The sequence below is a fragment of the Amphiprion ocellaris genome, chromosome 16, assembly GCF_022539595.1.
Source record: "Amphiprion ocellaris isolate individual 3 ecotype Okinawa chromosome 16, ASM2253959v1, whole genome shotgun sequence".
Lineage (NCBI taxonomy): Eukaryota > Metazoa > Chordata > Actinopteri > Pomacentridae > Amphiprion > Amphiprion ocellaris.
In genome coordinates, this window is record NC_072781.1 from 16573419 (window position 1) to 16702396 (window position 128978).

Here is a 128978-nt window from a genome sequence, read left to right on the forward strand (position 1 = left end):
AAATTCAGAAGTCTGAATCTATTTTTGAAAGTGTCCTTGGTACACTGTAGCTTCAAGGTGGAAATGTTAAGTCATATAGCTTCTTGCTTATTGAACTCATGGTATGTCTTCCCAAATAAATAAAAAGACCGTATGGACATGTTAACAAGTTAAAAACTTGATTTTCATTGCAGGGGGTCTGTAAAACAAGTGGATGAGATTTTTCCATGAAATCTAAACCTTATATTTCTTCAAGTTTGTAACATGGAACAGGACTCAGACTATTTCTTAATTTATATCTGCATCATGTCCAATCCATGACTTCCTTGTACAGTTTTTCTGCAACAGACTTGCTAATTCTTGAGGTAAACACCGTGAGGAGTGAAGTTTCTCCACTGTTTTACAGCTAGATGGTGCTGCAGTTCTGTTTTTGTCCACTCCACAATTATTTTCTGTGGCCTCAAGTAGCATCAAGTAGCATCTGTGGTAACCAGCAGATACTTCGCCTGCAACCATAGTTGTATGGAATGCAGTAAATTGCTATTAATGAGAATAAACGCCATGGTCTTCTGTGTTGACTGTCAGATTGAGTGTTTTTCCCGCTATAGCAGAATGATAAAGAGGTGCAGCCAAGTCTTTTTCTGATGAAGAATGGTCTGGCTTTGCAAGACTGCATTGGGTTTAATAGGTGATTAAAGAGAACTTTGTAAAAGGAGCAAAAATTGAAAAAGTAGCTGCTTTTAAATTCCCCCTCATTTGTCATTAATTACACCCTTAAAAACTAATGTCTGTGTTTCGAAGATACGTATTTAGAAGTCTGGGTTTTTTTCCCTTAATTAAAATGGCATATATGTAATGCTTCATCTTTTCTGCTCAAGTTGCCTCCTCACCTACGATTCCACTCAAATACTGTTAAATTCTGCTACACTACACAATGGCAAGTTGTAATATTGGAGTAATTTAGTCAAACATGTTTGAAATCGACTCTGAAGAAGAATAAAAATATTGAAAGCCCCACCCTGGCAGTTGAAAGGATTGGTGCCTTAGGTTTGTTACGTGTGAAACCTTGAAAATCTGGATCTGTGTTTTTGAGATTGTCATTAGTACACAGTGCAGTTTCATGACGTTGACTGTTAATGTGTCTTCTAGCAGGTAAAAAATACATTTAAAAAAGTGGATACATTAAAAGCTGATTTTTTACTAAAGGGTGTCTGTAAATTTTTACAGCTAAACCATGCAATAATTAGTACTGAAAAATAATAAAAAATTATGTTTATGCTGTTAAAATCCAACGGGCTGTAGCAGTGTTGGATTTTTTATCGCTACCGCCCGGGAAGGCGGAGACTCCTGTCCGACGTACACACGGGAAAGCGGAAGCTAGCGGTAGAAATGTTTGTGTTGTGATGAGGCACCAGAATTATTTGTACGTGTGTTAAAATATTATGTTATAAACTACGTACCGCGGATTGAATCACTTTTAAATGCCATTTAAAGGCTAAATACCGCCGTGTTTTCTTTCCTATCGCGCTAACTGACTTCTAACTGTGCAGAAGGCGACAGTAACGCGAGACTAGGCCTAATGTCGGCCAAAATAACCGCAAGTAGAAGCAAAGACAGCGGCGAAGTTATTAAAAACTACCACAAGCAGGCGTTTGAATATATATCGAAGGCACTGAGGATCGACGAAGATGATACAGGTGTGTTTGCTGTTTTTATGACCTATTTAGTGGTGTGTTGTGTGTGACAGTTTGTGATAAAGCCCCTGTGTGTGATGACAGGAGAGAAGGGGGAGGCTGTGCAGTGGTACAAGAAAGGGATAGCGGAGCTGGAAAGGGGGATAGCAGTGGAGATCACGGGACAAGGTACCACAAACACACACCCAAATGTGCATGGTGTTCTATGTTGACGTGCTTCAATCTAATACTCAGTCTTTTGTCAGCTGGAGAGCAATATGACCGAGCAAAGAGACTTCAGGATAAAATGGTCACCAATCTGACCATGGCACGAGACAGGCTAGCTCTGCTAGGTGAGTTTCTTCCTGATTGTCTGACATCCTAAAGTCTGAAGTGTGTTCATGACTTTTATGGTAATAGTGTATAAGCAATATTATCATATACACTTTTAACCTCAAATTGCTCATACCTAATGTTGATTTACAGTGAGAAATGAGAAAGTCTTGATTTGCCACCACATTTAACCACACAGGTCTTATAATTGCTACTAAGCTTTCTGCATGTGTCAACTAGGATTTTGCTCCACTCCTCATTTGCGATGATCTCCAGGTCTGAGGTTGGATGGTTTCCTCACCATCATGTCTAGACTATGACCGGGCCACTCTAAAGTGTTAATGTTGATTTCTCTTAACCATATCTTGACCACTTAGTGCTCAGTGTCCATGGAGATCAGCCCTATGCACTGTCTGTTTGAATGTCTGATTGAGATGTTGCTACCAGAACTGCTGAGATTCATCAGGATTTTCTTGGTACTGATCCCTGGATTCTTCTTGGCCTCTCATACTGCCATTTTTGCCGGTGCAGGGGTCACTTTTGGCTTCTTTACTTGCTCTGTGACCTTTTTCGCCATGTGGAACCTCTTATACTTGTTGGTTATACTTTGCAGTTTGGATATAGCAGACATAATGCTCACCAAGCTCTTTGGTTTCAGCCACAGCTAGCATTTAATTTCTAACTAAATGGACTGTATCAGCTGGTCTTGATTTATAGTGTATTACAATGCTCTACTACATAGTTGTAGTTGATATTGAAGCTGTATTTTCTCACAAATTTGCAACAATTTCAAGGAGTATGAATCATTCTGGATTAAAAACCCAGAAATCAGGTCAAATTTATGTACATTTCTAACACATTGTCTTTATTTACTTCCTTTCATCATTACTTTGTGATTACCAGCCATTGCTGGTCCAATTAAAAAGTCTATTAATCAAAATTCAGCATTGATATGAATAATTTTGAGTTTAATTGTAAGCTGAGCATCACGCTGAAGATCAGTTCTTTTTCTTGCTCCACAGAAACAACATTGGCATCAAAAAGGAGAAGTGATCCAAAGATGACCTCAAATCATGTTCTTCCACAACCAAAACCTGTTTCTAAAAGCCAGCCTGGTGTGTCCACTAACATCAGGCCATCCTCTGCCGGCAGACCCTCATCGAGACCCGCTGACCCTAAGGTAAGTTTTTTGTGTTATTTAATTGTTCGGTTGTGTGTTTCTTCAGTAGATCTGTTGTGTAATGCTTTCTGGATAATTGTTTTCTTGCTAAGGTGACCCCTCGTGTGGGAAAAACTCAGAATGGAAGACCTGTTGCTGTGAAACAGCCCCCAAAGAAGGACTTGAAAAACTTCAAGAATGTAGACAGCAAACTGGCTCACCTGATTCTGAATGAAATCGTTGACAGGTATTTAGAAGAGATGCTATTAACTACTTTTTTTTTCATTAAGTCTCATGCAAGTAAACACATGAAACACATTTTAATTGTCTCCTCCTGTTCTCTGCAGTGGAGCGTCTGTATCCTTTGAAGACATTGCAGGACAGAATCTGGCCAAACAAGCACTCCAAGAAATTGTCATCCTTCCTGCCTTAAGACCAGAGGTGATCACTTCTTAGCATTCTTCGATATTTGCTGTATCTCCATTTTTCAGAGTTTTCTTGTAATGCTTTGTTACATTTTGTTATTCAGCTCTTTACTGGCCTCAGAGCTCCTGCACGTGGTTTGCTTTTATTTGGCCCGCCTGGAAATGGAAAAACCATGTTGGTAGGTCAAGTGTTTGTTCCTTTAGTGAACCAAGTCATTCAGCTGCACTTTTTAATTTGCATTTTGCTAGTGATAGCTATCAGTTGAATCATCGCCTCCGCTTCCTTTCCCCAGGCCAAAGCAGTCGCTGCAGAGTCTAATGCCACGTTCTTCAACATCAGCGCTGCCAGTTTGACCTCTAAATATGTAAGAAATACTTCAAATAATAATTTTCTGTGATTGAACATCTCACTGCAGGATTTCTGTTCATCTCTCTTCCTGTCACCATCACAGGTGGGAGAAGGCGAGAAGCTTGTACGAGCCTTGTTTGCAGTAGCCAGAGAATTACAGCCCTCGGTTATATTTATCGGTTCGTATTACTCCGTTTGTAGAAAAGATGCACCTTAAACACCAGTTGTATTCCCCAAACTTCAGCTCATGATTACAATGCTGATTATTTTCTGTTTGACACTCAGATGAAGTGGACAGCCTGCTTTGTGAGAGAAGAGAGGGGGAACACGATGCCTCTCGCCGTTTAAAAACTGAGTTTCTCATTGAGTTTGATGGGGTAAGACTAGCAGCTGCCTCAGAAAAATGATCACAAACCATCTTTAAAGTCGCTGTGGTCTCTGAGAGCACAGGTGTCATTTTCACAACAGTGCTTCTGGGTTTCAGGTGCAGTCAGGAGGGGATGACCGGGTGCTTGTAATGGGAGCAACCAACAGGCCTCAGGAGCTCGATGAAGCAGTACTAAGGTACATTATGCAGTCCTACATGCTGTACAGTTGTGTATTTTTCTTGTTTTTAATATATATGCAGTCACTGTGGTCTATATTTAAAAAACATATTGCCTGTCACTTTTATGTCGATGATACTCAGATAACGCTGAAACCTGATGCTTACTGCTCTGTAAACCCTTCTCCAGTCATTTGGCAGGTTTTAAACCATGGCTCTGTCAATCATTTCTCAACCTTTATGAATATAAAACAGAGATTCTGTTCCCCACCTTCCACCAGTGTCCACCACATTTTGGTTCAATTACACGCTATTGGAAACCACATGTTTATTGATTCTTCTTGCAAATGAAACCTGCTGTTCAACATCTTGCTGCTAAAAAACACAGGCGTTTTCCCGCATTTCCAGCACAAGTCCTTCTCAGCCTCATTCAGTCAATTTAACCCTGCAGGATCCCACTACACATGCGAATCTAAGTCAGGCACCCAAGCGCGATGACCAAAAAATCTGCTCTTGCTGAGGCTGCAGCAAAACGTGGCACAGCTCCACTCTGGGGTTCTCCTCACCCTTCCACCACCAACACTGATGTGGGACAATCTCTCCTGGCTGTAACGGCATCCCTCCATTCCTTCAGTGCCTGTTTCCAGGCGCCGGAGAACATAAACAGAGTCCATCCATTCCATTAAGCCAGCGTTCATCTTCCTCTCTGCCTCAATCTCTGTGGTCTCCATCATTCCCACTCCCTTGCTAGCCTGTCCTCACATCCATAAGGCTGCCAATATATAGCAAGTATGTTCCAAAATTCTCAAAGGTAAAGATATCATATTAGTGAGTGTGTTGCCGCTATCCCCTCAGAGCAAAATACAAAATAAAAAACAGTGCTTAAATCCTCCTATCTCCTCTCTGTCAGCAAATCTGCTCTCCACATTACTCAGTGCAACAAGAGCATTAACTGGTCCGTTCTTGTCACCATCTTACTAATACAGATATCAGGAAGCCAACAAGTCCTGCTGCTTCACATGTGGGACCACTGGCCATTCAGCTTCTCTGTGCCACCGGGTGCCTTTTGAATTCTTTGCCCAAATTCAATATTACATTTTTCAATGTAACCTTTCATCAACAATTCTTTCGTTTCTGTCTCAGACACATAAAAACTAAAATGGGTTGTTAATGTCACCACTGAAAATCTCCTTTTTCTGTGCCTACGTCTCAATGATGAAATTTCTAAAGCTCTGAACAATCTCAATTCCTTCGTCTTCTCTTTTTTATCACATGATAATCACCCAATGATACTGATGCATTCAGCTCCTTAGTCAGATGCTTCTCAATGTTTATCTAAGCCTTCATCAGGCCACTTCTTTAGATTAGGTGCTGCAACTTTTCATCCTCATCTCTCCAATAGCTGCTCATCTGCTGCTTATGCTGCACAAGCATTAGGTCATGTCCTCATTTCCTACTTTCATCTGGGACTCCACTCCTTGATGTCATTTGTCCAATGATTCATCTGCCAGCATTCTGCAAGCCAGTCAGACTGGAGACCTCGTTCTTTACATCCATTGCAGTTCTTTCACTTTGCTTCCGAAGCTATTGAACCTTGTCCTCATCTCCACCTCATTCAGATGTCCAGAGCGTCTCAGCCTGTCTCCGTCAGACACCTGCCAACTCTGGTCCAACAACAGCAGGCATCTAGACTCCGTCATGCTCATGTTTTCTAAAAAGAAAAAAAGAAAAGAAAAAAAAACGTACTTTATATGATCTCTTTGTATTGAAGTGTTTATATTTGCTTTATAAATGAACTGACTTTTCTTGAATGAGGTCATCACCGTTTTTTTGTTTTTTATCTCACAGGCGCTTTGCGAAAAGGGTCTATGTGACGTTGCCGGATGAGGAGGTATTTACTATGTTAAAATGTATCTATGAGTGTCTTGCTAACTTGTTAATGTGAATTTTGAACTTTTTAAAGAACTGCTTTTCTTTGTCTTCCTCCAGACAAGATTCACGCTGCTGAAAAACCTTTTGGGAAAGCACTCGAATCCACTGAGCAAAAATGAGCTGTCTCGTCTAGCAAAGTAAGTTTTATATTTACCACCTTAACAGAACTGTCTTATGTGACTTTGCATTAATTCCTGGACATGTTACTTGACAGAGAGACTGCAGGATATTCAGGGAGCGATCTGACATCGTTAGCCAAAGATGCTGCACTTGGACCAATTAGAGGTATGACTGCTTGATAGTACTGATTACATATTCACACTTTATAGTTCATACTGGGTTGATTAACTTTAATGTGGAATTTGCCTTACACAGAGCTGGGGCCTGACCAAGTCCGTAGTATGGCTGTTACTGAGGTGAGATAAAGAAAGTACTAACAATATTGCTTTCCTACACATTTACATTGCTCTTTATGTGTATATTCATACCCTTGTTTATTTTCCATAGATGCGTAACATCAAGATGAAAGACTTTGAGGATTCTCTGAAACGTATTAAACCCACTGTTAGTCCATCGACTCTCAATATGTATTCCAAATGGAACAAAGATTTTGGTGATACAACAACTTTCTGAACTTAATAGCTGATGCTCACTTGTATAAAAAATGAAAATAAAATAACAGTTATTTCCTCTCTTTTACTCTATGGGAACGAGATGTCAATAACATGAATAAAACCTGGAACAAACCTTTAACGGGTTGGTAAAGCTATGTTGTTTGAATATTTTGACATTTGGAAGCATTATGGGATAATTTCCTGTTTTATGGGAAAGGTTTGCTAATTCTTATGAGTTTCTTTATTGTGTTATGACACCCTTAAAACACTGTCTTGCTACTTGAAATTTCAATATTTATTCTCATGAATGTCTTGGAAAATTCCGATTGAGTTTTCTCCTTTCTCAAGAGAGACACCAGCTCCTGTAAATGTCATTCAGATTAATTTTCTCATCCATTACCCACCTGATTCATTGACATGTTGATGGTACTGATCACCAAGTGCTCTCTGTACGTAGGAACACATACAAGATCGGTAAACGTTGGTAGAAGAATTGCCTGAGTGGATGTTTTTTGTATTATAAGATTTGTTTGGAGAGGTTTTCCATTTGCGCGAGTAGTTTGTAGATACAAATACTGAACTTGTATTTGAAAGTAGGAGACCTAATGAACTATCGTGCTGCCTGACATTTTTTTAAACAAACAGTTGTGACATTTAGTTAAGCAAAAATGAAACAGTTTCCTACTTTTCTCATTCATCAATAAAGACACTCATTGAAGTTTCCTTAGCTGTGTGATTTTCTTTGATGACAGACATTTGTTCTTATAAATCAGGTCATACCTTCTATCTATCTGTCTGTCTGTCTGTCACCTGTGTTGACGAAAATGTACATGTTGGAAGAATAATGATACAGAAAGCTCCATTGGTTCTTTAAGTTTGTTATGTATGAAAATCCAGAAGTCTAAATTTTTTTTTTTTTTAGTGTTCTTGGTACGCTGTAGGTGGAAATGTTTAGTCATATAGCTTCCTGCCTACTACACTCATGGTATGTCTTCCCAAATATAAAAAAGACCGTTTGGTTTTTAACAAGTTAAAAATTTGGTTTTCAATGGAGGGTGTCTTTCAAAGAAATAGATGAGATTTTTCCATGAAATCTAAACCTTGAAAGGTTACTTGCAGGTTTTTCTTCAAGTTTGTAACATGGAACAGGACTCAAACTATTTCCTAATTCGTTTCTACAACAAATCCAATCCATGGCTTCCTTGTATAGTTTTTCTGCAAGACTTGTTAATTCTTGAGGTAAACACCATGAGGAGTGAAGTTTCTCCACTGTTTTACAGCTAGATGGCACTACAGTTCTGTTTTTGTCAGCTCCATGACTACTTTCTGTGGCCTCAAGTAGCATCTGTTGGAACCAGCAGATACTTCGCCTGCAACCATAGTTGTGAGGAATGCAGTAAATTGCTATTAATGAAAATAAAGGCCGTGTTCTTCTGTGTTGACTGTCAGATTGAATGATAGATCGGTTATGTGTTCAGTTTTTGGGTATGTCCTACAGTTATACTGCTCATGAACATACATGTTGGTGCTTTGGAGGAAAGGTTGCAGTGTTAAGTGAAGTTACTTTATGCAGCTCTGTGTTCAAGACCCCATAACCAGCCACTGTCTAATAACACAGCTGGAAACGCGACTCAGACGGGGGTCACCAGCTGTTGGGGCATTGCTGATTCAAGCTAAGTAAATTCTTGTGGCTAGTTATAAACCTTTATTTCAGTGTACAGCAAACAGTTTCTGTGAAGGTTGTTACTTCCATTCCACCTCTGTCCCAAAGGCCCATCTTATGGTCAGCCAGTGGTGCTGCCTGTGGTTTATGTGGCCCAACAGCTGCATCATCCTGTCCTGTAGGTCTGTTTACAGACTGTAGAAATGCAAACATTTTCTCCAGTTAATGAAGTTTTTCAAGCAAGTCTTCTGAGTTTTATTTCCACACTGCTTGGAGCTGTCATGGGAAGAGTTTTTTTTGTTTTTTACAGAGCAAAACACTCACTCCCAGAGCTGCAACCGCACCTAGGACTACACTCTTTGCCTCAGGGGAGAGATGTTGGATGGAGTGTTTTTTTAACGTGTCATGACTGAAGAGCTTCTTTCATGACGCCAGACAGGAATGAAGAGTGTTAGGGGTTAGGGTTTAGTCATCACCTTTCTCCTGTTTACTCTTCCCTGAGTGCATCCTGCACGGTAAACAAATTGTCTTTATGACAGAGAAGCTGCAAGTTTATTTAGTCATGTTATTTTCCTACCTTTCAACTTAAACATCTGAACAAAAAATAAAAACCTATGGGTAGTGAAACCACCCCATAGCAACATTCTTACAAGTAGTTTTTTTTGAAAGTAGCGTGTAATTACATAAGAAAGTAATTATCATATATACACAATGTGCTTTAAATTTTCCAACTGACAGAAGACAGAGCATTATTGAGGTGGTCTTAGCCTTGTCAGTGATTGACAGCTTCCCTTTTTGGTTGCGTGTCAGAGGCCTGCACCTCCACAGTGGTTCATTGATGCTTTGACCACTACATCCACTCAAGGGAAAACAGAATAGGTGATCATTTGATACCTCCAGTGAGACAGCCCACCCTGTAGAGAGTAGAATAATAGTCAACACAGTGAGGACCTCTCACTGACTGAGCAAACAGTTGGTGATTGTTTCTTCAAGTGGCCCATTATGAAAACAGCATGTGGACGGGAGAGTTTGCTATAGTGAGTGCACATGTCTCACTTTAAGGCAACAATTGTTCTTGATTTAGATCTTAATCATAAATAGGACACAATCTGTCAGCTGCACAGTAGCATATTAGATGATAAAAACACCAAGGACAGCGTACAGTGACTGCGTGTAGCACCATGTTGGAGAGTGGCTGTGAGCTCAAGTACTTTTAAGTAAACCCTGATTGTAAATTGTAGAGCTGGAAGTATTTCCGTCAAAATGTGGAATTTGGCCCTTTTATCACCCTCGGTTAAAAGATGTGGTTCAGAGCTTGCACAGTGGAAAGCCTTCAGGGCCGAGTTGTGTTCACTTTCCAGCACTGGCTACTACTGTTCCACCAGCCTGCACACCCAATACATAACTTCATTTACCCCAGGAGTGTTATCTTTCTCTCTCACGGGAGCCGAGAAGCCAAGACCAATCTTCTATCCAATGGCAACATCTGTCTTTTATGAGCAAATTTATTTTTCTTCCTCACTGTTTATTTATGGTGTGTGTGTGTGTCAGTGGGTGTGTGTGCTTTAAAAATGGGTTACAGATATGTGCAGATATACAAATATGAACATGAGGCTATATATGCCAGGTCAGCCTTTGACCAATAAGGAAAACTGTGCTCTTTAGATAATATGAAGTTGATGCTTTAAAGATATCAAATTATGTAAATATTTATTTTCTGATACAGAGTTAAATGAGAAGTGTAGCTTAGCTGAGCAAAGATGTCAAATGTGTTGATTAAATTAGTGGTTTTTCTCGGTTCTTTGATAGACATTTTTAATCTGAATGCCAGATATGATACATGTGAGCACTTGAAATTGTGAAAGCTGGCATCCATTTTCAGTTTAAGAACTCACTGTGGCAAAAAACCAAAATGAGAGTCTTGCTTTTGGCTCACCAGGAGCCCCCAAGGAGATGTTTGTTTTTGCTGCCTGATTTGTATTTGTGGAAAGAGTTTACAGTAACAACCTGACTGTACGTCTGTTAAATGCTCACTCCAGCAGACTCATTGAGCTGTGGTAAGGCCGGTAATGGCTGGTCTAACAACCCATCCATCCATTACTGTAACTACGGAAGCTTATCCTTGAGGGTTTCAGGGGGGCTGCAGCCCATCCCAGCTCACACTAGGAGAGAGGTAGTCACAGGGTTCGCACATACAGACAGATGACTACTCATTGTTGTGATCATAACTATGGGAAATTGAGCTAAACTGCATGTTATTGGACTATAATAGACGTCCAGAAAACCGGATTTGAACCTGGGGCTGCAGGTTCAAACCTAGAACCTTCTCATGGTGATGCTAATCATCAGTCTCACATCTTTACCATCTAATTGAAGAGGGTAAGTTGTAAAAAGGAAGCTGTATTTTTCAGAAAGCTTTTAAATATGTCCACATATACATACCTTAAGGTGAAGTTAAGCTCATGAACTTTCTCTCTCACTGCAGCCTGCAGCCACAAAGGTGCAGAAGTCCAAAGTGGACAGAGTGGAACAAACTTGCCTGCACATGACCTGCAAAGCCATTAATCTCAGTAACCTCAGGAGCCAAACTCTTGCCTTTGACTTCACACAGAATGTGCAGATGTATTGGACTTGACATCCGCTTGTCAACACATCTCTAAAATGGTCTGCTTTCAGTCTCACATCCGGATGGGCCCCCAAGACAAAACATCACGTAGGATTTGTGTAAAAGCTAAATAAGGGTACTCTTATGACAGAAGAGAACAGTGATGTCCTTCCTTCATTTGGACAAATATCCCTCCCAGATGATGCTCAGGATACATATTGGACTGAGGTGGACATGTTAAGACGTGGGTTTGACGCAGGGAGGGGAAGCGAAGCGGTGCACAGTCAGGGTGAGCAGCAGGCTGCCCCACGGTGCATTCCTTCAGCTCATGTGCAGCCAAAACACTTGATGAAAAGTGAAAGTTCAGTGAGGACTGAGCATTTTCCCAAGAATGATGCTCTGTCTGTCATTCTGCCTTTCCCACTGCTCTTGTCCTCCCTTTTTTATCTCTTCAGTGCCCTTCCCTCAGGACATTCATGTGAGGACAGGAGTGGTGGTTCGGCTCCACCTTTGACCTTGGTCAGGTTCACTGTGCTGCTATGAGACAACCAGCTCATTTCCATCTCTGTGATCTGCTCTCTCGAGCAAAGGGATTCATGATATCTAATGTTTTAAAATGGTGATGTGATTATCAAAAGACATATTGCATTACAGAGTCATCCTGTGTTACAGTCACTTGGTCTACACCATGATAAGCCTCAGCTGCACTTTCACAACAACTCACACAGGACAGGACACAGAGTCCTCTTCACTGCTTCAGCATGTTCACCAACAGGGAAAGACCAGATTGGGTGGCAGAGCTGATTACATTGTGATACTGGTCAGTCATGAACAACACTGTTGAGCCAGATAGAGTCTACTGTGAGTCTGTGCTTCGATGCATCTTTCCACTACCTATACCCACTTTAGGGTCGGCGCTTATCCCAACAGTCTTTGTGCGAGAGTGATGGTACACTCTGGACAGGTCACCAGTTCATCACAGGGCTAACACAAAACCTGCGGCCAAAGACATGAAAGAAAGGCCCCAGCAGGTTCCAACCTAGAATTTCTTGCATTGAGGTGACAGGACTAACCCCTGGACCTTCCACTGACTCGCCACAGTAATCTAACTGCTAAGATTAGCATGCTAACGTGCTACTATATAGCATGTAATGTTTATGATGCTCAACCATTTAGAACTACTTTAGGTTTGTAGCATGCTCACATTTGTTAAGTAGCACAAGACACAAATTCTAATTTGAAACCAGATTGTAAAAAACTAAATTGCATCCTGCTGTCAGTATAGTCATGGAATTATCAAAGTTATTAGTACAACCCTCAACAAATTGCATGGCAATTCATTCATTAAGTGCTAAGTTAATTCACTGAAAACCAAAAATCTCATGATGTAAGAGGAAAAGTTATTAAAATCTCTAAAGTTGGTAAGTTTCACCCTCTGGGGACTATGAATGTTCGGCAACAAAAATCTACTGTTAATCCATTACATAGTTCTTGAATTATTTCACTCTCAACCAAAGCAGTCGACCCACCAAAACATACTGCCATCCCAAGATCAGCAAACAATTAAGTTGATTCACACTTCTTTTGCTTGATAAAATAATATCCTAAGCAACCTGCTAATGGCTTTCAAAGTCCATTAAATCAGGATCACAAAGCACACACAGCTGCCCTTTTCCAAACATTTTTTTTTTGTATGTGGTGAAATAGGTATGTGCAGAGATTAAAGCAATCAGATGTAGGCCTTGTGAATATGATTTGCTTTGGCAGGTATTGAGAGAGTTAAGCACAGTCAAAACTGACATTCCTGCCTTGGCATTTGCAATAGACCCAAAAGAACTGAAGTAGTTTGCAGAGTCACATGCTTGCAGATCTGAACATGTTGGTATGCAAACTGTTAGCCCTGTTCAGCATCAAACCTAAAACGGAGCTTTTATTTATATATATATATATATATATATATATATATATATATATATATATATATATATATATATATATATATATATATATATATATATATATATATATAAAATACAATGTGTGATACAACTTTAGTTCAGTAAAATTCATGAAAACAAACCCTTCGAGAAAATAACCCTCCATTGAAGCTTGAAAAGTTTTCATGATGTTTATACTAGTACATGTTATGTACATCTGTTAGCTATGATTCATGCAACATACTGTGTCCTTATGCACATATTAATGTCCATTTGTGCAGGACATCAAAATATCTCAAAGACGTCCTGGTGAAGTCAGTTAGTGGTGAGGATGTTTCAAAGCAGAATGCTTTGGCCACACGCCCAGGAAGAAGGTGGGAGCTCTTTTATCTCTCTGTGTCTTACAGCATCTCACAGTGTCTCACAGCAGAACTCACAACACAACACACATCCCACATTTTGTGGTACTTTTCAGATCTTTACTTTGTGGTACATTGTGTCACTTTGTGGCCATGTGGGTTAAACCTGGAGTCTTTAAGAATATTCCTTTAGGAACTCCAAGACTTTTCCATGCAAATATATTTGTATTTCTGGGAACGTGAATTTGAAGAACTTTCAGCTGTGGTTTAAAACCACACTGCTGCATCCGTTCAGTTCTGTCACTGAGAATTGAAACTGAACTTGGTGTGTAGTAGTCCTTGATCCAGGAGCAGAATTTGACCTCCGTCACATGACCTGTAACACAGAGGTCTCCTTATCCAGAGCAGAGGCTCATGAGGTGCAGTCTGACACGGAGGAATGGGGTCACTCTGAAACTGGTGTTTTGGAAATCTATCACATCAACTTTGGCAGTGATTTTCTGTATTGACATCACAAAGAAAACTGTATTTACACATACTGTAGCAGTAATATGATGAGGGCTATGTCACAGAAAAAGCTGCATCTGGAAAGTACTTTCAAAGTGATGCTATTTGAGCAACTTCCCCATATGGAACAGGAAGAAACCCTGAGCTAATAAATGAATGAGGTAATTATTAGATAGTTGAGATGGTGATTTTGATATATGATAGGGTAAGCACAACACCAGAGATTATAAAGTTTAATATGCACCATTGCAGCATCCTGTGTAAATCACCGTGTAATTAAAATTAAAGTAAGGTGTGAATTAAAATCTGCAGTGTGCCCAGTGGTACTACTGATAACTGGCATCGTACTGCAGAGCCACGTGAGCTTGGCAGCCACAGGGCTTGTTACCCAGAGTCAAATGTGTATTTAAAAACAGTGACAAAGCATTAATGAGCAGGAAAGTGGGAGCATTTGTGTTGTGTGACTGTTTTCTGTAATTATGGGGATATATTTATAGCAGTGAATCAATAAGACATTATGAAAGGAGTTGCTCATAATAATGCACCTACAGAAAGTTATCACCTGAAACGGATGTAGCATCTTTCACGTCAGTGTTTAGCTGTCCAGCCTGCAAGTTTTTATTTGATGGTACACTCTCACCACCCCCATAAACCTACCTGCTCGGTACCAAACAGCAGACAGACATAATTACCATGTAGCTGTGGAACATAATAGGGTATTTAGTGGCTAAAGAGCCAGAAATGTCCCTCAGGAGGGAAAAAAAAGTGAGCTGGAAGACAGTAACTATTGGGTACACATTCACCAAAACACCCTTCAAATCCAAATAAATGATAAAGTTGTGTAATAACAACTGGATGGCTACATACCTAATGATTTGTCTCTCAAGTAGTGCAAGTTTTGGAAAGTGCTGCAGCTGTTTGGCTTCCATCTCCCACTTTCTGCTTCTTAATATGCTCTTAGACATTTTACACGTGTAATGCTGAGGAAGACGTTAAGTTGTTGAATGTAATTAGATTAATAGCTGGGCTGATGTGATACCAGGAGGCATTATTTATGGGACATGTGCCACCAAGATCCTCAAAGGATGAGTAAATTTATCGTATCCTTCCTCAGTCTCCTTTCCTCGCTGATTTATGGCTGCTCAGATTTTTATGTGGTGTCACTTTTCTAATTTATGAAAGGAGGAGGATTTCAAAACCGATTATGGTAAGGAAATAGACAGTAGATGTAATTATAAGAGGGGAGATGAGGACAGCACTTGATCTGTTGGCTCAGCTGTTCTATAAAGCACATACACACACACACACACACACAGAATTCATGCACAAAACTACTTGGCTGTCATTTTTGTGTGTAATCCCAGATCTTGCCAGGTGTTCTACAGCTGGGCGTTGAACACTTAAGTGAGTCACTATAAGGACCGTCTGGTATGTTGTCCAGGTGGTCAGGAAAGCGCTTCCTTTTAAGTGAGACCAGGCCTCAGAAGTTGAACCTTCACATATGGAAATGAGTCGGAGAGAGTAGCTGAGGAGACTTTTAAGAACTTGTCTACCTACATCCGCCGTGTATTCTGTGCATCGATCCATCTCTCTCACATTTATCACCTGTCTTACTGTGTCTGCTCTGGGCATGTTTCCGGACGTGTTGTATCATTATGAGTCTGTACATAGTGTACTTATCTCAAATATGGGTAGCAACGTTGCTTTTCATCATAGCTTACATCCCGCATGCACATTTTAATACTGTGCAATTGTATGATGCTCTAGTTTTACAATTACGATGTGAACAGGTGGTGCTGCATACTTCAATCCATTTGCCTCATCAAAAAAGGTAATTTTTTTTGTACATGCTAATATAGATTGATTATTTCTGCATAATAAAGTGTACATTTATTAGATGTTTTTTTCTTTGTTTGAAACTGCTCTCTAATTTTCTAATTTCTGCTCAAATGTGGAAAATGCATCAGGTTTTCCATGAGGAAATACAATAGTCTCATGGTTTGCATCTTCTTTAGTTGAATTTGCTTCTTTTTCCTTAAAACACACATGCAAGGTAGACTGAACCTTACTTGCAAAAAGGTAATATTCTTTTAAATGTCAGACTATTTAAAAGAATAGTTTGGCATTTTGGTAAGTAGGCCTATTTGCCTCCTTGATCATTGTTAGATGAGAAGCATGATACTAGCCATGATGTGGTGAAATCAAAGTTGAAAAACTTAGTATAAAAACTGGAAAGCCTGGATTTGTTAGACAATTTAAGAAAAAAATCCAACTATCAGCGGCTTTAAAGGACATTAAGTAAAAATTTTGTGCTTCTTATTTAAGCTGGAGGGTGAGAACAACAAGTTATTTGACTGAAGGGTCATTGAGTCTGTCACAGACTATTTCTTGGCTCAGAGTAAACAGCAGTCTCCCCTTAGACCATGATCATAGACCGCCATTAAAATGTCCATCTTTACAACAGAAATAAACACGTTTATTACAGCCTAGTACAAAAACTACTTTGGTCTCTAATGCTATTTTTATGACAATTATACAGAGAGTACATTTTTACATTATACCTGTTTAAATGATATTAACATTGAATGCATAATTAAGTGTGTGGCCACTTTGTGACAGTTGGGTGCCCTTATAGGACATCTCCATGGCCCAGAGATGTTTGCATGGCCAACCTCAGCTTCACTTACGCTCAACCTCTTTGCTCAGGAGTTTGGAGAAGTCAGCTTCAGAACCACTGATGAGGAAACCTATGGGTGACTGTGACGAGTCTGTAACCTTCTGGAGTCTCTGCTTTTTGCCTTGCAGCACATCTTCAGACAGAGCCAAGCTAGCTGTTTTGCCTTGTGTCCAGTCACTAAACTACTCTAACCTGCTGCTGGCTGTAACTTCATATTTAAGGAACAGATATGAGAGTGCTATCAAACTTCTTATCTAACTGAAGAATTTACTTTAGGATTATTGTAATTTTTGAATCTTATCTTAACTCTGGATATAAAAAGCAAATAGGAATATTGCCCATATTTCTAACTGTCCCATTAAATATAAATATGACGTATAACTTTATAGATTTTCCAACAGTATCTGAAGGGTAGGGTGCTTCAGCTCGTCAATTTTTTTGAGCAACACTGTGCATCCAAACATTCAGCTATATCTGAAATCAGTAACTGAATACCAGAGGCCTACATGGGGCCTCCAGGGGCCACATTCACCCAGCGGTCAACAGGTCAGTGTGAAAGATGTCTTATTCCTTCTGGCCAAACAGGCATGTGTCATGGGTCATCAGGTATTGTGAGACTGTCATCTTTTAAGGATAACAAATTTTTGCCAAGGGGGAGGTTAAGGGAGTAACCTGTTCACCTCCTGTCACACACGGGTCGACTCATCGACCCCGATGGGGCGTCCGGACAGCTCTGAACATCTGCATTGCCAACAGGGTCACACGTTTTTAAGGAGATTTGAAATGCTTGTTTGATGTGACTTTGATCCTGAATGACAGTTTCAAGTTTGTTTACTCTTTCTCACCATTGGCAGAGGCACCCACGTGTTACAACACATCAGGTTGGAGGACAGGTCGGCTTCCCTCAAGATGTCCGTTCAGATCTGTAGCTGTGGGTCATTAATCTCCTCAATCCCTAGTCGGCCTGAGGAGAGTTCCAGTGTCAGAGCACAAAGCTTGCAATCAGGCCAAAGAGGCTGATGCAAAGAGCTATCCATACTGTCTCCACTGTGCTGCAGGGCTGCCGGCTATACCAGGCAAGCTTCAGTGGAAGCAGAAGCCACAGTATGTCGGGGATCAACCAGCTGGTGAGGCAGAAATGATGTGTGGAAATCTCTGAAGGCGTGCTGTGCTTTGGCAAAGATGTTTTCTGTGTCTAATTGTGTCCCTACAGGATGTAAAGTTTTATTAGTGGATTTACATTTCCGCATCTATATTTTGGCAAAATATCCTGTCATGTCACAAGTGATATGCAGACCCCTTCAGGAAAGGCCAGCATTCAACCCTCAGTGAGACCTGCTTACATAAGTTACCTGCTTATGCAAATAAACTCTGCAGGAGAAACTGCAAACTGGACACAGTGCTCAAATAAATGTTTGCATGTGGTTCAGAGCCAAAGATCTTGAGCCACAAAACCAATCCACGCACTTGTTGGTCTTAACACAGAGTCTGTGTTCACTTGTTTGAAATGCATACTGAACCATTCATCTATTCTTCTCCTTTGGGGTGTATTATAAGGTATTATCCAGAAAGTATTTCAGGAAACAGTGCAGCTATTTTCTCCTGAATATAAAAGCTGGAGATAAGACCAACAATATAAAGTGTTCTTTTACTGTGTGCAGTTCCATTCAGCTCAACTGGGCAGCAAAGCACTGTAACACCATGCACTTATTTCTCAGTAATTATATTTTAAGCAGCAACCTCTGCTGCAGCAGACTTGCCTTGTTGAGCCATGGAAATGTTTTGGCATAGGGGGAGAAGGAAAAACAGTCTGGTCTTTGTGCCTGTAGTAAAGTCACTGGATGAACTGTGGTCTGCCTTTTCCTCATGCAAGCAGCACCATGAATCTCTGTCTTACCTGACGTATAAAGCTAATAACTCTATCTCATCCAAATTAGGTCAGTGGATCCACCAATTTACAGGGCTTCCTCTGATGCCCCTGCAGATTTATGCACAACACTGTGTAGCATTTACATATCATTAAGCCTGCATGGCCTATATTAAAAGTTATAATGTGGTGATCAACAATATATTCTTCACTTCTGTTAACTGATTTTTACCCCAAGAGAGCCCTATAAAAAGTAGGTGTGAACATGTTGTGGGCTGGTTTATATGGTTTGTTACCGGACCCATCCCATCTTCACCTGTAAGCCAGCTGACATTCCTTCAAGTCAGTTGCCTTGCTTCTGAAAAAGTGTCTAAGTGTATCTTTTTAAATGTCAGTTCATCTTATATATCTATATATGTAGAGCTGCTTTGATTTGCTAATGTTTAGAACTGCCACAAACCTCCCTTGAGCCAACTTTTTAACTAGATTTCCTCTCGACAATCTTGTATCTTTAAATAGCTGTCAGCTACAAGGAAGTATAGAAAAATGTATTGCTGCGAAGGCCCTGCTCACCCAATATTATGGACAGACTGACCCAAAAAATGACAGGCAAGCCATTTACCTCTATACTGTGTGGACCCTTCATACAAGCAGTCCCTGTGTCTCTCGTTTAGTGACAGGGAGAGAGAAAGTGTGTAGACCTTTTTTTAAGCAGATCCTGTATTGGTCTCTTGACCTGGTGTATGTCCCCTCTGAAGAGAGGCTTTGTTGCCCCTCAGACAGCTCGTAGCCTTTAACACACACCTTCATAATAGTATCTGTGTCTGTGATTTTCCATTTGGAAAGTCGTGAGCTTTTAACCTCACATCCCAGGCTTTGCTCGAGACAGAGCGGGAGAGTAATCATCCTAAGTCTAATGATACAGTGGCCTACTGTGGCTGCACTGTGATCACCAGGCTTCACACGCACGAGCCAAAGCATACAGACGAGAGTTAAACTAATCTGGATGTCTACCTGTAATGCACGAACACTTGAGCGTTGCGCTGCGTACAATACATGCCTCTGCTTTGTGCTGAGCTTAGCAAACCTCATCTGTAACATTGCGTAAGTTTGCATTTTTCCACCAAAATAGAACACACATGTTTTCACAGTTACGGACTGACTGCACGATCCTGCTTTTCACACACACTTGCCTCATGTTGGCTGTTGCCAGTCACAAGTGTTTTGCGGTCTGAATCACCTGCTGAATGCAGGGTCTTGCGTGGCCTTTCACCTCTAAGCTTAGGAGCAGCGTAATCTCAGTAGCAGCTGTCCTTTACAGTGACTGCACAACATGCGGAGCTCACTTGCTGCCAGACGCTCTGATCTTCTCACTTTCACTGTAAGACGACGGCATTCCTCGCTGCTGCAGGCGTGAAGATCATTCATGAAACACACATTAACGATAATGGCATGACAAAGACTTGCATGGTAACATAGAGCACTATCAGTTATGAGAAGCTGCGTTGTGCTTCGAGGTTGGTGCACGATGCTTCCACCACCTAATATCACATTATCCACTTTAACCAGAACTCATACCACAGAGGCATCAGAAAACCTCTGTGTCACTGTGGGCTGCACACACAGGGATCACTGCAGAGCTGAGGCTGTGTCATGTGGCGTCGCTGGGTGAAGGAGGTGGTGAGTGAAGACTGGGTTTAGTGTTTGGTGCTGGACGGGTGACAGTTGGGGTCAGAGGTTCATTTTCCCCCTCGGCTCCGCCTCTCTCTCTCTCTCTCTCTGTCCGGACCGGCTTTCAGAGGCTGAAAGAAAAGGTTTGATGAGGACGACGCGGAAGCATCGAGGCATCTGGCAGCAGCAGCCCTTCCCTCCACATCCTGAGGGCCAGCAGAGCAGCTCTGTGGCAGCTAGAAGAAGGAAACAAGGTGCACACTGTGATCTAAACACAGGCTGAGGTGGAGGGGAGGGGGTGGTTCAGGTTACCCCTTCGGTAGGTGTGTCGCCACAGAGGACCTCACTGTGAAGGCTGGAAGAGGGGACACGTGACGCAATTGTACGTTTTCACAGAACGAAGGGATTTTGATCAATAACACTGGACCAGCATCTGTTGGTAAAATCCCCAAACTGTCTAATAAAAGTTTTGTTTCTGATTCTAACGCTGTAAGTCATACGAAAGGGTTCCGCACACTCTTGAAGTGCCAGATGCTCTCACGCTGACATCAGAGCACAATGAATTTGTCAGAGCACGCATTAGCTCACACTAACCTCAGGCCTCGGTTTACATTTGGACAAATGTTCTACATTTTGTCTAAGTGCAGACACGGTGGCAGGACTGAAGTCATCACCTCCACGACCTTTTCTAAATGGAAGTGATTAGTGAAAGTAGAACATGCCTCTGGAGAGAAGGTACCTGGGATTCATAATCATTGGTGCAGAGTTATGTGAAAAGTACAAAGAGATTTTTTGAATGGTTGGGATGATATAAATTGTTCCCAGACTGTATACAGTACAGCTTGTTCAGCAACAATCTCAGACTTTTGGAAATGGTTTCATCTTACTGTATCTATTAGTCAGTAACTCAATGGTAAGTTTAAAGAAATCTGGAAATTTAAGATGATGGATTATGTGTTTAAAGGTGAATGATTTAGTGGGAGAGAATACTTTTATCTATTTTTTTTTAACTTCCCTAGAATGTTCCAACTAGATTCGGATAAAAGTTGAACATATTTAATAACTTTAACCCTACAAACCCCAAATTCACAAAGAAATGCCACCACTACAGCATTTATCAGAGCATGAAACTGTAAAAGCAGAAAAAAATTTTGATTTTCAACAACATGATGTATGTGAATGTATTATGCAGGACATACAATTCTATATAGAATATTAGCCAAAAATAGACTTAAACCTGTGATATTTCAGGAGAAAATCCCTTTAATCTACATGTCTCACTTAAAAAATTGTTCAAAATAAATGATTTGCATCAGATCCTGTAAACACTAAAAATTCAGAGAAGCAACTACTGACTCAGTTACAAACAGCAATCTTGTGACAAAAATTCAGCAGCTTTTCCACTGAACTGCAGGCTGTGTTGAGACAGAGCACATCCGAAAAAAAGATTAAATGGATAATAAAACTTACTTGAGAAGTAAAATAAATGTAAAATGGTTCAAAGACAGTAAACAGAGGAGTAAGTTGTCAAATTGTTGGAAGATGCAATCAGCATGGGGAAATATCTTTCTATATCTTCTTCTATTGCAGTGAAAAATGAGTCCACAGTGAGTAAAAATGTGTCAGAAGAAGACACTCAGAATGTTTAAAGTTCAGAGCGTTGATCCTTATGTCATGTTGAAGTCTCGATTAAAAAGCTCCATATACCCGAGAGGCACTTTCACATGAGATATTTTTGTAAAATCACAGCAGAAAATTAAATCATTTGCAACAAAAATAAGTAAATGCCAAAGAGACAGCTTGCAATTTGAGACATGCATTTTTGTAGGTCTAGATTCTGCTGAGAGGCTTAAATTGTCTCTGTGTGAGTTGAGACTTAAGACTTAAAGTAATTGAAGTTAAATGGAAACCCTCTAAACATTACTGCCACCAGTTGTCTAGGTGACTGGACGTTTCCCAATTGGCTAGAATTTCCACCCAAAATCTCTATCTGCTTAGTAGTTAAGAAATAGATAGGATTACAGCTACAATCATTTGGACAGTGAGTGGTGAGGCATTAGTGACTGTGTCTAAGCTGGATTTAAAATGGACTGACCTGACGTCCCTGCTGGTGCATCACTGCAGTGTCTACAGGGAGCACGGCAGAGCAGAGACACTGTAGAGGACAGAAAGAATTCATGCCGAGACATCAAAATTCAGGCCATGGAAATAACGCTGAAGGGTATTCCTCTGAAGGTGGTGAATATTCCATGGAGGAACAATAACCTCAGTACTCTGCATACAGAGCCTCCTCTATCCGAACAAGGAGAAACCATCATTGGAATCTACCTGTTAGTGTTGGGTAAGTCGACCATCATCCACTGCATTATAATAAGAGTTGAAATGTAGTGTTTAGTTTTGTGTTTGCATGTTTTGTAATTGACATATTGTACTTGACCACGGGGTCCACGTCAAAATTCTTCACTGCACACTAAAGAATACTGAAACCCCCTACATGAATGATAATGAAATAGTATTCATGAACTACTAACAAAATTATTGAAATATTCTCAGTGTCAACCTTTCAAATTGTGTTTTCCTTTAAATCCCTACAATCAAAAATCAGCAATAACAAAACCAGCTGTTGTTCCTCGAGTTTCCAAAGACCAGTCCTCCGCTGACACAGGCAGCTAGGTTTGTGTGGGTGGCACTGTTTGTGTGTTGGTCCTTGCCAACTAATGCGGTGGAGGGATTTTGTGTAACAGTCAGACGAAGATATAAAAAGACAAAGGATTGTCTTGGCTTTTTACCAATATTGTCTGACTGCAGATTAAAACAAATTAACTCTGAACTTGTTGGGTCACTGTGTAGTTCTGGACCCGGTCAGAATCCAGAAACAGTCTCTAATTTTATGCTGTATTAATTTCAACTGTAATCTTCTATATTCTACTATACTATGCTCTGTTTTACTCTAATCCAGTCTAATGTATTGTGCACTACACTCTGCACTGTTAATGTGCTAATTTTCTATGCAATGCTATAGTGCTACACTGCTATCTAATTATGTAATTTACTCCACTATATGTATTAACTATACTGAAACATCATGTACTTTGTTGTGTACAGCCCCATTATTCTTAATTACTCTATTCTATTTCACTATAATATTCTATAAAATAATGTAGTAAACGTTTGTATATTTTACTCTACAATACACAAATGTACTACTATACTATACTATATTATACTATACTATACTATACTGTACTATACTATACTATACTGTACTATACTGTACTGTACTGTACTATACTATACTATACTATACTATACTATACTATACTATACTATACTATACTATACTATACTATACTATACTATACTATACTATACTATACTATACCATACTATACTATACTCACTGAATGTGCTGTTTCCCTCTCTGCAGGATGGCTGTCCTGGTTTGGAAACAGTTTAGTGATGTTTGTCTTGTACAGGCAGCGAGCCTCACTGCAACCTACAGATTTCCTCACTTTAAATCTTGCCATCTCTGATGCCAGCATCTCTATATTCGGCTACTCCAGAGGAATCCTAGAAATATTCAACATCTTCAAGGATGATGGGTATTTGATCACCTGGATCTGGACCTGCCAGGTAAAAGCCATGACGAGACAGTACTTTAGTTCAAACAATTACATTTAAAAGACATATTTGTTTGCTTATCAGTAATGTTCTGCATGCCCTATCAAATTTCCCACTAAATCTTAAATTGTAGTACAACTTGCAGTATAAAGAAGTAGTCAACATGCAGGAGTATTGACTTGAAATGGCCTGAAAGGGACAACTGTGCAGAGTTGCAAAATACGTGTGTGTGTGCTTCAACTCTCTTTGGCCAATCCCAATTAATAAAGTACATTAAAAGAATCTGTGCAAGTCTTACAGTGAAGTGAGTGTGCATGTGAGTGAGTGTGTATGTGGAAGGGATTATGCTAGTAGCCATGTGGATTGGAGGTTAAATCTGTAATAAGATTACCATTGTGTAGGCCTTTAAAAAGTTGGAAACTCTTCCAGCAGCATGGCACCTGTCAACAATCGGAGTAAAAATAAGAGCTGCAGGGTGAATTTTTGTGGCATAATTAAACTACGTGTTCTTGTGTTGCTGAATTATGACAAGTAGTTTGTATTAAATTAAAGGATGAGTTGTAATTTCAACGATGCGCTGTTCATTTTTATGTTTTCTCCTTGCTCAGCCTCAGCTTGAAATGGAATAGTTATCATAGTTTAGCTTGGAATTCATCCAGGGTATTTTTCTTGCTGGAGGCAAGCTGTGGTAGAAATCGTGATATCCGTGCTGCAGCTCTCTGAGGAATCATACGAAAACAAGCTGCTTCAACCAGAACATTTTCAGTCTCAGAAGCAGCTTAAACCTCAAAATCTGAGTGGAAGAGATACTGTAAATTTAGCTGTACTGCTCTCAGACTTCTGTACAAGCACTGAGATGATCTCATCTCTCAGATATTCAATCACTGGTGAAGACGGAATATTGGAATTGAAGTTTGCCCCTCTCATTTCACCTTCCCCTGAGAGAGGTGGGCTGAAAGAGGGGACGTCAGAAGGAAGTCAAGAAAGTAAGAAGTGACAGAAATAAAGGAGGGAAGGAACAGGAAGGTGAAGGAGGCAGACATGTGAGAAGCATTAGAAGATTACTGCATGGAGCATGATGGGACATGAATAGTTGCAAGCTGGGCCAGGTCCCTGTGTTTTGCACCCTATAGGACAGGACATTACTGAATATGATAGAAAATCATGGAACCGACTGAGAAAGGAATGTCAAGGTGTAAAAAAAGCCCTGATTTGAAGACTTTCCTTGTTCTATGATGCAATTTTACAACATCTTTTCCTGTGAGTCAAACTGCAAGATGAGCAATTTCAAGAAACCACTGCGTTACTCCTCCTGGTCCTAAATTCTTCTAAGAAACTGTACAATAGACTAGCTCTGAATTAGATGTCATGCTAGTGTAAATGTCAGTAGTCCAGTGATCTAAATGTGAGAAAGAAAAAAACGTGATGACTGCCTGTAATAGGATTAGGACTAAGGAAGATCAAGAGACCTTAACTGATCCATGTCACCTGGAAATGGCACAGCAGGGTGCTGGGTGTTGCACAGTTAAAACTCAGTAGCATAATTCTCTTTAAGAAGCTGTGATTAAAAGATCTTCCTAAACAATGGGCTGACCGCTACAAAGCTTCATGAATTACCGTATTAGGCAGTCATTCAACTTTTCAGCAGAAGCTGTTAGCGGCCGTGGCGAACGTTTCGATTTTAATTTCCCATTTGCTGATCCTGCAAATTTAAAAGCCTGCAGCACACATCAGAGGAAGAGCTCTAGGTCTGGAACATATTGGCCAAACGGAAAGAAGAGTCTTTCAACTGTAGTGTTTCTATCTGGTGAAGTCCAAAAGCAAACTCAGCAACTCAGCTCTGTTCCCTGAGGCTTCAGCGGCTGCCCAAAGCTGTCTGGAAGATGTAATGCCATGAATCACCAATCGTTTCTCCCTCTCTGTCTCCCTTCAGGTAGATGGATTCTTCACGTTGCTCTTCGGCCTCGCAAGCATCAACACCTTGACCGTTATCAGCGTCACCAGATACATCAAGGGATGTCATCCAAGCAAAGGTCAGATCTGCCCTCCTTGAGTTCAACTGAGGAAGCCTAACGAAAGCTTCAGACCAGCATTTCTGCCTTCCTCGCATTCCAGCAGGTCTTATCTGTCAGAAAAGTGTGTTTTTCGGTGCTAATGAAACTTTATTACTGACTTCAGCTGGGGAAATAACTACCACTTGTCTCCAGCAATTTCATTTACATTTCTCCAACATGTCATTAAGTTAATTTGAGGTGGCATTTTTCTATTTCGGGGTGTAACTGATGCTAAGGAATGTCTTAATTATATGGAAATTAGGTTGAGCAACTGTGTCTGTTGTCAGTGTGGGATAAGAGTGTTTACTGTGTGTGTGGTTGTTCATAAAACACAAGCTATATAAACCTGTGTGTGGGTATTTTACATTGGTGGTTTAAACTACGAACATTAGTGGTAAATGTGGGATATCAACAAAGTGTATTATGAGCCAGAGTACAGCTGTAACTGCTGCAAACTGTAACTGATGTTGCACTAGATAGAGAAATAAAAAAAAAAATGCAATCGGTTTTTGTTAGGTGCAAATGAAATTACAGTTTGACCCGTAAAATGTGTGGGTAAACCTGTGCTTGTAAACAGCTAGCAACCCATGGCAACAAAAGAATTGTTTATTGGCGCATATCGTCTGGAATATTGACATTATATATTTGAACACAGCTTAAAATAAAAGAATTTTTTTCTTCCCTTGAGTACAAAACTATGTGTACTTTGTCAACAGAGGTCCTTTTCAGTCGCAGATGTTTGCAAAGGCTGTTAATATAAGAAAAGACCTCATTGTTCAACAAATGTCACAAATCTGACATTCATAGCAGGTCAAGAATTCTGCATGTTGGAACCTCTCATTTTTTCTGTCTTGTGTTTGCCAGAACCATAACATTTAACCTTTTTAAATGGCAAACAATCCCACAATCCGTTCCATGACTTGGATTGCACTCATGTTACTATTCTTTGCTCTGTCTTTTTTCAGCTCAGTGCATCAGCATCAACACAATCGCTGTATCACTAATCTGCATTTGGACCGGAGCAATGTTTTGGTCTGTTGCCCCAGTGCTGGGCTGGGGCAGCTACACAGGTAAGCAAAAATATAGTAATACTTGATGCAATATCAACACGGAGCCATAATCTGACCTCTGTGTCTCGTGTTTCTCAGATCGCGGTTATGGCACCTGTGAGGTGGACTGGTCCAAAGCCAATTACTCCACCTTCTACAAGTCCTACATCATCTCCATCCTCATCTTCTGCTTTTTCATCCCGGTGATGATCATGCTCTTCTCCTACGTCTCCATCATCAACACAGTGAAAACCACTAATGCCATGTCAGCTGATGGTTTCCTCACCGCCCGCCAAAGGAAGTTGGAGAGAGATGTAACAAGGGTAGGCCCAAAGGAAAATAATCAAGTTTATTTCTGATGTTTTTATTACAAAGACCTGATTGGAAAAGTTAAATGGGTCTCATTAAAGCTCTGCATAAAAATGCCCTCTCAGTAATAAACCTCCTCTCACGTTACTCCAGTCCTGACAATTGTTTCCTCATGTCCCTCTCTAGATTTCCATTGTAGTTTGCACTGCTTTCATCATGGCCTGGTCACCATATGCAGTGGTGTCTATGTGGTCAGCGTGGGGCTTCCATGTGCCAAGCACAACCAGCATCATCACCCGTCTCTTTGCCAAGTCTGCCAGCTTCTACAACCCGCTCATCTACTTCGGCATGAGCTCCAAATTCCGCAAGGACGTCTCAGTGCTGCTGCCGTGCTCACGAGAGCACAAGGAGGTGGTACGTCTGCAGTACTTTCAGAACATCAAACCCAAGGCTGAGACCCCGCCCCCACCAGCATCACTTCCTATCCAGAAGCTGGAGGTGAAATTCGCAGCAGGAGAGATGAACCAGTGTAACCCTGACAGCGACTCAGGGGTCAACAGTCCTCCTCAGACTCCTCCATCCGACACTCAGGAGGTCTTCCACATTAACGTGCCCTCACACATCGAAACATCAGAGTACTGGTGTGACAGACTCTGAAGACTGTTATCGTTTCACTTGAACCAGTACTTGAATTAAAAAGAGAATCTGAGAGTATTTTTGTTAACAACCTGTGTGTGTAACCAATGTGAATAAATTATTTTCTGAAAGGACTTTTCCTGAGTGCATACAGTGGAGCACATCATAACTAATTTGCCTGAATCCTTTCAAAATATATCCAGCTGATGAAATGTGCAGTCAGAAAAGTACCGAGACAAGAGATGCACAGTCACATCTGGAAACACTGAACTGTCCTTAACTCAGCAGAGGCATGTAATGGCAAATGCCATTCTGCCATTTCCCCTGCTGCCCCTGAGGGCACTCATGCCATCAGATCTCCCATACATCCTGCAGACTCTGTCAAGTAGGACAAGAGCCAGTGTCTTCCTGTACAAATGGACCGTTATACATTTCTATTCAGTTAAGCATCATCGTGTCGGTGAACTAAAAGCGGACTGAAGCAGAGGTTTTTATTAAAGGAAGCAGAGTGGCTCTATTTTTACAGAAAACCGTGCTGTGTACAGGGTGCAGTGAATCGAGACAACTTTCTCACTGTTGAAAGAGAAATGAGTAACCCTGGAATAGCACCTGATCGCTTTTTTTTTCTTAGCGACATCAATGGGCAATTATCTACTTGAGCCATGAAGGTTTAATCTTAAAAAAGTTCCTGAGGTGGTTTCTGCAAAGACCATAATCACACGCACAATGAGCTCTTTTATAGCAACAGCTTGTGTGCCAGTCTGCAAAAACCATCCGAATCTAGAGGCTGACATAGGTCTGAGTAAGTGTTAGAAAAGGGTGAGGGGTTACTGTACATCACAACAACATGACAAAGCCCAAAGTGAAAGTGGCTTGATCTGCTCCCCAAACAGGTGTTGATTGGTTTATTTGGTGAAGGAGGAGAGATTACTGTGGTGAGAGATGGCTCATTCCTCCTGGCTGTTGTATTTCAGTCAAATAGTGAGTTGCAGGACAGATAACTAGAAATACAGCTCTGGTTTTCCTTCCTTACATAACAGCTTAAACTGCCAATGTGAAGCAAATATCGTTTATGTGCTAAAAACATGTGTTAGTTGCGTCTGTCCCAATAAAGAAATTGTCAAACAAAGATGCTTTCGCTGCTGCGCCGTGCTGCCAGCTCCCTGCATCTCCTCTTCTCATGGCCCCGGGTTACTGATCTCCTTCTGCCTGGGTGAAGAGCTGGTAGCCTGAAGTGGGACGGGCAAATCAGGGAAACTCTAGCCCCGTCCCGTTCTGCACTTTTAATGAGCGCTGCGATCATGCAGGAGTAAAACTCCAGGTGGAACAGCGCTTTGCACACCAGCCCGCTGCTCCAAAGTGTTTTTCAATGAGAGAATAAGGACTCGGGGAAAGGCTCCGCAGGGAATTACTGTGTGTTTTCAAACGCCTGTAGGATTATTTTACCTACTTCAGGTAAGTTCACCTTCATTGCTCTATGGGGATGAGGATTTTGAACAGACAAGCAGCTCCATTTTTGAACTGGGGGATTTAATGTTTGCTTTTAGCGCGGCGTCAATGAATAATCCACTTTTCCAGTGATGCGTAATTGCGCGTAATTGATGTCCACTGCGTTTTAGTTGTAATAAATGGTTCAGCAGGGGGGTTTAATCAACACTGCACTGGAATTTTGGGGGGAGTTATTTCTATTTACTCTTTACTTTGCTATGCATGACTCTGGTTTAGTTCACCTGAGCTTGGGGATGTGACAGTTTGCTCGAACAAGCCCACTGCTGCTTAAACTCAGTGTTCAACTTTTTGTTTGTTTTCCCTGTTTTAAATAAATATCCCCTCCTCTCCCCTAAAGTGAGGTTTATTTCAGAAAGTCCTTCAGTCATAATTACTCATGCTGTAAACGAACTCTCATGGCTGATTAAAAAATGATCTCTGGAAACTGATCCAGCTTTTTTCTGTCACATCACAAAGCCTTTATGTTGAAATGAGTCATTCCTTCGAGGTGATTTTTTTTCTCTCCAGATTTTGTTTCACATTTCTTGTACATTATGTTTGACAGTTCCTTGTGTATTCCTCCTTACAACTCTGCATGTTTTTTGAGGAGACTGATTAAGCACAGGTGGTCTCCATACAATATGTCCAGCAGCAGGCTGCAGGCTCTGGCTTGTACTGAAGCCAGTGCCAAGAATTAAAGTAATTCAGCCTGTGCTCTCCTTGATAAACAAATAAGTGTCTCAGGAGCAGCAACAGCCCAAAAAATCTACAGAAATGACCCTGTAGAGACATGTTAGCTTTTCTTTGAGTCTGATCTCTCTCCTCTGGTTCCTCATTTGGCTTGTTGCTACAACACTTGGCACATCTGACATGCTTACAGTACAGTTCTGACACCTGTGAATGGTGGGATTGAACACTGCCTGGCAATGGGTGTGTTTAAATACTGTCTCACTTCAGGCATGCCATCACTCAGGAACATGGTGAAAGCGAGTTCTCAGCTGGTCATGATACTCAAATAAGCCTCAATCCCCTTTAGTGCTTACCCCTTGTTGCATTTACACTGGTCACCCCAGAGCAGGAATGTGACTGCTGCTGAAATGGAGAAAGCCAGGAATACAGCCCTGTTGCATGGCACTAGAGTTCACAACTAGCTTATGGAAACACAATTTTAAGCATGAAAATGTGAGGGAGAGAAAAAAAAACACAATTTCTGTGTATTTTTAGTGCTTATGAGCAACTTTTTTCAAACACTTCTAAAGCTGTGGTGCACCAGTCACAGGTGTGTGGTCTGCCAGTGCTTTGACAACCCATTGTGTGCTGGTCTTTGAAACACATCCTGTTTACATTACAGCCACTGTATACCTGCCAGGTGTGATGTTTATCTTGTGTTATCAGATTTCATCAAAAATCACCTGAAATTTGCCAGCACAAGCCAAAAAAAAAAAAAGAATTTCCTTAGCAGCTGCAGGTCACCAGGTTTGGTAGTCAAAGTTGTTTTCTGCATGTAATCCACATAGTGGTGTCAATGTTTTCTCCAGTTGAATTGCACTTTAATTCCACCAACTATGTGGCCTGTCTGAGCTGCTTTGCCAAGGCTCGTACACTAAACCTTTCATTCTTTGTAGTGGCTGTGAAAATCGCGTTGTATTTTTTTGTAAGTTTTCACATAAATGTTAGCGTCTTGATGGTTTGTTTCATTTGTGTCCCCACCCAACTGAAATTAGAAGTTGGAGATGCTGGAGATGCTCAATATGGTTCAGAATATAACTTGTACTATACCTCAGAGATGACTTGAAGCTGTACCACTGACAGCCCATGCAGGTTTATGCCAAATATACAAAACTTATACACTATATAACCGAATGTGTTTGCAGTTTGCTTTGGTGGTAAATGGTGAACCTGAAAGCCCTCCAATACTGTGGCATTCTTCAAAGCAATCTGAGCATGTGATCTGTTATCCCAGATCTCTGTTTATTTTTGATCCTTTAGTTAAATGTGTGTGTCTGTTTGTGTGTGTGTGTGTGAGAGAGAGAGATTGTGTCTCTGCAAGTCCCTTCAGGATCTATTATCTACTGTACAGGAAACTCCCCACAGTGTTTGTCAAAGGATATCATTTGCCCTGCATTTCATTGCCCTGGAAAGGAGGCGTTTAGAGGCTCACACTCAGAACACAAATTAAGAAGTCTCAAATTATTGCCATTTTTTGTCGTTTCGTTTTTTCCAGCTAAGATGTCACAGGAACAGAGTACTAAACAACTTATTCTTTGCAAGGTAAAAAGGTGGTAAAAAGTACGTTTAGTCAAGTAATCTACCTCACAATACTGGAGTATTTCCATTTTATGCCACTCTATACTTCCAAAACATGGAACCTTCTACTCCACCACATTTATTTGACAGCTTTAGACAGTTTTCAGATAAAGATTTAAGACAAAGGATAACAAAACAAGCTGTTAAACCAGTGGTTTATAAGTTTTGTGGCTGCTTCCAAACAGCAGTGAGCAGTCAGACTCACATTTCAGATGTCTATTAGTTGTTAATAGCTTCACCAAATAGTGTTTTTTTCCCTTAAACTTCTCACACTGTTTAATTTCAATAAGTGTTCAGATCATCCAATATTTCTGCAAACATCTGAGATTAGAGAAAAAGTCTTTTATTAATCATCTCATGACATCTAAGATTTATCTTCTGTCTCTGTTTATGTATAAACTACATGAAGTAGTTTAAACCAGCTCCTCCTGTAGCAGCTACAACATTGACATGTTGCTGACACACTGATGCTTTATTAATAATCTGATCATGTCAAAAATAGCGATTTATCAGTCAGAGGGAACAAATCAGTACTTTTACTTCATTATTTTGTACAAATTTTGTTGTAAAAACGTATGTACTATTAGGATCTTTAATGCAGAAGCTTTACTTGTGATGAAGTATATCTCTATTGTTGTAGGGATTTTTTATTTTTTTTTACCTTAGTAAGGACTCTGAAGGCTTCTTCCACCATTGCCTCTTTAGAAATACTTGCATGCTGAAAGTCGCTCTGCACTTGGGACACATGGAGTTCACAGCTTCCTGTCATACACCTGATCTGTCTGATCAGTAGTTTGCTTTATCCAGTGAGGCACGCTGACTCACCTCTCTTCTGCTGTACTGTAAGTTGTGCATATCTGTCTCAGCTTGTTCTCAGCCTCAGCTTTCTTTCCCCCGCGAGGACAAATTGTAGTCCTGACGGTGCAGCAGTCATCTACCTGCCTGTCAAAGCAGAGCTCAGTGGAAAAACATTGTCAGTGCTCACGAATGCTGCATTTGGGGAAAGTCCTGCCAACTGCAGCTCTGTTCCATTTAACATGATATGAAATGTTTGCAGCATGTATTCACTTAAAATCATTACAAGAGAAATCACACACTTTACACGCAACAAGCCCATTATGTAAACTTTATGTAGAAGTTGTGAGAGAGAACTGTGTATGAAAATGGCTCGTGGATGCAACTTGAAATTTTGAATGCAGCTACCCTGTAAAGGATAATTACACAGCACACTTCTGTTCACCACCCTGGCAGGACTGTGGTGTTTAGAGCCAATCTGACAACACAGGGTGCTGCATTCTGGGAAAACATTTTACTATAGATAGATTTCTCCATATATGTAAAGATAGATAGACAGACAGACAGACAGACAGACAGACAGACAGACAGACAGATAGATAGATAGATAGATAGATAGATAGCTTTAAATGCTTTAAAAATATGATTTCACTGCACTTAGGTTGATTAAGTGGTTATGAAAATATCCAAATATGACTGTAGATTTGTTCAAATCACAAAAAACATGCATCTATGGGGAGTTTTAACTCTTTAACAATGCATCTTGTTCAATTTTCTTATAAGGTAGTTTTGCTTTAAACTTAATTTAATGAGTTGAGTGAACTTCTAGCTGTTCATTCATCCAACTCTTTATTTGAAATCAAGGTGGCTCAAGTTATGAGAACTCATGTATTCAGATCAGATTTATGTTTATTGTCATTACACAGCGTACAATTGCTAAAACAATGCAGTTTAGCATCTAACCAGAAGTGCAAAAGCTACAGTAAAGTGCTTTACTTACAGAATGGTATGTAGTATATGTTGCCATATGAACACAACAATCAGTATGGACAAAGCACTGTGAGCAGACAAATACATCAATATATGTGTGGATGCAATATAAAATAGATCATCTAAATCAACAAGTAGAAATAAATAGTTATAAGCACTAGTATAAATAGCATGAATAGTATAAACTGCGTCAGCAGAATAGACTGTATGAACAGTGTAAACTAAAGTTCAAAAATGACCTGAAACTAAAAAAAATAACATTTTAAGATGTCTAAGCAACTAGAAATTAGGAAAACTCATGTATTTACATTAAGTAAACAAGAAAAGAGTAGCTCATTTTATTAAGTTCTTTAATGATGTTTTACAGTGTCCACTCCAGTAGTTGCAATCATTCGAAAAAAACACTTAATAGAGCCTAAAAGTCTGCTGTTATTTAGAAATTCCCTCTAAACCTGGCAACTGCTTAATACAACCAGTCTGACATGTTGCCAGCTGGAGCAGATACAGGTTAAGGCCTTTGCTCAAGGGCACCTCAGTAGTTGTTTTGACAGAGGAACTATCACAACCAGATTTTTACGTATTTTTACATAGGGTTTTTAAGTGATAGCACTTGTCCAACATTGCGAATACAAGTACATGTCAGGCTGAATTGCTGCACATCTGACCCTGCTTCAGAGGTCGCTTTATGATCACATGTTCCCACTTGATCAGATTGAAGCTGCTGGTGTGTGGCGGCAGTGACAGACATGATGCCGCCCTCGTGGGAGGTACAGCATTCCTCTGTTAACAGGGAGGCCTCAGTCATCACCTCCGCAGTCAGCAGCTCTGGCACACTGCAGGAGCTACTGTGGTTCTCATGTGGACTCCATCCTCCAGCCTGTGTAATAACACTCTCTCTGGCTGCCTGTCTTAGTTAAGAGTATCGCAGGTATCACCAGCGCTATCATTACATTACAACAAACCCTCAATGTCTGGAATGACGCCTTAGTGATGCACTTCTAATCTTGATCTTGTTAACACAGGCTTTAGCTTATGTCTTTATGTGGGTATAACTTCGGAATCTGAATGACAGACACTGAAAGACATTTTCTACTCACTGTAAACAGACTTTATTTCAAACCAGGATGTAGCTTGATGTGGTCATTGCTGTCAAACAAACAAGCCATCTGACTGAACAGAGCTCATCATTCCTTATACATTAAATTACGTCTGTGTGTGCTCTCTAATGCACTCTGACTCCATAAATATTAGTGGGAGGACGTTTTCATATGGTTTTGTCCCGGAGCCCAGATGTAAGCTGTGGAGCTCCCAAATACTTTAAGCCTGTTGCAAACAAGAAACACTGACTTAAAATTAAATCCAGTCCTTTTGTGATCTAAATCTTTGAAGTGCAACAACACAGCTTACAATAAATGTTTTTAAAATCTTTAACGCCCCACATCGGCTTTACAAACACTGGGTTAGTCAAGTCTTTGTCATTCCAGTTCACAATTTGTCTGCTGTTTATAAAAATAAAAAAAACAACTTTAAAGTGTTTCTCAGTAGCAGCGGTACACTTTGCCTTGTTTCCAGCAGACATAACAACACTGTCCATTCTCATAAATGCTGACTGAAATCTCCAGAGTCGCTTTCAGTGAGCAAGCAGGAAGCAGGAAATAAGTTTCTGAGGATAACAGTGAAAATCTGCTGCTTCTTCTGTCTCTGTAAGGTTGTGAGTTTATACAAGGACATCTGGCTGACCTGCTGAACCACCATGATCAGAGCATCACTTACTGCCGTCTTCCTCGGTGAGCGATCCGGGTGTGTCTCTGCAAGAGCATGCCGCCTTTAAACGCATCATCTTTGACTGCAATGTTCCACTGGAATCAGTTTCCTTTATGTTCACACCATCAAACAGCAGCATCCCCTGTCGTAGAGCTCTTGTGTGTACAGTAAACACACTGATGATTATGTTACTTTGTCTGCTATTATGTGAAACTCCCTCTGCCTCACCCACAGTGCTCCTCCTGTCCTGCGCATGCTGGGCCAAGCCTAACGGATCAAAGAACAAGAAACCAAAGCAAGGTAGACATCATCAGATAGCAAGCCTGTAATCTCCATCGTTCTGGTGTTATTGTCTACACTGGCCCTCACCACTGCAGTTGCCCAAAGGCAAAAATAATCTCATGGCATAAAATTATGTTGTATGAGTGTTGAAAAAAGCCATTTTCTAAATTAGACCCAGTTACAATTGATTTACAGGCCAAATGTGTGCTGCGCAGTAGTTTAGGTAAAAACTGGGCTGAAGTTGATTGAAAAGTGAAAGTTTTTAAGCAGGACACGTTGTTTCAACAGATCACTGGTTATGTGTTAACATGAGAGCAAATCAGAATTACAATTTGAAATATAGTGGCCACTATGATTGCAAGTGACGTTTATGCTCTAGAATAATCAATAAAATGCCTTTAAATTCCCAAATCATATTCCCAAAGTTCTATATAATGTGATTGTTTATTGCTTCCTGTCACATGAGGAAACCATTTGGAGACCACATGTGAGAGACTGAATTTACAGAATGATTATCATTTTTGACTGGAAAAAATATTGTTTCATTGATTTCATTCAATTGTTCATTTACATACAGATGGGTGACAGATTATAGGAAACATTTTTTTTGCTGCATTTAACTGGGATGATTTGAGTCCACTTGTCCTCTTAGAGAAAGTTGTTCTGTGCTCTAAGTTCTGAGAGAATACCTTTGTCATACGATGAAACATTTCTGTCCTGATAGAGTGATCTCTTCCAGGATGCCCCTGTCAATAGGGCAGGTGCATTCATATATTATGACCTTTACAGTCACCAGATCTCAACCCAATTGAACACCAGTGGGAGGTTTTGAACTGACAGGTTGGACAAAGTTGTCCAGTATTTTCATCAAAACACTAAATGTAGGAACATCTTTTGGAATAATGGTTTCAAGTCCCTGCAGTAGACCTCCAAATATTTGAAGAATCAGTGTTAAGGTAAACTGAGGCTGTTCTGGAAGCACATGGTGGTCCAATAATTTACTAGGACACTTTTTGTTGGGGTTTCCTTTCATTTGTCACCCATCCATCTTGTTTTTTTGTTTTTTTTTCATCTGTCATTGTATTATATAATTGTGTCAGCTGTAATTGCAGTGCAGTCAGTGGCTTTGTGTAAACTGGACATCTGAAAAATAACAGTCTTGACTTCTCTGTAATGCTGTCTCCATCTTCCTTCCACAGTTGTTCCAGCTATAGAGTGTGATGTGAGAGCAGGGAAGATCAATGTGTCAGAGTTCATAGTCAAATGTCCTGCACACTGCAAGGAAACCAAGCAGCAGGTCTATGGAACGGGCGTGTTCGCCTCCATCTCCAGCATCTGCAATGCAGCCATCCACAGGTTAACAGCGGAGGGATGATAATAACATAAAGCTCACGTTGGGCATCTTCATTGCAGTCGAAGTTGTACTTAAACAGTTAAATCTGATGAAGCTTTTGTGTCTGCAGTGGCGTCATCACAAACTCAGGAGGAAAGGTGATAGTGAGGAAGATGGCCGGGCAGAATATCTACAAAGGCAGCAATTCTAACGGCGTTCGCTCTCTGTCTCTGCCTAAGTGGAGGGAGTCATTCACTGTCTCAGGTATTAATGATGAAGTCAATAATGGCAAACATGGTTATGTAGAATTAGTGCTCTACCCAGAAGCTGGCCCTGTTGTTTTTCAGTGGGGAAGCCCAAGAAAGGAGTCAACTACCCATCTACTCTGGACTACGTCCCTTCAAGACCAACCTATGTGAAAACAAGTAAGAGGAAGGTTATTCTTTTCACTAATGTCATGCATCTCTTCCATGCATATATTAATTTTGATGCTTTAGATTCAGTAAAGGGTTTCACTTCCACAGGACAGTCTGATTAGGACCCAGTTTGGAATTCAAAGGATGTCTAAACATCCAGGTCCAAACTTAACAATAGTTTATTGAAAAGTGAAAGTTGATTAAAAATCTAGACTATATGTTATATCAGCTTTTAATTTGCTATATTTTAGCATACAGTCTAGTTCAGACCAACCAATCCTTGTTCAGTTTTAACAAAGCCATAAAGACATCTTTTAGCCTACAGGTCACCTAATCAGTACATCCTACGGACAAAAGGTTACCAGATAACCTGTGCTTGACTCTGGCATGTTGAACCTCACTCAGGTTGAACGAGGAGTCGGAGAGCTGCAGTCTGATGAAGAATGTCAAGAATGCATTACAACACAGCGGTTACTGTGGACGCTCTTCCTCCCCATCCATCCGTCTTGTACACGACTGCCTTCATCTGTCGTCTCCTTTCAGGTCAAAAAGAGGACAAGTCGGTCACCACAGCCCTGCCTGCAACAGCAGCACCTGAACCCACCACCGTGACTCCTGAACCGACCACCACCACCACCACCACTACAGCGGCTCCCACCACCACCATACCTCCACCGCCACCTTCTACCACCAGAGCCCGAGCTGCCGCCCATAAAGTCAGGGATGCAGGTGAAAGAAACAAATGCACATTTATGTCATACATCATTTTTTACATTCGCACATGTGCAAAACATGAAATCCTCTGCAGCCAACGTGCCGCCTAGTAGACATCTAACTAACAACTTTCGCGACTTGTAAGTAGAAATACTGTTTTCCAGAACAAGCTTTCATTTGTGTGAAGCTGAGTAATGAAGATGAATGATTGCAGCTGGTAATTACAAGTCACAACTGCAATTATGACAAATTACAGCTGGTCTTGTGGAGTTAATACAGTGCTGTTCAGCTGCTTGACCGACTTACCTGTATATATGATCAGCAGACCTGTCATCACTTGCAATAAATGAAAACATTATCAGACGGTAATCACTGTGAGTCATCTGCTCCGTTTTGGATAGAAATGCAGCTACAGTGAGCAGACAATGCTACAGTATCTTAAGGTATGTGTGCAAATGAGATGGGCTGAGTGCCAGAAAGCCTCCCAACCATTTCTCTCCCTTCATTTTCTGTAACATTATCTCCCCTCTCTCCATGTTGGCACCCCATTTTTCTTTCTTCTATCCAGGCAGCAGTCACCCGTACCTTGCCCATGTGGCAGCCTCAAGTAAGTGAAACAAAGCAAAAGGGTTTACATGATTTTTTTAATCTATACATTGGTGGTGTGAGCGGCTGCGGTGGTGTTGCTTAATGCTAGGGTGTGCAGCAATATGTGTTTACATCAAGCATGTGGTATTGGCTTCACATCAGTCCTCTGAGAATGCTGTGGATTCATCATGTGTTCAGTATCAAAGGTATCAAGTTTGTCATGATCAGTGGCACAACTTGTGATTTAATCAGTGAAAATCACTTCAGTTCACTCGTTTTAAGCTAAAAGCTTAAAACAGTCGAGCCACTAGAGGAGCTTTTAGTTTTTTGCTTACATCAAAATTTACCAGAAGCTGCCAATTTTGGTAGATAATTAATAAATGATTTTTGTCTAAATTTGCCCACATTGTGTTATTGGTATAGGACAGTCACAGAGTGGTCATGGAAAGAGTCCCAGCCAAGGTATGTCAAAGCTCTCACTGATTCTGCAGCTCTTGGAAAGTACTTTATACTTCACTGAAGTTGAACTAAATCATGGCATTTCTTCAAGTATTCAGAGGAAGTTCCTATCCGAGTAGATTCCCACAACGTGCCAGTGCAGGTAAACCCAGCTTTAACCTCCACGTGTCTTTTTTTTTTTTTTTTTATTCTAACTTCGGATTGTCTGAAATTATCTCCACATTTCCCTCCATTTTCCATTCTTTTTCTTCTATTCTTTTTTCACTGATATATCCATAAACACTGCATGGCATCTCTGTTCTGTACGTGCACAGCTGCTTTATATGAATTTAGCTGGTCTTCTAACACAGAGCCGGACCACATTTTGTTCTTTTTTCTTCAAGTAAAAACAGCACCAGACAAAGGATTCAACCATATTCATTCTATATTGTGTTAGGAAGCATTTATTACCATTTTATTCTTGGATATAATTCAGTGTTTCAGGGAGAATAAATCTTTAACTGTAGCCATACTACAATAGTGGATCTGTTAAGTTGTGTTCAGGCACAGTAGTCTAAGCTAAAACAAACAAACAAACAAACAAACAAACAAACAAAAAACCTATCAGCATGCTAACATGATCATAATGATTATTCAAATATGCAGATTTTTTAAATTTTTTTTTTTTTACAAGTAATGGTTCCTCACTATAGCACAGATGCTAACTGTACCCAGCAACAATGGGTAGAAAACATCAGTAACTAATCAGTGATGCACAACTATTACCAACAGTGTAGTGTTACATCAAAGCCATTTCAGGATAGGAACAGATTGTTTTCATGGAAAAAAATCTAAATATGTAATTTTAGTTTGAGTTTTAAGGGGTTGGATTATCAAAAAAGAGGTACTCTAAATTTTCTTAACCAACACAAAACATGAATTCCACCTGAGACCAATGGGAATGTCAGTAGTTTTGTAGTAGCCATCGTATTAGTACTAAATATCTTCACAAGGTGATGTATGAAAAATCAGGGCTCACCAGATTATTAAAATTAGGATACATCCACAGGACACCATACATTTCTAAACTAAATTTAATGACCATAGATTCAAACTCTGTGGCGATATTTCACTCATTAATGTTGGCCTGAGAGTGGTGCTAGAGATAAAGTCAAAGGACCATTAAAGTCATTAGAATCCATCTGTCACAGGGCGTGACTCCTGTAACTGTTGGGATCCAGCCTGGACCAAAACAGAGCCCTGGCAGACCAACATCATTAGAGCCACACTGCTAGCATGGTCAATAAAATCAGGAATCTGAGAAGCCAAGGCATTTTTCAATACGTATAGTTTCTACTTCCGAACTGTTGATGCTCCTATAATTACAGAGCATTCCTGGAAAAGAAAACATTGCTTTCAGGAGAAGTTCTGGATAAATAAAAGTTTAAAAACAGCAATGGCAGTAAGTCTCAGGCTTTATTGCATTTTTACCCTCATTGCCTGCCACTGCTGGGTTGCAGAGTCAACAAATCTATCTACGATATTTCTTAAAGGAAGAACTACAGCTTGTTAGTTTTACCTAATGATCGTTTTATAGCTCATTAGTACTGAAGTGAATTGTCTTGGCTGTCTGCCATGACAATCTAAGATCCTTATTTTCTTTTCTCCATTAGAAAACATTTACTGGAATCTGCTGAGATTAATTTTATTTCATGTTATCTTGTTTGTTTTCTGATCTTGGTACCAGGTCTCCGCAGACCAGAGGCGGGGTCAGCTATCAGGAGGCAACCATCCTCTCCAGTCGGCCCAGGTCAGCCTCATCACCAGCACACACACACACACACACACACACACACACACACACACACACACACACACACACACACACACACACACACACACACAGCTACAAACAGGTATGGCGGGGGTTGAGAGGGAGTGTTGGTCAAGGGCAGCAGGAGGGACAGATGGCTTTGTTGGAACAAGAATCCAGGAGACGTAGACCGCTGTAAGTCTGACCCTGGTGTTCACACCCATAAGCCCCTGTGATCTTCACCCCAGGGTCACCTCTAATCCCCTCCATCAAGCATCTCAGCTAACATTCCTTCCACGATAACTGCTGTTTTCTGTCATCAGGCACATCCTCTTATTCATATTTTGGTTTTTCAAGATGAAAAGAGGCAAATGACGCCGAGTTAAGGCCTGTAAACACGCCCAGCATATATCCTTTTGTTTTTGATATCATGCTGAGGAGAAAATGCCTTCAACTTCACTCAAAGCAAAACAGCTGGCCTGCATTTGTGGATGGAGTCCCAGAACTGAAGCTCTCCTCTGCCTCCCCCTTTCTCCCTTCTTTCCCCCTCTTATTCTATCTGCCTGTTTCTCATTGCTACAAACAGTTTTTAACAGGGTTCAGCCTGCACAACCCGAGCGGACTCCAACCATGAGCCAGTCCAACCCGGGTAAGTATCTTCAGACCCTTAGCAGGAGTCCTCAAACTATGTTAGCAGGCACATTCACTGACGTAGCGTGTAGACAGGTCTGATCAAACGGGGAATAACAAGCGCAATAAAACCCTGGTTGAAATGTTTTATAAAGCAGCACTAATGTTTACCCTCTGTGGGACTCTATGGTTCAATGCAAGGCCAGTCCCCATGAACGAGTTGCAGAAACACAAGCAGGTACTCAACTTTCACTGAGCAGCGAGTACGTATGATAGGGGTCAAAGCAGAGAGACGATGTGATATCATTGTCCTGAATTCATCTTGCGCCATGTTTCCACTGTGTCTGAGACCACTTTCTCTTTTAGATAAGACCACGATGAGAAATGTAGTCTGTCAGTACTGTAATAACATCTTATGACAGATCCCATCTGGTCTGGCCTCTTCCCCTCCCTTGTAAATGCTTGCAGCGAGGGAGACAGAGATGAAAGCAGCAGCACCAAGTCGCCTGGTGCTGCTCCCAGAGAGACGTCTGACCCAGTCCACAGCTCTGCAGGATCTGGGTCCACTCTGGCTTGTCAAGAATAGAAAGCTCTCGGCATTCAAACCAGCCGAGGTTTGGCTCAGCAAGGAATGTGCTTCGGTTTTGTCTTCTGTGGAATATGCAAAACCATGGATTCCTAAAATTAGACAGGCCTATATCTGTTTAAATGGTGGCTGATTGTATGATTTGATTTCTAAAGTGCAGGGAGAGCTGTTTCAGACCTATTTGTCTAACCTTTTGAGACGGTGATCAGTCCAGAAAACAGGTATTGACACCGGTGGCTCATAGAAAACAATGTGATTTTTTAATTTATTGATCGCCTTGGGGAAATTCTTTCAGCTGGAAGTCAGAGGTCAGAGGTAAGGATCAGGATACTGGAGCCGACAGGGATTCATTGTCCTTCTCAACGACACTCTTGCAGGCGGGATGCTTGCAGACGTTTTGAACTCTGATTTATGACCAGCAGGATTTTCTGTGCAGTCGCTTTTCCACCTGGTTGCCCCAAACAGATGTTTGAATTTATCGCTCAGATTACTGTAAATGCAATAATTGAGCTTAGCCTGGCACTTGTAATGAGTAAGCCACAAAGATTAATGATCCTCTCCATTGGGTCTTTGTGCAGGTGGTAAATCAGTCACGTCTTTCAACCAAATTGCATTTTAATAACGCCTATGCAGACATGTTAGTAACGCTACAGACATATTGCAGAGTGAGCTCCAACCCAAGGCCAGGATCAATGTCCTTTATCCTGCTTTGACCTTCTGGCCGCAGTGATCACCGAAGTGGCTATGATCGAGAGAGTTAAACTCAATCCTTTTAAAGCACCTGTTTCATTAGAAAAAATAACACTACTGTCTGCGGTATAGCGCTGGGCCTTTGACCAGCAGCAGATTAGGCTAATCTCTGTGTACTACTATCTACACTGTCCCTGGTTTGACACCAACTTTAGAATAATACTCCCACGCTTCAGTGGGCGGCTGGCTGGGCTCTCCCAGCCCGTCCTAGTCAACAAAGGCCCTGCTCACTAGCTGCCACTGGATGGGAACCTCAAAGCCCTGGCTGTGTGTTTGTGTAAGCTACCCATCCACCACAGAGAGGGGTTAACTGAAGTGTGTTGTCATGGCTCAGTCAGTTTAGACAGATGGGATGCATTGTTATGATTTTGCTCAGCTGTTTGGGCTTCTAGTGTTCAATGACATTTCAATTAACCTCGAGCCATGCAGGAGTCAGGCTGATTAAACCGCACCATGTTTTTGCCATCTTTCAAGTTGACAATGTGAACATATTTCGATGCCAGAAGCAACAGATAGAAAACCAGAAAAATGAGGACCACATTTTGTCAGGGTGTCGGCCTTCCTCTGTCTCTACCCTGCAGGTAGAAAGCAGCTTCATTAAACAACCTGTAGTCACTCCGTCTCTGTCTCTGTGACTACTGTATGTTTAGTGTCTGGCTCAAGGCTGAACATCTTGTGCATACTCCACTAATAACGTGGTCGGTTTAGCGGAGGTCACAAGCATGCTCCTCCTTGATGCGTGTCCTGAACGCTGCTTTCTAATCTTCCCCTGCACAGCTTTTCCCAGAAGGGATTGGCCACCCCCTGCTTTTCCTCGTCCTGATTGGTTCCCTGGAGCTCGACGACCAGCAGGTACCGAACACAGAACAGATTGCACTTCATTAGAAAATCATAAACTTGTTCACATTTAAATGTTGCTGTTTTGAATACAATTTAAATGAGCTAAGGGAAGACTATTTTGGCTGTGATATGTGTAATAAAGTTTTGGATTTATACATTTATTGACAGCTGTGGTAATTTATAAATATCTTTTTTTAAATTTCAATTTAGATCAGAAACAGTTTTGAATGCATTTGTGAATGTGAACTGGAAAAAGTAATTTTACAATCACTATACCATCACTGATTGTTAACTTTACCTCTACTTTAGAACTTGCCAGATAAGTAAATGTCACTATCCATGCTGTAGTCTAACAGCATAGATATACTTGTACTTTGAGATAAATGCTACCATACCAACATGTTTGAAGTATGGATGTATTAAAAAAAGTTCTTTAAAAATATATCATGGTTCACAATGACAAAGCTAACAAGTAGATATAATGTTTACTGTGTTCACCATCTTAGTTTTCTAAGTAATAATAAATACAAAACACAACTAAGGCTGATGGGAATGTCACTAGTTTAAAGAACCCATAGTGTGCTTTTTCCTTTAGTGTGTTAAATAGCTGCTTTAAAACGTTTGCAGATTTATGAAGTCCAGAGTCCATGCTAGAAAACGCTGCTTCTTAACTGCCTGAAGTGCTTTATCTAAAATCCAGACTTATTTTCCCTTGCTTATTTATGTCACCATGTCACATATTGGCATTAGGCTGGCATACCCTTGAACGTAGTCCGCCGTTATTTCCTTCTGCTAGAGCTACATCTATATACTTCAAATCATTTTGGTTCTTGAAGATGTTTCATGTCTCATTCAAGAGGCTTCTTCATTCTAACTGACTGATGGGGAGTCTCAGGCATTTATTCTCAGCCCCAAATCACATGACTCAAAGACCGTTAACAACCCAAGACTTGTACATGTCAAGGTGTGAATGGTTGTGAAACTGCCTGGTGAGGGATGACTTGCCTGCCCAGAGGAGAAAACACCCAAACACAAGGTGAACAATTCTGTATGTTCAGTCCAATACAATGAGGAGTGCACAGATATAGGAAGGAACAGAGTGATCACAAGGATACGGCAAAACTCAGGACAAGACTCAGCAGTAAACCTGCATCTAGGGGATAAGTGACAGTCTGAGGACTGCAATGTTCACACTGTGGACACTGGACAGAGAAGAAATATGGTTTAAAAGAGGAGTGAAGGAAGCCATCTATGTTGAAGTGGTCTATGACATCATTAATGAGGTACTTATAATGCAATCCTGAGCTGCCTCCCTATACAGTTCAGCCACCATTAAGAAGGTGGTGAGGAAGTCATCCCTCACCAGGCATTTTCACAACCACTGGCATTTCAAGATGTGCAACTTTTGGATCATCCAGGGGACTTTAGCCATGTGATTCTATGGGGTAGAATAAATACATTAGACTCCCCATCACTCAGTTAGAACTGAGGAAGCCTCTTTAATGAGAACTGAACTAACCTTCTACTGAAGCTCTTTGGATGGGCTCTTTAATAACCCTAAATGTAACCTGTGTAGTTGCTGATGCCTCCACCTTCTCTGCTGTACACTCAGATGTTAGTTATGCAGTTCCAGACTCAGGATACACATGGAGTGAGACAGACACACCTGAGATTACAGGTAAGTTAGCCTCCAACACGACGATTCGACGTGTGATGCCCCCTTTACTATGGCGGGTCACTACACTTTGTATCTATTTGAATTGCATGTGCAAAAACAGCATGTTCATATGGCTGGTACAGTTTGGTATCTGCTGACCATGTATGTGTTGAATTGACTGCATGTGTAAGTACATGCAATGTGTCTCTCAGGGCACTGTGTTTACATGCCATCTGCCTGCCATATGAGAGATTCTTTGAAGTGTGGAGAAGAAGAGCATAGGGCAGGTTTATTGTGCATGTGAGAGTGAGATACTTTGAGGTGATAATTCTGCACAAAGCCATTGTTTTCACTGGTCTGGGATTGGTTGGGAAGGATATGTGACCAATCACAATCATGAAAACGTGTGCTTTTCCCTCCGAAGTTCTATCCATACTAATGGGTTTTAAAACATCCTCCTCTAGCTCGGGATCACAGGCCTGATATCTCAGAGTTTGAGCGCTGGTTTTATAACTTTGGACCATACCGTAAGTGTTTTTCTATTTCTGTTTACGGGCAACTAACAGGCCTTCAGGTTTTATATAGTCAAATGTATGGGCTGGAATGCTGTAGATGTTGGTTTTCTCTTTGTGACACGACATGGCACACAGGTTCCCACACATGCCCACATTCTTATGCTCAAATACTGTGTTACATTAGTTTTTTAATTAATATGTCACCTTTTAGACAAAGCCAAGGTTGCTTATATCCCCAGCTTCCTACATAAGGCACAGACATGAGAGTGGCATCAATCTATTCATTTAACTCAGGGCAAGAAAGCAAATAAGTCTATTTGTTGCTGTGGCCCACTGACAAGAGACAAAACAGCACACAAGGAGCCCGCACTTTCAGATTACAGGCCATGGTTCCATCTGTTTAAAGACACAGCCGAGCCGCCAAATCTAAGGAACATGGTTTGGAAAACCGAGTGGATGAGCCATTTGGAGCCAGCACCACAAAAGTACCACCACACATCCAACCAAATGAAACATGGAGCCAGAGGGAGTGAGCTGTAATACCATAGTGTGCATATATTTCATGTGTCATCGCTAATATTGCCTTTGCTTTTAGCACCCCGATCCACTGACTCAGATGGCAGCCATAAAGTACCACTGGATACAACCCACACTAAAGGTGAGCAGTGGTTACCATGGCTGCAGACACCTGTTTGTATCCAGGAAGGTATCAGCTTGGAGCATTTTTTTTCTATTATTTGCTCTGCTAGTCATCAGGTTGTGAAATGTTCCAAGCTGCTGCTGCTGCTTAAGCCTTAAGCCTACAAAAAGATGCAATGTTTTCTATTTATGAGAGATTAACCTTGGTGAGTGTGTGAAATAGCGTGGTAGAAATGTGCTAACGCTGAGCTTGTATGATATTATCTATGCAGTGGAGCCAGTGGACGCCTGGAAGCCAGAGGCAAACCTTTATGAATCAGGTAAGACGGCTTGCTCTGCTCCCGCTTTCTGCCCCCAAAACAGTCGCTTTGCCAGTAAATCCTCAGTTCTGACTGTAAGTACAAACCAAGCCGAGGCTGCCCTAGGAAAAGCATCTGGGTTTCAGCTCAGCCTATAATTGAAGGGATTTGGAGTCAAAGTCAAATGGCATGGTTGCCAGCGGATAAAATCGGTTCCTGTTTGGTATATTGTTTGCCACAACAAATGCCAACGAAAGGGTGGGAACTCTAGAAAGTGCACAGCGGCAAATTTTACCAGGCAAACTTTAAGGTTAATCCTGCAAAAGACGTCATTTGCTTTTGGTTTGTAGTTAAAGAGTAGAAAATATTTTCATGGCAAAGCGTAAGTGCCTTCACGTGGATGGTGAATAGGCAATTTCCCCCCCTATGACGTAAATGGTGTATGACTAAACAAGATGGGAGTGAGCAATCTGTAAATTTAGGAATACACATGTGAGTCAGATTATATAAAGGACACAAAAATCCAGTGAAATGTTTTTTTTATTTGGGTATGATGCCTAAAGAGTAGATTTTAGCTGAATTTTGCTTTAAACACTTGTGTTTCTTGATTTTCAGGCTTCAGCATGAGAGAGCAGGACCCTGTGCCCAGAGTACCTGAGCCTGTGTCACAGGGAGACCCAAGTATGTTACTCTTCATGCTTGCTAAAAACCAAAATCTGTACAATTTACAGCACACAACTGGAGCATATTAATTTCATAGTCTTTGCTTTAAAGTTTTTCGTGAGCATTAAAGGTACAAAATACAATTATTCCTATTAACAAACACGAACATGCCTATCTTAGTTTTTTTCTCACCAAAGCATACATGTAGATATCTACTCTTTAAGACCGCCATGGGTTTAATGGATTCCTGATAACATATTGTGAAGAAATTTGTTTCCAATAGCATCACTGACTTTTTGTTAAAGGGCTGCTTTTCACATTGTATTGTAGAATTTGGATTAGATATACATTTAAAAAATAGATCAGTTTTCACCAGATCTTTTTAAATCTCACTCTAGCTGGTCAGAGAAACTTATTGCATGTCAAAACTATCCAATATGTCTTTCATCCAAAGAACTCAAGGTTGTTCAGTTCAACCTTGCGAGTATGAAGCTCTTGCTAAGTAAATATGGGTGGAATTTTTTTAAAAACCCAGGGCTTATGGGTTCAATTGCATTTGTTCACATATATTTTTGCTACCTTTCTGTAGCTTTAACTCCTTGCACAAGTATCTAATCTGCTGTAACTTTACGGCCTGTTTGTGCAGACTGTAAAGTGGACCTGGCCTTCTTAATGGATGGGAGCTGGAGCATTGGGAAGCGGCGTTTTAAGATCCAGAAGGATTTCCTGGCTGAGGTGGCTCAGACCATCAACGTGGGTGTGGCTGGGCCCATGATGGGCATCATCCAATATGGGTATTCTCTCCGCTCTTGTTTTGTCATTATGTATCCATTTATGATGAGAAACTTAATGTAATTTCTTCCTGTTTTACCCGAAGAGATGACCCTGTGACAGAGATCAGTCTGAAGTCTTACTCCAACTCCAGAGAGCTGAAATCTGCTGTAGATAAGATCATGCAGAAAGGAGGTCTCTCCAATGTGGGTGAGTGACCCTCTGTTAGCTGCCAGCTACAGTGAATGCCTACAAACACAAGTGTGAAAGTGAAAGGGTTGCAATTATCGCATGGTTTACTGCCCAGGCACATTTTCACATGCAAGGATAGAATTAAATCTAAATTTGCTGCGAGACACTGTTAGCTAAATTACAGTCCTGCTCCTGTAAGCCATGTTTTTCTTTTGCTCTGACCCAAAAGCATTTGGTTTTACCAGCTCACGGGGGTCAGCTTTCAGAGAGCAAGTGCTGTTTTTCTGCTTTGGTTGGTGCGTCAGCGTGCATCCACTGCCACATGTGTCTTTATGACTTGCTAAATTTTGCATGCTGATACAAATAGTGCTGCTTGTGTTTGCCCAGAAGAGCTCTCTAATCATAAAAGAGTGAGTGGTTGTAAAATGTTGTATAGTCTCCTACAGAGCCTTTCCCGCCATTGTTAAAACCACTATCTAGACTGTTACAGACTAAATGATAGGATATCTCTATTTTTGCGACAACAAACAGTTAAAGCAATACACTTTATTCAGAGACGTGTGTTTTTAGGAACAAAATACACAGGCTACTATTGCTGAGTTTGATTTGGTATACGTTAGGTTTTTAAAGGTACTTCTATACATATCGGTGGGGAAAGACCAAGAAAATATCTGTCCACTGAATGTACATATGAGCACTTTAACAATATATTTCAAGAGTCTATTTGTTTCATTTTGTATTCTACAGTTAGTTTTTATTTTCAATAATAGTTTGAGTAAGTACTTTATGAATAACATATTGATTTTCTCTCTCAACTTGTCTTTTTTCCCAAATGCCTGCCTGCATTTCACCCTCAGACTTGTATAGTGGATGTAGCATCACTTCACTGTCTCCCTGTTGCCCCCTGGTGTCCTGACAGGAAAGGCTCTCTCCTACATCAACAAGCAGTACTTCAGTGACGCCAATGGAAACCGAGGAGGAGCACCCAACGTGGCCGTGGTGCTGGTGGACGGTTGGCCCACAGACAAGGTGGAAGAGGCATCTCGACTCGCTCGGGAGTCTGGCATCAACATATTCTTTGTCACCATCGAGGGCCCTGATGACAATGAGAAACAAAACCTAGTGGAGGTCAACTTTGTTGATAAGGTGGAGTATTTTCAGAAGTGTTACAAGTGCTTAATGACAGACGTTAAAACAGTTTGAAGCACAGTGTGTTGTGTCATCCAACAGGCCGTGTGTCGGACAAATGGCTTCTACTCCCTCCCTGTGAACAGCTGGTTTGCCCTGAGGAAGGCAGTGCAGCCGCTGGTGAAGCGAGTTTGTGACACGGATCGCCTAGTGTGCAGCAAAACCTGCCTCAATGCCAACGACATCGCCTTCGTCATCGACGGTTCCAGCAGCGTGGGAACCGGCAACTTCCGCACTGTGCTGCAGTTTGTGGCCAACGTCACACGGGAGTTTGAGATCTCTGACACGGACACACGGGTCGGAGCTGTGCAGTACACCTACGAGCAGAGGCTGGAGTTTGCCTTCGGCCAGTACAACAACAAGGGCGAGCTGCTCAACGCCATCAAGCGCATCAACTACTGGAGCGGTGGGACCAGCACCGGTGCTGCCATCACCTACGCCGCAGAGCAGCTGTTCAGCAAATCCAAACCCAACAAACGCAAGATCATGATCGTCATCACAGACGGACGATCTTATGACGACGTCAGGGCACCTGCACTGGCTGTCCATCGCCAAGGTGAGAGGTCATCCAAAGCAGAATCTGACAAAAAGGAAGATTGTTAATAGATTACATTAAGTCAAGTATTGATTTTGTTCATGCAAAACATTTTTCAAATATTAATGAATAAACTTAAATAAAGGGGTGATGATAATCTAGAAACTTGTTTGTAACTCCTTCCCTCTTAAAAGGCTGGACCCAGATGAAACACAAAGTTGTTTCCTTTGTTGTGTGTCGGTCCACACTGAGGTGTCGAGGAGTGTGTGTTTGATGTGACAAACAAATGTGAGTAGTGTGGTTGTTTAATCTGCTGTCCCTTCCCCACATCCAGGTGTGATCGCCTACTCCATCGGCATCGCCTGGGCCGCCCAGGATGAGCTGGAGTACATCGCCACGGACCCCGACAAAGAGCACTCCTTCTTCGTGGACGAGTTCGACAACCTCTACAAATTTGTGCCCAAGATCATCCACAACATTTGCCAGGAGTTCAACTCCCAGCCCAGAAACTGAGGATGGACGTGAGGAGGGGAGGTGTTGGAGATGTTAATCCTGGGCTGTCTAAACAGAACACTGATTGTAAATTTACTCACTCTGTCGCCCAGATGGCGGTGCTGGATTGGCTGCAGTGCCACATATTTGAAGAGGGAGGGCTTTGGATTTAGGTAAAGATTGTGGGCTTGGACAAAACTCATTTTAAAGAATATTCTGCCCCAAATATTCAGACGGTGGTAATGGTAAAAGATTTGCATACAGAGTGATGTATTTCACCTATATTGTGGTGTCATAAAGAGAACAGTATAGTTTGAATCTTTTGAATTAATGGTACCATTAAGTCACCGTTTGTACAGGGTTTAAAATATGCAACTTTGGTTTTATTAGTGTCAGGAAATAATTTACCAATGCTTTAAACTTTAGTTACAAAATTCAAGAGCTTTTGAGTTGCCAAGTAGTGAAATATCATTACAAATTTTTTTTTTTCCTTAAGCTGCACAACATCTGAACTAAAATGCATTCATTAACAAGTTCTCCATGTTGGAGTAAAGATTTGAAAAATTGAATTTGTAACTGCAAGCTTGTTAAAAAAAAAAAAAAAAAAGTAAGTCAATGAAGGAACCAAAGAGATTTTTCAAGACTTGGGAGCTCAAAAGTTGCTTCATCAATAAAGCATTAGTAAGTGATTTATTACCATTAATAAAGCTCTTAAAGGAAGCATTTACTAGGAAGTGGTACCAAAATGATAACAAACATAAGGCTACCTTACTGGGATATAGTGCTTGCAGAGAAAATGTAGATTTAAAGCATGCCTAGCACTTCCTCTTCTGGCTTAAAATACTTCAAAAACGTAATAATATGGTGCTTTAATACAATTCTCTGTAAAGAGGATATACTTTCTGAGAATCGGTGCATTTTGATCTTCCTAATAGGAGAGATTTGATAGTAGGGACATTGTTTAAGTTCCTCTCAGAGACTATGATGCTCATCTTGCTGTTGATACGACTCTTAAATGCAACCAAAAAGTGGATGTGAAAGGACAATCAACAACATGGAACAAGGACTCGGGTGAGAAGTGAGCTCATATATCTTTGCCTAGAGTGACGGCGGGTCAAAAGTTTGCTTTTCACAAATGAAAGCAGTTCCTCTCTTCACTCTTTGTTTTCTAATAGTGGTTGATTCTAACATTGCAGGCATTTGTCAGTTTTGTTGAAAGAGTATTTATGATTTTATCCCTCTTACGCCCTGTTTGTACATATGCATTTTAAAAGCCTTTCGCTAATAATGTTCAGATAATTGATCAATATTTTTTTTTTGCAATTTTTAATAAAAGAAAGAAAATGAACTTACAGTGGCTGTTTTCACCTGGATTTTTGTTGATCTCAATACATAAATTAAAATCACACACTTCAAATGATTTCAGTCAAATGTGGCCTCAAAGACAAATATATTTTTAAATTTAATTTGCTTTCTTCTATCAGAGAATATCATTACCCCAAATGTGCATCATGGATAAACATCTGTAAATCCATTCAGAAATCATAAGAAAAAAGTCTGAACTTCCTTGAGATTACACACATTTTTAGGTTTTCCAGTGAAATTGGTGTATACATCTACTTTATACTGTAAACAGGAACTGCTAACAAGTGATTCAAGATACCTTTAATGGTGAGAATTCTCCAAAGTTGGAGCCCACAGTATAACTCAGTGGATCCATGGCAGTTACCTGATTTGACTACAGAGATCTTTCTGCAAACAGCTTTTAATATCTGTAGAATGACCAACATCAGAGCCCAATTAACATTTTACAGCAGGTTTTATTTTGAACATACTTCCATATACAAACCAGTGACTGAGAAAATGGCTCATTTGAAGCTGTACTCTACATGTACAACATCTTGATTTACTTTTTCTTTTTTTACCTCCTCAGTTTACAGTAAACTGGACTTGCAGGACATTTCTCTTCCCTCAGTGTTGGATGGTTAACTCAATGTTTCAAATAGTCCTAAAGTACTGCACTAATTTCCTGCTAAACACTGGACTACTGTAAATATCAGGAGATGATACATCACATTGTAGTCAAGCATGTCCACACAACTGGGGAAAACTACATACAGTACAAGCCATTCAATTCAAACAAGAGCAAACTGGCCAAAATCAGTTAGTTATTCCTAAGATTGACAACTAGAACCAAGTTTGAATTGTAATTATATAACCAAGATGGTTTACTTTGGACACATATGTTTGTAATCTTACTTCTGAAGTGTACAATTACTTGAATCTAACAAACAGGCAATATATTTAATGATCTGTATCACTCTACCACCTTTGCCTTGAAATGCACAAAACTGATTCCCCAACCATACTTGTCAAAAAGGAGCACTCAAACTCACGCTGCACAGTAAATTTTAAGACTGAATATATATTTTGTTTATTATAAGCATTTGTAATTTTACATCCAATGTTAAAATCGACAACATTGTGACAACCAGCTCCAATTTTCTACCGTCCCCTCCCTCCCTGTTCCCCAAAACGAGCTTGTTAAAATTACATTTTTCAAGACCTTTTTAAAGCAAAGGCACATTTGTCAATACGTGTTTTAAAAAAGAAAATAAAGGCAGGCCAGCAAGCAGAGTCAGTCTGGGAAGCAGTGAAAAGGAAGTGAGAGGCTTCCACGACAGCTCCAGCCAGCCTTCAGTACCCCACATTTCTAGAACAAACACAACACAAAACCTGACTTGGAGTAAAGGGCCTGGACCTGGTTTGTCTGAGAGGGAAGGTCGAGGGCCTGAGGGATCTGGGGTGAGCGTGAAGCCACGGGGGAAGAAGAAGGAGCGTAAAACCTCATTTCTCCACTCCACACTAACACTTGTCCTGAGCCTCCTAGCTATGGAGGTTAAGTTTTAGTCTGTCTGCAGGGGCGCTGTGGCCGGTCACACCCAGGCCTGCCTGGATGGTAGATGGGGGACCAGAGAGCAGTTCTCCTCCTGACTGGCCTCCCTGCTGACCCTTTCTATGGACAGTCACAGCCCGTTTGAGGCTAGCGGCTACATAGTCTGCCAGTCCGACAGGAGACCAGTGGGCTGTGTGAGGTGGGACTGGACCCCTGCCTGAAGGTCCTTCCCCTGCTGTGTCTCTATTGGTCCCTGATCATGGGAGGCTGAGTCAGAGAGCGGGGCTGTGGGGAGAGACGCAGCTCTGCGTCATACAAACACCTTCGCGAGAGCATCTGCGCCGGCGCTGGCAATGTAGCATTTAGACGGATGAAATGCCACATCGTGGATTGATTCCTCAAACTTCTTTCTGTGAGCTGTGAATTCCTGGATGCAGGTTTTACTCTCCAGGTTCCACAGACGGATAGAGCAGTCATGACCTGTGGAGAGGACGACAAGTTACAAGTGATACAGTACTGAACATGTGGTTTTTAAGACATTCTACTAAGTACCTGTAAGTATGAACCACTTCCTTGGTGGTACGTATGATGACATTAAGGTATCTGGCAAAATCTTTTGAAGTTTAAGTTGAACCCTCTGAATCCCAAGCGGTTTCTGGACATTTTTCGCTCCTGTCACATCTGTAATCACTGTGGGCTCATTTTTCATTGTAATAAAACGTCCTGCACCTCAATGGAACCATGGCTAGAAGTAGAGAGAACTTAGAAATCTCTTCTCTGCAGTATAACAAAGTTATAGAGCCACAACTCATAAAATGGTGAAAGATGACTTTCTTTGAATATTCATTTTTAAAAAAGTTCACAAACCCTGGAATGAACATGAACATTATACAATTTTCCAAGTGGTAACAGGTGTGAAAAAAATATGATTCTACATATTATAGATATCTTTGAGTTACGTTTTTAATCTGTGTACATATCTGCTCTGTGTAAACTCGGCCAAAATGTCCCATAATTTTTGCTGGGACGTTTTGTGTTGGTTGCAACCGAATCAACCATAGCTTCTAGATTGTGCTGAGGAACACAGAATTTTTTTCTTCTTTTATGTAATTTGATTTGATGAGAGCAATTTTTTTTTTCAAAGTTTCAAAAAATAGATACACAGTGATTTTGATGTAATGTCTAGACTTTTTGTCTTGATGTGGTTGTTAAACATGATTAGTTCAAGAAAGTGTTTTCTATTAAAGTTGAAAATCTGACAATTCTTTTTGTTTTCATAGTTTCTTGCTCTAATAAATGGTGTATTTTTGACAATCTTAAAAAAAACATCACCCTTGTCAAACCTGCCAAAGGGTTATGGGCTTCAGAGGGTTAAATGTAAGAAACTGTATAATGGTTTTGACATGTAACAGTGAGTTAATTAAAACTTTTACCTGTAAAAATTACTTTAACATGCTTTAATTTACATTAACAGGTAAAGAGTTGAAATTTCTACTAATTTTTCAGAAAAAAAATGCAAAAAATGTTCAGTTGTGGATAATTAAGCAAAATTCAAATTCTGAAAAAGTTATACTTTCTGCTCAGTTCACATGCACAGTAAATAATAGGAGGAAAATTACAGCGAAACACATTTTCGGGCCAAGATTTTTCAAATTCGCTAAATATTATAAAAGTCACTGCCTGATTGAATCTGAGGAAACCAATCTATCAATGAACTCATGTACAAAGAAGACAGTTAAGTTAGGCACAGCAGAAACGGAAACTTGTTCAAAAGTACTTACTGCCTGACATGAGATAAAGTCCATTAGGATCCACAGCTAAACTGGTGACAGCATCCAGGTGGGCCACCATGGAGTGGATCAGCTTCCCGCTGTTGTTGTCAAAGAACTTGATGTGTCTGTCCTCCTGTGCAGTGATGGTGATGGGAAGTGTGGGGTGACTGAGGACCTTATTGATCTGACAGGGAGTGCCTGGTTAAAAACAGACAAGCACATTAGCCTTCACACAGCAGGGTTGAGTTTGTAGAATAACTGAAGTGACAGTCAGCCACAAAGAATAGGGTAGAGATTTTCTGTTGGGCGTGAGGCGTGTTATCTATAGCTTTAACTTTTATCTCAAGCAGCGTGGGAATACCTCACTGGCTGGGTCGTTGTTGATGCAGACAAAATTAATTATCCGTCTGTCTGTCTGTCGGTCAAATATTAGATTTATTGTATAGACTAAACAATATAAATACTATGACTAATATATTATTATTCTTAGATTAATATGGACACAAAGGAGGAAAATAGTGCCTCAAACACACATTTGCCACCACCCCAACTGTCTTTCCTAAAGCCACCACTAGATGTCAGTAAAGAGCTTCTCTTCTGGCTACTCCTTCATGTCCATTTCAACACTGTAATGAATACACAGGTGGTATACCTGAAAACATTTTGTTACCATCAGCATGGAAACCAGTAGAGTCTTCTGTGGCCTTAATGCTATTTCAGTCAAGCACTGCAGTCAAAGCCCACATACCAATACTGGTAATAAAGTGTTTGCTTCCACCTCTATTATGCAGTGCTTTAGGTTCAACCCAGTCTCGAGACACATCGAAACCTACCTGGCTCCAAATTGGACTCCAGGCTAAGGACTAGCTGGCTGGTCTCCATATTGAAGAGGCCAATCTGCCCATTTGTGAAGGAGGTGACCAGATGAGCTGGTTCACTGCACACCAAGTCTACTGAGGAGGGAATTCCCATCTCTGGTGCAGAGAGAAGCACAGAAAGGCATGTTTTAATAATTAATTTTAGAAATATTTGAAACGTCTTAAATCATGAAACATGAACCAAAGTAGTACTTTTGTTTTCGTTGAATACTGCGAGGGCGGGGGCGGTGGTGTTGGCGTCCCACAGTCTCACGGTTCCATCTGCAGAGCAGGAGAGGAGGCGCTGGTGGGCGCTGCTGTACACCAACCCCCAAACTGAGTCAGTGTGTCCACTCAGCGCTCCACGCAGCACTGACGGGTCTGTCACAGAAAACATTACATCAGTTCCTCTGATCTGATTTGAAAATCTTTAGATTCAAACAAAACACACAATGCTGTTACCGTAGGAGTCGTAGGGATCGATGTTGGGATTGGGGGTGTTCCAGCACTGAATAGTTCCGTCAACCCCTCCACTGAAACACTGCTCCCCTGTACTGCTCATCACCACACTCAGCACAGCTCCTCTGTAGTTTAAATAATGAAGGATTATTATTATTCATTATAAAACCAACACTACCACAGAGAAAATATTTTTATTCATGTGCACCATTTTTACCTGTGGGCCCTGAAAGTGTAGATCGGTTCCACATCTAAAGATGTGCTCCTGTCGATAAACAATGTGTTCATTAGTGTCACATACAAACCCAAACAGCATTGCTACCTAAATAGTTGTCAACAATTTGTTTTAAAGGTTTAGATTGTTATTAAAGGTGCTCAAATGCACAAAGCTATAAATGGATGTACAATCAGCTGCTAAACCAGCGGTGCTTCACTTTGCTGTTTCATTTTCTTATTCCGGATACTCTTGACTTTAAAATGACTTCAGTCTCTAAAAATAACACATAGCATTACTACAGACTGTGTGGGCTGCAGAGTTGTGACACAACATAACGACTCCTGTGGGGCAGAGTGTCGTCAGTTCTTTGTCACATGGGGACTATTTCCTGACTATCATGTGATGGTGCAGAAACAAAGACAAGCTTTACTGCTCGTGGGGCTGTAATCAAACAACTGAGCTGTGCTGCTCCAGAAACAAGGAGGCTTCATCAGACACAGTGAGGCGTCTCTAACAGAACTGATAAAGGATGACTCGACTGAAAATAAATACAATTAATTAAATTTAAAACTGGTCATTTAGATTAGAGAAGAATAAGCATAAGGACGGGGTAGTGTTAAGGGTGAGGAAAGATCGTCTTACTTTTTGGCAGGAGCTGTCTTTTGCAGGTTCCACATCTTGAGTGTGTGGTCTTCTGAAGCCGTGACCAGGACGGGCTCCACAGGGTGGAAGGCCAGAGCACGAATCCCATCAAAATGACTCCGCAGGGTGAATTTGGGATTCCATGTTTTCCTCATTGCATCCTTATTGTTGCCAATCTGAAGAGAAAACATCAGAGTTTAACATCCAATCAACAGTGTTCAGAAAATGTAAGCCATACTCTGAACTGAGCTACAGTTAAAACAGAAATGAGGCAAAAGGTGAGATTATAAAACCCAAAAGGTAGTGTAATTTATCTGTAAGTTTGCCATCAGTAACTCAATCATCTTTTCTTGAAGGCTTTTTCTTCACTGATGCTGTTTTGTTTTTTTGTTTTTTTGTATATTTTGATAAACATCCTGTAACCCACTGAACTCCAAGCAGTTTCTAGGCTGATTTCTTCACTGCAATATAATGTCCTGGAAAAAGCCACACTATGGCTAGAGGTAGAGAGAACTCAATCTCTTTTGTGCAGTATAACAAATGACATAATAGCAATGGTTCAGAGGGTTAACCACATTGTTTCTTTAACACCCCGTTACCACACCAATATCAGTCAGCTTAAAAAAGCCTTCCACAGCTTGGTTCTAGCTGCATGACCTTGACATTACTGTTGTATATGTGATCTCAAAAAACACTAACAAAAAAAACCCCTGATATCGTCACACCACTTTCAAAGCAGCTTTCCTGACATATCTGTAAAAATAGCTGTTTGATATGCAAACAACAAATTTTCAGCATGTGGCTTAGGAAATCTGATGCAGATTAGACGAGGAAGGTGAGATGGCCGTTTCTCATGAGGCTTCAATGACAACATGAACAGAAATAGTTTTCCCCAGACACAACGTCCCATGGCTCCTAAAATGCAATCTGCTTCTTCATACTCACATCATATGCCAGACTGTCGGCCTCGTTGGCCACAGTGAGTCCAGCCAGCTCCCCCAGGCCCAGCTCGCTCTCCATGGCCTCATCTGTGCCCATAATGAACGACTTCCCTGAGGTGGCCGGGAAGGTCAGCGCTTCAACTAGGGATCAAATGACACGGTTAGAAAGGAATTAAGGGAATTTAAAACGCTCTAACAAACAGTTCATCTATTGGTATTTTTTCTGGAGTACCTTCATCTGTTCGGTTCCCTTCGTGCTCGTTGAATCGAGCAACGTTGGGTCGGGACTGAGGGGTAGATGGAGGCTGCATGTGGGGCAAGTCCTCTGCATCTCTCAGGTTGGCCAGCATGTCCTGTAGCTTGGACCGGTTGGGCCCTGTTTAACAAGTCAGGTCAACAGTTACCAAACAGACATACAGCCATGGAGAGTGGAGAAAAACAAAGATAAAACAAACAAACAAACAAAAAAAACTGTGAGTACAGGCTGAAAGAGAGAACACATGAATATGGAAGAAAAGCAGCACTGAAAGGGAAGAAAACAAATCAAATTATAGAATGTAAAAGAAGAGAAAATAAAGGGAAGTCACCAGCAGTATCCTTGTTAAATAAAGAGGCAGAAAGAGGCACATTCATCGTTAAATGTAGGCTGTGTGGAGAGAATAACTTAAGATCGAGATGGATTTTGGGAGCTCTCAGCCAAGCAGAAATATTAGGTGATGAATTATAGATGTTTATTTTTTGACTGTAAAGCTTTCCCCACAGAATTCAACTTCAACTGCGGGTAAAGTAAAAGTTTGACATTTTTACAGAACTCTTTATGGCAGAGTTGGATGACAACAGTAGGAAGCTATAACCAGTGGCCATTTAGCTTAGCTTAGCATAGAAACCGGAAACGGACAGAAACAGCTAACTCTGAAGCTGTTGTCAGGCAACCCGATGGAGACTTTCGGAAGACACACAGGCCCCTGTCTACAAATGAATTGGCATGTAACCAGCAGTAAATAGATGAGACGATCAATTTAACACACATCCAGGTATGTGTGTTAAATATAAGATATACTGGATGAATGAAGTTTAAGTCAGCTACCAGTGTGCTTAGATTATCACAGACTTGAAATGGGGAAAAAGCTCCTGTGACCTTGTTGAAAGATTAGGAAATCCACCTACATGTTGTTTTTACACTAAGCTTGAGAGGTGGTGAATTTTATCATCTTTTGTCAGAAGAAGGCTAAGGCTGAAAAGTTAATTGATTTCTAATCAAATCACAATTTGAAACAACACAGTTAGCACATTGCAAAGGCTGTAATTTAGGATATACGATGTGTGGCTGTTAAATAATGAGACTAATGCACTAATTTAATATTTAATATTATAATTCGAGCAAACTAGAACCTACAGGTTCTGTTTATGCTTGCACAATGATCACTGTATACAGCGTGGTCCAAACTGCAAGTGATAATGCTCTATCCTGTTTTAAATAAATGTACTGAATATTGACCTCGAGCTCGACTTTAAAAAATTATATCACCAGTGAAATCACAATATCTGCTAGTAAAATGAATAATAGTTAACCATTTTATAGCTTGTATTCAATAGATGGATATATGAGTGGTGAGAAACTAGATTTGCGTATTTCCTCAAATGTCACACTAGTCCTTTAAAATCCATCCAGATGATCTCCTCCACACACCCACCAAAGTGATAAAGCACCAACACAGTGTGAAAAACAAAAACAGATTTCTTCAAAAACCAGAGGAAGCGAAGTGTAAAAAGTGGTGTTGTAGTCAAGTGAAGAAGAAAGTGAGATCTCATGATTTAATCACAACAGCAGGAAAGAAGAGCTTGGGTCTAATAAACGTAAAATCTAAGAGCTTTCAGTTGCTAAATGAGTCTGAAGTGGGCTGTTATTCTGAGAGCAGTAGTATTCAGTTGAGTCACTTCAGTGAGTCACTGAAGAGGCTTTTAATTGCTATCAATTTACAGCAGCAGCAACATTGCTTGTTACTGTACTATCAACATGGCTGACAGATGAGAAAAAAGATGGTGATAATTATATTATTATGACTGGAGAAGATACAGAACCAGATGACGGCGGAGACTATCGCTAGCCCAGATGGGACACAGATGGACTTATCCTCAAGGCTAACTGTCACATTAATCTCTGATATTCGAGATGTGGACAAGATGATGATGTGAATATTAATATACAGTAAAAAAAAAACAAAAACAACAACATTTAAATGGGACAGACAAACATGCATCAAGCACTATACTTTGTTTGGGTGGGGAAATAATGAAGACAGGCATCGTATGTGCAGCCATTCACTAGGAGACAGAAGAGACTTGAAAAGACAAGAAGACGGAGGGATAATAAGGAGCAGCTAGAAAAGAAGATGCAGAAAAACAATGATGTTTTGATTTTGATTGGAGGTTTTTTGGCTGAACTCAAGAAAGTCAGGCTCTACAAAGAGAGGAGAGGGAGGGAGGCAGCAACGCCTGACAGGACTTACTCTTCACCCCCTTTTTCCCCTTGCGCTCCTTTCTGTACTGCTCCTTGAGTTTGGTTATCAGGCCCGGGTCCACATCCCAGGCCTCAGAAATGGGACCTTGCTCGTCCTTCTCTACACAGGGGGAACAAAACCAGACCGAGAGGCTGTTGAGGAACTGCCCTGGTCGAGGCCCAAGCGGCCTGGCAGGGTGGGTAAGATGTGATACCTCTCTTAAGCTCTCCTGGAGGTTTCATAAACCTCCAGGAGAGCAGTAGGTCTCTGAGACTCTGAGCATCTTTTCTTTAAGCAGGTCACTGTCATCTTAGTGATGTTGCATAATCTGGAGCAGGCTTCTCTTTTAATCTGTTCAGGACTTGTTTTCTATTGGAACGAGTAAGAGTGGTGGGAGGGAAGCTAATGCCATGTGATGAATTCTTTGATTTGGACATTTGGATTCTGAGCCAGAGCAAATCTAATCATAAAACCCTGATCCCTGAAACATTCATAATAATCCAATTACTGTGTACATATGACTCAGATACTTAAATCTGTGGTCAAATACAAAGAGAACACCTCAGCATGACATTAGGCCCATTTCTGTTCAGATTACGTCTAAAGGTCAATGAGACTTAAAGGGAATTGGGTTGATTTGACAACACACGGGAGTGGAAGACACATTGTGGTCACAGGCTGGCTATGGGAACACACAGTGGAAGAGATCACAAACTATGGGTTAAACATAGAATCTCCCAACATCATGACTTATGACCACAGCATGATATATGAATGACAAGTACTTCATGAACAGTCACCAAAATATGAGCAAAAGTGAAAATTAGAGAAACAGGAACATTAAAAAGTTATAGCATAAAATAACCAGTCATCTTTTCCAGAGCCTCTTAAACTTAAATATTGTACCTGTGGATTAAAATGAAATAAGCTCGTCTTTGTGCAACATAAAAAATTAGCAGTAATATTTGAGGTGCTCTAACTGTATCCATGGTGTCTAGACAGCACTTTCATCCTTTTCAAACTCTTCTATCTGTACTTCATGATGTTTTCTTGACTGATGCATGACTCACCCCAGTCTGTGCCATCTCCGGTGCCTCTGGACTCCGGCGAGGTGTCCATTTCGTCCGGGCTAGACAGAAAGTCAAAGCCTTTCAGTGCCTCCTCTGTGTCGGGGTCCTCACTGGTGTCCATACTGGCCGGTGACGTCGACGACGCGGGCTTCTTCCTCAAGATCTACGGGAATTATTGATGGTCGTTTTCAATACCAAAGCTTTTACTTTACTGTGTCAGTCCAGGTGGTGAGGGCAAACTGGTTTCTTACCGTCCTGGATTCCACATTAGTCCTGTCCTTCCCCTCGCTATCCTCCTCATCATCTTCATCACTGAATTCAGCTGCTGCATTCTCAATGAACTTGAAGGCCTCCAGTACAGCACTAGTGTCAGAGAGCTCAGCTTTCCTGTTGAGGGACCACGATGCATGCATTAACACACATCAACAATGTGTTACTGCAATATGCAATGTGTTACATTGCTTACATCTTCACTTTGTCTGTGGGCTTTTTGTTTCCATGATTATCAGCATGTATCAATATTAATGCAAAAAAAAAGACCGTATTTGTACTGATTCCGCCCATCATTATTTTTTTTTAAATAAAGAACTTTAACTGAGATAAGTTGCCTGTCTTCTATCTGAAAAAACGAACACGTGCAAATAAAACCAATGCTGCTCAAAAGAAATGCTTGTTATGAGTACAGACTGTACACCTTTACAATTAATTATCAAAATAGCTGTAATTGAAGCAGTCTCTGCTAGACTTTGAAGGTGGTTTGATTTGTACAAGTTTTGCATCGACAGTTCCCAAACGCAGTGGAAAGTTGTGAATTTTCCAGCAATCCTGTGCTACATCTGGCCACTGTGCTCAGCGCACCTCAGAATTAATTACTAAAAACTAGTTGCTATATCCTGTAAGAAAATGCAAAGCCAGCCCTGTGTGTTTGCCATGTTTAATATGAGGAGCAATGTGCGTTCTGTGTAACAGACTGTCAAGTACTGACTGTAGCAGGAATAGAGCCAGGTTGGACTTTAGAGGAGCATACTCACCCTCTGGTGCCCATGCCCTTTGTTGTTGTGTCGGTCCCGTTGACCAGCGGCTCAGTACCCATCCGTTCACCTGTCCTCCCACTTCCATCCCCAGCTAGTCCTAGCAGTGCTCGGACTCGCTGGGACTTCACATCTAAAATGGTATCTGTGTAGCCCACCTCCTGCAGATACCTGGAACAAGATATATAAACTTGACTGTTGCAGAAGAGGTTGCTCAAAGGAAATCTTTGAATTTGTTGGGTGTGCTTCTATGATATAAAATTTGTAAGGTCTTCACCTTGAAATGGTATGTTGTGAACTGATGCTATATAAGCAAAACTGATTATTACTAATTGCCTCTCAGGGATAAATAAAGTTTTTTTCTGATTCTGAGTTGAACTGAACTGAATTGTATTTGGTTTGATCCAAAAATCAATGTTATTTGTGTGCAGTCTGGCAAAAAAGCCAGAGGTACAGAGGCAATGGGTTTAAAAATGCCATGAAGGGAATTAAATTACTGCCTTACATTTTGTTGTTGAGATGAGAAAGAGTACTTGTTACTGTTAGATGTTGTGTCCTCTGGCAGGGGTCTACTTAACAGTATCAGCTCTGCTGAGGCACAATGAGCTACTCATCAAATATTACACCTAGCCTGTAGGGATGGAGAAGAAGATCTAGCAATTTGAGCTGGCGACTGACTCAAAGGGAGGGGTGTTTTAGCACATTATTGATCTGTCCCTCGACACAGACTCATGCATAAATTGGCTGCTTCATCAGCTGGCATGTTGGGACAGATGATGTGTGAGAAAAATACTGGAGCCCAGTTTATTTACAAAGACTGACTGGAGAGTAGAATGATATGATAACCACACTTCTGAGCCTGTTGGGTATACCAGAGGGAAAAAAACCCATATCTGGTAATGACTGCTGGTGCCCATGTGAGGGAGCTCTTAGCCATAGTTTTTTGGCCTATAGTACTGTAGTACGCTTAAAAAAAAAAAAAAAAAAAAAAAAAAAAAAAAACAGTCAATCTGACACAAGTGACAATACTATTGCAGAGAAAACTGGAGGCCTCTCTCGACACCCCAGTATTATTAACACAGTTGGTTCTAATGGGTTTAGTAGGTTTCTAGGCTGAAGACAGTTTTCTGGGCTGAAGTATAAAAGCATTTGCACTTACTGTCTGAGGAGCTGACGGCCTTGTTTCCAAGACAGCTGATTGTTGAGGGATCCAGAACTCTCGTTCTCATTGGTCTCATCTGGAGGAGAAGAGGAGGACACAAATCAGGACACCACAAACAGCACAGCCTCTGACATTATTTCCACTCTGTAAACATGACCAGAACATTCCTGTATCACAGCATCCAGGCAACTACACACATAGTTGCTTTCAGTAAGTAAACAGTGAAACGCAGTTAAAACAAGAGTATTGCTTCCCTATAAATTGGCTAGAGACTTAACACACATTTAGTGCAAATATGACAACATTTTTAATAATGTCATGTTTAATAACTAGGCAAAATTTCAGGCTATTTACATTCTAATAGGTAATTCATTTGTTATCAAAACTGCACACAACAGCATCAGCCATAGAAAACAGTGAAGAGATTTAAAACTCATTAGTGAACAGCTCGTTCCTCGATGCTAAAACAAGACATTTGATATTTCATGACGCATTCTGACACCTTCAAAATGGCTGATCACCACTCCACCCGTATCCCATGACAAACTAGAAAGAGCAACGACGTGTGTCGGTGCCTGCAGCATCCAGAACAACACACACTCTATGAATGTCTGACAAAAACAAACAATGATGGGATTCAAAGCTTATTTTGATATTTATTCATTGTCAGCACTAAGCTTGCAAGTCAGCTGGGAATTTTGCATGGAGCAGAGAAATGTGTTAATAAGATTTAGATGGACTGAAAGTGTGTGCATATTTGAGTGTGAGAGTGTGTGTCAAAGGGGTTGAATTGGCATGGCAGAGGGACGAGGGTGCCTCAGAAAGTGGGTCATGCCTAATTCAGGAGGGTGATGAGCGGGCAGGTGCGCCACCATATCAGCAGCAACACCTCCCACTTCTCGTCTCCCCCTTCACCCGACACCTCTCCCCTTCACCTCCCCTCATTCATCAACACTTCAAGGGCTTGGGTGCTTTGAACATCGCTCATGAATAGAGATGAGGAGAGTGGAGAGGAAATATCGCAATCTGACTTAATGATGGCAGAGGACGTGAACATGAGAGACCAATTAAACTACAATAATATAACAAGAACTAGGCAGTGTGCTGATACACGAGTGATAAAGCAAGGTACTGTAATGGCAGTGCTAAAGAGCAACAACAATATTTTTGATGTCAAAGCATTGTGTGGATAAATTCATTTAAACTGAATTTATGTAGGGATGTGTGAATTCTGCTTAGCTATAGCGATATTTAGTAATGCAGAGAGACTTGATTGTATTTTCCTGAAATTTAATCTGATGAAGAGCATTGTGCTTGAAATCTTACTCAGTTGACTACACAATTGTACCACAAAGTCCATTTTAGTTGAGGTCCTACAGCTTTTTGATTGCTCCTGATCAGCAGGTCTAGTTGTCATTTAACGGCAGATGCTCAAATTTCCATATTTCTGAGTTTTAAAGGGCCTTTCATCAATGTTGGCTTCGAGGGACTTGGCCAATAAAGGATATGTTGCCCTGGGAGCTTCGAGTGTGAGCTTGATTCTCCAGATTGCTCAGGATTTCAAAAAATATATTTTTTGTTGAAACTACCATATATTTCTTTTAATCACTGCTTAATTTGCAGATTAAAGCATACATTAATTGTTAATAAACAGTGAAAAAAAGATTTGGTATGGTACAAGAAAAAAAAGAAAATTCTTACAACTGATAGGTTACAATTTTTCTTGAATGTTTTAATTCATATTCTGTTAAATAACCAAATAATTATTATATAATTTAATTAACATAATTATTAACAATGAAATTCACAATTTCAGCTTTAATCACATTAAGAATTCAACACTTTTCACTATAACAGAGTGACAGTACCAATGTTTTGGTGGATTGCTTCTGTTTCAAATGATGTTTTTTTTTGGATGTTTTGAGCATCACAAGTTAAATTAAAATTACCTTCACTGTTTTTTTTTTTGTGGAGCAAGAAATATCTAAGCTTAGACAATAGAAACATAAATATCTGCAGTGAGGACAGTAAAATAATAATAATAATAATAATAATAATAATAATAATAATAATAATAATAATAATAATAATAATAATAATAATAATAATAATAATAATAATAATAATAATAAAGAATTTGTAATTTAAATGAACCACATTTGCTATTTACTGATTTTTTTTTCCCGGCAGCTCAATATTTGTATCTGAAACAACAATTGCTCTTTCACTGTTCAGGTGAGGACACCGTGAAGAAATCTATCAAAACAAACAAGATTCAACATGAATGCAGCTTTCACAACAGCTCTGTCACTTCAGGTATGTGAATGCAACAATCACAGTGATTTACTAGGAAGAGGTGGAGTTGGCTCTTTGAGCGTCAGCAGACTTACCAGAGTCATAGCTTGGAGGCTTCATGTCACCTTGATTTAGCTCTGTCCCATATTTTAACTTGTGGTACTTCGCTCTGAGAGTAAAGACAAAAAGGAGAGGCAGACAAATAAGCAAACAGGGTTGATCAAAAAGGCCCGAGAAGAAGCTATTTAAAAAATCTCATTATGCATGGGTATCTGCATACGCTTTGAAACTCGTCCCAACTGCAACTTGCTCTACTTCTCACACACGTTTGCTTGTTAGACAGATACACTTTTTTTTGGGATGTAGGACAGTATCAATATTAAATCACTAAAAATAGTATTTTTAGATGGTGATCACAATGTAGAAAACTGGGCTGCAATGGGCGTAAATGTTCACTATACACTACATTGTGGTCTATTAAAAATCAGAAAATGATGAAAATGACTCATTGGAATTCCCTTGATTCAAAGTGGATTACATTTTTTAAATCCCTGAATCTTAGCAAATGAGAAAAAAAATCACATTTGAGCAGCTAGAAGCAGAACATTTTAGTTTTTCTTTTAACAATCAGTGCCCACTGAATCAGTTTTCTGTTGATCAACTGACCAGTTAAGTGACTAATTGTTGCAGCTGTGTGCAAATTCACACAATCAACTTTTATCATCAGTCCCGTTGCTCATGACAAACAAAAACTTTGTTTGCTTGCCTTTATCTGTTTAGACAATAAATTGTAAGAAATCAGCACAATTTAGAAATAACATTACAATATGACTGAAGGTGAGGAATTTGCAGAAATCTGTATTTCTAAACAAACAGAATATGGCAAGCAGCTTGCAAAAAATAGTAATGCGTCATTATCTGCATCATCCTTTGCAATACTGAGATGAACTTTCTTCCAACGCTTTCACACACCGATCCACAATAGTGGCGACGAGTCAATACAAGGAAAGCTCTAACATCTTTCAGGTCACACAGCCCCCACCACACCACTCTCCTGTGATGCAGAGGAAGCAACCCCCATCAAAATCAAATTCGTTTTAAATTGGGTACATCCCACATTCAGACAGCCATTGCTGATATTGCTTTCAGATACCCTCGGAGACATGACCTGTTGCTTAGCAACCAGGGAAAGTGGTAGTAATTCTGGGTTAAGTGTCGCTCACGAGGCAGAGTCTGTGGTGATTTCACTGGAGAAAAGTAGATAAATATATCCTACAAACAGCTAGAGGATGATTCTACACTCAGCAAACCATGGAGGATGTTCCTCACAGAGCACAGGTAGAGAACATTTAACTAACCTTTGAGCTAACTAGAGGAATGAAAGAACAGCCACCCATTTTGACACCTGTGTAACTCGGTTGTGCTAAGGCTCTCAATAGCTTGGACAATCTCCCTGCTCCCAGATCTAATTAAGATACCTGCAGCCAGCCTTTTCAATTGTTGACTATCCCAGTTTTCATTTTGTTTGGCTTAACCTTTACATATCCAGGGAGGACTTTGCTGATTGCCTGTTCTCACTGTCAGAAAAGCATTGTGTTGTATTCAAAAGATTCCACATGATTAAAACTCATGGTTATGAAATACAATCTCAGTTTTATATTGTTGGCCAGAGTGGTTATGCACATCCTGTGTGGTTGTTGAGGCAGTGAGTGGATTGCCTGGCTACACAAAGACAACTAGATCACACCTACAAGAAATACAAAGAACTACTTGTTCAGTTTTTCAGAGGGCTTGTGCTTCAGAGTTTGTCTGAATGATGTGCTTGATGACTTAGAGATACATATAAACATGTTCACTAACATGTCTCTGTTCCAGGGTGCAGTCATGTGTCAAAGAGGAAGGGGAAAGCAAAGTGTTATCACCATCGCTACCACAGGGACCTTTTCTTTGTAGTGTTGCAATGTTAGAAATGAAAACAATGTAATTCTACTGAAAGAAAGCTGCAACAATGACTTCGTCTTGGGTGAAGAAAGGATTTCTCTCCCCTTTTCCACACACAGCAAACAAAGCCTTCATGCCAACACACGCTCTCCACCAAAGGCATAACACCAGCTGGACTCGGGGGGAATCTCTCTAGCACTGTGCTTTTGCTGACACCAGCTGAGACATCAGACTGGTATGCAGAGAACAAGAGGGAACTCTTTTAAAATGCTACACACTATCAATAAAATCATAGTAAAGATGTGCAGAGGGCATTAGAGCTCTACCTCACTGCAGGTGCAGCAGATGTTGTTTTGCTGACCAGTGAGAATCTCACACAGCCATGGTATCTTTTTCCATCTTTCTCTGAGCCAGGGACTTATTTTAGGAACATACAAAACATGGAAACACTGCAGTTGTTGCAGTCTAGCTGAGGTATTTGTGTGTGGGTGGGCTGAAGCAGCAGTGACCGGTAAAGCACTCACCTCTCTTGCTTCAGCGCGTACTCCAGCATTTTGATCCTCCTGACAAGGTCTTTCTTTAAGTTCTCCTGGCCTTTCCTCTCTCCCTGCAGGAAGGCGATTTGGGCCTGAAAACACAAAAATAGGATTGTCAGATCACATTTTAAAGTACCAAAAGATTTACAGTGGTAGCTTTTATAAATAGTCCATGTTTCCGGTGTTGTGGCATCTTGGATATTAGCTCGCTACCAACAAAGACTTGACTTAAAAGAACAACCTTCGTGAGGCAACATCTGAAAACACCTTCTTCTGTCAAGACTGAAATAGGACGATGTCAAATCAATATGCGTGGCATGATGGGAAATACAAAGCCAATCTGTACTATTCTATTTTAATCTAACCTCCTCACACCCCCACACACACACCAACCGTTCCCCTCCTTCTGCACACCACTGTCTCTCTTCAGTAACAGGCAGCAGCTGTTGACGCACTCAGTCTGAGTCAGCATTACATTACATTACATCGCTGGGTACCCCACACATGCCTGCATGAGTGCATGCACTCATAGGCACTCGTAATGAGAGTGGTAGAGGCTTTCTCACAGTGCACTATGCAGCACACAAGCTGCAGCGGATGTAGCTCACATATTGAACAAAATTGCTTATCTTACAACAGCATCACACACTCTATGATTGTATTCATCACAATAGAATCCACCGTAAAATATTCTGCCTTGCAAAGAAATGGAAAACAGTCAAGATATGTAAAATCATACTTTATGCCTTAAGGGCATCTTAGCTAACTTAATTAGTTTTGAGCAGGACTTTTTAATGCTTTACTTGATCTTGCTATTTTCTCCATTATAATTAGATTTAGTCACTGTCATAATACAGTTGTATAACAAACTCAGTTATTAAGAGGCTGGAGCACCAACGCTTTTTTTTTTATTACAGAAAAATGTAGGAAAAAGTCCATGAATTCGTTTTAATTATACATAGCTGTAACTCTTTTCCACCAAGTATTAGCCTTAATTAGTAAGAGTGCAGTTTCTATAGTGTGAATTTGTAAATGCTAGAGTATACTAATTTCTCTTTCTGGGAAATTCAAATTCTGGTGCTACAGTTACTATTACTGAATATGCAGTCACGTTTTGGCTTTGAATGGCAATATTGTTATTAAGGTCTCTAAATTTGAGAAAAATTATTCAGTAATGATCTTTAACAGTGTGTTGCACCCTTACAAAGCTACCTATCAGCAGCAAAAAAAAAAACCCTAAATCTAACAAACACAGTCCATCCAGTAATTTATGGGTTACGACAAGGTAAGGACTGCCGAATGGCTCCAGAAGCTGCTAAAGTCTGTACAGCCTGTGTTGTGTGCAGAAAGAAGGATAAGCACACTGTTGTTTCCATTTCACCACTTCATCAGAATTATACTCCCCTTTAAAATCCATCTCCAGCAAGAAAACAGGCATAGGAGGTGGATTTAGGTGATAGATAGCAGGAGGGGAGTGCATAAATCATGCTTTGGATTAACACAAATGGCAAAAAACCCTTATAAACAAAAAAACAAAAAAAAAAAAACAAACAACTGAATAAACTATTAACTCAGAAGAGTGGCAGCAAGATGGATGATCCTTTGCAAACAAGGATGAAGAACAGCAGCATGAGCCAAATTGCTCCTGTCTAACTTCAAAAAGAGAATCCAAGTTTTATTCTAAAACAACGGGACAACATCTTGGAGGGAACGAATATCGACTCGATTCCCTGCATTTCACTCTAAATGCAGAGGATGGTGTGAGTTTGAGTGGGCTGGATCACAGTTTCACATGGATCGCAAGTAGCGCTGCTGCTGCAACAATGAGTCATGACAGCACTTCAATCTGCCTCTTAGCACCATCGCAGTTCTCTGCAGAGGAACTTATAACAACCTGCCCGCTATACCTCCAGTTCAATTAGGATTCAGACTACTGGTCCTAATGGTGTAAACAGCACAGAGTTTAGCTGGCAGCAGTCACTCACATGCTAACAATCTGCACAGGTGTCAGCAATTGATGCTTTTTAACGATGGGTCAGCACAGCACTTAAATCACTCCACCTATTCCATCCACATCGTCTCCAGTTCCTTGTTTTATGTGCATCTATCGTCAGCTGAATCCATACTAATGTATTTGAGATGCATCTGACTTTCTACATCCTTAATCCAGTATTAGTAAGTGTTAACACAAAAAGCCAAAACAAGAAAAAACAAAAACAAAACAGGCAGCTCCTAAAAAGATTGAACTTCACAAAAATGCATCTATAAGATCAGATACAGTGACATGAAGGAGTCAGACAATGAACATAGAAAATGCCAGTAAAACCAAGGTAATCACAGAAAAGTCAGTAAGCTATTCATTTTTATTTGATAAAAAAATATTGATTAGTCATGATGGGTGCATTAAAAATAAGGTGTGCACATATAACAGGAGGAAAAAAATTGGAGTCAGTGGCAACTAAGGTAATTAATAATTTGCTCAGTAAAGTGTGTATCACTTTACTGTCCTGTCTTTGGAAGGTGGGAGCTGAGGTCCAAACAGGGCATTAGGAAAATATTGCATATGGAAAATTATCACAGTTTGGATTGGATCAGACTGTACAGCTCTCAAAATAACTTACTCTGGCTAAAGTGGCTCCAATCCAAATATCAATGAGGACCACTGCCTCGGGGCATTGAAACTGTATCACAAGTAACTGGGCCAACTTACAACCTCATGAGGCTAATTGTAGGGCTATTTTCCATTTAGTGTCTCTTAATGTCCAGCCGAGTGCTGACTCAATCCTCGCCCGATAAATTACAACTAAAAAGTACCATCATTCTGTCACCAGAGAAAAATCTCACCTATTTAAACAAACCAAAGGAAAGCACAGCCACACAATGAACCCCTATCTTTAAGTAAATCATATTCTAAACAAAAGGTTGTTATTTTGGTTATACAAATTTTTCACTGTAGGTGAAACTGTACATCTGCTTCGACTGAGATAGCGAGTAACCATTCACTTCTTTATCCGCATGAAGGGCTGGCCGAGGGACCCCTGGCATCCTGTCGTGCCAGAGATAGAGAAGAGAGCAGCTCTGTGAATCTCTGGCTTGCCATCTCTCTTCCATCAAACATTTGGGAGGAATGCAATGAGTCAACTCTGGCCATAAAGAGACACAGGAAGCATTTAATTCCCAGCCTCACACTGACTGCATTATTGCGCTGCTGGATAAGGGCTCCTTAGTCTGTCTGAGTAAGAGACATGTAGAATGGGGCATCCATCTAGAGAGCTGGGCTTTTCAGAGACAGGAAAAGGAGGCAGAAGAGATAGGTTAATGGTTGGAGAAGAAAATAAGCACCAGACACCTCTTAATTCTGGTACGGTAAGTTGGTCAGACAGTTGGCCACAATAATTTCTGGTTTGCCCCAGAGGGAGTCTAGTTTGGAAGTCAAATATCTACCCTTAGTTTAATTAGTAAAACAAGGAAAAATGGGCTGATAAGATCCAGTGTCAGTTCTGCTTTTTTCCCAGTTATGGTGAGTACTGAAAGAGACACTGAAGTCCCTTGATGTTGGTCAGAACTCTTTCCTGCATGACTATTTACAAGAAAACTGTTTTATTTCTTCATTTTAGCGGCACTGTGCTTGCATGACATTGACAAAGTTACCAAGTAGATTATATAACCACAGCGTGTTGGCAGTACATTACAAACAACAAAAGCAAGAGGAAAACTATTTCACCAAATGTTATGTCCTTCTTTCAAGTTAATTTTCAGTAAGTGAATGTATGACGCCTGTGAACCACATCCTCACTATTTATAATTAAAGAAGACCTTCTAGTCTGAGATTTGTGAATGCCAGAGAATTTTTTTTTTTCCAGACTTGTTCTGCGTCATCGCTAAAGACATCTACAACACAAAGAGGCCATTTAATCTACACAGAGTGAACACTGTGAAAAACCCAATGCGTCTCTGCGGCAAGGCTGAACTCACTCCATTTGTAAAAGAAATCCAGCGGATACTCATACAACCTCAAGGCTCACACACAAACAAAATGGTCACACATGCCGGCCCTTCGACCACAGTCTGAGCAGAAGAAGAGAAAGGGGCTGGTGTAAATCCCACATTTACAATGCAAACAACCTTTCTTTCAGTGAACACCGGGTTTACCCTCAGAGTTACCGCAATGCAATGAGCACCGTGATGGCCGACCTGATAACTAGCCAAGTGCATTCCACACATGCCATTACACTAGTAGCAACAGAAAAAAGCAGCAAAACAACAGAAGCAAGACAGAAGTGCTGGAGACAACTGCAATGTGGCTACAGCAGTGTCTTCTCTAATTGTTCCCAGAAAGGATCACTACAGATTAACATAATATGTTTGTGTCTATAATAGCTCACCTGAAATAGGTTAGACCTTGAGTATTCATCAATTAAGTGTAAAATGGCAAAAAAAACAATGACATTTGTCAGTCATAAGCACTGATACATTTATGTAAGATTGTTTTTTAATGGCTTGTGTCTGGTCAGAAGATTCATGACCTTTGTAAGTAATAATTCAAATGCAAAAATATTTTTTGACGTTCAAGCAGTTATGAAAATATTTCATCTGACTGATTTACTTTTTAAATGTAATGACTGAAAATTAAACAAGGCCTCTTAGCATAGCTTGAATTGTAGTATCTCTAAAAGTAATTGGAATAGGTTAGGGTTTTTTTGCATATTGTTCAGCCCTAATATATGTAAAACTGACAGTTCATTATGAGACAATGAGTTACCTATTCACTGTAGCCAGTAAATGTAATAGTACCAGTTCATTGGCCATGGTGCAACCTAGAAAGTCAGTAGGTAATGTCTCCCAATAGGCAAAAAGGGTGAAAATACTCAAGACTATAGTAAATTTCACATTTTAGGCCATCTTGGGCCTTTTAAGGAATCTGAATTTAACACTTTTCAAAAGCTACAGATACCCAGTATATACATAGTTCTATCTCAAAGCCAGGCTATAAAATACCTGAGATGCCCAAGTTTATCACTGCAATGAAGTTCAATATTGCCACAACACAGAATCCCTGGTCAATGATTTGCAACATTGCCCACGATACTGTACAATACATGCAGAGATATTTAAAGGGACAGCAACTACAATATAGATAGCAAAGTATTATATTATAGTTTTTCTGATGAAGACTGTCTCACAGTATACAACATCTTTCCACCCACCATTTTTTGCAATAAAGTTAACTATTTACCATGATGTTACCCTCCTAACGAACCTTCAGAAGCTACTAACTCCAATTTCACATCCAGCCATCTTTCAGCCTCCTTCTGTGCTCAACACACTGAAAGTAATTTCAAATGTTTGCAGTTCATCCACCGCTCCATTTTGCACCTACTGTGCCATAAAACTAGTGAGTTACAATGTGAAACACTGAGGACCTGTGATCACTCCTTCAAAAGCAGACACCGCACATTGATCGACTCTACTCACATCCACGGGTACAGATTCAGGATTACTCTGAGGGGCAGGCTGAGACAGTGAGCTGCTTAAACTGTGATTTAGACTTCTGCTCCATCATTGGGAATAAGTCATGCATTTCACCTCTTCTACAATACCCAGAAAACAAAAGAAAATCCTTACACTGCAAGAAATTGTTCACAGTCAAAAGCACAGCGTCGCTTTTATCCAAAACTTTCACAAAGACACAGACTTGTTGTGTTCAACTCATCATGAGATTCCATTTGAGCTTCTTTTTACACTTTGCCATCACAAAGCTCACATCGAGTTGACACGGCAGTGCTACCTCACAGAGAGCGCAAACAAAGGCGTTATGTTGGGCTTCTCGAGGACAAGGATGCTGCATCCCATGTTGCTGCATTAATATTACATAAGCCTCATAGCGCACATGCACAAACGGACACATGCAGGCAAGGAGCTAAATTTTTCAACATCAGCATTTTCCCTGACAAATAGGTAGCGTGGCTGCAAGGTGGAGTCTGTGCAGAACCACAGTCAAACAGCAGCTTACGTGTAGAAAGTAAAAACACACTGCAGAATGAAGAAGATCTGAAATGGGAGAAGAGGGATTTAACAAGACTGATGAGTCTGATGATGTACAAAGTCTGCAAATGGTCAGTGTAAGACAGAGCTGGTAAAGTGCTCTATTCCTGAGAGAGAGGAAACAAGGAGGCAGCTGAGGCCCTTTGGCCTGGCCCAGCCTCTCTCTCTCTGTGTGTGTGTGTGTGTGTGTGTGTGTGTGTGTGTGTGTGTGTGTGTGTGTGTGTGTGTGTGTGTGTGTGTGTGTGTGTGTGTGTGTGTGTGTGTGGCACCACAAGAAGCTCAGTCAGTAAGTACCATCTCAATTTTCAATCTCTCTCTGGCATTCAAGGCCTGCTAGGCACAAACTTCATTTTCTAGCCCTTGGTGTCTCCATCCCTTCTTCTAACAAACTACTTGAAGAATATTTGAACATATTAATACACACACGTGGTGCAGAATAACAGGGTATAGAGTAAAATATAGAGTAAAAATGCGTAACTCTAACCAGTTTTGCATTAATTTAAAACGGTGCAACTGTAAATAGTGTTTTTCCAAATAAAAACAAAAAACCTCTCCAGTTGTCTTCAGTTATACATTGTAATCACACTCGTTTCAAAGGACATAACTGAATAAAAAATACAGTATGAATAAAAAGTTGCATAATATAATGAAATTATATTTGCATGTAAACAGAAGAAAAAGAAAATATTGCTCAAACTAATTACTTTTCAAGACAGGGAAACACTGTTGCGGCATCATAAAGTGGAAAAACAACAAACCAGATTACGTCACATTATCACCACAGCACACTGAGACAATGGCAATTTGATCTGGTGAGTACAACAATTTACAACTCTGACTGACTGGCGACCTCAGATTTACTGTAAAAACCGGAGGAGGCAGGCAACTTTGTGGCACGACCAGGCAGCTGTCCTGCACATCCACGTAGACAGATGAAGGCTGTAAGTGTGAATGGAAAAAGGAGAGGGGAATTATCAGGCCGACAAGGCAGCGCTACAGCACAGAGAAAGGCTCTGGTGCCAGTCCAATGGGGACAGTGGAGCAAAGCTCAGGGGGCCAGGCTTTAGTTAATAAACATGGGTCTCTTCAGGCTCTTACCACAGGAAAAAAAACAAACCCCTTTAAACTACTTGCTATGATCTGTACACGGTGAATATTTGATATGAGCTACAATAACAGCCTTTGTGGGGCTTCTGGTGAATATTACCACTGAGAATTTGGGCCACTGTGTAGCTTAGTTTCTACATGAAATGTTTTTATAGCTCCTAAAACGTATGTCAATATCTGAGGGCAGGAATATTGAGAAACCAGTACTTATGCTCCCATATTCTTGGTAAGCAACCATGTGCTTTCTTGTACTTTCCCACTCCGAGGCGCACACTGAAAGCGCAAAAATAACTGCAGCTTGGGGGTGGACGTGGTATCAACTGAGGAATGACGGTGACTCCCATTCCTGAATTTCTGAATGCCACGGTATGTGTGTATGTTTGTGCATGGTTCCGTCCTTCTTATTGCCGCGCCATTGAGCTAAATATGCCTCAAGCTTTGCCATTAAAAGTAAACACACATTCATGGTAATAAGTCATCCAACTGCAGCAGGGTAATTCTAGGTTGTTCGGCAGTTAGCTGCATGTCCATGGCATGGGACACATAATAATCTTGCTCGTGGTAAAGACCTTTTCTTTAGAAAGACATTTCTATCTATTGACGATAAGTTGGTCCATGTTTGAGTGTGCACCCACATGAAGCCACCTTACACCCTGAGTCACCTTCAACCTTCTCCCGGTGTCAAATTATGGCTGCTGACAGATAATTCTGGCAAGGAGATATCCTATGGAGCAGGGATTTCCCCATAACTGGAAGCTGATGAGACTCACTGGAGCAGTGCCAGGCCTGTACAGGATGTAACTTGATGCATCCTTAGCCATCAGGCCTGGAAAAGATCTGCGCTAATCAGTAGAGCAGGGTGATTTCAATCAAATCAGCATTAAAATTCAAACCAGAATATTTTTTCTAGCAGATCTACATTACATATGCAAAATAACCTATAAAATAATCAAGTACAGTGAGCTGTCCCCCTCAGTCTCCTCATCATTGTAATTAAGAACAAATTATCAGTGCACTTGACTGGCATGCGCCACATATCTAACTAAACCCACACAAACGGGCAAACCTATCATCCAGTTTCAATGCCAATACAAAGTTACTCTGGATCCTCAAATCATTAGTCAAATGATTGTTCAGGCATTCAACAGGAAAGCAATCAAATCGTATAAGGACAAAAAATTCACCAACTGTTCTTTAGACCTGAATAATTGCTCTATAACCTTTTGACTATCAAGTGCTCATTCAAGTATTTTTTTTTAGCAAAATCTGACAGAAGTTGTGTTTTCAACCTCAGAGAAATTAGTATTTGCTGAACTATTGGTCAAACAAAATAAGGTATTTCTCAAGGGAAACTGTGGGAGACATTTTTCATAATTTTCTAGATTAAACGATTCACTTAAATAATCAATAGAGAAAATAATTGTTAGTTGCATTCATATAAATGAATATCTAAGTCATTAAACAAGTAAAATGATTGGTGGTCGGTTGTCATCACATGAGGATTTCTTACATTGCTGTTATGTACGTAAAATTGCAAATTGTGTATCATTCAGACTTTTCATTATTGGTCGAACACAACAAACACTGTAAAAATGTGCAAATGTCATTTTCACTCATTTGTTTACAAATCAAAGGAATATTCATTGGTTAACTGATAATGAAATAATCTTTATCTGCTGCCCTAGTTACTTTTCTTACCAGGACAAAATACTGCACACTAACTGGAGCAGTAACCTATGACTAGCTCAGCAAATGACTGAGTCAATCAATTGAATTATCAATGACCACTCAGCTGGAGTCTAACCATGAGTGACAGCAGCCTATGTATTACACAGAAACTGCACAGTAGCAGGACAAGCCAGGCATGTACAGTTTCTGTGCTGCTCCAGTAAAGAGGAGTGGCTCTGAGCTTAACCTAACAGGCTGGCTGGACAACATTCCTCCAAGTTGTGGGGTTTGCCTTCCTCCCAGATAGCTATATGAGTAACAGTTTCAACTGTCTATCATCTAATGATTGTTCAATTAGTAATAAAAAAGTCCTGGGAGAATAGTACTCACTGGGTGGTAAACTTGCTTCATGTACATTTTTGAAGGTGTTTTATGTGATGCTAGGTATGTAGCCTTCGACAAACACGCAAGATAACATATCAGTTTTGATTCTGGAACTAAAACAAAGTGTGTGGACGTGATTACGTGTGCTGCAGAGGGATGAAGTGGATGAAAAAGAAGGTACTGTGGATGAAGATGCATTGTATCTTCCATTAGGACTCTATGTCCACTAGAGCGTTTCATTATTCATGTATGTCTATTTACGTTCATTTAAATGACTTGTTATCTTTTTGTCATCCTTTCACTGAAAGCTAACACACCAACTCCTTCTCCAGGTAAAAATACCACATGTTTGCAATATATGGGAATGCCTCAAGGGCAAAACAAGGTTACATCCAATGTGGAAGGTTTTCAATATTTGATTTTTCAATAAAGCTCTGATACAATGCAGCACTGGCACAGAAAGTTATTAAAAGATGAACAACAGCAAAATAGAAACAAACTAGATAATGGACTCTAGATCCTATGTTTGACTGATCAGAGTACAATCATGAGCAAGCCTGAAGTTGTAAATGGTCTCTTGCAGGTCAAATGATGTTAAAAACAAAAAACAGCTTTGCGTTCAGGGTTAGGTGCAACAAAAACAAGAACTCAAATTGAGCGCGCATTGTTTTACCGCCACAAACAAACCACCCGGCAAGCCATCTAGCAACCTCCCTGTGCTTTGCCGCAGTTGCTGCAGCTTCTATTCGTTGATAAGCTTGCTTCATGACAGCAGACAGGAAGCTGAATACACCAGCCAGACTGAAAGGGCTGCATGAGGCTGATGAGTCAAAACCCTACTACAGTGATCGGGTATACGTCACCAATCTAAAAACAATGCAGTGTCTCCCCCTTTCCTCTCTTTGTTTGCTGAGATCAGTCTGTCTGCGGAGCTAATCACTGTCTAACTACAAAAGTCAGTCACTTGTATGTGATCCAGCCAACAACTGGGTCAACATGATTTAAAAGAATTTTTTTTCTTCCAAACATTAGATACGGTAACACAAGTCAAGCCATAATAAGCAGGCTACTCATCTCTTGGTTAAAAGAATGGTTTGGCACACGGTGTCCCAAGTCATTTTTCACAAAGCCATAAACATACCAGACATACAACTTTGAGGTATTATAAACATCTCTACTGAACGTCAAACAAAAAACAACATGGGTTAACTTGATGTGCTAAGAAAAATTTAAAAAAAACCTCACCCTGAAAGATTCAGGATTGGACTTTGTAAGACATTAACTTATAGTTTAAGCAAACCAAACATTGAACAACACCCCAGCTTGTTCAGGTTTGACCTATAGGAGCGTTTTGGTTCATGGCTAGAAAAATCTACCCCTGTCATATATTTTACAAACAGCAGAATAACTGAGCTGGTAGGCCCTCAATTAATGGTCAGCTATACTGTCTAAATAGTAGACCACTTTGTAAGCCCATAAAAAGCATTGTGGTCTTCATAAAAGACGGACAACGGTATTTTAAATCCTGTCTTCAGGAGTGGCAGTGACACAGCAGCTAGTTTACAATAAGATTCATAAACAAGACATACTGACTCCACAGTCTCTTATGTGCTGTGTGCTGTCTACCGGCATTGACAGCTCACAAAAGGTCAAAAAGTACATAAGAAACATACCACCTCTTTTTCATCTCATTTATTTTGTGGGTTTACAGATAAAATTCAGCTCAAATCTAGGCGGGGTGCTATACATGTAGCTATAAGTAGGCATGTAGCCGCTCTGTGTAGCTACATAACGTTTTGAGCTACACATTAGCTACTTTGCTAGTAAATAAAGCTATCATTTGGTGTTTTAATTGGATGTATTTCACATGTAAACAACCTATGAAGCCTGTCTTCGAGCCCATTAAGGCAGAAGGCAAGTTTAGTGGTTTCAGAGTCGTCGTGCAGTTTGGGTCAGAGAGACGCTGCAGCTTCTTTAGCTCTTGAGCTAACGCTAACAAGCTAGCCTGGTAGCCAGAACAATCAAACACAGAAACAAACCGCGACTTACTAAACAGGAACGGCGCTATGCCCCGCTAGCGTCACTAATATGAGGACGTCTATGCATTAAATGTGGTGTTTTTTACCTGTAATTCAGCCCGCTCCACCTCCCATTGTGCTCTTTCTACTTCGAAACGGGCCCATTCGTGCTGCAGGAAGTGCAAGATCCCCGGGATACTGTACTGCGCCCTAGCCGCCTCCCCAGCGTCGCCATCAGGCAGCGGTCCTTTCCCACCGCCGGGTAAAACAGAGTTGTTATTGTTGTTGAAGAACACGCCGGGCCCTGCCTGTTCGTCCATGGCCGGGCTCGGTGGAAAGGTCGGTCCGTTGTCTCGCTCACTCGATGTGCTAGATAGGAAGGGCAAAACCGTATCAACGGCGTTCCGTCCGCTCGGCTCGGGGGAATGAACTCACTTTCTGACAGCTTGCTGTCACCGAGTGACGCAGCACACGGCCACGCCCACAGCGTGTTGGCTGGGGCCGCTCGATTTGTTTACTCGGACTTCCCGGAGCATCACAATCTATTAGTTAAACCCCAACTCATTTATTAGAAAGTGGTATTTTGAATTAAACAAAACATAACTTGTTAGTTAGGAAGTACCATCTTTGGTGAAATAAGCTTCTAGATGAATAAGTTCTTGGACAAAAAAGTAGGATTCTATGTAGAACAAAGCTTTAAAACCACAACATATTTGTTAAAAAAAACAATACTATTTTGATGGAAGAAACCTTTAAAACTAAAATTATCTGGACATATAGTAGCATTTGGGGTAGAATAACCCTTTAAAATCATGTCATTTTTTAGAGAATACTATTTGGTTGAAATTAAGTTTTAACACCACAAGTCAGTGGACGGGAAGTAGTATTTTGTACGGATTAAACCTTTAACACTATAACTAATTTGTTAGAAAGTAGTTTTTGGCGAAATAAGCCTTTCAGACTATTAGTATTTAGACATAACTTGTTTTTGGTGGAATAAACCTTTAAAATCATAACTCAGTAAGTAGTATTTTGGATTGAATGAACCTTTAGCAGCATAAAAAAAAAGTCAGACTACAGTTTGCAAATGCACACAGGGACAAAAACCTTAGTTTTTGGAGACTTGTCCTGTGGTTTGATGAAAAAAAAATTGGACTGTTTGGCTATAATGACCATCATTACATTTGGAGGAAAAAGGGGGAAGTTTGCAAGCCTGAGTACACCATCCCAACTGTGAAGTATGGGGGTGGCAGCATCGGGTGTTGTGGGCGTGTTTTGCTGCAGGAGGGACTGGTGCACTTCACAAAATAGATGGCATCATGAGGAAAGAAGCCACATCTCAAGACATCAGCCAGGAAGTTAAAGCTTGGACGCAAAACATTCTTCCAAATGGACAATACCGTAAGAATACCACCAGATTAGTGGCATATGGACAACAAAATCAATGCTTTGGAGTGGCCATCATAAAGCATATGCCTTTTCAACTTATATGCTCAGGCATGTAAGACTAAACAATATCTAATCTTGACCAGGTCAGGGACAGCAGTTGCCTCTCTTGTGTATCTTCTTCTGCAGCATCTGCCTTTCTCAGGGCCATATTAGAGAGAGAAGCTCATAGCCTTAGTTTAGCAGAAGTGAATAGAAAGAGATTTCAAAAGTTATAACCCGTAGGATCATTTGAGAAGACCTATAGGATCTACAGGATGATTTAAGGTGACTGCAGTTGACAAACATAACCTGCATGGTATTCTGGAATGTCTTCAGCCACCAGCTGCAAGGAAATACCTTAGTAAGGGGAAAGAGAGTAATTTTTCCTTCACACTGCCCATAAATTTTCTCTGAGATTGTGATGACCACTCCAAAACACTGACTTTGTTGTCTGTAAGCCACTAATTTGGCAGTATGCTTAGGGTCATTGTCCAGGGCGGCCTACAAACCTGGCTCAATTACACCAGTTCTGTCAGGAGGAATGGGCCAAAATTCCAGCAAACTAGTGTGAGAAGCTTGTGAAAGGATACCCAAAACATTTGACCCAAGTCATACAGTTTAAAGGCAATGCTATCAAATACAAAGGAAATGTATGTAAACTTCTGACTTCCAAGAAAGTAATGAAAAATTCTGTCATTAGTCTGGAATTTATCAAATAAAAATAATTTTGGTAATCCTAACAGGCCCAAAACAGGAAAAGGTTTGCCTGATTTAAAGTCAGTGAGAAAAAAGAGGTTATGTGTCTTTATATACAGTGTATGTAAACTTCTGGTTTCAACTGTATATTACTGCACCAAATTTGGTTCATTGGTACAAATGTGCAAGAAAATACAATCAACAGCAGTGACGTCAAATCAACTTTATTCACATTTTGAAAAAAAAAAAAAACAGGGTGAATAACATATTTCAACAAATATGCCAATTTATAATGACAGCTGATGCTCAGCTATTCATGTGGGCAGTACACACAGACAAATTATGGATTAAAATCAGTCATAAGCAAAAAATCTATATGATATGCAGCACATAAAATGATGTAGTATTTTTCCAGTTACTAGCCAAACAACTAACAGCCTCTGGGGAAAAAAATGTGCATTTATTATTCCACTGATTCTAATAAAATCTCATTCTTGGTTCAATATAAGTAATTTCTCAGTTTTGCTCAAGAACACATGGTGGGAATGTTTACAATAATTTATAAGCAAAACACATTTTCAAAAAAAAGCTACAAAAAAAAAAAAGACAGTAACGTTCATCAGTAACAATCAGCAGACCCCAAAGGCCACACACTTAACTAGCTCCATTAAACAAACACACATGATTGGAATGTAAAGAAACAAAATAACTACCTTGCTTTATGGTTTATGGTGATGCAAAATCACAGAGAAAATGGCACAGAAAACTCAACTTTTTGATATTGGAGGTTGATGACCTGGAATAAGAACATGTAAATGGTGTCTATGTGCATCAAGGCTAGAAATGATACATTCACACAATCAAAATGTCTTACAGATTTTAAACGTAAAGTTTTAAAAGTGAACATTCAAATGCTTTTTAATGATATTTACATAATTGTCTTCTTGATTTCAAGAAGAACACTCATCCATCCAAACAAAGATGAGATGCAGAATAAATAAATACACTTAAGAACCTGTAGCTGATACAGATGTGGCATATGGTACACTGCTGACAGACAACAAACCAAACAAAAAACAATATTAAATTAGGCTGTGAGTGTACAGTGCATTTCTGGAGTGTTTAGAAGAAGCTCGTCTTGAGTTTGATGGTTGGTGCAGCTTGCACAGTCGGCTGAGCTTGTCTGGCTGCAGCTTTGGCTTTGCTGCTGGCCTGGTTGGCTCGTATAGCAGATTCCAGACGGGTTTTAAGCTCAGGTGCTGCACCAATTACTATCTTGAAGGCAGCTGGATAGAGAGGGCCAATCCGCATTAAGTTCTGGAGGGCAAAATCATGGAGGCCTTTGGAGACTTGGGGCGCAGAGGAGATGGCATTTTCATCCAAAAGGTAGGAGACAAGAGTTGGGACAAGAAGAGCCAGCAGCTGCACCCCTATTAAACACAGAAAACATTAAGAGAACTAGTGACAGTTTAACTGCACTGAACACAAATGGAGGTCAGGCAACAAATGTAAACACTACTAAACTACAGACATGAGTCACCACTCAAACAAAGACAGTGATTACCAAAAGGCTCTGTCAGATCAATTCATCACTTTGACAACACCAAAGCAAATCAGAGTACGTGTCTACAATATATGAGATGATCTGTGAAATGTCTGCATATCAATCTTATTGAGTGCATTCAAACCTTTACGTATTGGGCAAGATAAAATGTATCACATTGTGCGTCATAAAATGTAAGACTGATGAACAGTTCTGACAAGACTGGAGAAAACCTGAATAGAAACTCTAAGTAGAACAAAGCTTAATTAGCAGTTATGAATTGCATAACAAATGCAATTACTGAGCTGATCAACAGACAATTAACTGGCAAGTATTCTGAAAATCAAACAAGCATTTAAAGCATTTTTCAAGCAAACAAAACATTCTTGGCTGTTATATTCTTTAATGTAGGGGTTTGTTGCTTTTCTTGTCAATACTTCAGCTGCAGACGTCATTATGCACTGCGACGGATGATTTAAACTGATTTCCTAAGCTGAGTATTTAATAGATTAATCAACATTAATGGGCAGGTTAACTTCAAGTCCACATAATAATTATGAATAAATCCAAACATGAATTAGTATCAGCAATATACACAACACAAGTTCCATCTCAAATAACCCTCTAAAGAAAATGTTTGAAGACCAGTGAGTCAACATTCAACTTTTTCATAGCACATTTTCTATATGTATATATGTATGTATGTATATATGTATGTATATATATATACACACATATACACACACACATAATTTATATATAATACAGAATATACTGTATAATATATAGCATAATATTGAAATCAATACTAAAACTGACAGTAAGCTAGTGCAGGGATTCTAAATTTAGCATTTAATGCTTTATTCCTCTGATCTTTGACAGCAAACATCCATAAGAGATGTGTGCTGAGCTAAATACTTTAAGAAGCCTGCTTTAATAGAGCTAAACACTTTAATGGAACCAGTATGGTACTTCAGCGCTCCATTAGGCAGAGGCATACTTACGGTTCTGCTCTTCACCCATGCCGACCAGATTCTCCAGGACCCTGATGCCCTCCTGCACAGCCTGAAGCTCAGCGGCGGTCCCCGGCCGACTGCGCTCCACTGCCTTCAGCTTCTCTACCATGAGAGGAGCCAAAGCGTGGATGTAAGGAGTAGAGAGGGCACGGCTGGAGTGTTGAAACACTGACAACAGCAGCTGGTAACAACGCGCCTGAACCTGTGGCAACAACAATTACATCTCTCACTTAACAGGCCCACGCACATCTGGAAAGTTTCATACACTTTTTAGTCATGCATTCAATATGTGCTTCTTAACCGGTGTTGGTATAGATTGGTGCTTACCCAGGGATCACTAGAGTTGAGGGCATTTCGGAAGCGGTCCATGCAGCCCTTCTGCAGGACGGTCACTCCCACCAGTTCATTGCTGGCTGACAACAGGAAGAGCGTGATCGCTGTCAACATACTGACTTCATCCATGTCAGGTCGGGACTCGTCTAAAGAATTACACAAAGAAGCAAGCACATTTTTAATGAGTAATGTTGTCATACTTTTCTCTTGATCCCTCTACAGAGAGAACACAGGTCACGATCAACTATGTGCATGTGTGTCTATCTGCCTACCTGGCTGTGAGTACTCGAGTACAGATGCCAGGCTGCTTCTTACAAGGCCGGTCCACTGTGCCTGCATGCTCTCCATCCGGGCCAATGGGGAGGTGATGATGGTCTTGATGCCTTGCAGGGCAGCTGACACCGTCACAGGCACCGAGTTGTCTGTCGTCTTGATTGCAGTTTCCCTCAGAACCCCGGTGATTAGGAAGAGCACTGTAGGTAGGATTGTCATGCTTCCTATAAGAGGCAAGAGCAATTTCGTAGTGAGCACCACATTGCTCACATTGCTATGCAAATATTATTCACATTTACCCTTAATCTCACACAAATGTGTATGTACGTTTATGATGCCATCTGTGCATAGCTTTGTCAAGGTGTTTAATTATAGACAGACCTGAATAAAGTAGGCCAAGCTCAGGCTAATAGTTCCAAATACAACCAAGCTGAAACTGGCACTTGGTATCAGTGGGTACATTGTGCAGATTTGCTTTGGTATATATTATCCGTTCATATTTTGCATGGTGTGTGTGTGTGTTGTTGCAGTTTGCCTCGGGCCTCACCGGCAGGGGAGCAGAGTGAGGGCAGTTCTGCCAGGATGGAAACTGTGTTTGCCACTAGGCGTGCACTTTCCTCAGGTAGTCGCTGAGGCCTGAGTGGCACATGGCTGGGTGACTCCTTCACACGTGCATTGAGCTGTGGTAAGTGGCGGACAAGGATGAACACGAGCAGCTCCATGGCTGCAAACACTAAAGACTTGCCAGGAGCCAGCTCCCCTGTGTCCCCTCCTTCCCCCAGGCTTTGCTGCAAGTCTTTATCGCCCTCTTCGCCTAAACAAAATAACATAGTGACCTAAATTGCTCACACCATCACATAATTCACATTGCTCAATCTTCATTCAGATGAAGCCAAAGAGAATGTAACATTTCTTTGAACAACGGAATGTTCCTGACCTTTGTTGGTCCGCTGTCGCTGCAGATGGTCCAGTGCAGCCCTGATGGTCTCCTGCACGACAGCAGTGACCTGGAGCTGGACAGCAGGAGGATCCCGGGTCAACAGCAGCCTGTGGAGCACATTCAGGAGCTCCACGGCCAGAAGCTGAAAAGAATTACAGTAATGGCATGGAAGAACATGAGAAATGTGGGCATTGATATTTAGAGAAGAAATCTGTTTAACTTCTTCATTGTTATGCTTGACAATGTATTCATCTGTTTTATCAAAGTGGTAATTATGCAGGTTTTATACAGAAAGATGTAAAGTAGAATGCAGAACCTGTAATTTTTAGAATTTCAGATGACTGTGAATTTGACTAAATTATATTTGATGTTTCTCAAATTTCTTCAAATAATTTAACAGAATTTAACTCTTAACATAAATTCAAATACAACTTTTATTGTTGCTCCTTAATGAAGAAGAAGCTTTATCAGTAGAGTGTATAAAACTGGCTTAAAGGAAGAATGATCCTGCTGAGTCTGAATTCAGAGCCTGGATCCTCTGAAGTCCACATGTTGAAATGGGCTGGCAGAGACCTGTCCCACTTCAAAAGCCGTCTTTGTGCTGAAATTGTAGGATGCAACGTATGTGTTCTTTGAAGCCTTCAGTACTCCATTATCTACTGTATGTGGATCAAATGTTTAATAGAGGATCTTTCTCACCTCCTAAAGTCAGTAAATATCACATGTCCTTGTTGTACTTACCAGGTATTTGCACTGAGATGGTCAATGGTAAACATAAGACTTGAAAAAGACCAATGAAATAACTACTGTGAGGTGTAAATGAAAGAAGCCATCGTTTCTCATTTGACACTTACATGACAAAATATCTGCAGTTAACAAAGCCACTCACTAGTGCTTGACTTGGTAATTTTGGTCTTTGCAATATGAGAAACGTTTTTTTAGTTAAACATTAAGGCTGAGGTTAAAATAACACCTTCCAATATCAAAACATGCTAACACAAAGTCCATTTCAAAATACAGAGATACAAAATGTTGCATTCAGTAAGATTTTATATATATTTGAAATATGACTGTATAACATTTGACAAGTAAATACAGTAATTCTACAATTGTGACACAAATCTTCAACCATATTTCTCAATTTCACGTATACAATTTATCTTTCTTTACCTGGTCTTCTGCAATGTGGGTCTTAGCACATGGAGATTCAAGCAGAGTGCACAGGGCCTGCAGGCAGGACATCACATGCTCAATGGGCTCCTCGGGTCGGGGGAAGCAGAGAAACTCTATACTGACACCTGAGAAACCAAACACAAATAATCAGCTAGGGTGTGTTCCTCTATTTTTTTCCTATTCATTATGACTCTTTCACTCTCAGCAGATGTGGGGTGGACCGTGGCTGAAGTGTAAACAAAAGCAGCTCCTCTTTCTTACTTGAAGTGATCTTAGTGAATTAGCTACACGTAGACACAAAAAACAAAATATGGGAAATGCTTTACTACACAGAAGACACAGAGCTTTGTGTTTCCTTACCCAACATTAGATGCATCCTGTCTTTGACTGACTCCTCGAAGGTCTTTGTGGTGGAGGAGCCTCCTTGAGGGAGGCCAGGAGTCTTGGAAGGAGGTGATGAGACCTCCTCTTGTCCTTCACCTGCTCCAAACCCAGTACTGTGCAGCCACAGGGCCACCGCATGCAGGACAGGAGCCCAGGAGCTGCGGTAGTGGAGCCTTGCTGTGTCTATGGTCTCTGGGGTATAAAATGCTCCACCTGAACATAGATGCACATCAGTGGAAAAATATTTGTTTACACCAAATTACTTGTCAATTCAATTTGCATTTTGTACAAATATAATCTTCTACAAAATGTACCTCAGGTGACATTTGATTACATTGCAGGATGCACATGACAAAATCAAGTCAAATACAAAGTCCCCGAAGACAGCTTCAACAATGTGCCTCATTATCTAATCTAATTGCCTATTTGACAGTACTCCAAGAGATGTTGTTAAAATTTTAATAAAAAATGCCTCAATCATATTAAGTTTTTAGTAAAGTCTGGAGTAGTTATTTGGGAAATATAATCTCAGCTTTATAAGACCAACAGTTTAGCAAAGGACTCAAAAACTAGAGCATGAAGTGAGCTATACTAAAGTGATTTATGTGAAACATCATGAGTCTACTTTACACAGCCATTCATATAAATAGATTTAAAACAGACACTTAATAAAATGGGGAAAAGTAAAAATGTCTACTTTAAAATCAACATTTCTAGATTATATTTAGCAATTTGTAGACAAGAATCTGTCTCATACCGTCCGGGGGCAGCTGACTGGAAAACTCAGCAGGCAGAGTGAGCAGAGCATAGTCTCGCAGCATGGCCAGCCACAGGCGACTCAACGAGGGCAGCTCTGGCTGCACCAGGGTGATGAGGCTGTCAGGTGGAAGCACATCGGCACCCAGATCATCCTCGTCCTCATCATCATCTCCACTTCTGACTGGTTTAGCAGGCTTGGATTCAGCCTCTTTCTTGATCTTCATTGCCACCACGTACACCTGAGCAAGAAAGCCAGTGTCCATGGTCAGATTTGTACATTATTTGCACGTTATTTGCCATATAAAAAAATGACACAGTGCTCTGACTATCTTCACTCTCACCTCCGCCCATGCCTTCAGCACAGCCAGCTTCTCCATCGTGGTGGCGCTCTCACTGTACAGCTGACTGGATGAGCCCTTCCCAGCCTGCACCTTGTCCAGCGATGACACAAGAAGGTTGTGGACTCGTCGCAGGTCGTTGAGGTCACTGACTACACCACTACCAATCCACGTACTACACACCTGTGGACAGACAGGGGGGTCAAGGTAACAAATAATCAACTAAACTGTGATTGCTGTTAAGATTTATAACATTTTATATATTACTCCTCCTGCTACTTGCGGAAAATTTAAAACCTGTGTTACATAACGGAGCACTCAGGGTTGATTAGCCATGCTATTTAAGAGGATCCGAGTGTCAAAGAACCATTATTAATAAACAGGACTGACATGTTATTGCTGTAAAAGTGGAGCACACATTAATAAGATTACATCCTTCCAGAAGAACTGCTATGAGAGTGTCAGGCGGCCAAGGAAAGGAGTCTTTCTTTAGTGTGTTATGATGCGGATGTTCTAGGTGAGACACTATTCTACTAGTTTGTTTGTTTAAACTATAGTCAAACTACAGTTTCTGTGTAGGTTTTGTCATGTGACCTGCAGTTTAACAGGTTAGAATTAAATATTTTTTGGTTTTTGGAATTTAGTTTTTTTTTATGTTCTTCCAACATAATCTTCTGTTTAGAAAAGGGATGCCTTGACTCAAAAGCCAAGAAGACTTTTATCCAGAGACCCAAAGTGGGAATGTCAATGAGAGAACTTTTGAAATAATACTGCTACAGGCATATTTGCTATTTGCCTCTGTCACTAACTCTTAAATCACTGAGTCAAAGAGTATTAAGCCTGAATATTTGACACTGCTAAGGGGATGATGAGTCACTTTGCCGTCACAACAATACAAAGGCATCAAACATATTAAAACATGTACAAGGGTTATTAGTAGACAGAACACTACAGTACAAACAGAACTGGTTGCTACGTGATAATGGCATTTCTGCAGTACACACCTCAAACAGGAAGATAAGGTGAAAGGGTAACCAATCTGGAAAAACCTCTGCACTAAATGTTCACAAACAAAGCAGGGTGTCCTACCTGGCACGCCTTAGCTGTTATGTCAGACGGTGTATCAGGTGAAAATGCAGGTCTGAGAGCAGCTCCGACCTAATGCACATGAGTTCACAAAATTCTCTCTTTAAGTTGGTTATACGGTTTCGCTGTCATTATTAATTTTGTACTTTCGTAGCATAATGCAATTTTAACTCACATTGGCCTGGTACTGTTCCAGAATAACGTGCCCTGGGAACTCAGGCTCTGGTACAGATGCAAACTTTTTAATGATGTCCTCCAGCGCCTGCAGGCCGGCCATCCTTAGCTGGTTGCTGTGGTCTGTGGCTGCCATAAACGCCATGCGGATGAGGTCAGACAAATGGAGTACCAACAGATCTCCTGGACGAACGAGAGATGAGGAAAAACAACGAGGACCGCATGAGGAATAGAACAATATTTATAAGTACTGTAAGGAATATGATCTCAGTGAGCAGCCACAATAATTAATCAAAAAATAGAATTTACAATGTTAATTTCATCATTTTCCTTTGTTAAAAATCTGTTTCAGCATTCTTTTGATGATGGGTTACACATCTGCAAAAAGCTACAAATTTTGGCTAAATGTCTCTCCTTTTTAACACCTTCCTCTTGAAGATTAAATACAGATGAACACAACAAATCTGTTTTTAAAGTCTCAGTGTGCACTTGCAGTGATTCAAAAGAAACCAGATCGAATTTGAGGCTGAGATGTAATTCAGTTTTAGCTGAAGTGCACCTTTCAGGGGATTAGCTGGACACACGGACAAACGGACCAACCATCCACTCAATCCCAGTCACTAAATTTGGCTTAGCTGGTTTCAAAGCTGCAAAATCCCTACATGGTGCTATTACTGTCTAGACTGTAGAATTACTCCTCATTACGGAGAGACTAATGTAAATACTGGCTCATCTATCTGCCACAGTGAAAAAAAACATCCTACTTTTGCTTACTCATCTCTAGCTTTTTTTCCATCTTTACATAAAAGCACATGCATAAGCTTTTCCAGGAGTTGGCAGTAGAACTGCCCTGAGGTTGCAAAAACATTTACAGTCAAAAAAGAAACTATAATTTAGTTGGACGGACAAAAGATCAGGTGGTATAAATCAATCAGAAATCTTTCAGTGAACTCTGAGCTGCTGTGTTCTGACAGCATGGTGAACGGTACCTTTGGGGTTCTTGGCCTGTGCAGAGCGAGCAGCTGCCAGGTCAAAGTGTGTTTTGTCTGCATTCTCACATAGCAGAATGATGCGACACAAGCAGTCTGCGGCAAACACCCGAGTCACCCAGCGAGGAGCCACAGAGGGCTTGGACTTGTCATCTTCACCCAGGCCTGTGAACATGGTGTCATCATCCATCTCATCTTTTTTCTCTGAGTCTTCCTCGTCCTTTTCCACCTCAAACGCAACAGCTCCCCCTACATCTGAAAGAGGAAGTGGACACAATCATGATACAAAGATTTAAAATAGAAGATTTAGATTTAGTTGCTTTTGTGGATTTACCTGTAGTTGCTGCAAGGACATCTTTGCAGAGTTTAAGCCAATGTGAAAGTTTTTCCACAGCAAGAGATGACAGCATGTGACCCAGTGTGTCATGGATGTCAGAGCACAGCTTCCTGTCTGTCTCTCGATCGAGCATGCCGAACAGAACGCCCTCCAGACCAGTCTCTGTGATGTTCAGATCTAAACCAAGGGCACAGTCAACACAGCAAGAGCCACGGTGTCTCACTTAGGTATTCCAACCAAACAGAATATTCTCATCGGTTTCATGATTTGAACTCACTGATTGTAGTGTTGTCTTTGCTGTCTCCTGCTCGCTTCGCCAGACTCATGGCATATTCACAAACCTCTGCAGCTTCTCTCTGGGCAAGTTGTCTCAGACAGGCCACAGCAGCACGACGCAGCAACAGGTGAGAGCTGCACAGGTGGACCTACAGGAATCCCAAAGTACAGTAACAAATCATGATTGAGAAGAACACCATGTAATTATAACTATTACATTTGTATTCTGAAAATCAGCATGTCTTACACAGAGACAGGGCACCAGGCTGGACAGGTTGACATGTCTGGGAGCGAACATGTGCAGCTGCTGCAGACATGAGATGGCAGCCGCCTGCACAAGGGAGTCAGAGTGGTCCTGCATGATGGCACAACCAACCAGGCAGGATGAGCGGATGGTGGAAATAGTGGCTCCATTTCCTAATAAACCCAGTGACAAAGATTAGAAAGACAGACACAAAGAAACTGCTGCTTTTAGTAGTTAGAGGAAACATTGTATGTACTTCAGTGTAGTTAAAGTTGATTACACTGCCACCTCCTGGCAAGGAAAATGCTGTATAACATGCCTTTTAAACAAAATAGAGTCAAATGAGAGAGTTACAGTTACACAAAGAGGTTTGTGATTTGGTTTCTGCTGCAGTTACCCTGTAGTTCTGGTCCCACAGTGGTGATGAGAGCGCCAAGGCAGCGACCCAAACACTGGTGCACCTCTGTATGAGATGGGGGCACAGTGAGGAGGAGGGTGAGCACCAGGGACAATGTAGGCTCCACGTAGCCTCTGTACATGGGACCGCTAGAATCCACAATCAGCGCCAGGGAGTGCAGAGCCCATGTCTGGAAAGCAAAGTAAGGTAGATAATAACTGCCTTAGTGTGGTGCAAAGCACAACTAATGAAACAAACCTTGATGTTCTTAAGTGTAAATTATGTTTAGAAATAAAACACAATAAAAAACAATATATGTTCTGTTTAGCTAAAGAAAGACTACAAAAAATGACATTCAACAATGAATGAATTTCAAAATCCATTCCTCCTCAGTAATTTACTGTACCTGGACCTCATGAGAGGATCCATCCTGTGCCAGAGCCAACAGGATGCTGACGCTGGTCTTTAAGTGCTGGCCAGAGCCAATTCCTCCAACATATCGATGCAGACAGCCAAGAGCCAGTGAATGGCCTGTCCTTGAAACTACATCACGGGCTGACTTCAGTCTATAGAGAAGGAAAAGAGATACAGATCACATGATTAAAGTAAAGGGATAGGGAGTAAAATAGATTCAGTTCAAGACAGATCTTTAAAAAAAAAAAAAAAACAAAGACTGAAACCCTAATCTTTCCCAAAACATCTCAGGCTTCCAATAGGTTGTGAAAACTGATTTTCTACAACTGGTTATACATTGCTCTGACCAGCCTCTCTTGATCTAAACAGGAGAATTAACATAAGCTAAAGACAAATATGATAGTACTGCTATGATATGCATACTTGTCAAAGCTGGTTTGTGCCATTCTGGCGATGAAGGTAGCCTCTCCTACCACCTGAGCCATCCTGCCCAGGGCCTCTCCAGCAGCACAGCGAAGGATGGGATTGGGATTGTCCAAAGCTCCCATCACCAGGGCCAAGGCAGACTTACGCACCTCCTCAGGACCCAGAGTACTCTTGTTCTCAGCCAAACCCTTCAGTCACAAAGGAACGGGTACATTATCTCCCATTGCAAGTATTACCTGAACGACTGCCCCTTACATTATCGCGTTAAGAGGATCTATATTTGATTTTCTCACCTTGAGAGCACTGAGCACTGCGGTAAATATGTTCAGTTGGACTGCCTGCTGTCGAACTCCTTTAGCCTGCTTTATGCACTCTGCAAAGTGGTCTAGCATCTGCAGCCTGAATCATACACAAAGTCAGGTAGAATATAATAAAAGCAAGCCTGCCACAAAGAGCTCTGCAACAAATCAGCAGCTACATCTTTGCACTTTTTAAACTTATTTTTTCAAGACACTTTATGTTGTATTGTTTACAGTGTGTCAGTACTGTACTATTTCATTCTCATTTCTCATCCCTGTACATATTGTAAATATTATTACTACCATTTTATTATTATTTTATTACTATTACTATGTTTATTGCTACATAAGCTGCTGTAACAATGTGAATTTCCCCTGGCATGGGGAGAAATAAAAGACTATCTTATCTTATATAAATATATAAGACATAAACAAGAGAACAACTCTATAACAAAAACATTGAATAATGCAAAAAATGTTGACATGCTCTGAGCAGCAAAACTCCTTTTCAAAATTTCCACTGCAATGATTAAACTGCTTACCTGTGTTTGAAGGACACATGGGGGAAAACAACACCAAACAGAGCCACTGAAGCATCGATAACTGACACACCCAAAGGGAGAGGCCCTGGGATGGCTTCACCAACAGGGACACGCAGGTAGATTGAAGACGGGTCATGTTCCAGAGCTCCGCTGCCTGACGCACTGTTGGGCTGCAGCTGTTTAGGTAGGATGAAACAGTGGCGTTAACACCAACAGCACAGAGAAATCAATATAATGATTTTTAAAAAACATATAATAATAGTGGAGATAGTGGCTGTTAAACATTCAGCACAAGATAATGAGTATTCATTGAAACAGTCAAACACATAAAGCATCTACATTTATTTTGAGATTAATTACTAGTACTGCTTGCGGACTCTTAATCCATCCATTGGCTATACACCGCTTAATCCTCATTAGGGTTGCGGGTGGGGGCTGGAGCCTATCAAAGCTGACTTAGGGTGAAGGCAGGGGACCAGTCTATCACAGGGCTACACATAAAGATAAACAATCACACTCACATTCACACCTCCGGACAATTTAGAATTATCATTTAACCTCAGCATGTCTTTGGCCTGTGGGAGGAAGCTGGAGAACCCATAGAAAACCCATGCATACAGAGGGAGAACATGCTAACTCCATACAGAAAGATCCCAGGCCCAGGCCAGGACACAAACCGGGGGATCTTCTAGCTGCAAGGAAACGGCGCTAACCACCAAGCTACTGTGCAGCCCCGGATTCTTAATCATAGATAATGTGAACAAACCTGATCCTCTATGGACTTGTGGTCAGTCTCTTGTAGCCAGGAACCCATGAGCACACTGTCATCATAGTGACACAGAGAGCGAAGCAAAGAGGTGGTGGTGTTGGACGAGTTGTCAGTCAAAGTAAACTCTGCCACCAGCTCCCTCAGGAGGGCATTGAAGCTGCCTACAAATTAAGATTTCTGATTTTAAAACACCTTATACAAGTTATTTTTAGCCTAGGTGAAAATAATACAGAAGTGGTTCATTACCTTCATAAGTCTTGGGAGGCAAGAGAGCCAAGATGTCGTACAACCTGAGCCTTACCATCGCTGCACTTGCTTTCAGATGAGCACCATGGACCTTAATGATGGCAGGGACACTGAGAAAAGGTCAGAATATTCAAATTATTATTAAAATAACTAAATGGTGCACTAAACAAAGACAAAACAATTCTCTGTCTTTAAATCTTGAACAGAAAGTTAAGAGCATCCCACTCACTGAGACATCATGGTCATGGCACATTCAATGGGAGTCATCAGTCTACGGATTACATCTTCTGTGAGAAGCTCAGGACAGTGGGCCACAAAGCTGCGCATGGCTACAGAGGAAACAAACACCGTTGGTCAAAACTATATGAGCTGACATTATAGAGCATGTGCAGAAAAATAGGGCAGGTGTGATTCTTTACCACACAGTGCTCCAGCTCGGCCCTCTAGGGTGACCTGCCACGTAAACGAGTCTCCTCTGGCCTTTTCAGCCTCCAGCTCCTTCTGGGAACGAGGAAACACGTTCCTCCACAGCAGCAGCATTTTGGGGAGGTGATAGCGCACAAGGGAGGGACCTGGGAACACACAGGAACACAATGTGGTGGCCATATTGGTGGTGAGTGGGAGAAGGAATTGCTGTCAAATTATCAAGCTACAAGTATGTCTGGAAGACTCACCCAAAGTCATGAGGGCCCCCAGGAGCAGCCATCCAGCTTGTGTACGCTGCAGCGACAGCCGACTATTCTGAGCAGCTGTCCGCAGGAGGTCTTCAGCTATACTCACCACCAGCTACAGGGAGGGAACGCAGATGATTCAGTTTTAAAAACAGGCACTCAGTAGCAGCAGTTCAATTAAGAATTACAGATGTAGAAAGACCTAAATGGCTGAAATACAAGAGAAAGAACAAATGATGTTAAAGCTGTAAGCAGCGTTGAACAGGTCCTTGCACATCTGGACGTGGCGCAAGTCGAGGTGTGACACCAAAGTTAAGGTTTCGAGACAAAGATGACCAATTTCAAGGATTATATCACAAAGTTTGTAGAAATGACACGTGCGAACATAGAGCATTTTTCAGAGTTACAATGTGCTTTATCAGGAGGCAAATGAAACAGACATGTCTTAGAAAATACTAAAGCTCAAACTGCTGTTTAAAAAAGAAGACAAAATATATTGAAGCCAGTGTAAAGAGGCTGAAACATACTGGAAGCCAATATAACAAGACTAAAACATACTGGGAGTCAGTTTAAGCAGGCTCAAACATACTGGGAGCCAATAGAAAGAGGATAAGTCATACCAGGAACCAGTTTGTTAAGGTTAAAACACACTGGGAGCCCATACAATAGTACATCAAACTGTAAAACATGTAAATTCCTCTCCAGCAGGTGGCGCTATGACTGTGAATGGATACTGGCATATGGATGTCATCCGGGCAGGACTCTGATCAGTCATGTAAAGTTTTAGGCAGACTGCAGCATGTAGAGGGTATTTACACAGCACTTCCTCTTTCAGGGCGAAGCATCAAAGTTCGGAGGGCCGCCGTGGCCATGCCCTTTGACTTTTGAAGAAGATTAATTCTCAGGCTACATACCTTGCCCTTGGAGTGGGGGATACCCAGTGGACACTGGTGTACTCCTCCCAGTAGAGCAGCCATCGCAAAGCTGTAGCCACTAACAGCCTCAGGTGAACTCTTCAGGTTATTGATTCTCTCTGCACAGCGGTCCAGCAGTGGGGTCAACTGATAAGGAAGCGCCACAGCAACACAGCGCAGGCACCATGCAGCTGCCAAACGTGCTGCCATGCTTGGGTGAAGAAGTACTGAGGTCACAGTTTCAAGAAGTCCTTGAGAACAAAACATGAAAAATGTTTTAAATAGCTAATAAGTTCAGTTTTCAGTTTTCCTTCTGACTTCAGATTCCACCTTATTTCATATAGTAACAGTAACCTGGACACTGCAAAAAATAAGATGTGAAACTATCGTGTTCTTAGCAGTAAATAATCAATTTCATTTACCAAGAATACAGAATAAACTAGCCTGTGTCATGAGCAACATAATGAATATCTAATTTAATACTGGTGTGTCTCACCTATAGAAGGCTCCTGGATGAGTGGTGAAGCTGTGGCACTCAAACTCTGAACTAAACTGCCCAGTTCTTTAAGAGCGCACACCATAACATGCTGACTGGCAGAGACATCAGCTGCCCCTGCCTTGTTCTCCCCACTGATATCATTCACTACTGCCTCTGGAAAAATGTATGAAAGACAAAGAGAAACGAGCAAAAAGGATTGTCAGTAAAAACATTTCAATCAGTTTCTGAGTCATTATTAAACTTCATTAATTTAAAATACAATATTTACTAGTTACTAATTCAGAAGGTGCACAGCTCTGATGGATGAAGCGGCTCAAAATCAACAGTAATTAAGAGTAAAGTTTTTTTAAGACAAAAACAAGCTATATTAGATACTCAATATTTTTCACCTAATACACAGTAGCTAGTCATAACATAAATAACCACATTAGGTCATGCAATGCTGTCACACATTAATAGTCAAGTTCTGTAACTAAAGAAGTACCACTTCAAAATACAGTACTATTAATCCCAAATACTCAGAGCTCTGAGGATTATTTTTCATACCAAAAAAATTGCAAGAAAGGAAACAGCTGTTTTCATCATTTCAATGGATTAATATGACAAAAGAGGAAAAGAGTAACATTAAATTTAACTGCTGATAAGTGCATCTGATGTTCATTCATCAAGACCTGAAATCCTCGGAGCTCTAAATAAGCAACAGTCAAGACAGATCACACAAAAGGAAACACCGATTTAAGGAAGAGATGTAAAGCTGCTTCTTGAACTGTGGCAGTATTTTGTTCCATACAAAGGGAACCAAGAGTACAATACAGAGGGGGACATACACTAGAAAGTCCCATTTCCATCATGGCTTCAGGTAACATTTTCCCAGCTACATTTAGCTTAGACATTTGTCAAAGTCTCATTTCAAGAAGTCTCAAACATTGAGCTGGTTGAAAAAGCAGCAAGTATAGAGTAAAAAATGAAGAGTCAAGGATCATGTCTTGAGAGACACCAACATTCAACATCTTTTTCAAATTCTGTCTTGAACAAAATGAACAAAATAGTGTTACTTTGACATAGTTTACATCAGTTCAAAGGTTGCACAGCAAATCAGAGTAAGAATCATCCTTTCTGAATGGGATGAAGATGATTTTAAAAATGATTGATGTGATGATGTAAAGCAGAAAAAAATGCAATTTGGTGCAGCAAACTTGCAAACATTATGTTTTGTTGCTGTGGCGGAAAACAGCCTCTTCCTACTTTGCATTTGTAAATTTAGTGGCACATGCAGTCTTTGTTGTTGGTGTAAGCCAGATGTCAACAGTGAGGAAAAAGTTACGTCATTTGCTCCTTAGGGAGTGCAAGGCAATAACAGAATGTGAATTCGCAAGCAAAACCGATGAAGGTTATGCAGTAATGCAAGCATGAGTAATTCATAAGCTGAGCTGGCAATGGCTAATGTTCCTGACATTAAGATGCTGTTTGTGGTTAAAGAGATGTAAGAAAGTGGACAGTGATCCAAAAGAAGCAAATGAAGAAAGCAAGAAGGAAAGCAAAACAAAGGAAAGATACCTCAGTACACAACACAAACACAAACCATGCAAGAATTTTAGAAAGAGAATGAAGAGTGAATTAAAGGTGATAATAATGGATGAGTACTTACTCTGCAATGCTCTGAACCGTGATATTTCCCCCCCATCCTCCTTACCCACAGCCCTCATTTGCTTGCTGATGGCTTGGCAGATTTCTTTGCCGGCTGCAATTTGTGCCTTCTCTCCAAGTAAGCCCCCCAGGGTGGCGCGGAGCATGAAGGAGACACAGCGGCGAGAGTACACAGCCTCAACATGTGTCTGTGTGGCCCGTGGGTGAGACACGAGGTCCAAAACATGGGACAAGAATGTGGCGAAGTTGCGCTCCAGCCACTGACCACCAAGAGTTGTCACAAACACAACGTAAGCCTGAGGAGAACGAAGCAGGATGAGACCGTGGGATCCAACAACGCCGGCTCTTATTCCTTTTACGTCCGGTGAATATGCCTCACCTGTGTGACGCCCACCCGCACCTCCCTGCTGACAGAGCCTCCCCCTTTCAACATCTCCCCTCCGCTCTTCAGGAAGCCAGATCCACCACGCAGGAAGCCTGTGGCCATCAGCTCCAGCACCTCCTCCAGAGTGGCCCGCTTCACATTCTGACGCATCACTGTGGAGAAACAGGATTGAGACCGTGAGGATCAAAAACAGTGAGCTACAACAGGTTAAGCGGGCGACCCATGTACAAGGGCTGGTCCCCGACGCAGCGGCCCGGGTTCGATTCCCGCTCGTGGCCCTTTGCTGCATGTCTTTCCCCGACTCTTCTCCCCATTTCCTGTCTGTCTCTCACTATACCTATCAAATAAAGCCAACAAAAGGCCATAAAAATAACTTTAAAAAAAAAAAAAAAACAGTGAGCTAGTCTAATTAACATAAAAGTAGTCAGACATGAGCTACACAAAGCAACTCTTTAACCTACCAGCTGCTTGTTTGGGCATCAGGGCGGTGGCCATGACCGTCCCCAGCAGTTTGGCCACTGCTACCCGGACACCATAGTTAGACCCCTCCAAAGCTTTGAAGCACAAAGTGGCCATGTTCTCCAGTTCTGTGGTCCACATGAATACTGCCTCATTCTGCAGCTCCAAAAGGCACTGATCAGGAAAGAACAATTATGAGTGTACAGAAAATACATGATTTATTACAGGTAAACAGGTGATTACTAACTTTATGTATATTCAGCTTAACAATGCAACTGGGACCATATGTAGTACGGCTGATGTCAGACTTTCTAACAGGAAATCATCTTTCACAACAAAGGGAGGGGATTTGCGCAACATATCTGAGTCTGTTTAACATAAATGAGACAGCAAAAGTATAAAAGTTAGTGGTGTCTTCTAATGGTGGAGTGTACTCCTACTAACATGCTGCAGTGTTACTTATCTTAAGAAAATAACATTAGACTATCGATTAAACAGTGACCATAAAAAAATCTTCTGGTTAATTTTTTTTGACAGGAACAGAAAACACATGAAATACAGGCTGCAATCGAAATTGCACAATTTTTCTTTTACTTTAAGCATGTTTTTTTTGCATGCAACATGCAGACAAATGGGACATACTGCTTGTCATAATAATGAGCCTTATGCTTTTAGTATCTTACCGATATAGCCGTGGCAGTCTGAAGTGTGAAATGAGCCGCCATCTGCCTGTGTGCTCTTGGCAGCTCAAGCTTGTTTATATTTGCACAGAACACTGGGATGTATGTGATTTATCTTCCATTGCACAAAGGATTGGAGGTCAGGGTGGCCAGAAAAGCATGCTGGCTTGCATATTGTGAAATAAAACTGGATGTAGTAGGACATCCTGGCATTATGGCATACTGAACCTTTGTCTGGGGTACTATATAGTATGCTAGTATGGACACCCACAGTCTTGGCTACTGCTGAAGAATCCCAAGATGTGTTTTGATAATTAGATTACATAAAGCCAGTTCAATTTGTAATAATCCTCCACCAGTGCAAGGAATACTCACAAAGGACCAAATGATTTGTTTAATTTGATTACACCTACTAAATTTACTTTTGTTAACTGCTTTATAGCTCCATTAGATGACTTTGCTGATACCAACCTTTGCCACTGAACAGCGCACGGCCATGGACCGGTCTGTGAGTAAAGAGCGGGCATTCTTGTAAATATCTCTGTGACACGAAGCTGCAGCTCCACCCAGTCCACTGAGCACCTTCTGCAGGCTGAGAAGTATCTCTCCTCTGCCTTGAGACTACATCAATAAAATAAAAGGGGAAATCAAAAAATGTAAATAGATGTCATGTCAATTTGTGAATAATAGATCTCCTTAATCCCTTTAAATATCCATTACTGTCCCCGTTATGCCAATGCACAATCTGATGCAATTCTTTAAATACTGTATTACATTTCCCAGTTTTGTACTTTAAAAAATTATACCTCTGCACTCTTTAATGCCTTTAAAAGATTATTAATGGTGTCCGGAAAGGAGCTTCCCAGCATCCTGCCCATCTTCTCATAAAAAGCCCCAACACATGCCACTGCAGCCCTGCAAGGAAAGTGCAAGCATTCAAAAAAAACAATTATGATTCCCTTTTAAAATTATTTGGTAAACAGTAGCAAAGCAATCACTGTGAGAAACGGAAATGCCATAAACCATAAACTGGTGATACTGGCATAATACCCTGCATAATGGGTTAGATTTACACACAGAGATACTGCAGAAGGAACCCTACAGCTCAGTGTGTATGTGGCAAGGAGGTCCTGAACCCCATGCGTACCCTTCATCCCTTCTGAATCCCAACAGAAGGAAGAAGAATGAAGAAAACACTGCAGGACACCAATGATGTGGCTTCATCCACTTTTCGGTCCCATTAATGCGAGCAAGAAACACAGCATAATATCTGCTCATGTACACTTAATCCCCCCTTTTAAACATGAACTGTCATTTTGCAGATTAACGCTTGGCTTAACTGCTAATGCCCTTGAAGGTGAGCCTACTGTATAGGCCTGAAACTCCAAATGCATTGCTGAACAGCTTATATCTTGATGCAAATGTGTATAAGCTCAAACTGTGCATCAACATGCACATTTAACTGTATAAACAGCCAAAAAATATATACACTGCTGTGATTATATGAGGTCTTACAGTTTTGTTGGCAAGTATGCTGGTGTGTCATCCTTGCTTTTGATGATGTCATTGCATTTATCCAGAGTCTGGAAAACAGTGAAGGTGTCTCCAATGCTGTAGAGGGTAGCAAGGTTTTTGGCCAGGAGTTTTCTAGTTGGTGGTCCGGGGGCGCTGCTGATCAGTCCAGTTAGCTGTTCCACCAGCTTCTTCTGCTTCTCCTTCACATCCACCTGCCATTCAAATACAAAATAAAGTTACAAACTACTACTTCTGACCCCCACTCAGAAAAACGATGCCTAAATGGGAAAGGTTACCCTATTCGCTGCCACAAGCACTTTATCCAAGAAGCGGAGCCATTCAAAGATGAACACAGGCCTCTTTGCTTCAGTGATCTGGGCCAAAGCATCTTCGTTGAGCAGAAGACTGTGAGCCAGCTCCATGGCAAGTACTTCTGAGCACAGAGCTGTACACCCTCGTCTCTGCAATGTCACATAAAGGGGGGAACATTGTCGTTAAATGTCTCCAACGTTCAGTCTAGGTATCATCTGCACAGCTTATAGCAGCACCTCAGGTTCAAAGCCTTAAACACTTTTAAATTAGAGCATATGTGTCGGATGAAATGCATCAAACTCAATGTCAGCGCTGTGTAGCGTTAACACTTTGCTGTTCCATGTTGACAGCTGCCAGCCTCCAGCTGTTGACAGGCGAGCTGGTTAGCAACCTAAGCTAGCTAGTTTATCCAAGGAACAAGCTAAACTGCGGCTGCACACTCTCAGCCAAACACGGCTTTAGCTGCCTATCGTTACCTTTAAAAACATTAAGCTTCCTAAACAACACGTAAGAAACAAACACATTCTAGTTTTATGTGATATATGTGATCGAACTGTCTCTCCTACCTGTGTTTCGGTGACCCAGGATGAATGACGACGAGTATCTGCGGTGTCGCATTAAAGCTTGTCCGATGTGAAACCGAGCGAATACTGTATTTTAAACAGTAAAATTGAGTATACTAACCGAACATTGTGTCGAATTGTGTGTATCCATTTTTGAATATTTTCTGGCCCCACAGAATTAACACTTTTCTCAGAATTATTTGTAAAACACACTGGAACTTTAGACTTTGCTTTGCAGCTAGTCGGAATGTATCCGTGAACGAACCAAACATCAACGGAGCAAATACAAATACACGAGCGGCTAAATTCTTCAATTCTTTAACTGTTCTTTTCTACATTTTTTTCCCTTCCGCTTCCATAATGTCTGACGAGGAGGAGGACTATATGTCTGACGCATTTCTTAGTAAAATGTAAGTTTGTTTCGGAGCTGCTGTTTCTAATGAAACCCGAGGACGTTGACATTGTTAAATTAGAAACCATGATGTAGTCTATAGATCTGTGCTATCAGTCCTAGAACACAAGTTAATTCATAAGTGTTCAAAGAAATGTCACCTGAAAAAATATAGAAGTTGGATAATTTATTCAGTGCTTTCTGAATAACTTCTGTGTTTTCCATCCCAGTAACATTTTTTGTGTTCTGTCTGTTAGTCAAGATGTGAAACCAGGCGTCAACATGGTGAGGCGGGTAAAAGAAGCAATGAAAAAGGAGGTACAGCAAAAGGAAAAGAACATCAAGAACCGTCAGAAGACCTACAAGGAGCAGGAGAAGGAAAGCAGGGAAACGGCTTTGCAGAGCTCCATCAGCAATGACAACAAGGGATTTGCGCTTCTACAGAAAATGGGTTACAAAGCTGGTCAAGGCCTCGGCAAGGAGGGCAAGTGTCTTTTTTTTTTTTACTACAACAAAAATATAAACAGCATGCAAACGGCCTTTTTGGTGGAATTTAAAAAAACAAATTTCTGTCGTTCTGGTTAGAAAAATGTATCCAATTGTGCCGTGTGTGCTGTTTAAAACATAAACTGTTTCACGCTGTGGTTATAGTTTTGCTCAGTATGAATTATGTTATTTTGAATTTATTTTGCATTCATCCTAAGTATTACCTCTGTTAACTCTTCAGGAGCCGGAAGGGTTGATCCAATTCCACTTAATATCAAAAAAGGTAGGCAATACATTTTTTTTGTGTGTATTTGTTAATATTGTGTGCAATTCAACTGATGGAGTACTGTTTCTTTTCTCTCTATGTTCAAATTAGACAGGGGGGGCATTGGAATGGAAGAGGTGAAGAAAAGAAAAGCTGAGGAGGAACTTGAACGTTATCGGCAAAAAGTGCGAGCCGAACAACAGAATGAGACTAAATCTCTGGAAGATTTTAGGTAAAACTTGGAGGTGCCTATGAAATCCACAACTAAACATTGTCCCCTCTTCCACAGTAAAAATATTTTATATGCTGCATATGTAATCTTGTTCTTTTTCATTTAAGGTCAAGGGTAAGGACGGAGAGAGAGGAACGAAAGATTGAAGGCGACCTCAGGAGGAGTCAGCGAACTTGTGAGCAGCTTGACAGTCAGAAGGTAGGAAGAAATATGATCATAGCATGGAATCATCTGCACATCTCACTGCTGTCCCTCTGCAGTGATAAAGGAAAATTACATGCCGTAATGCAGAGAAAAAAAAGCTCCATACCACATTCACTATTTACTATTCATCAATAGAGAAACCATAATTACAGTTTTCTGTGTGTGAATCCCTCAACTCACATGTTGTTGTTTTTTTTCATTTTTAGGGCATAACTGTACCTCGAGAAGACTGGTACTGGCCTAAAGCAAATGCTGACGATGAGGAAGATGGTCTCAAAGGGGAAGAGGAGGATGAGGAGAAAGACGAGGAGGAGATCATGGAACTAACTGTTAGTATTTAGTTTAGCTTGTTTATTTAAAGAATTAATTTGTACATCTAATTTATGAACAAAAAATCTGTCTACTGTATCTTGTATTAGGGCTATAACTAACAGTTACTTTCACTGTTGATTAATCTGTCAATTATTACTCCGCCAATTAATGCGGCGGAGTTATGTGACGATCACCGTCTGTTTGTCTGGCTGTCTGGCTGTTTGTCTGTCTGTTAGCAGCTTTACTAAAAAACGGATTTGGATTAAATTTTCTCAGGGTAGGTCAGAAATGACACAAGGACCACCTGATTAGATTTTGACAGTGATGCGGTTTATAGTGTGGATCCATGGATTTGTTAAAGATTTCTGGATCACTGCAAGATAACGGCACGGCGTCACTGTAACTATGACAAGTGAACACTACGTCAGCTGCCTGCTGACGATCACGATTGTGATCCTGCTAAAAATCGACCGCTGCAGACTTATCAGGACTTATCTGTCAGAAATGATATAAGGAACAAGTGATTAAATTGTGGGGGTGTTTCCGAGTCCCATCAATTCCCGTCACCCGCTACATATTTAAGTCACGCAATTCAGTATCCATACCTAACGTACACTTGCATAACACACATCTGTGTTCAGCGCAAGGTAATTTTGCTTGTGGGTACAGCTATATTAAATAGCCACATGATATGTTGCTGGGATTTTTGATCATCAATAACTAATGAACAAATGCTGCATTGCTGAAAAAGAAATGCTGCATTTCTGACAATGCCATATGGGGGAATGAGCAGCCTTGGTGGAGTACTGCGCTCTCTGAGTGCATTTCTAGTTTTCTTAGTTAATCAATTAGTTGTTTAGTCTATAAAATGTCAAAAAACGGTAAAAAATGCCAAGTCAGTCCAAGATTAGCCTGTCTTTGTCCACAACTCAGTAAGCTTCAGTTTACTGCCATAGAGGGGTAAAGAAACAAGAAAATATACATGTTTAAGAAGCTGGAATCTGAGAATTTAGGCCCTTTTTCTTATATATTACTCAAACCAATTAATCATCATCATTTTCTTATCAAGGCTTGTTTCTAATTCAATAATATAGGACAGCAGTCAACATTTAATATACTGACACATGCTGCAATAATGCATATGATTTCAGGGCGTCTCACCCAGAGTTATTAAAGTGTATTTATTATGTGCTTCCTTTTTACAGTCCTTTGATAAACTACAAATTTTGACGTCGTATTTGAGAGGAGTCCATTTTTACTGCATATGGTGTGGAACCACATATAATGGTAAGAGTGATGACAACATGGTTAAAGTTTTATAGTTGTTTTTATGACCTTTCCTGGTATAAAATGTTTCCTTTGTTTTCATTTTTACAGATGAGGAGGACTTGTGCTCAAACTGTCCTGGGGATACAGCAGCAGACCATGATTAAACTTGATTTAAAAAAACAAAAAAGCAACTTATGCAGTAGTTCGCTGTGAAAAAGCAGTTGCAAATGTTGCAGACAAGGCAATAAAGTGATCAGAATTAGGATTTATTTATTTATCATCATATTTGTATCTGCTGTCCATTGCTAGAAGGACATCACCGTCTGTGTTTATGGGTGGAAGTCTTGAGTTTTTCTTTACATTTGTGGGACTGTTGTGGGGAATTAAAAATACATGGTCATGGTTTCTTTTTTTTTAAAAGAAGTCCAAAAAATTCTGTGACTTTGTTTTAAGAGCCAATGCATACCTATGTTTTCATTAAATGATGTATGAAACCAACCATTTACATTTATTTCATTTTTGCAATCTAAAATGTAATAATTTACTTTGGGTTTGATTTACTTGAAAAGTTGTCATTATGGTTCTATAGTTTTTTCCCCTTTTTTGCACTTGTGAGTGTACATGGGTCTCACTTTGTTTTTCTCACTAACAATGGACTAGTCTGGATCTTGAATGATGACAGCATCATACTGTTAACTCAAAATTACTCAGATTTTGATTATTAGTGGATTTTTATATGACAAATAGGTCTCCTCTGATTGAATGACGTAAGTGTGGAAAGAAACAGTGTTACAGGTGTTTATCGTGTACATACTTGAAATTGTCACATTTATGGCATAATGCGAGTTTTATACCATTCCAAATGGTCCATTGGTAATTTTTACCATGTTCAAGTGCATTTATACACAAAGTGGGAACAGTTAAGAGCTTAGTGAGCACTGCTGCTGCTTACAAGACAGTGTAAAAAGCTATGAGTCTGCTTAATCTCAGAGGGTGCACTGGGAAGCTAAAAGTGATTTCTGCACTGCCAAGAATTCTAGTGTGAGAGGCTAATAAGAATCCAAAGATCAACACTGAGAACATCCTGATAAATTTGAACAATTCTGGTACCAACATTTCAAGGCAAATACTTCAGCAGACATTGAACAAGGCTGGTCTTTATGAATGCTGATCAAGGAGGACTCCAAACAACACATAAAGCTCATCAGGACAAAGAATCAAGCTTTTGGTGATCAGTTCTGTAGTCAGTTGAAAAAGAAGCTTTCAACCTCAAACACATGGAGATCATTGCAAAAGAGGAGTGGAACAAAATCCAAGAGGAGCTTGTTGGCAATGATGAGAATAGTTTAATTTCTGGGGTGGCAAATAAAGGGGTTATCACTGACTAATGAGAAAGGGTATGACTAATTCTGGACATTCATGAACACAGAAATGATTCACATTTATCATTATCTGCAACTCAATGTCTTACTCAGGTATCACATCTTAGATAACACTATAGGCTCTTAACTGCAATGTTTAGTCTTGTTAATTTACTTTTGTAACACCATTCCTAGTCCTTTTACCTGGAAGGCACTTTGGTGGAGTGGTTTCTGTCTTATCTGGGCTGTCTCAAAACTTGATATCGACTTGACAATTTTATTTTGCACATATTTAACGTTTGCAATCTTATTTATTTTTTTAAATTAGTTTTTCTTTGTCCAACTGTAACATTTGTTTCCTTTGAGAAGAGGCCCTACGAAAAGTTAGTTAATATTATTTGTATTATTGCTGTTGTTGTCTTTTGTCGCTCTTGTCACTTCCAGCCAGAAAACACCTGTTGGATAAATTAAAAATCCCTGTAAATCACAATTTGTCTTTTGGCGCTGTAAAAGATTCTACTGTACACATTAAATAACGTCTTAAAATTGTGAGTTCTTGTCTATGAAATAAAAAGATAAGATTTTGTCGAACACGGCAAAGATAAGTCTACAACCATCTGGACAATAAACCTCAATAGTCTTTTGCCATTAAGAACTACAGTTCCCATGAGTCTTAGCGACGGGCGCGACCCTAAAACCTCTTGGAAGCCGTAGTTTATTCAATGCCAACATAATTGTTCGTGAATCACATGAAGATACATGCATTACTTCAAGCTACGTAAAGGTAAATCAGACGTAGCTAAAATATAAATATCAATCAGACTAGTTACTGACACAGCTAATAGCTAATAGCTAACAGCTAGTAGTTAGCTTATCGGGTTCGTGTTTGCTAAAGCTGTTTTTTTTAACTGATAACTTTATTGAGCAACGCAGTGTTCGGTATTTCCGACATTAAGTGAATGCACCGTGACGTTTGCATAGAAAACGAAACTTACAGAGACGTGGAAATAATAGTTGTCACAGAAAACCCGTACTAATGTGAGATTTGTACGTTGTTTTCCTACATTTATGTAGTTTAGGTTGGCATTCCGACTGCTGAGTTTGAGTTTCCATCATGGAGTCGGAAAATTACGTTGCTAAACTGAACGAGTTTGTCCAGAGGAAACGTTTGGAGCTGAGCTATGAAGACGTCGGATGTTCTGGACCTGATCACATTAAAACGTGAGTTGAACACATTCACTGGTGTATCTGCGACCTGCCAGGACCTGCAGAACTTGGAGACATCTGTGTCTTTAGTAGGATAAAACTGTTTGGATAGAATAGTTCAGCAGTGGTGTTTTACATACTTACATCTGTCAAATGGAAATGGAACCATGTTATAGACAAAGATGTACTTCACAGACTGGTTTAAGCCATTCAGTGTCCCACCCATGTTGATCCTGCAGTATTTAGCACTAAGATATAATTGATTGTTTCCTGTGAAGGGAAAGCAATTGCACACTGAGGATTATAACCTAGTGCTGCACTACACATAGACTGCATTCAGAAGGATTTCAGACCTTCTAAAATTTTTCCACATTTTCTTGTATTTCAGGATCTTCAGATTGATTTGACTCATTTTTCCCTCATCAGTCTACACAAAGTACTCCACAGTGACAAAGACTAATGTCCCATTTCCAAACGTAGCTGACTAGCATCCTACCAGATCTTTCCATCAGCTGAGATGCCTCTATAATTTAATTTAGTTTATCTGTGCCTGGTTGGATTCTTTGGAAATAATTTGGAAAGTCGGTCTGTGTGTAGTCTCACAGTTGATGTTGTACTTAAGAGTGAGACAAATTGTCTGTCGACTTTGATTGTGAACCACAGCATTAAAAGTGCCTAACACAGTAACTTCCAGCATTCTTAATCCATAGCAGATCTTCCATTAATACCAGATCTGGTCCTGACCGGTCACCAAGAACCCAGAGGTCACTGTGATTGTGATCCACAGTTCCTTTTCTGGAGATGAGAGAACAGGAGAGAAAATTGCAGCTTCATCTTGAAAAACAACCTTTTCTAGACTGCTGCGGATCTCAGGCTGAGGCAAAAGTTTACATCTCAGCAAGACAAGGAAAACACAGGAGTGGCTTTAGGAGTCTGGACTTGAACCCAGCAGAATATGACTGGAAAGACCTGAACATGGCTGTGCACCAACTTTGATGAATGATTCTGCCAACAGGGACACTTCCAAAAGAAAGGCATACTGAGCTTGTTGAATTATTCCCAAGTAGACTTTAGGCTGTCATTGCTGCCAAAGATGTTTTAATCAAGTACTAAATGAAGGATCTGAATAGTTATTCACCACTAGCACTTTTTTCTTAGCTTGATCAAGGGGAACTAGTCGTATTCCTGCAGTGCTTGCTAGCGTCATGCTAATTATCATCATCTCTCATGATGTATTGTTGAGCCACACCAGCAATCTGAGGGGTTAAAGGTGTGAGTGGGCCAGCCCAGTGCCAGTTCATAAAAAAAGAAGTAGGCCATTGTTCTTGTTTTATGATCTGGTCAGGTACAAAACAGAACAAACAGCATCTCTAGTTTCCACATGGGATCCATTACTATGATGTTTGTAGAGACATGTATCTGAAGACATGTTCAGATACATGTCTTCGTTTAACAACCTCCATCACACATTCTTGTCTCGTTAACAGTGTTCTTCTTATGTCTTTTCAGGTTTACCCTCAGAGCTGTCCTCAATGGTAAGGCCTATCCTGATGGAGTGGGCAAGAACAAGAAGGAAGCCAAGCAGAACGCAGCTAAAAACGCCTTCAGCGGCTTATTGAAGGAAACAGCTGATTCTGTAAGATTGTGACATCACTTTGGTTACTCACTCTATGTATGCGTTTTTGTGTTGATGTACTGTAAATTTGTTAATTTGCTGACAGACAGAACATGCAGCTGAAGCTTCTACTACACCAGTTCGTCAGACAAGCATCAATAACATCAACTACATATGTTGGCTCAATGAATATGGTCAGAAGATGAGGCTGATTATAAAACCTATGGAGACAACCAAACTCGGACAATTTAATACAGTTTAGTAAGTGTCCACACTGCATCCAGCACCATTTATAGTTGTGTATTCATTATTAGAAATGTATTTAAATTTTTTTTTATGGTAATAGCTGTTGTAGGTTTGTGGTTGGTGATAAGGAGTACCCAGAGGTCTGTGGAAAAACAAAGAGGGAAGCTAAGGAGGAAGCAGCCAAGCTGGTATATGATGACATATGTGGCCGTAGAACTACAGAGGTAAGTATCCATACACACCTGTTTATCCTTGTTAAAGTCCTGCAGAAGTGAAGAGAGAAGGAATGGAGGAACCAAAATGCTTGTCAGTGTCAATTTGAAATGTGACACTAGCTAAGCTCCAATCAGTGAATGAATAACACAGTCATGCTGTTCTGTTATTTAAGACTGGAGATGTGAAATACAGTGCTGTATCAAGTCCACAAAAGGAAATATGGAGTCAGAATGAAGATGACTTTTGGTGAGTGAAAACGCATTGTGTCATTTTGACTCTTTTGATTGGTTATTAAAGTTTCTAATCAGAATGTGGCTTGTCTTTGTGTTACAGCGATAGGACAAAGAGCCTGAGTGTAAAGACAGAAGACAGCAGCTTTACAGAAAAAAATTTCATATCAATCATCAACTTCTACTGTCAGAAAACAAGGTGCACCCAGGATTACATCCTAGTTGAAAGATGTGGTCCACCACATAGCCCTCAGTGAGTATGACTGCACTTGTGTAGCCTGCAGACACTGTATAGTTGCTCTTGGTGGATATGAGAGAAAAACCTGATAATATTTCCTCCTACAATACAGATTTTTCTACAAATTAGTGATCAACAACAAGGAATACCCTGTTGGTGAGGGCAAGAGTGTCAAGGAGGCCAAACAAAGTGCAGCCCAGCTGGCCTGGTTTGCTCTTCAGGAACAGTCAGACTGGGACAGCAAGGTATTTAAGGTTTTCTGTTGTTTTTTTAAGGAAATAACTTACCTGTGTTGAACCATCAGTTCTCCAAAAAATAGTTCTTTTTTTTTAATCTCTCACTGTAAAATATACAAGTCCAGTGTTTTTGTTTTTTCTGTATCAGTGTTAATTCTGGCACCTGCTATTAATGTATCACTGTTGACAAAAATGAGTATTTGCTTTTGTAGAAGTTTAGTCATTTGATTTTTGTTAGTTTTAGTCAACAATAATTCTAAGTCTAGCTTTCTAGTTAGTGACATTTGTGTATTATTTTTTATGCTTAAAATTTTTTAAGCATTTTGGAGTCACACTTGTGACATCTTTATGTACAGTTTCCATGGTCACAGGTGTTATTCTCCTGTGACCTCAACTATGGCAGGTCAATAGAAAGTCCTATCATGATCTGCTCTGCAGTGATGCAACAGACAGACTCTTCTCAGTAAATTCAGTTAATGTTATCATTTCCAAACTCTGAACAGAACCAGTCTCTCTGTCCACCCTGCTCCCTTAGCATCAGCATTACTGCAGCTACGTCTTTGTTAGCATTTGAAACATGAATGCAGTGATGAAGTCTTGAAATTAATCCTGCAATTTTCTCATTCCCTCTGACAGCAACATGAAAGATATCCTTAACATCATTAACGTCAGAAGAAATGTTTTGGGCAGCAGAGGAAACTTTTATTGATACTTCATTTGTTCATCTGTCCATCTTGAACATTTTACATTAGCCTTTAGCCTATACTCACTGACAAGAAATGTTTCCTAATAGTTGTCATCTTGAAATGTTGCCTTTTATTTAGTATTGTTTTCACTGTGAAAAATAGATCAATGAAAAGTGTGCCAAAAATATTCATTGTCCACCATGTAAAATGAAATTATTTTGACAATTAATTTATGTTAGCATAAATGTTGAGATTGTGTTAATAGACAATCCTTCAACCTTTATATGAGTCCTCACACGTGTAATCATATTGTTCAAAATAACTAAACACTGACCCATCTACCTACCGAAAGGTATTCTTGCACTTTGTCACTTTTTTGTATGCAGTTGTCAGTTGCTCACCACTAGACAAGAGGAGAATGAGTGTCAGACTCTACAACCAGCACTGCTTCCAGTAGACCGCACATCGAAAAACCGTCATACTTCTCATGCATTCTGTGAATTGTGAAAATTTTGCACTTTAAAAACCTGTGCAATATCTATTTGTCAACATACACTGACTAGAATATATGCTACACTACCAGTCAAAAGTTTGGACACACCTTCTCATTCAGTGGTTTGTATTTACAGCAATTATTTTATACATTGTAGATTAATATAGAAGACATCGACATATGGAATCATGTTGTAAAAAAAAAAAAAAAAAAAAGTGTTAATCAACAAAGTGCTGGATGAGAAGGTGTGTCCAAATGCTTGACTGGTTGTGTATATCATTATTTTTCTCCTTACAATCTGTGCAATATTATTACTCTTGCAGTATTTCTGTTCATCAGAAGTCTGTGCAAAACCACTGATATGTGCAATAATGTTATTTCTAGACCTAGCACTTATGTATATCTTGGTTTATTTTTATTTTTGTACTATATTCCTTAAATATTTGTACTATCTTTGCTTTACTTAAAATGTATCCTACTGTCTGCAGTTATACAGTGGTAGTATCAGAATGCCAGGTGAGGTTATTTATGGTTTTACATCGTAAGATGTGATCGTACTTGATCTTAGGGCGACCCAATGGCCGAATGATTAAGGTGGATACCACATGGTTAAAAACTGCATGTCACCCTCCTACTTTCTCTTCCCACAAGAAGCTGCCACATTAATATTGTGCTAATTATTATTATTGCACATTAGAGGATCAGTTCTTACAAAACATGTTACACCAGTATGTAACGAACACTTTGTGCTTTCAGGTGACGTCCTGGTCAGCTGTGTCTGATGTTCCACCGTCCAGGCTGTCCACAGCACCGAGCTCACTGTGAGGCACTGAATGAGTAGCACGACAGATGGTAAAGTTTGATGCTGTGGATGTTTTACCAATGTCTCTCACTGTGTTTCTTTAAGGCAATCCGTTGATGTCAAATCAAAAAACATGCCGACATCTACAAGTGACTCGGCAATTGTTGTCATCAGTTCACCAAACCCTTCCAAGGATCAGGTCTGTTGTTTGTAATCTTACAGATTTGGAAATAATTGTTAGACCACTGTGACCAGTTTTTATACTGCAGTTTTTTCTTAGAGTTGAAATGCACATTTGCTTTGCTGATTCCAAGCCAGTTAGTGAAGTTTCTCTCACTGCATTGCCCTTCATTATGGCTTTCTTCTCATCATCTCACAGTTCTCTGCTTTAAGGCATTGTTGAGTGACCGTTTAATCTGAAATATCTTTTAGCTTTACATAAACATTTTTCCAGTGCGGCTACTCACACTGGTGTATGAATGCATATGAATGTTGGTGGTGGTCGGAGGCCGTAGACGTAGATTGGCAGCCACGATTCTGTCAGTCTGCCCCAGGGCAACTGTGGCTACAAATGTAGTTTACCACCATCAGAGTGAGAATGTGTGAGTGAATGAATAATGGATCCATTGTACGCGCTTTGAGTATGCCTTAATAGAAAAGCGCTATATAAATCTAATCCATTGTTATTATTATTATTATTATTAAACAGCTTACACACAAAGTAATAGTGACTCCAAAAATGTTTTTGGCCATCTAGTAGGAATTTTGATGTTTTTAGAGTTTGAATATATCCATTTTTTAACCTAGTGAATTTTAGGTATTGATTTATTAGGAGACTCTTATTGTCTTTTAGAAGATGCTGTAACTATTTAACCAATGTGATAAAATTCTAACTAAATCATTACCTGTTATGAAGATTTTGTAAAAGAAAACAAAAGGTGGTGTGAAAATTATTCAAGCCTGATCAGCTCCAATAAGCTGCTTGAATTTATTTAAGTACAACTACACCTTATTGTGCTCAACCTAATCAGTGTCAGTTAAGGCTTTTTTTCTACTATGAAAAAAGCTTTTTAGTTATTTAGGGTTGTACATACATAGTCATGTGAAAAAATGGCAAAATCATCAGGGAATTATTCACTTCCTCAACAAATTTGAACAAACTAACATTTGTTCCTTTTTGTGAACCAGTGTGTACGGATAAAGGTGATACACAAATGTCACATGCAACTCTATATTTTTTGTTATTTTTTGTCTCTTAAATAGATTTAAAAAAAAAAAAAGAGAGATCCATTACATGGAAAAAGTCATCACTTTTATCAGACTGTCAAATCCATAAAACTCAAATAAGGGGTTTCAGATTAGTTGCCAAATATTAGAACCTCTATAGGCAGTAACAGGTGGAGTCTGTCTGATTTAGATTTCTGGCATCATGGTCTGTTGTTCAAGTGTGCTATGTCACCATGTTAAGATCTGAAGTGCTCTCTCAGTATTTAGAAAAAAACAGATATGGATGTCTATAAGTCTGGATTTAAAACACTCTCCAAATTATTTGAAATGCATCTTTCTGCTGTGAGGAAAGTCATCTGGAAGTGGCATAGAACTTATGCAACTGACTGTAAATTCAATTTAAATGCCAGAATTGTATTTATGTCTCTATGTAACAAACATTTATATTTTATATTTGACTGACTATATTCTCCTCCTCACAGTCTCCACTGAAGGATCAATATCCTGAATTGAAGCCCAAGATAAAGTAAGTTATTATTGAATCTGTTGTAAAGCCATTCTTGTTATATTTCAGGACATTATTGCTGATCAACATTTTTCTTGTCTTGTTAGAATTGCAGCAAACTTCCATAATTCTTCTAGAAAAAGAAAAGAGGTACCATAGAGCTGCTTAATCATTTAAATGCATGCAGTTGTTTTTTGTTTACCTTTTTAATGTCAGTGTGATAAATTTTTTTTTTTTTTTTAAGGATGTAAAGATCTCTGATGTCAAAGAAAAGCATAAAGAAAAAAGTTCCAGTCAGAAACATTCAAGTCAATTAGTAACCTCGAGGTAATGAAAATCACTGGGTGACATTGTGAGCATGTTTTTAATACAGTATACGTACAATTGGAAAGACAATTTCATATATTCAGTTTTTTACCTCAACAGTGCTTGTGTTAATTCCAACAGGTTTACGTCAGAATTTGACTCCATAGAGCGCGTTGGCAAAGGTGCCTTTGGTTGCGTTTTTAAGGCAAAACAAAAACTGCTGGACAAATATTTTGCTATAAAAATCGTCCGCTGCAAAGAGTAAGTCAAGTTTTCAATTTGGTTTGATACAGTTTCTGTCTGACTTTTCAGTGTTTCAAGGTAACTTGTTTGAAAAGAAGAATCTTGTAAAAGGAGTCCTAAATGTGCATTGGATGGCTACATAGCATCATGATAATAGACTGAGCCTAAAGCTGTATGCAAAAATTTAACATCAGAAGTTGATGGTCAGTGCAGAAGGCAATAGAAAACAAGGAAATACTGTCATTGTAAGGAAAGGCAAGTTTATTTGTATAGCACGATTCATAGACAAGGCAATTCAAGGTGCTTTACAGTGGCAAAGAAACGCATTCAGAAAAAATATTTAAAGGTAGATATACATTAAAATCATAGAAATGAAACATAGAAATAGATGTTAAGATCAGAAAAGTGCATTAAAAGACGAGAAATATGTTGAGCATCTAAGAGAAAGCTGCAGTAGACAATATGGTTTTCAGGCCTGATTTAAAAGAGTGGACAGTTTGAGCAGATTGTACTTCACTAACGAGCTAGTTGTGAAAGATCAGAGTTATTTGTACTGTACTGCTGTGATGTCAATTACATTATTTGTATTCGAGCAAAAAGCCTCAGTGAATCAGGCCACCAACACGCTGTATTTTAGGACTTAGCCTACTCAATTGGAAGAAAAAAACAATCAATGAAATATGTTTCTTTTCTCTAATTTGTACTTCATGCCCTGATTAGTGCATAGATCCTTTGTCAAATGTGTCGTGCTTTTAACAAATATGATTGTGACATGATCCTCTTCCATGCTGCTCTTGAGTAATGTGTAATTATTAGTTATCAATCATGCATATTTTTGTAGCAGGAATTTTTGGTTTTTGTTAGCGACGTGGCAGTAAGAAAAAAGTGCTCCAATTTTTAAAAAACAGGCATTTCTTTGTACTCCTTTTGATCAGAAAGGCTCTCCGGGAGGTCGGGACGCTATCAGACCTCCACCACTCTAACATTGTTCGATACTACACATGTTGGATGGAGGATTCAGAATACCAGTGGGACAGTACAGCTGACAGTAGCACTACTTCACAGTTAGTACCATCCATGTATTAACTCTTCAATTGTGAACTACTGGAAAAGCACTGATAAGTTCAGTTGTTACCTTTGGCCTCCAAACTTTTGAATGGTAGTGTTTGTGTTGGAAAAAAATAATAAAATGGTATGAATTTTAAATCTATTTGACATTTTACCTGTTTGTAATATATGGTATTACAGCAGCAAACATATTTAGATAACCGAGGTTGTGCAGAAAACATATCAGTTACTTTCTTTCCTTCAGTACTTTATACAGTTTTTTTTAGATCTGTGGTGCCAGTAAAGTGAAAACAGTGTTTTTTCTTTTCTGTCTTTTCTTACATTTCAAGATCCACTACCAGTAAATCATCTACAAAGTGTCTCTATATTCAGATGGAGCTGTGTGACACCAGAACACTACGAGTTTGGATAGATGAGAGGAATACTCAGAATGTGAAGAAATCTCTGCGAGACTTCAGAAGAAGGGAGGAAAGTGTGATCATTGCTCAGCAAATAGTCAGCGGAGTCGAATACTTTCACTCCAAGAGGCTCATTCACAGAGACCTGAAGGTGAGACAGAGTGAAAAATAAAAAATTACTGTGCATTACTTGAGGAGCTAAGTGTTTATTTGTTTCCTCCTTTAAATGGTCAGCCTGCCAACATCATGTTCGGTCAGGATGGAGAAGTGAAGATTGGAGACTTCGGTCTGGTCACTACTGAGACTGACGATGATGCTGAGAATTTGATGGAGAGAACAGAGTACAAGGGAACACCGTCTTATATGGCTCCTGAGCAGGTAAATAATCTACTGTAGTTAGTGAGGGACTGACTGGAGCTGTCATGGTGCTGTCAAGCTGGTTCCACATTTTTCTTCCTGACAGCTAGAGATGCACAATCTCATAAAACGTTGCATTCAACTTGTCATTTGTGACAGATTCCCCACCCATGGCAGGGACTGTCAAAGAATGATAGCAACTTGAGCTCTATGATCATTAGAGGGTCACCAAGTTTATGACATTAGAATAAAAATAACTGCTTTGGATTTTAAACACCACATTGTTCTTTTTGTCCTACTAAAAAATAAACACATGATCAACATAGGTCTCTAAACACCAGTCCTGTGGCGTTTTCCAGTTTTTCTAAATGACTAATGATTTTGTCCATTGAGGAAATTGAATCAGTACGAATAAACATGTGTCTTTAAACAGTTTGAAATCTCGTCCTTTAAATAAGCATTGTCTGTGCTGGTGCTACCACTCTTGCTGCAGATCCTCCATTCCAGTTTCCTCGTAAGGTTTCAATGATAAAGAGAAGGCAAGGTAGTCCAGTTGTCCCTATCAGTAACAAAAAACTCCAATCTCCACCCAGGGGATAAATTGTAGCATGATTTAACCTCCAGGGTCTTCTACCAGTTGGCTGGGGCCAGAAGATCTTGAAAAGGAGATCCTATCAGATGCCAAACCACTTAAACTGATTCGAAAGGTGCATTGGTTCTATTCTGAGCTCCCTTCAGATGTCCAACATTCTACATGTCGAGCCCAGCCGTCCAGTTCTTGGGCCTCTCTGAGAAACGTGCCATTGAGCAACATCTGTCTTTCTGGGTTTTATTCTTTGCTGTCCTGAACTTTGGTATCAATCTGTTACTTCAATCTGTAACTGGAGCATACCGTGGTAGAAAAAATACAGTTACACACAGTTTCTGGCAGTCAAGAAGAATGGGGAAACTGTGAGAAGTCACTATGGCTCTGTAAATTTTGAATGATTGTCATAGCTAAGAGTAGAGAATATAAGATTTGAAGGTTTCACTGCATTGAATATTCTGTTGTTGTTTCATGACAGAAAAGCAGGAGCACATATGACCGAAAAGTAGACATATTTTCATTGGGGTTGATATATTTTGAACTTCTTTGGAACCTCTCTGCGGGCCCTGAAAGGAAAGCGGTGAGTTTGTCAATGACAAAAAAATGCTGCTAAACTTGTCACTAACTTGATATGCTAACAACTGTTTGGACTCTGTTATCAGAACTATTAAATTACAATTTAGAACATGGATGCATTCTCAGTTTTGTCCAACTAATTACATGTTCTTTCAACCATTTTCCATTGCATAAATGCCAGATTTGGGACGATGCCAGAAGCCAGAAACTTCCTCATGGATTTTTGCACAATTTTCCCCAAGAGGTACATCAATATTCTTTCACTTTTATTAGTAACATTAAACAGTATTGGCTCAGGATGGCCTTTGCTGTTTGCTGTAATGGTCAACAACATGGAAGAAGTGAGATTGAGGCACAAGCATTGTTCCAACAGTTATTCATCTGTAGATACTCAAAGTATGAAGAGCCACCACAGGAATGTTAATGTGTGTGTGTTTAAATGATCTTTTGATAATTTAGTAAGAAAGAGACCAATCTGAGTTTCAAAAGGTTTGCTTTGTGTAGTTTACCATGTAAAGTCCAAATGCAGGAAGCTGAAGTTTCATAAATGGTAGCAACATTTGCTGATGCAGAGCGCTCAAGATGTTCTTGTTATGTGTCATTGCAGTACCAAATTATAAGGTCAATGCTGTGTATGAAGCCTGAAGACCGACCTGAAGCAAGTCAACTAAAGAAAGAGTTTGAAGACTGCGCTCATGCACTTTATACCCTAAAACAAATGAATCGAAAGATTAGAACTGTCTGACTATTTCAAGGACCCACTGAACAAAAAGTACACATAAGTCATGACAAGTATGACTATCTAGTCAGTATCACATTTTGTAATATATGTATGATGTGAACGCTAAAGGTACTGTCTTTTTTTAACAACTGGATTTTCATTGTCTGATGCGAGTCATGTTTATATGGTAGAAAAGAGTTCATAAACTTCATTTTAGAATGGAAACATTTAGTAAAATTTGTACTATTGTCTCGGGAACTCACTGTCTACTACAAGTAATTTATTCTAATCTGGAAAAGGTTGTATATATATATATATATATATATATATATATATATATATATGTATATATGTATATTAAAAGTGATGCAATCTTGTACAAAACAACAGATATTTTTCTGAGTGTCACAAAAAGGCTGCAATATGATCTTGAACAGCCATCTGAGTAAATTATTTTAGTGCATTCATGTGTGTGTGTTTCTGTTGTGGGGGCATGAAGGCACTGAGCTCAGTAACATGCAGTAAAATCTGATGACTGTTTAGTTTGTCAGACTATACTCATAAAACTGGGGAGCATTTTATGACCAAATATTCAACTTTTGATCCTGCACAGATTTATTCCTTCTGTTATTTTAGCATTAAGGGAGATCTCTGACATCAGAATTCTTCACAGCACCAGTGTTCATTCCTGATAAATAACAGTGAGGAAATAATTTATGTTCTGTTAGTTTTATGGTCTCCTCCCTGCCAACATAAAACTGACACTACATACATTATCTACACTTACTTCAAAGTTTTCCCTCCTGAATTCTGGTCCTTGTCACTGTTGACTCCACTAGGGGTCCAGGGTGGGTGCATAAAAACATATGAACCACCACCACATGCTGTCTGCATCCTTATAAACATCTGACAGAGTGGACTGTCACTGACTGACATGCTATCCCTCCCAGACCCACCCAAACCTCTGCCAGGCACCCTGACCTGACAGCGTTCTCATCCAACAAGTCATGTCGTATTTGGTTAGATCCAAACCATCAAATAAATTCAAATAAAATCCAATTGGATTAAACCACTTACAATAAACTAAAAGTAATTTGGATCCAATAAAATTGCCAAATGACGTTAATTCAAATAAAATCTGTTCAAGTAAAAATAGATCAAATCAAATTAAGTCTATTCAAGTAAAGTCAGCAAACCAAATCAGGTGAAGTCAGATAAGGTCATACAAAATCACATCAGATTCATTCAAATAAAATCTGATCCCATCCAATCAAGCAAATCACACAAGTCAATTCAACTAAGATCTTCCGAGGAGGAGGAAGAGCAAGAGAAGGAGGAGGAGAGAGGAGAGGGATTATGGAAAGCATGGAGTTAAAGGAAGAAGCAGAAAAACCTGGAGAGAAGACAGGGGCAGCTTTTGGAGTGGAGCTAAGAGGTGTGTGAAGGAAAACCTGGTGGAGGAGCAGGGTTATGCTGGTTCACTCAGTTCTATAAAACTTGAATTTCATGAGTACAGTTGATGTTTCCACGTCCCTCCTCACTACTGCAGAAGTTTCCTCTGGGAATCACTGCTCTGAACAACAGGCCTGTTTTTTTCCTGTTGACTTGTAGCAATAATGCACATATTCTGAGGTACTGTTTTGCAGTTTCATGAAGCAAACAATATATTTGCAACATGCAAAAATTTGCAAGCAAACTGTTTATTTGCAGCATCCATAAAGTAAAACTAACTTAAAAACTAAAATAACAAAATAAAAGTAATTAACGTGAAATCAACAAAAGAAAACAATAAATTCAGTTCTCCACAGTGGGATGCCAGCAGCAGCAAAGAGTCGTCCTGATTCTACTGAAGAATTTTTGGATTCTCTTCAGCAGCTTTACAGGACGACCAGAGGAGATGGAGACTGTGGAGTTGGTTTCTGTAGCTCCATCAGGAGGCCAGGAAACTACATCTTCATCAATCGAGCACAGATCTCGTTCCTCAAAAGACCCAACAGCTGAGTCTTCATGGCTAGAGCAGAGATCTGGTTCATCAGAATTCCTGGAAGCTAAGTCTTCCTCACTGGACCAATGATCTAGTCTGTCAGAATACCAGGAAACTGAATCTCTGTCACTGGAACACAGATCTTCTCCATCAGAGGACCAAACAGATGTATCGTCATGATGGGAACAGAGATCTCGTCCGTCAGAAGTTCTGGAAGCTGAGTCTTCCTCTCTGGAGCTGGAAATGGACATCAAAGAGACAGGTATAAGAGCCCCTGGAAATTCTCTCACACTCGTCTGAGGAACAGTCTTCATAGAAGTCAGATGGTTTGACTACTAGGACGACTGTCAGACTCATCTGTAGAACTGTCTTCACCGTAGTCGGATAGTTTGACTGCTATGACCGACTGATCAGATTACCTGCTGGCTGGAGTGGTGTCATGAAGCCCAGTGTCTGACTCCTGGTCAGGTTCATTCACTGGACAAAGACTCCTCTTAGACTGGGAGGGGGTCAGGCTGGATGAAGGATGAAAAACACATTTGTGAAGCAGTCAGTCAGCTATTAAAGACATCAGTTTATCATTTTTTCTGTACTAGTGTGAACATCACAGTCACTTACTAGTCTCTGCTGTCAGAGAGCTTGGTCACGTGGCTCGTCGTGGTGAATGGTTGCTGCAGAGTTTTTAAAGGGGAGAGTGTCTGTTCCCCGTCAGGATGCAGCATCTGTTTAACGACATCCTCCACGGCCACTCTGACCTCCCATTCAACACTGTCTCCTTTTGGATACATCTGGATTTGGAAACAGAGTAAGACCAACTGATCAGCTCTCACCTGTCAGAGACAGATCAATGCCTGCTACTGATTCGGTTCATCCTCAAACAACACAGCAGAAGGTACCTACATTGACCAGGTCAACCAGAGAGCTGGGCAGCTCTGTGACGCTGTTGCTTTCCTCTGCTCTCATGTTTTTTGCTGCTGTGTGTTCTTCTGGCATCTGAAGGAACAAAACATATATGACAACTGTTTTAGAAGAGTTCTGATGACATATTGTGATGGAGCAGTCAAAAACCTGAGCAGGGAAATATGATCAAAAGGAGTCCAAAGATCTACCTCTTGCTCAGCGTGAACAATGAAGTCAATGCCCTTCTTCAGGACCTTCACAGCTGCTGACCCTGTGTTTAGTAAAACAGCAGAAATTTAAAAAAAGATCTCAGATCAGTTAAATGTGAAAATCAACACTGGCCTCAAGTAACAAACACTGACACGTTTTATAGCAGGATTTTATAAAAATGATTTTTTGCTGTTCTCAGAGCTTGGACAGAATGTGACACAGAGCTGTTCTGTCCTGTGCTACTTTTAAGGAACAGTTTAACAGTTAGATTTTCAGTTTTATCCATTTTGTTGTCAGAGCAGATACAATGACTTTGTCTGTGTTGAGTCGGTCTTACCTGATGCCTCTGAGGCATCTGAGCTTGACCAGGATGACATATTGGTCTGAGTTCTCAGTTTGCTTCTATACAGGTTGAAATTGAACCGTCAAAGTTATGTCTTCAGTTGAGATCAAGAGTTGTTCTTCAGGTTGTCTCCAAAGTATATCTCAATCTCTCAGTGTTAATGGTGGAATGATCACTGATCCACCAGAGAGTTGCTTCTATGCTGCAAATTCTTGCAACATCACAATGTCCTTTGGAACTCACTGTGTTCCATTGTATTGTTTGAAAAAACACCAGTTAAAATCAGTGAATTCAGCCCCTGATACTGTGAAGAATAATGTTTCCTTGTACATCTGTAGTTTTACAATATCTACAGAATAATTACAGTCAAAGCAGCACACAGTCCACAACAGTTGCTGTGTGTGTTCAGTTTTATTGTTTTTCAAACACATGTCTGTGAACATAGTGGAAAACTAAATGTGCTTCATCCTGGAAGCACCTCAGTGCAGTATAGGACAGACATTTAAAGAAAACAAATGCAACAAACAACATACCTGAGTTCATCCTTAAATGCAGATTTAGGGTAGTTAGTCACCCACCACTGTATAATATCCTGTCATTTATTTTTTCGTTTAATTAGTGACTCATCTCCCCATTAGCCCTCATACTATTTGTCATTCACAATGTTCTGGTGTCAAAATGCTCAACATGACACAAGTGTCTGTCTTTCATCTAACAAGTGCATGTTACAAGCTTCATGACATGTTTTTTGTTGTTCTTTTTTATTTTTCATCATGACATACTAGATGACTATTAGAAACTTAAAGTTCTTCACAAATCCTCCCTCACTTCTACCTCTGACTGCATCAAACACCATCTCTACTAATCAGTGCTGATTCTGTCTCATTCTCATGTTGGATTATATGTGATCTTCTTTAAAGTCAGTGTGTTTCTCAGCATTACTTTACTTTTTCTACCTCCCAGTGTGTGGCTAGAGAAGACAGTTAGGTTCAAATTCCAAATGTCAGCAAACTGTTTTGCAGCAAACATTAAATATCAGTTGTTGAAAAAAGTTTTTATTGGTATGTTAGAAAACCTTCACTGTATTTTATCCATTTAATGGAATAATTTATTGTTAACTATCAGTTTATGAAACTGTTGCAAGTTTTCATCCTTACAGGCTCAGCTTTCCCTAATCTCTTACTGAGTATTTTCAAAAATATTAGTTGTGCAAATATTAAACTGATTTTTATTTATTGTTTTTCATTTTGGCAACCTGCAGTACCAAATAACCAATGAGTTGCTAATCAGACCAAGAATCGGGACACAGAGTTGAATAATAACAGAATATGTGAAATGTGTAGCCTCACTTGACTGCACCACATATGTAGAAAACACACCTTGTGATTAAAATTGCACTCGTTTATCATGGACATGACTCAGATATTTAAATGAGGCCATCTGAGAGACTTTTGTCAACAATATTTCAGGTTGAATCATCATAAATTCATCAAATCCACTGTATTTATCAGTCTCATAAACAAACGTTGTGAACTCTGATTTCATTGACCTCCAGTTTCCAAAAAAGAAATACACGGTTGAACCGCTGATAATTTTACACAAACGTTTATGAACTAACACTACAAACAAACAATAAGCAACAATGACGTAACAACAACAGACAGTGAATAAATGACTGAATGATGGCAGATAAACTAATTAACCGTGATCATCACTGAAAGCAGTAGATAGAAAGGTGATGAATTTAGAACCACTTTGGAATTGGAAGCCAGTTGTAATTTATAAATTCACCCGTTAAGCAGATGGAAAATGATGGCTGTGTGGCTTTTGTAGGAGGGAGGGGCTCAGCAGGATGTGAAACTGAGATGATCTTCTGGATGAGTTGGTTCAGGAACGCAGAGACAAGGAGGACCATTGGCAGGTTTGTGTTGTAAAAGTGTGCCGAAGTAAAAACCCTAAGAGTCGAAACTCACAGCTATAAAGAAAATGTTCACTGTTGCATTATTAAAGTTTACTTAAGAGTTCCCACTTTAAGTCAAACACAGACAAACAAAGCCCAAGTTAAACTGTAGAAAAGAATATTTATCAAGTCCAAAATAAGTAGTCAGAACGTGTGTAAAAGTAAATCATGTTTTAAGCCATCAAATAAGAACCCAGTTTAAAGCCACGTTTAAATATAAGCCCACAGGTTTTTTTTGTTTTTTTTTTTATCCCAATATACATTAGTCCTAGTGTTTTTTCAAGAACTAGTTGTATTAAGTGACTTTCTTTTATACAAAAGTCTTGCAGCCAAATTCAAATCAGCATCTAACCAATCATGGATGTGTTCCTCCCAAGGGGTGGTGTTTCCAGGAGAGGTCAGAGGCCAAATACCTTTAGAACCTACCTTTAGTTAATTTCTTAAACCTACAAATCCAATTGTTGAATATCTAGGATGATCACAGATCTAAAATAGCACTGAATAGGTGATTAGAATGACACCAAACATAATATATTATTTTCATATGGGTCCTGAGATAATAATAAAAGATGTAAACATAAGAATGAACTTACAAATTGTAGACTTTAGGCTCCATGAAAGTAAATTTATAACATAGCTAAAAATACAAGCATATACATTTAATAAAAAGAAAAATAAGACCTGAGAAATATTTATGCTTAGAGTAAAATGTCTCTCTCTACCTTTATGACTGTGGTCTGACAGAGAGAAGGAGGTATTTGTGTCTCGTGTGTTTCTCCACAGACATTTCAGATTTGATGTTGCATATCTGTTATAAATAATAGCAAGATGCACTTTTTATATTGTATTTCTGCTACAACAGCAGAGGTGAAGTGAAAGGTGATACACACGTGGACAAAGTTGTTGGTACCCCTTGGTTAATGAAAGAAAAACCCACAATGGTCACAGAAATCATTTGAATCTGACAAAAGTAATAATAAATAAAAATTCTAGGAAAATTAAACAATGAAAATCAGACATTGCTTTTGAACTGTGTTTCAACAGAATTATTTTAAAAAATAAACTCATGAAACAGGCCTAGACAAAAATGATGGTACCCCTAGAAAAGACTGAAAATAATGTGACCATAGGGACATGTTCTATCAAGGTGTGTCCTCTAATTAGCATCACAGATGTCTACAAACTTGTAATCAGTCAGTCGGCCATATTCTGGGATCTTATCTTTCCAATATACACTGCAGTAAGAAGTACTACGTCAACAGTCATTACACAACATTTACTCTTTACTGTACTTTGAAAGTGTAGCGTACTTCACAAAATCCTGTGACTCCCTGCAAATACCAGTATTGTTGTGGACTATAGAATGTAGATCTTTATTTCCATAAATGATAGCACCTGGTCAGTTTGCCTTTATCTATCAGAGATGTTTTGTTATTGTAAAGAGAATCACAGTCAGATCTGCATACAGACTCATTTTAAATCACATTTCAAACCTAATAATATGAAAATGGACATTGTTATCCAGTTAAACTGAAACTGTTTTGTTCAAGCTATTTATGCATTAAATTCAGTTCTAAAGTTTATCATCTGTTGGTTACTTTCATTCATTCTCATTCTATTTCTGAATCTGCAAATATTGTTTGCTATAGTATTTATCCAAACCTTCGCCAGCTATTTCAACTGTTTGTCAACTTTTATTTCACAGGTTCAACTTGTAGCCAAATATTCAGATAGCTTTTTCCACCACGTATTTAGTTTTTCACCATTGCTTGTCTATTTTAATATTTGTCTACTTCCATTGAGCTCCTGTAGACAGCTGCAAACATGCAAGCTGTAAGTCTTCGGGTCGTGAGCTTGTGCCCCACCAACCAGCAATCTACCTGCCTCGACGCTGCAGCCCAACGCTCTATGAGCCAGAGATCTGACTTTATTATTCAACAGGACAAAGACCCCAAACACACCTCCGGGCTGTGTAACGGCTATTTGACCAAGAAGGAGAGTGATGAAGTGCTGTGTCAGATGACCTGGCCTCCACAGTCACATGACCTAACTCCAATCCAGATGCTTTGGAATGAGATGGAACACAGAGTGAAGGCAAAAGGGTCAACAAGTGCTCAGCATCTCTGAGAACTCCTTCAAGACTGTTGGAAAACCATTTCAGGTGACTACCTTATGAAGCTCATGCAGAGAATGCCAAGAGTGTGCAAAGCAGTAATCAAAGCAAAGTGCAGCTATTTCGAAGAATCTAAAATATAAAACGTGTTTTGACTTATTTCACATTTTTTTGTTTACTACATAATTCCACATGTGTTCATTCATAGTTCTGATGCCTTCAGTGAGAATCTACAATGTAAATAGTCATGAAAATAAAAAAAAAAAACATTAAATGAGAAGGTGTGTCCAAACTTGACTGGTAGTTTATATATGCATTAAAGGTTATGCAGTCTTGTGTAAAACAATAAACACATTTTTTTTCAGTGTCACAAAATGACTGCAATATGATCCTGAACATATGAGTAAAGTCTATATAATGTATAATGACGCATTCATGTATTGTCCCTGTAGAGGGGTGTGGACTATAAAGGACTTGACATTCAGTAAAAACTGATGACTTTTTTGTTTGTCAGACTGCAGATAAACCAGAGGGACATTAGAAGACCAAAGACTTTATTTTTTGATCCTGCACAGATTTATTCTCCCTGGTATTTTAGTATCAGGGAGGATCTCTGACATCAAAATTTTTTCACAGCATCACCTGGCAAACTCAGTTGTGTTCATTCCTGATAAATAACTAACGAGTAATTAATGTTCTGTGGGTACAAGTACCCGCCATATGTGTGATATCTTACTAACATTAATAATAACATTGAACATAGGTAAATATTGCAGTGGTTGGCACTGTTGCCTCAGAGCTCAAAGGTCGCGGGTTCAAATCCCGCCCTGGGGTGTTTCTGGGGGAGAAGTTCCACCTTCATAATTATCATGTGCAGTGACATAAATATGTGGACGTGACGTTAGGAGGTGGAACAGGCAGGTGAATATTGAATATTTCCACCTACAGTCATGGAGACGTGGAAATAAGGAAAAAAGATAAACGTTTTGTACTTTGTTGTCACAGGTTTTTAAACTGAAGTTTCACTGCTTCGTCATTTATGATGGGATCCAATCTGGGAGCTGAAATATGAGGAACTTTGTTGTGGAGGCCTGGACCACGACGAAACGTGAGTTGCATAAAATTTTGGCACCTAAGCTTGGATCTACTTGTAGCTGATCTTAGCTTATCTGCTGTCACGAGTCACTTGCATTAGATTATTATTGATAAAACTGTGTTGGTTGAAAAGCTGGAGCAGCTTCAGTAATATAGGACGAGGTGTTGCCATAAAAATGCCTCTTTGAGTTGTACATTATCAAATCTTGGACCTTCGACCTCTCTCTCTCTCTCTAGTGGTGGAAAAAAGTTTTTCAGACACCCCATGCCTTTGTGAAATATTGCATTAAGAATCATTCTTCTTCAATCAGGTCTTCAAGGGCAATTTCTTTTAGTACAGTCAAAGCCAAAATACTAAACATATACTGAAAAAAACATTAAAAACTTAAAATTGATTGGTTCCATTAAAATACATGAGAAATTTTGAGTATTGGGTCATTTTGGTACCAGTGATCCACTAATGACGGTCTTCGTTTTTATTAATGGACACCATTTTTGTTGCTGTGCTTCGTGTCATATAATGACTCGAGAATATCTAAAATTTTCAATTTCAAAAAAAACAAACTATGGAAAATATTAAACTTTTCTCAATGTTTCAATATTTTGAGATGCTCTAGTACAGTGACCAATGGGCAAAAAAAAGCAAGCAATAAAAGTTTCAATCTGCTCAAAATACAAAAAACATTAGTGTCCATTTAGTAAGCACACTTTGTTAATTGATTTGTTAAATAATTTGATTAATTTCTCTAGTACAAATAATTGTGGTGAAAGTAAAATATGAAGTAATATGGTAAAATACCCCAAAGCTGCATTTAATGTCATGTGTACAGTTTAACCATTCAAGTGTGCTATCAAGACTCCATACATTCTGCCAAAATCAATCGAATGATTTCTTTAAAAGGTTGCTGATACATTCTCTTGGTTCTGAATCTAGCAACCTGTTTTGATGTATCCCCCACCAATGTCACAACAAGTCAAGTT

At 40.1% G+C, this 128978-nt stretch overlaps 7 protein-coding genes across 17 annotated transcripts; 5 read left to right on the top strand and 2 right to left on the bottom strand.

The window, feature by feature from the left end:
- Nucleotides 1-1331: 1331 nt before the first annotated feature.
- Nucleotides 1332-7731, top strand: LOC111573719 (spastin). The gene is made up of 16 exons (XM_035951780.2): nt 1332-1676; nt 1758-1841; nt 1919-2005; nt 3008-3165; nt 3258-3391; nt 3492-3585; nt 3674-3748; nt 3863-3934; nt 4022-4097; nt 4204-4295; nt 4403-4482; nt 6311-6353; nt 6452-6531; nt 6609-6679; nt 6770-6810; nt 6902-7731. Exons 1-16 carry the CDS (start codon nt 1559-1561, stop codon nt 7025-7027), a joined length of 1431 nt encoding a protein of 476 aa, XP_035807673.1. The 5' UTR covers nt 1332-1558; the 3' UTR covers nt 7028-7731.
- A 14671-nt stretch (nt 7732-22402) lies between these two features.
- Nucleotides 22403-28097, top strand: LOC111573745 (opsin-5-like). The gene is made up of 6 exons (XM_023278045.3): nt 22403-22635; nt 23722-23927; nt 25849-25948; nt 26935-27039; nt 27118-27341; nt 27514-28097. Exons 1-6 carry the CDS (start codon nt 22497-22499, stop codon nt 27982-27984), a joined length of 1245 nt encoding a protein of 414 aa, XP_023133813.2. The 5' UTR covers nt 22403-22496; the 3' UTR covers nt 27985-28097.
- A 1068-nt stretch (nt 28098-29165) lies between these two features.
- Nucleotides 29166-52002, top strand: vit (vitrin). Of its 9 annotated transcripts, none has more exons than XM_035951800.2 (23): nt 29166-29418; nt 35252-35330; nt 35542-35607; nt 36789-36945; nt 37053-37186; nt 37270-37347; nt 37882-38067; nt 38621-38659; nt 39064-39102; nt 39191-39241; nt 40826-40888; nt 41478-41540; nt 43635-43709; nt 45274-45375; nt 45819-45881; nt 46465-46527; nt 46781-46828; nt 47423-47488; nt 48117-48264; nt 48348-48451; nt 49353-49579; nt 49664-50177; nt 50491-52002. In XM_035951800.2, the coding sequence occupies exons 2-23, from the start codon at nt 35297-35299 to the stop codon at nt 50667-50669; spliced, it is 2499 nt and encodes an 832-aa protein (XP_035807693.2). In that variant the 5' UTR covers nt 29166-29418; nt 35252-35296; the 3' UTR covers nt 50670-52002. The 9 variants fall into 9 exon arrangements, with proteins under 9 accessions (XP_035807693.2, XP_035807695.2, XP_035807696.1 ...); XM_035951801.2 differs by having other exon boundaries at nt 29173-29418; nt 45310-45375; XM_035951802.2 differs by lacking the exon at nt 45819-45881.
- A 446-nt stretch (nt 52003-52448) lies between these two features.
- Nucleotides 52449-80627, bottom strand: LOC111573722 (striatin). 2 transcript variants are annotated; one of them, XM_023278016.3, is made up of 17 exons: nt 80298-80627; nt 68957-69060; nt 66587-66660; nt 64194-64272; nt 63035-63205; nt 62255-62390; nt 62004-62166; nt 60943-61053; nt 58665-58808; nt 58437-58573; nt 57492-57667; nt 56850-56897; nt 56636-56757; nt 56387-56554; nt 56150-56290; nt 55326-55514; nt 52449-54024 (listed from the first exon to the last, which is right to left on the bottom strand). In XM_023278016.3, exons 1-17 carry the CDS (start codon nt 80508-80510, stop codon nt 53855-53857), a joined length of 2346 nt encoding a protein of 781 aa, XP_023133784.1. In that variant the 5' UTR covers nt 80511-80627; the 3' UTR covers nt 52449-53854. The 2 variants fall into 2 exon arrangements, with proteins under 2 accessions (XP_023133784.1, XP_023133785.1); XM_023278017.3 differs by lacking the exon at nt 60943-61053.
- A 1895-nt stretch (nt 80628-82522) lies between these two features.
- Nucleotides 82523-102964, bottom strand: heatr5b (HEAT repeat containing 5B). 2 transcript variants are annotated; one of them, XM_055018751.1, is made up of 36 exons: nt 102921-102964; nt 102339-102503; nt 102043-102254; nt 101334-101442; nt 100999-101148; nt 99850-100021; nt 99383-99540; nt 99050-99299; nt 97354-97509; nt 96858-97108; nt 95947-96058; nt 95692-95844; nt 95502-95601; nt 95273-95382; nt 95024-95187; nt 94258-94433; nt 93710-93815; nt 93414-93604; nt 92983-93142; nt 92577-92766; nt 92183-92352; nt 91937-92084; nt 91657-91836; nt 91323-91577; nt 90335-90516; nt 90163-90231; nt 89077-89256; nt 88734-88974; nt 87953-88189; nt 87590-87717; nt 86417-86561; nt 86027-86293; nt 85479-85703; nt 85201-85352; nt 84862-85075; nt 82523-83744 (listed from the first exon to the last, which is right to left on the bottom strand). In XM_055018751.1, exons 2-36 carry the CDS (start codon nt 102462-102464, stop codon nt 83437-83439), a joined length of 6147 nt encoding a protein of 2048 aa, XP_054874726.1. In that variant the 5' UTR covers nt 102465-102503; nt 102921-102964; the 3' UTR covers nt 82523-83436. The 2 variants fall into 2 exon arrangements, with proteins under 2 accessions (XP_054874726.1, XP_054874725.1); XM_055018750.1 differs by having other exon boundaries at nt 99005-99299.
- A 202-nt stretch (nt 102965-103166) lies between these two features.
- On the top strand, nt 103167-106574 carry gpatch11 (G patch domain containing 11). The gene is made up of 8 exons (XM_023278042.3): nt 103167-103327; nt 103566-103792; nt 104036-104077; nt 104171-104291; nt 104399-104489; nt 104702-104824; nt 106013-106094; nt 106185-106574. The coding sequence occupies exons 1-8, from the start codon at nt 103278-103280 to the stop codon at nt 106238-106240; spliced, it is 792 nt and encodes a 263-aa protein (XP_023133810.1). The 5' UTR covers nt 103167-103277; the 3' UTR covers nt 106241-106574.
- Nucleotides 106575-108398: 1824 nt separating this feature from the next.
- Nucleotides 108399-119855, top strand: eif2ak2 (eukaryotic translation initiation factor 2-alpha kinase 2). The gene is made up of 19 exons (XM_035951788.2): nt 108399-108658; nt 110153-110279; nt 110365-110519; nt 110605-110728; nt 110893-110966; nt 111054-111203; nt 111301-111433; nt 113360-113424; nt 113511-113604; nt 115115-115158; nt 115245-115287; nt 115382-115464; nt 115585-115704; nt 116622-116750; nt 117084-117303; nt 117387-117530; nt 118574-118675; nt 118853-118915; nt 119279-119855. The coding sequence occupies exons 1-19, from the start codon at nt 108552-108554 to the stop codon at nt 119414-119416; spliced, it is 2115 nt and encodes a 704-aa protein (XP_035807681.2). The 5' UTR covers nt 108399-108551; the 3' UTR covers nt 119417-119855.
- The last annotated feature ends 9123 nt before the right edge of the window (nt 119856-128978 follow it).

Excerpts from the sequence above, each read along its gene's own strand:
- gpatch11 (XM_023278042.3), top strand. The coding sequence starts at position 103,278 with ATGTCTGACGAGGAGGAGGACTATATGTCTGACGCATTTCTTAGTAAA. Across the intron at positions 104,825-106,012 it reads AGGAGATCATGGAACTAACT|TCCTTTGATAAACTACAAAT; the intron begins GTTAGTATTTAG and ends TCCTTTTTACAG. Across the intron at positions 106,095-106,184 it reads GTGTGGAACCACATATAATG|ATGAGGAGGACTTGTGCTCA; the intron begins GTAAGAGTGATG and ends TCATTTTTACAG.
- LOC111573745 (XM_023278045.3), top strand. The coding sequence starts at position 22,497 with ATGGAAATAACGCTGAAGGGTATTCCTCTGAAGGTGGTGAATATTCCA. Across the intron at positions 22,636-23,721 it reads AATCTACCTGTTAGTGTTGG|GATGGCTGTCCTGGTTTGGA; the intron begins GTAAGTCGACCA and ends CCCTCTCTGCAG. Across the intron at positions 25,949-26,934 it reads GGGATGTCATCCAAGCAAAG|CTCAGTGCATCAGCATCAAC; the intron begins GTCAGATCTGCC and ends GTCTTTTTTCAG.
- LOC111573722 (XM_023278016.3), bottom strand. The coding sequence starts at position 80,510 with ATGGACGAACAGGCAGGGCCCGGCGTGTTCTTCAACAACAATAACAAC. Across the intron at positions 63,206-64,193 it reads GGCCGTCAGCTCCTCAGACA|GTATCTGCAGGAGGTGGGCT; the intron begins GTAAGTGCAAAT and ends ATCTTGTTCCAG. Across the intron at positions 55,515-56,149 it reads GGAGTCCAATTTGGAGCCAG|GCACTCCCTGTCAGATCAAT; the intron begins GTAGGTTTCGAT and ends GTTTTTAACCAG.
- eif2ak2 (XM_035951788.2), top strand. The coding sequence starts at position 108,552 with ATGGAGTCGGAAAATTACGTTGCTAAACTGAACGAGTTTGTCCAGAGG. Across the intron at positions 110,520-110,604 it reads GGACAATTTAATACAGTTTA|CTGTTGTAGGTTTGTGGTTG; the intron begins GTAAGTGTCCAC and ends TTATGGTAATAG. Across the intron at positions 113,605-115,114 it reads CAAACCCTTCCAAGGATCAG|TCTCCACTGAAGGATCAATA; the intron begins GTCTGTTGTTTG and ends TCCTCCTCACAG.
- LOC111573719 (XM_035951780.2), top strand. The coding sequence starts at position 1,559 with ATGTCGGCCAAAATAACCGCAAGTAGAAGCAAAGACAGCGGCGAAGTT. Across the intron at positions 2,006-3,007 it reads AGACAGGCTAGCTCTGCTAG|AAACAACATTGGCATCAAAA; the intron begins GTGAGTTTCTTC and ends CTTGCTCCACAG. Across the intron at positions 6,680-6,769 it reads TGCACTTGGACCAATTAGAG|AGCTGGGGCCTGACCAAGTC; the intron begins GTATGACTGCTT and ends TGCCTTACACAG.
- heatr5b (XM_055018750.1), bottom strand. The coding sequence starts at position 102,464 with ATGGAGCTGGCTCACAGTCTTCTGCTCAACGAAGATGCTTTGGCCCAG. Across the intron at positions 94,434-95,023 it reads ACAAGTCCATAGAGGATCAG|CTGCAGCCCAACAGTGCGTC; the intron begins GTTTGTTCACAT and ends CTACCTAAACAG. Across the intron at positions 85,076-85,200 it reads TCAACTCTAGTGATCCCTGG|GTTCAGGCGCGTTGTTACCA; the intron begins GTAAGCACCAAT and ends TTGTTGCCACAG.
- vit (XM_035951800.2), top strand. The coding sequence starts at position 35,297 with ATGATCAGAGCATCACTTACTGCCGTCTTCCTCG. Across the intron at positions 35,331-35,541 it reads ACTTACTGCCGTCTTCCTCG|TGCTCCTCCTGTCCTGCGCA; the intron begins GTGAGCGATCCG and ends CCTCACCCACAG. Across the intron at positions 39,242-40,825 it reads CCCACAACGTGCCAGTGCAG|GTCTCCGCAGACCAGAGGCG; the intron begins GTAAACCCAGCT and ends TCTTGGTACCAG.